Raw genomic sequence first — 144,179 nt, 5'->3', positions numbered from 1 at the left:
GATTTGAATCTTTTTTTCTAATTTTATACTAGTGTTAAGAATTATATTTGAATATTGTTTTCGAACACATTTTCGACTTATTTCCATCATGAAGAACATTTTCATAATATTTGTTGTATCCCTTGTTTTTAAACATAAAAAATAATCTTTAAATTTTTATAATCAAAACGGTGAATTTTTGCTTTACTAATCCATTGCATATTGCACTGTTATTGGAAAAATACAGGTTGTTTTTGGTAGAGTAATTAGAATAATATTTTAAAAAAAATTGAGTTGGGTTATTATTACAAGAATAAGAATTGAATTTAAAAATGTGTTTGGTAAATTTTTAGAAATCATTTTTTGAAAATATTTAGATTACTTTTTAATCCCCAACATTTGTTAATTTAGCTAAACACCCCATACAATAAAACATTAAAAATTAACTAAAATACCCCCACCCATCCATTAAATGCTGGCAGCCAGCTACAATCGCTGGAGGATGGCCGGAAGTCTCTAGAATGGCGTATGACCAACTGGATTTTCAACCAGATGACACACGACCACCACATCCAGCTGGTTGTGCGTCATTCTGATAGATTTTGGCTACCTTTCGACGGTGGTGGTTGGTTGTCGAGAATATGTGGGTGGGTGGGTGGGAGTGTTTTTGTCAAGTTATATACTTTTATTGTTGGGGGTGTTTAATTAAATTAACAAACATAAGAAATTAAAAAAATATAAATATTTTGAATTAAATAGAACATGATTAAATTTTGAGAATATTAAAACAAATATGTATTTTGGATAGGTTTGGGAAAAATGAAACAAACACACCACAATTATCCGACGTATTGAATGTAACCGTCTAATAAACTTATTTATTGACTAAAAGAGTTTTTTTTTTTTTTTTAATTTTAAATATGTTGTTTAATTACAATTTAAGAAAATATTATGAATAATTAAATAAACTAATTTACCTTTATTTAATACAATAAAATATCATATCAGAAAAGCATCCTTTTCCGACAAAAGAATCTGTACATGAAAGATCTGCCAGAGGGATTGAACTGATTTTGCTCCAACTTCCCGAAGACTCACTCCATAAAGAGATAATATTTTTTATTATTTTTATAATTATAATTAATAATTCATAAACTCATTATTGTAACTTGTAAGCTGAAATAACTAAATGCCTTTTTTTGTGGGTACCCAAATATAGTTAAAGATAATAATAAATAATTCCAAAATTTTGTTGCATTGTTTATAATGGACATTATGATTAGACCCATGTGTAAAAAGATTAAATTGAAGAAAATAATATCAATAATTACCAATATTAATTATTTATATATTTCAAATTACAATAACACAGGCAAAAAGTCGGTTTATGCATAGCTTGTTTTTGTTGGGTTCTACCAATAAATCTTACCAGAAATTCGTTTGAAAAAAAAAAAATATATATTTATTCTTTTTTTATTTACTCTATTAACTTTTTAAATGATGATTTTATGTAAACATATATTCTTATATGTTTAGTAAATTAAATAATATTTTATATATAAACTCGCATGTTTTAAGATGATTAGATAATTTTAAATTAAAAATAAATCAATAATTAAAAAAGATTACATGTCCAGTTCGATGAAACATATTTGACATTGTAGTCAAATTTCTCTAATAATTAATCAAGAAGAATTTCTGAATCATTTTTCTCAAATCTGGAATGAAGATCTTTCTAGCCACATTTTCTTTTCGACCGCATCCGTCATTACTGATTTCTCCTGGGAAAATAATTTTCATCGGGTTCTCGATAGGATCATCGAGTCATCCATGCAGAATAACCACGATCATAATTTGGACGTTTATATTAAAACGAGTCTGGTTTCCTGTGTACTGATATGGATGACGTTATCGCAAAAACGATCAAAGAGTCTGAAAAGTTTTTAAAACCATGTTGCACAAGACTCCGAGAAAATTTTGTCATTATGTCTCCAGAATTTTCACAAAATCCAATTTCAATTCCTCAGTCCACAGTTTCAGTCACTGAAAGCCAAAAGAAATGCATCAGCTTTAGCTTATTCTCGTGAATGCATCATGAACGAACTTTGCAATGCGTTGGATTTTGAATCCTGATAATTTAATATCGATACAATTTATGTAATGTAATAAAATACGACAAGAGAGACGACGGTTTGTTTGAAATTGTGTTAATCTATAATATTGACTTTATATAGATGATTAATTCATTTTTAAGGGTACAAAGATTAATTAATTAATTTGTTATGACTGAAAAGTTAAGGCTGACGTGGAATCCTATCAGTAAGGGCCAATCAGGGTTTAAGAATGTTTTGTTCCATCCAAGTGCAGTCATGTCACGCAATGACGTAAGTGGTGTGGTTCCTGTCAGTGCAGTAGGTGAGTATCAGGCTTGCAAGTGGTTAGAGATCATCCACCTGTTTAAACCCTATGTAAGTTGAGGATATCTCTTGTGCAGATAACCAATAGGACGCAAAGATGGATTTGTACAACATCTACCCACTTGCAGACTTATAATCATTACTTTCAACTCTCCTACTATAAATAGAGGACTCCTCTCTCGTCTACATCATTGACTAATCTTTTTCTAAAATAACTTACTCTCTCTCTCTCTCTCTCTCTCTCTCTCTCTCTTTGTATTCTCTCTAGATTATAACTCAGTTCGTTGCATGCGACCTGATTTTACCCATCTATTAATACAATAGCAGTGGACGTAAGATTCGCTTTTGAGCATCCGAACCATTTTAAATATCGCTTCTCATTCAGTATTTCATTTCATATTCTCATATCACGTGTGATTTCTAAATCCGCTTAGCACTTTACACGTGCGAGTAGTTGGTGTCAAAATCAAGCACCAACATAATTAATTAATCATCCTAAGCACCAGGTGATGAGTTCCTAATTAGCTTTTGCTTCTTGGTTAATTAATAACATTTTTGAGGGTCCAAAACGTGATTTCAATCCCAAAGGGTGGACCAAAAAACATAATTAGATTTATACTTTTAGTGCAACTCACACAGCAATATATATATATATATAATATTTCTTTAGTCTTCAATGTAAATAAAAACAAGAGATATAAATACATTTGGTAGAATTGAGTCAAAATGTTTTCGAAAATAGTTTTCAGGTATAATCTAAAAAACTAGTGTAAAAACATAAAATAATTTAAAAGTTGTTTTCAAATATTAAAATTTAGTAAGACACAATTTAAAATTTTGAATCGTAATTTAATTTTTAAAAATTATTTTTAAATCACAAATTAAATAGACTCTCAACCTAAGTTAATTCATGCATATATGAAATAACTTCTGTTAACCAAAGTTTTAGCATCATGTACAATTTGATATCGTATTACCATGTATATTTATACTTCTTTGTACAATGTTATATAAATAAGTATACCTCGTACAGAAATATGTAATGAAATATACTAGAATATATCCGGATACATTATACATAAATATATAATTAAATATAATTAGACTTGAAGGTATAATACATTCACGACTTTCATTATAACACTGTCTGTCACTCTCTCACTCTTTATTTTATGAATGCGAATGATCATGAATTCATTATAATTTATTACTTGAAAATAACTAGTCATAGGTATTCAGATAAATGGACCAACGTTGTTATATTTATTCCAATCAATCTGAAGAAAAATACATCTAAAATTTTGTTGAATGTTGGAGAACCACAAGAACCTATTATTGAAAATTGTGGTCAAGTTTGGTTTCTCAATTAAAGTGATAGTTGCTTTGTCAATAACAATAAGTCAAACCAACCATACTGGATTTAATTTATCAATATTAAAAATTTTATATAAACAAAACAATTATTTATGAAGAAATTAAATGTTTGAATATTACTATTTATATGGAATTCTATCCAAAATTAAATTAAATTGGAAAATGAGAAATTCTCTCATATGAAGATGAAGATGAGAGCAAAACATACAGGCAATAAATAAAAGAAATTAATTGTATGTAAATAGATCGGAAAAGAATCAATAGAATAAGAAAGAATTGATCGATATATTTCTCGAAACAAACGAAAGGGAAACTAACGAACGAAGAGTTCAAAACAAGGTTCGAAAAAAGAAATGGAAAAACAGAACCAAATAAGTTAATACCTCTTGATTTTGACAAATTGTACTAAATTAATTTACATCGTATGGTTACAAATTAATTTACTATTTTCTTAGATATTTTTGCTATAAAATTATTAAAATCTCTGTTTATTCATTATTTATGGTTGTGCTTTGATATTTTGACAAGGAAATTAATAAATAAAGAAGTAGAAAGCAACAAAATTAGGTATAAAAATAATGAATCAAGAATTGAAATATTGGAATAGTTCTTTTAAGCAAATATTTTACATTGAGGAGGTCCAGGAGGGTAAGTTGAAAAGAACTAGAGATAATTAGAGCCTCACATTGGTGATAACGAGTCCTTGAAACAAATATAATAAACCAAAGGCAGATCTCAATTAACATCAGCCTTTTATTTTTTCATTTTTTGAAAACTCATTGACTTGGTTGAGGTTTTATTAAAGAAGAGAGTTGTTTTTGTTAATTAGTTTCAAAATTTCCAATATAGCGGTGAGACGCGTAGAGATCGAAAAGACACCAACGGCGAAAGCAGTCTACTGAACCGACACTAACACTGAAAGAAGAAAGCTAGGGGAAAATAATTGCTTTCAAATTTATCGTTTTCTAGTCACTTTTAATTGAAAACAATAGTAAAGTTCATTCAAATGATCTCATACTACAACCCAGTAGTTAAAATTGTGTTGCGTTAACACTAAAAAGAATTTTTTTTTTTTTTAATAACTGAGGTGTTAAAACAAGCTTACGTGCACTTTAATTAATTCTCAGAATAAACTATCCCACAATAATCCATCACCATAACCCTCCAGGTAAATTATGGGCAAATATATTACCCTTATGTTCAATGGGAGAACAACCCTTAATGGGAGAACAAACTTAAGACTGTAAGTTGAATCATTTGCTGTTTCATTGGTTCGCCCTTACCGTTAGACTACCTATGGGTGAGTCATTTTCAAAATATTCGATATGTCGTGTCGAGATAATTGATTAGTACTTTTTCAAATTTTGGTCCACCAACATCAACTCAAAACAAATTAACCGTGATTAATGATACTATTACATGATATTTAAATTGATGAAAAAAAGTAATAGTCTTTGCTACTACATTATTATTAGGTGACGTCGATCGTGAGATGAAATATAATTTGATAACATAAGAAATTATTATTACTTATGTATTTTGGTACCTTTTGTCGGTAATTTTCGTATATGTTTCCCAAAATTTAATTATGTATAAAAGTTTAAACCTTTTTTTTTTTCCTTTGAATAATATTGTATATTTCGCATTTATATCTTAATTTTTACATCTCAAAACTCGAGCAATATGATTATATGATTTAATTCTGTATAAAAGTTCATACATTTTTTTATTTGAATAATCTTGTATATTTCGCGTTTATATCCTGATTTTTATATATCAAGAATCAAGCCATATGATTATCTAGATTTATGAACACAAAACTTGACATATAACCTCAGTTTTTTTTTTCTTAATTAGAACTTACAAATATAAATCAAACCCTCTAAAACCCTGTCTCTGATTACTCATATTTGATAATCAATACTACACAACATAAAAGGAATATAAAACCATGAGTGTTATATTTAGGGTTAGCCTATATTAATTAAAATTCTTATTTGTTTTTTTTTCAACCATTTATCTATTACAATTTAATGGCTTTAAGAGTTGAAATCTATTATATAAATGAAAATTACTCACTTCAATTCTATTATTTGATAAATTATAGTATTACATACTGTTATGCCTAAAAAAGTAGGGCTGACGCAGAGCCCTGTCAGCGTAAGTGGTTAGAGCTTAGGTAAGTCCAGTAGCTGTTCAGATGTAGTCACGTCGCACGCTGACGTAAGAGGCGTGCTCCTGCCAGTACAGTAGGTGTGTGTCAGGCTGGTAAAAGGCTGGAGGTGATCCACGTGTCCAATTCTTGCAAGAATCGAGCAAATCACTCAAGCAGGTGAATAATAGGGCGTAAGGAAGGATTTGGACGGCAATCTGACCCACTCCCTGATTTAGTAATCATTACCTCAATTCATACCACTATAAATAGAGGGCTTTTCTCCCATTTGTGGGATTAGCTAAATTCTCTCTAGAATAACATACTTATTTTCTCTTTGTAATCACTTGTAGATCAACTCGCTGAACGCGACCTGACCTCAGTACATTAATACAATATCAGTGGACGTAGGAGTCGCTTGTTTAAGCATCCGAACCACTTTAAACATCGTTCTCATCTCTTATCTATTCGCGTGTGTTTTTTGAGTCAGTTCAGCATTTCACATGTGCGTTTAGTTGGTTTCAAACTCTAGCATCAATACATGCGATCCAACTTTCAATAATATTATACTATATATTCATCAATCAATATAAATTGCAACCAAATTCAACATTAATCAATACAAAATCCAATAATCCCAATACTCAATAATTGATCTTAAACCATTTGTGTCATCATGAACACTTGTATCGCTTGCATGGTTTGTTCATAGTTTAATATTTGAAATTGGATCATATTCTTTCAATATTAAATAATTTTTCGGGGCTAAAATTAAAGGAAATTTATTCAAGCAAGTCATCACAAGTTGGTTGATAAAAAATGTGGTGGTCCAAATTGAGAGAGTAGATTAAATATATATAAAAATATATAGGTTGATTATGAGGTGACAAATTTGAAAGCTCCTTGTGAAGCAAAATTATTTGTATGTGTGGCATACAAGAATTGGCTCTTCATAAATCATGGTTGAGTAATATTATATTAAAAAAAGAAATCTCAATTTTCAATCGGAACCAAAATGGTTGCCAAAGAAAAAATTATAAAAAACAATCTCACGATTTTTTTCTTTAATTATCAGGGGTGTTCGAGTTAGCTTGTGTGTTGCTCAAATAATCCTTCAGTGCCTTGGAACTACTCACCGGGTAAGAGCTCTACTGACTATCCCTATTAATGCTTAAAGGGACTCGAACTCAAGAGCATATAAAACCTCATTTTGCTCTTTTATCATCAGGTGATCCAATAGTGGTTGATAATCTCATTATCTCGTTGTGTTAAACGTTTGTCAACCGTCTAAAAGACTTGTCCTTTCTTTTAAGCTTAAGACTCAACTCGTGTCTATGTGATATAGGATTGTAACACTATGGTAGGTTATTCCAAAAACTAACAACACATGCCATTCTTAGATTAGATATTCTGATAGCATTAACAAAGTAAGGTAGTAAAACTGTATCCATAAATATTTATGTGGACTATTTCAACAAGACAATACTATAGAATATATTTAAAGAATTTTGGAATTTATAAACGTAACATTAGTGATAATAACAGTCACTCTACAGTCTATACCTTATCTTCTTTTCCAATAAGCTATCAATCAATTGACTACCACTCAATCAATCTCCACACAAACAGTGCTCAATCATGCATGTTTGTTTGCAAATTCCCATACGACAAAATTAATTAAAAAAAGGAAAAAAAAGTGCTTCTGAAAAATCTACTGTTCATCTTAATCACGATCAGGAGAATTATTGATTCTAAATACTGATTAGGGATTGATAATGATCTCCAGAAAGTCTCTAAATTAACATCATTATCATCTCTTACTTTGTGCCACGTTCAAATTCCATTTTATATAATTCAGAAGATTAAAAAGGTTGTTGAAAATATCATGGATGTTAGAACTGATTCGAGCACTTGTCTTGAATTGAATTTGAGATTGAAATTAATTAATATATTGCATTAAAGATGTCTCATGATTAAGCTCAGTAATCACTTTCGGAAAGAGAAATGCTTAATCATTGTGATTCACCAAAAGTGGAAGTGAAAGTAACTTTGGAAAGGATTACAGTAAAAGAAGAGATTTTACATTTTAAATTGAGTATATAGATTTTTTTGACGAGAAGGGTTAACATCGAGAGTCTTCATTAGAATTGGTAACTATTTCTACATATTAAAGATTAATCAAGTTAGGTTAAATTTCTCTGATAAACACGTTAATGTATATAGCATTGGGAGAGATGTTTTATTCCGAATGAAAATGTTGATGTTGGAAAAAGGCTTGTGGAAAAGCCGGTTTCCTTGTAATGTAGTAAATACAAGAACCCTTTCTATTCAAGAGAATTCAACTTTGGTGGTATGGAAGCACTTGGGAATTAGCCAGAGACTTCTGAAATTACCAAGTAATTAATCAATCAAGAAAGATATCATTAGTTAGTATTGATTGGAGTTGACAATTCTATTGAAACACAGCCAAAACTTAGAAAGAATTGCTGTCCAACAAAACTACAAAAGCAAAAGCCCTTTTAAGTTTGTTTGAAGAAAATTGAATTGGTCTTAAGTCTCAACTACCAGCCTTGCTTGTTCATATAATTGTACCATGTAAACCCTACATGTTTGTTCTCAATCAATTTCTAGTTTCTGTGTCTTCCATTATTAACATTTACCTCTACACATGTAGGATGATGAAGCTTTATTTTCGTCGGTTTTATAAAATATAAATATCAAAACCGACCATTTGATTTACAGTTTAGATAAATACAGTCATCAACATTTGAATATATATAGTCGATAACAGAAATTAGATATATATCCACATCTAAATATAGTCGATGATGGATTTTTACGTGTGAGACGTAACAAAATTAAACACATCAAAATACGCTTATGTTTTGATACTATATAAAGTCATTGATTGATCCGAAAGTAAGATGAATAATTAGTGATACAAACAATAATGTTGATGTTCTAACTAGAACATGTGTCCCTCTGTGACTCACCATCAAGATTAGGCTTCTCACTTAGCCATTAGGAACTACCAGTCTGAGCTCCGGGACTGCTTGGACTGCTGGTTGAACTATAATGAAGCCAAACCAAGACTCGTGTTGTCAAATCCTGAACCAAACTTTGTGGCAAAAATTGATTGAAATACTAGAATTAATTGCAACCATCGAGCACGAGGCCGCCAACGCAACATTTTACAAGTCTCAATCTTATGAATCATCATATTCTTATCCATTAAGGAATGAATTCCCTGTTTTTGAATTGGCATTTTGATTTGTATTCCCAAACTTGAGTTTTCCGCAATTAAAATTTGGTCAGAAAAATTGAGCAGTATTATGAGAGTTATTGCTTCCTTATCCAAACGTGTCTTTCATTTTCTTTCGGTCTTTTACCACGCTTCGTGGAAACGGTTCTCTGCACATACAACTAATCAATCATATCTTTCGGTCTTTTACCACGCTTCGTGAAAACGGTTCTCTGCACATACAACTAATCAATCATGAGACACTACGTTGACCAATGTGATATGAACAAATTTGAGAGTTCTCTTATTCAAAACAAATTCAATTAAGTAAAAAATTTTGTAACAAAAAAGTTGCTTGATGATTTAAAAGTACATGAAAATTTAGGGAAAAAAAAAAAATCTACATTTCTCGGTGTCAGTAATTAGCTATGAACAACAGAAAACCCACTAAAAATTATAAATAAACTGCAAAAAAGACATCTTGCGGTAAACTTGGAAGATGTAAAATTGTAAATTTTTACTCTAATCTTCAGTAATTCATCAACTGTACAAACGATTTGTCTTGTCACCTGAGTTTAACCAACCAAAGTTTCAACTGATCTGCCAATTTTGAATCTTTGATTTTCGGCGTATTTGATGTATCAAAGGCTAATGAATTGGTGAGGCTGGGAAGGAACATTGTGAAATAACCAACTGCTCAATCTTTTGGTGGTTTAACAGGCAAGCTCTCTTTGGGTTGTTTTGGCTTCTCTTCGGGTTGTTTTGGCGGTTCAACAGGGAAGTTCTCTTCAGGTTGTTTTGGCTTCTCTTCGGGTTTATTTGGCAGTTTAACAGGGAAGCTCTCTTCGGGTTGTTTTTGCCACAAAAAGTTGGCGGCCTCTATCCACCGTGGATGGACTAAAAACTTGTTCTCCTTCAGAGCCCAACGAGACTTTTCGGTTCCAGCATCTGTTGAGACCACATGTGTCACTGATGAATCATGTTCTGTCAAGCATGTAGCTCCTAATTGTTCTGCCATTTTCCAAAGATGGTGATTTTCGGCTGGGAATTTGGTGGGGAAAACACGACTGAACACAATTTTACAATCCTTCAATACTTGCTTTCTGACCGTTTTCAAAACCTGCAAGGATGATAAATGTCAAAGGTCTTCATGAATGTAAAGATATTCATATTGGGATTAGCATAGCAAACAGTAATCACTGTGATTGAAAAAATCAACATACATCAACGGAACCAATGTGCACAATAATAAGAGCATATAAATTAGAATCAAATGGAGTACTGAGACCGAATGTTATAAATCACATTCGGAAATGTAAGAACCATCTTACCTGTCTCACATCTTTGCCAGTGACATCACCCCTGAGTTCCTACAAAAAGTTTTCGATCAATAAAGTCAAGCACACAAAGCAGAAGATATTCATTTAATCAATAAAATCTGAGGATAATAGACATACATCAAAGAACATGTTGTGGACTCTCTTGAGAACTTTGAGAACAGATGCAAGTGCCCCATCAGGGTCACTCTCATCACTCTTCAATTCAGAAAGAGATTTGCAGTTGTAGCCGAATTGGTGACAACTTGAAGCAAAGAAATGATATCTTTCCATCAGTATCAAATTGTCCTTATGCTTCGCCCACGCCTAAAATAATGGTTCCAACACAAAAAGAAATTTAAATGTTAAATAAATTACTTAAAAAAAAATTGCATTTTCCAGGACGGAAAGGAAATCAAATATCCTTCAACATATGTGTTCATTTTTCATATTTACATTGAATGAGGAGTAGTAGCTCTTAATTATCCCCATGAAACCCATAAAAGACGAAAAGCAGGATTCTATTTTTGTGAGGAAATAAAAACTAAAATGTAGTGCTGGTAAATCCCCCATAAAAATTGTTTTGTCAGCTGCTTGCTCCAAGCAGCTATGGGGAAGGAAAGGGGTTCCCAATCAGGTTTCTGCCAATTATTATATCTGAAGACTGATTTGCACATAATACAATTCCAAGCGTGTTATTATGATGATTATCACTGATGGAAGAAAACTGGTTGAAAATGCACTTACATTTTCTGTGTCATCAAGGATCAGTACAGCACTCTCTTGCCCTAGAACCACATCAAGACCCTTTTGATGTCTTTGAGTGCCATCATCTCGAGAAATCACCCTAGCACTGAAGTACTCCCTGGTAGGATCAAGTAGCTTAGCCATTTCTAATGCATATGGCCTGTCACCCATTGTGTATATATACATCTCAAACATTTGACTTGCTTCTTTCAAAAATGTGCGAACAAAGGGCCTCAATTTGGTCATCATATGCATAAAGGTTAACATGAAGAGGCTGCCTTTTGAAACATCTACGCATTTCATAAAATTTAAAAACCAAGGAACAAGTGAGAAAAGTCACCAAACTCCAACATTTGGAAGAAGATAGTAAAGAAGATTAAAATTTTTTAAAAATAATGAGATGACCAAGCAAATTACAGATAAATCCATAGCAAACAACAGACCAAGTGAAGTGAAAAAGCAAATTTAATAGATAAAAATTTCAATGAGAGCCTCTGTTATGGATTCTGCTAACATAGAGAGTGATGACAGAGTCTATTACTCTTACTATTGCTAGTGGAATAAAGTTCCACTCAAACTCTTCAAATCATCAAGAGTTTAACACAAAATGCCATAATCTTCATTTAGTCCACTCTTCCAAGCAACTAAAACCAGTCCTAGATTTCCGTCCCGCAGATTTTTCCAAGCAATAATCGCGCTAGTCATCTAAACTAGGAACAACAGTAATGTATCAATCTAAAATTCAAGGTCTAAACAAGTTTTCATCAAATTGCAACATTACCCACCTAATGATTATCCATAATTGATAATTAATATTATTATACTACTGTTCCGATTTCATTAAGTTTCTTTTGTTGCTGAATCATGAGTAATTTGATTATTTTCCAAAATTGTTGCACACAGACTACAATCGTGGCCAATAAGTTTTATTCTTTCAGGAAATAAGCTTTATTTTCTTATTACATACTTGTGGCCTTTAAAATTTTTTCTCCGGTACAAAATTTAAAGGTTTTAGTTTTTATGTCAAAACATGAAAGTAAAAATAAAAAAAAGCAATATTAGACCAGCATAATTAAAAAATCTAGAACCGTCAGACTTCAAATAGAAAAACCAAATACCACCAAAGCCGAATCACATCAAGAGGATACTAGCACCCACCTTGCAGAGAGTCAGCTTGACTTTTTAAATAATCCTCCTCTGGGGTCAAGTGTGCAAGAAGTGTTGAATTAAGTAGTGTGTGATCAAGATCAAGAACTAAGTAAAGCTTTCTATGACGTAACAAATACTTCATGTCTGTGTTGCGCAGACGAACAATCTCATCATTTCCTAGCCTTAGACCCTGCAAGGACAGTTGTTCCCCACACCTTATCAATCCACTCAAAAGCAATACAGAACATGTTACATAACTAGCAAAATCATGTTCTTATGTCTGGATGAAAGCCCTTAAATTTAAATAAGAATCTTTCATATAATACGAGATACATTTTGTTGATAGAAAATTAGTTTTAAACTTTGGTCTTACTGCAGGCACATAAAGCATAAAATTGAAAATACAAACCCCAACCAGAATTTAGAATTCCAAAACTTGTTAATTGTTTCAAAAAATATAACCTTATGTATGTACCCAAATGTTACACCAGATTCCTCATCCAACCTTTGCCCACAAAGGATACACATTTCTCCAAAGGATCCTGGATGTGTACATATGTCCACGTTTGCAGTTGCTTCTGCACATCATAACGTTGTTCAAAGAAATTGAAGCCAGCCAAATTAGTGTAAGTCTAAATGAAAGTAAACCTCAAACGAAAGAGAAATACAATTTATGCCTGAAATAAGCACAAGCTAGGTCTCCCTTTTTCCAAATAAAAGTCTCCAGTAGTTCATCAAGTGGGAGTAGTGGAGTGTTAGGTCCAATAAAACTGAAAGACATACCAAATTCTATTAGAAAACTATACCTGTTTGCTGTTCTAGAGTTGCATAAGAAGTTGACCCCTGTTCGTGTATGCTTTCCAACACTTCCACCTTGCACCTTTTTATCCTGCAATTAATCATAAAATGAATTTATAAGAGAAGAATATTTATTAAAAAAAATGCATGTATTTTGACCACTGAAGCTTATAGACTTAAAGACCTAGAGTATAGGTATCTACATAAAGTCAATCAAAGGCAGCATCATCACATGCTGAGATGACTTGACACCAAATACATCCTCACTTCCTTCAATAACATTCCCAGCAACTAGATACTTCAGCCATTAAAATAATCTCTCAATTCTACAAGTCAATCTCCAAATCTCCCCCAATGCCAAATGAATCAAGCACGTGATATAAACTAAACCACAAGTGGACAACATAAAAAAGATAAAAATTTGGACAGACACATCACACGTCACAAAAATTAGGACAACTTGTCATGAAACAAAGAATATACTAGGTGAAAACAAATCTCTACTTTCTCAGTGAATCAAACCATTGATGTTCAATGAAGATAATACGACACAATAAAATAAACCACCAAAATTCTTCCATGGAAATTGAAAGAGTACTTCTGTCACAAGAATTGCACAGTAATTTCTGTGCACACAGATAATAATATAAAACTCTACCCACAAGTATATCATCTTAAATAATATACGTAAACAGCTCTCATACCAGACCTATATCATGTTAAAATACCTTCAAACAACCCAACAATTTCATCAATATGAAGACCAAAGAAGACACCATTACTAGTAAATTAAAATCTAAATGTTGAGTGGACCTACTAAAAGCATGAAAAGTTTGACTCAAGAAGAGCAGGTTAAATGATACAAACACCTAAATCTTGTTATATCTAAATTTCAAAAGAGTGAACTTCCAAAAGATCACAACATTTCCAAACATGCCTCGTTCACAGCCCTAAAAGAATTAAAAAAAAAACATTACAAATACCTCTTGTTGTTGAGGTCATTATCATCCCCGGCCTCCTCATCCTCAGCTTCTTCATCCCTGGCTTCCTCATCCTCAGCTTCTTCATCCCCTGCTTCCTCATCTTTAAAGAAATCAACTTCAGCTTCTTCATCTGGTGATGACTCGGCTGACTTACCTCCCAGCTCTGCATCAAGAAATGCAGCAAAGTCGTCGCTGCTGGATGAATTTAGAGGAGAATCAGCCACAAGACTCATCTGATAATCATTGAAATGAAACACCTTCAATTTAAATGTCCAGATATAAGTTGAAGATGAATTGAAGTAAGAAGTACAAAATATGAAAGAGCAGCCTGATTGACCACAAAAAAAATTAAAAAAAGAGATCTAGATCAAATTACATTCAAAAAATAAAACAAATGATAAGTACTACGGTTGACATCAAGGAAACTTGTGAGAGAAAACTTTATCAATCAAACCAAATTCAAAACTCAATACTGCCAATAATAGTCTGATGCTATATTCTACATTTCCTCACATGTTTCCTTTATACATTTCCTTATCTTTAAACTGCCAATAATAGTCTGATGCTAAATTCTACATTTCCTTATCTTTATACTCATCTATTTCAGCATCCTTATTTCATCTAAACTCACATGGTTATTCTTCTAGATATTATAGGATTCTGTATGTTACTGTCTCTTTCATTTTTATCATCCATCATAATTCATTCATTCATTCAAATAATACCCTCTACCCAGAATTAGGATTACCACCCAAGTCTGACACTCACTTTTATTTAATGCCCTTGTACCTAACTTAACCCATTTCATAAATCCTCTTTAATTTCATTGTCATCTTCATTTCTTCATCCCAACTAAATTCAATATATATACAACTAACTATGTTATTGGCTTTGTTGTATGCTGACCATCAAACAATGCCCCTGGATTTGATCCATTACTCATTAATTTATATAATATCTATATACTTTGATAGCAATGTTCACTATAATTAAATTATTAAATAAAGTTTTAGACAAGGACCAACATATTCCCTGAATGCAGTCTTATACGCATATTATACAATTAGTTCATTACAGAATTCTAAATTTGAAACATGGCTCCAATTTTATAGCATATGCATAACACATTTATATACTTTCTCACTGAATAATAAGTGGAACGCATATTGACTTACAGTAATATCATTATTCTCCTTTTAATTCAGGTTTACAGATTGTTTAGTTGAATAGAATATAGAAATGAAATCGAGATTAGCATCTTGTTTGTAGATATAGGTTTAAGTCTACTACTTGTGAAAACAGCTTCATTTCAAAACCATATTTACAGGGACAGCTATTACTCTACAAACAGTGCCTGCAATTCACTAAGCACAATCCTCAACATTTACTGCTCAAGTGCTCATACAGACAGACAATATCAATACATGCAGTTACTTTTCAACCATTCTATTCAAATACCCACCAATTACAAAGCTCTGAGTCTGAGTTTTTAATATATTCTTACTTTGCGGGTTTTTCTTTTGGCTGATTAAAGTTCGTGACAGAGATTTCACACCCTAAATATACAAATCTTGTGAAACATATTCTACCCAACAACAGTACACCATGATCACAGAGGTCAATTAAGCATCAAACAAGCTGCAGCTTTTCTGGAACAAAGATGGATATAATAAAAAAAAATCTTGAAACCCAACTCACCGATCTGCGACTGCAATGGTGGGGAGGAGAGCCGCGAGTCTTGCGACGGAGAGAGAGAGGAGATGACGAGCCGACGCCCGACGACGTGAGAAAGAGGAGATGACGAGGATGAGTGAGGGCGACGGTGGGACTGGGAATGGGATGACGGGTGAGAGATTGAGAGTTGAGAGAATGAATGATTATGATGATTGATGATTGATGAGAGCAGAGAGCAGAGAGATTGAGAGTAGAGAATTGTCAATTTGTTTTAGAATTAGGGTTAGGGATTTGCAAAAAAGGGTACCCGCGGGTTTACCCATATAACCCGTTAATGATAGTGGTAGGTCCGGGTTAAAAACGGGTCTAATACCCTAATATTTTTATCCGGGTACGGGTCGACCCCGTGGGTCTAAACCGTTTTGCCAGGTTTAGAATTGGGTACGTTGCGTGAAAGTGATGAGCTTTGATGGACGTACGAGATTAAATCTGACAGATTCATTGGGACGGTTAACTTGATTCTGATTTCAATTATTTTATTCTTGTAGACCCAATTGTTTTGATAGCCAACAAAGTCACCCCTATAGCCGATTGATGGTGCTGGAAATGCAAGAATGCCATCAATATCATTATTGTAAAATTAAATGAACTTTTTTTTGAATCATTCACTGCAATGATTCTTTGATCAAAGAAGAGGAGTTGAACACTTGAAGTTGGTCGTAAAATTCAATATATTAGTCATTGAACTTTATACACATATGAGTGTGTTCATTTGTTCATTAGTCCGAGCAAATATAAATGTATATATATGATATAACATAAATAAACATGTATATAAGTAATAAATTATGTTTTTCTAATCTAAGATTTTTTTTTATGTATATCATGTAATGAGCGTGGATATTAATTTAATAACATCAAAGATATTTCAAATTCTGATGAACTTTCTGTTAATTATTGAAGTCATGTAGAAATTGTTTAAAGTTAAATATATATTATTATTATTTTTTCTTTACTAACCCATTGATTCCATTTTTATCTTTTTAAGTTAACAACTACATTTAACTAAAATAATTAAACAGGGATATAAGTACGACATTAATCTATTCCAAAGTAAAATAACTCATATAAATATGAATATTTATTGGTGATGTTGCTCTATTGGGCTTGTTAGTAAGAGAACGTAATGTCTCCAAACAAAGTATATTTACAACAAGAAAATAAATCTATATATATGTAAAAAAACAAAAAAAATAAAAATTATAACTTGCATATCATACTTGACCACATGAAAACTAAGGGCTTGAATTGATATTTTCTCTACGATGCTTTCTTCGCTTTATTTGCTTGCCCTGATGTGGGCCTACGCCATTCTCTAAGGGGCCGATTCCCTTCATTATTGTGCTTATACCTTTCATTAATGGGCTTAAACCCTTCATTATTGGGCTTTTGGCCTTCTTTATTGGGCCTATGCACTTCTTTTTGTCGTCCAATTTGAGGCCCATTACATGTTTCCTCTTCTACTTTTGTTTCATCCTCAACCCAATCATCTCTCACCATCGACTGTTGATAATATCGGAAAGCCACAAATAGCACGAACACTGCATGATCGATGCATATTAGTGTATAATAGACAATAGAGAAATTTCCCAAATGTAACACTACTTTATTGACTTGTGGTATGATTGATGTGATATTCTAGTTTTTTCTTTTCGATAATGTTAATTATCGAAGAAGGCTAAAGTTTCCTCACCTGCCCAAATGCGAGCAACAATTGAAGATAGGTTCCATACAAGGGTAAAAACGGCACCGGCAACTGCCTTTTTGTGAGAACATGAATCCCATGCATCACGAAAGCGTCGAATCCAAAACTTGCCTTCATGTAGAGTTTACTTTAACATTAGCACAAAATGGAACTTTACACATCCTCAAAGAGTTCAAAAGGAGGTTTAAAATGCCCCCATTAGTAATTTTATCGATATATTTTTTTATTACAATTTTACCTTTATTTTAATTATTGATGGTGACTAATTAGCACTAGCCCATTATCATGATTTAGAAAAACTAATCATACCTAATCAACCCAAATCAAATGGTCAAATCATAATCATGTTGGAATTGTGGGCCCTAAACAATGTTGAGTGGGCCAACATGATGCATGTGACTTCTATATTATGCACATTATGCTTGTTTAAAAGTGTATTTAAAAAATGATAAAAACATTTTCAATCAAAGAAATGTTTATAAGTTTCTTAAGAACATTTTCCTAGAAGATGCTTTATTAAAAAAAATATTATTATTATTATTATTAAAGAAGGTTTTGATGAAAATATTACTGTTTTACCGAAAGGAGCACACCAAATGACGTGATGTAATCCTGATCGTCAATTAATTATAAATTAATATTAATCAACGGTTAGGATTACTTCGATGTACTCTTTCGGTAACTGTAACATTACTCGTTTTTTTAAGAGAAAATTCACGTTTCAGAATCCAATGATAAAATAATGTCATCTTATTTTTTAATAATTTTTTATGATTTTAAAATAAAAAAAGGACATAAGTCCCACCAATGATGGTAAAGAAAGAATAAAGGTTGGTGACCAAATAAGAAGAATCCTATTTAAGTGATAATCATGAAATAATTAATTGGGCCCATAAAATCAGAGAGCCGTTAGTAGATCAAATGAGTCAGACATGTGGCACGTGGAGGCGGACAATATGGATGGTGGTGATTGGTACTGCCTTTAGTAATAAGACAAGAAATTAGGTACTGTAAGGTTGAAGAAATTGCACTTACCGTATGCAGTTAACTGTGTGGAGTAAGAAGAGCAAACTTTAGGAATAATGAAAACTCCAAAAAAGCCTGTCACATTTAGCACAACGAAGCAGTCAGAAGCCAAATCATAAGGTAAAAATTCACTTTCAGAGAAGCACTTTCAGAGAATTTAACAGTGCCCTTCTGTCAACTCTGATTTTTTTGCTTCTGGCTAGATTCGGAAAATTGGGCGTAAATTGTAAAATTATGAAATTATGTAGAGTAAACGAAAATTCTGACTCAGAATCAAAATTTTCTTTTGAACGGTTTTAGAAAACGTTGTCAAGACCCTTAAAGTATGAGAAATCACGTAATTGCTCTCAGGATTGATCAAAAAGCATCATTTACCTCCTAAATTTGAGGGAGGTAACAATGATTTCTATTACCTTTTAAGGTTTTGCTGATTTCCTTAAACCCAGGAGAGATAAAGACAATGGACGGACGAGAAACCTCAACTAAATAGTAAAGCTATAAGATTTCATGCCCGAGAATTTTCAACGAGAGTTTTCGGTGATTAAAAGACACTTTAAAAAAGGTTAAGTTATCGAGGGTAACGTTACTCGTGACCTTTGACTCTTCGTCCGAGTTTTTTGTATGTGTTTATAAACACGCCGTTAAAACACACGTTAAAAAAAAAAAAAAAAAAAACTCACCCAATTTGGCCGTTTTCCAGATGGTAATGGAATTGCCACACCTGGCCAAAACAAAGAGAAGCACTGCCAACTGCCATTCATTCTCTCACAATATAAGCATCAACTTTTGGTGGTAGCTTCTTCAACCCAAAAATAAAAATAAAAATAAAAAATAAAATAAAGAAAGGGGTAAATTGCGTATACCTTCATTGTAGTAGAAGGATCACCAGAAAAAAGTGCTTTTAGCTTCAGAAGAAACTCATTTAAATAAGGAAGGAACAGCTTTAATAACCAAATTGCTTCTTGTTCTCCAAGCACATAACTTGAATCATCTTCTATATTTATATAACCTCTAAAAAAAATAAACGAAAAATATTTAAAAAAAAAAGATCAATTAATTAATTTTTTTTTTTTTAATTTTGTAAAAAATATTTACCTGCAAAGAATGGATCTGTAGAGGAATATTACAGCAAGATAAACCAAACCCAGATAGGAAACCACAGAAATAAAGCTGAAAAAATAATAAAAAATAGATTTTAATTATAGAGTTCTGTTTGGAAACAGAGGAAAGTGAATCCCAGATTAAATAAAATAAATAAATAAATAATTTACCTGATATTGAGATCAGTAGTGTAGGAAGATGAGATTATTATAAACGTGCCAATCCCAAAGATAAATGCTGATTTTGATACATCTCTCCACATTACTAAATCCACTGAAAAATAAAAATAAAATTAAAAATGAATAAATAAAATATTAAAAAATTAAATTAAATATATGTATATATATACAGTGAAAAATCTCACCTAAATTCTGCAGTTTGTTGTGAGTTTGTGGGAAGCTATGGTACTCTTCTGCAACTGAACCTGAAGTAAAAACATACCCAGATGAATAAAAATAAGACTAAATTATGCAAAAATGAGTTGAATTATTGAGAAAATGTTGCAGAAATTTACTTTTACTTGGACTTGGCTTTGTGAAATTTGTGTAAACTGGGAATGGAGTTGATTGGTTGTTGAATTGATTGAACACAACAACTCTTGGAGGCTTCAATTCTTCCACATTAATCTCTTTAATGTCAACACTCTTCTTCTCAATCTCAATCTCATCACCCTCAATCACTTCTTCAAATTCTTCTTCATCAATCTGTTCTTCTTCTTCTTCGTCTTCTTCAACACATTCTTCCATTTCAACATCTGGGAAATTTTGAGGGGGAGATTTTGTGACAGTCACATTCTTTACCTCACCTGAAATGGCCTTATCTTCACACACTTCCACAACTTCAACTTCTTGTTCTTCTTCAGATCTCTCAACTGGGAATTTCTCATTTTTGTTTTTGTCTTCTTCTTCATCAGAATTTTTGTTTGGCTCAGGCTCAGGCTAAGGTTAAGGTTGAGGCTGAGGCTGAGGCTGAGACTTGACCTTCCTCAACTGAAGCGGTGATGGTGGAGAACTCTTTTCAACTCCGTTGAGGGGTTCAGATTTTGATTTAACAAGCTCAGATCTTGTCTTTTTAGTCTGAATTGGGCTGCTTTTCTTGACCGGAACAGGGCTTTTACATTCTTGAAGATCAGCACTTTTCCCTTTGGCAATCTGAATTGGACCCTCAATGCTTTCAGATTTCCATGTCTTTCTCTTCGTTTGCCCTTTCTTCAAGACGACTTTTTTATTATCAACACCATTGTGATTATCATCAAGATTGTTATTGTTGTTGCTGGTTTCTTCTCCATTGAAGACTTTGATTCCTCCTTTAACTTCATCGCTCTTCATTCTGGATTCCCAAACAGACCCTGCTACAACAACTCCTCCTCCTCCTCCTCTTCCACCACTCTTTGTTGCTGCTCTACTTCTGGTGACATCCATTGATGTTTCTTTATATAAAAAATCTTGGGTTGGCTTGGATTACAATTCTCTCTGTTCACTTTGTGGCTTTAGATAGTGAAAGAATAATAATGAGTACTAATGGGACATGGATGATGATAATTGGATAAGAGGCTTTATGTTGAAGAAATGGAAGTTGGTGAGATGGTGGAGGACATCGGGATCTCTTTCTCTATGCAAAGAGATTGAGAGAAGGGAGAAAGGGAAAATAGAGAGAGAAGATTGTATTGTAAGGGAATTGTCTTATTGTTGTGTTCTAGAGTATTTTATACCATAGAAATACTATGTCAACAGTATAACAAATGAATAGATATACGGTTTTGGTATATTATAATTACCATATCAGTTGTATGACTGTATCACAAGTAAATAATATCTTATTAGGGGTGTTCGGACTAGTATCACAAATGTGATCGATGACTCTAAGGTGGTTCAATTCCAGAAAATCAATAAAAAGAGTAAATCTTCTTGATCACCGGCCAACCCTTAAAATTAAATTAATAAATATTTATATATATGACACTGATACGATGATTTATAATAGATGTGATATCTCTGTTTTTTTTTTTCTTCTTAATCAGGAGTTGGATTTACTTTGATGGGAAAAGTGTAAAAGTAAAAGAGATGCAGGTGGTGGGGTTAAATGATTAGTGTAGGTTAAGAATGAATGAATAATCTCTTTTTCTCGTTTTTACTTTGTATTAATTTATTCTTTCTTTTGGGTATTTATTTTATTCCACTTTCTCAGCTTCTTTTATCAGTAAATAAAAAAGAAAGAAAAATCCTGAAACTGAGAGTGAGATTGGCACTGTTCCCAAGGCACCTCCCAAAGTGATTACTCTCACATGATGCAGCTGGAGAGACACACTGCCTCTGCCTCTCACTCTTTTCTTTTGTTATATAAGATTAGACAGAGAGACACGTTTTGTTTTGTGTTTTTTTTTTTGTGTGTTTTTGGCCAATTTGTCAGAAATCTGCATTAAAAAATTAAGTCTTCTTGATGAATTGGTTCATGCATTGTTTTGGAAACAAAGTTCTAATATCTATTTAAACTAATGGTTTCCCTATATATATATTAATCATGCTTGTTAGATTACGTATCGCATATCAAAAACCTAATTTTTTAAATCGTGTATTATATCATAGGATATGTTTTTTTCAAAAAATAATAATAATACAATAAAAAATTTTTAAAAATTAATATAATCTTCAAGATTAATTAACAAATTTTGTGATATTATTAGTTTTAAATTATGATATTACATAATCAAAATTAATTACAAAATTAAAAATTTATGTCATTTCATTTTAACCATTTCTATCATTTTTAAGATCAATGTCAATATCTATATCTTTACTTGTGTTATTATTATTATACAAAATGGGTAACATATCTTCCTCTTCACTTTCTCCATAAAAAATGAGTAAATTTGAACGGGTTTTAGTGAACCGGGTTGGGTGACCTAGATCCATCCTGAACATTTTTTTGGGCCTTCAGCCCTAATTAATAAAGTCGTATCAATATTTTTAAGGATACAAACCAATACGTATTTTATCGTAGGATACATATCAACACATCGAAAAGTTTAGGATATATTTTCGGATGCGTATTGTTGGCGACTCGTATCGAATCGTATCATAAGATACGTATCGCATATTGTAGGATACTAGTAACCATGATATTAATAATCAAGAAGCCTTCTAAATTGTTTTACAAATCTGAGTTCAAAATTAAAATCTTATTAGACAAACAAATCATATACTTTAAAGAGTGTAAACTACAAATCTGACTATTTGGCTACGAGAATTTTTATACTAATCTATTATTAGGAGAGATTTTAGTTTATTGCAATAATTTTTTGTATTCGTTCTATCAACTACTAATATAACAGTATAAAATTTATTATAAAATGGTAAAATTACTTATTTTATTATCGTATAATTCATTTAAATATTGTACATCATTGACCAGGATAGTTAAATTTTAAAGTGGGATATCAACTTTATAATAAATGTCATATTTTCTTAATGTATAACTTATGTTAGAAGTTGAATTTGTCCCACATTGCTAATTGAGTAAACTGATATGGTGTATATATGTGGTTGAATTCCCTCCTCCCTTGAGTTAGGTTTTGAAAGTGAATTCTATAGAAATCTCTTTATCATAGTGATAGAATTTGAGATGGGCATAACTCCTCACTCGATAAGACCTTGTTGAATGAGAAGATTATCCCATTTTATAAACCAGTATGATTGAGCGTGTCTAATCGATGTGGGACTCCAACACTCCCCTCACGGTCAAGCTCATATGTTCGGTCATGCCTGTTATTGAAGGTAGTTGTCGGCTCTAACTCCTCACCCGTTGGTCAAGCACTCAGCTCAATTGAACCTGGGCTCTGATACTATAATAGAATTTGAGGTGGGCTTAACTCCTCATCCAATAAGACCTTGTTGAATTAGAGATTTACCCCGTCTTATAAACCAGTAGGCTTGAGTGTGCATAGCCGGTGTGAGACTCTAACACTCTCCCTCACGGTCAAGCCCATATGTTGGGTCATGCCTGTTATTAGAGATAGTTATCGGCTCTAACTCCTTACCCGTTGGTCAAGCACTCAACTCAACTGAACTTGGATTCTGATACCATGTTAGAATTTGAGGTAGGTCTGACTCCTCACCCAATAAAGTTTTGTTGAATGAAAGAATTATCCCGTCTTATAAATCAATTGATTTGAGCATGCCTAATCGGTATGAGACACCAATATAGTATCAGAGTTTATGATAAAACTGCATGAGTGAGGGTGTTAAAAGAAGACGCTCGCTTTATGCAACTACTTAATTACATTTTTTTTGGGCGGTATTTTATGATAAAACTAATACTTTGGCGAAGAGGTTGTAAATTATTCGGTGAGATAAGAGGATGTAGCTAATTTGTCCGAATCCATAAAGTCAAATGGGTGTAATTAAAAAATAGAAATATGTCAGACAGATGTTGCTCATCCTCCATAAATTTAGCCCAAGGCTCCTCCAAAAGATACCTATGCCCCTTAAAGTTTTAATAAAGCAGATTAGATTTAGTGTTAAAGTTAATCATGTGATTAGCTTTATTGGTTTGTTATCATATGCAACACAACTCTAATCTTCAATCGACTTGAATTAAAAATTTAACCCACATTTTTAATTAGCCGAATTATTATGTTACAGGAACTTAAGACAGTATATATATCCACACTATCGTCAACTCCCCTTAACCAGCTATGTTACACACAGATGAATAGAAATAACGTTAATATTGCTTTTGTAATTTCTTTATAAATAAGCATAAATAGGTTTTTCTACCGTTTAACTTGAATTACATGTCAATATCATCGAAAAATTCTTTGTCTAGAATGATTAAAGTCTTTCATTGTTGAAAACATGAAACAAGAACGTGGTTGAATGTAACATTTTAACTAATTCTTTTCAATATGGGAGTATGAAAGAGATGAAATATAGAATTAATTAATGCTATACTATTTTTTAATAAAATGAAATATGAAAGTTGTATATTGATTTTATTTTTGGTAGAATATATTTTTGTCTTTTAACTTGGAAGCCACGAAGAGAAGGAGAAGAGAAGCAAACAAATTAAGGGAATGGCGCGGTCGGTGAACATTGTCTTTGTTAGGCTTTGCCAACGTGGGTATCATACATTTCGCTTACATAATAATCTGAGATAGACGTATTATATCATTTATATATATGTGAATACGTCTTGAGAAAACATATTATAAATTTCTAAACTTTATTTTTCATCGATAACCATAATTATGACATGTTGAAAGAATAACATCATCAATCTATGATAGATGATTTCCAGAACTAACACATCCTGGATAATATGTGAATCGTAATACAACCTAACAAGATAATCTCAGCATGTCAATAAAATTTAAAAAATTTCACGTAATTATTCCTAAAAAAAGAATAGATATGAATTTTTTTTTTTTGTGACGGAAGTGTCAGAATCAATTTGTGCGTATCTTGACTAATTCTCTAGTGAAAAAAATTTAATCCACTAATAACTAATATTAGCAATGAGATTAAGACAAGTTTTAAGAATATAAAGAGGCCTGTCAAGGAGTTCAATTATTAAAGGCACATTACATTCATTATTGTCAATTATTTTACCAATATCATTAATTAATCCACCCCACTTTTGTTATCTATTAATTATTGAAGAGAGAGAGGCCCCTATACCCTTTTTTTTATCTCAATTGTCACTCTAAGACTTAACTTCTTCATAGAAACTCTTAACAAAATCAATTTCTATAAGTTATACTTAGAATAAACTGAATCAAACCTACTCTTGATAGAAAAAAAATCATCTCATATAATATCTTTTTACGAGAATAAGAAAGGTTTTCCTATACTCTCCAATATATATATTTTTTTGTTGATCAAAGGTGTTTGAGCAAGTTCGAACACACTTCAACTAATCTCTAGAGGTTCTGAAATTAACGACCAGATAAATCTGCAGTAGCTCACTCCTATTAAGTATCGAGGTGAATTAAACTCAAACACATCTACATTTACTACAACACGATGTACAAAAATATTTCTTCCGAAATGCATGTATGAGTTGAAAATTTGGCAATAGAAGAATCCAAATATAGTACTATTTTTTTTTGAGGGGGCAAATGACCCTACCACTTACTTTCTCACTTTCTTTATTGCCTTTTGAACATGTGAGTGGAGACCGAATCACATGCTGAGCTGCCCTCCCTCGCTTGTTGACAGCTTTTGAGTTGATTTCTACATTTTACTGTCACCGACACTAATTTCTTACAACTTCTCTAATTATTTCTCACTCATTTTTATTTATATTTACTTATTATTCCACACACACAAAAAAAAAAAAAAAAATATTAACCTTATTTCATAATCAATACGGGGTTATTAAAGACAATTTCTAAATGGTACTTATAAGAAGTTAATTTCTAGTGAAAAGATTTCATATTCTGACTTTAACTATTCTATTTACTAGATGGAATTAGACAAAAGTGAATCCAGAAATTTCTGTTAGGGTGAACCAAAATAAAAACTAATTACATATTAATATTTTCGTTATGATGGACTAAAATTCAGAAATTATATATATTAATATTTTAAAAAAAAATTGAGGGTGAGCCATGTATTGTGTCTGCCTCTGGAATTAGATTTGTTTGTTTTTCATTTGCAATCTTAAAATGTATATAGAAAATAACATAAGAAAAATTTGGATAAATAAGATTTATGATCTATTTCTTACTATTAATTATCATCAATTTGAAACATACAATAGACATATATTTAGTGATAATAGAATACGAGCGAGAGAAAATTGGCTCAAAATAACACGATTCTAGCGATCAAACAATTAAAAACAAATCTATTGAAATAAAAGAAATTAGTAAGAGGGTTATCTCACTATTTGAATGTCATTGTGAATTATAATACAAAAATTGGGATACAAAGTTGGATTATATAAGAATATATATATATATTCTCTAATACGAACGTCCTGAAATTTTTTATGTACGGATGAAAAAGGTAAGTGTTTAAACTCTCACTTCACAAACCTTATAGTGTGCACTGGATGTTTAGGCACTTATCCTTAGTCTGTTGGTAAAAAATTTCAAAACGCTCGTGCTGAAAATTTTTCATATAATATTATATGAAATTTACTGAGGTGTATATATATATATATATATGAATTTTATAAAATCTATTTAGATTGAATATCACTGAAATCAATGTAGAAATTGAAAGAGAAAAAAGAATAAAAAACACAGAAATCAAAACCCAAAAATGGGGTATTTTTTGGGATTTGCATAGAGAGTTGGGATTGTAAAAGAGGATCATAAAACCAGCGGTGTAAAATACGAGAATAATGTTGAAATTAGACTAAATCTTTTGTTCCGTCTAAGGCACGTGACTTGCACAATACTCCATACATTATGGTACATACCAAATCCCACATTCCAAAAAGGAAGTTGACGATGGAAATTTTTTGTAGCATCCAAAATATTCGATGAAAATTTATAGTGTAAAACCAAGATTTATTATTATTATTATTATTATTTATAACTTGAGTATTTGAGTTAGCTTACGTACACATCAACTAATTCTATATTTTAATCGTCCATTTTTTCTTCTACAAGAAATTTATCAATAAGAAAATTAATAATATAACAATAAAAATTAGGGTTTTAAACTCTCTAAAGCACGCTCACCAGAAAGCACAAAATATATGTTAATTAAGAGAAGTTTTTGGTACTTTTGTAAAGTAAAAACAGTAATTTCAAGGGTAAATGATAATTTTAGGGCATATAATATTTTCTAATAATCATGAATATATTTCAAAGTTATCTATCAGAGAAAGACTTTATCTACCCTAGAGTTATGATTTAGGTCTTTGTATATAAAATACTAAGATTTACCTTCCTTGAATTTCACAAATGTCTACATAAAAAATATAGAAAATTGCTATCGTTTCTCATATTCAAAAGGGGTACTTTCCAATATTAAATAGTAGGTAGGATTTGTACATCCTTGGTCTCTTGTGAGCCATTGTTGCTAGCTTTCCTCTATCATCCTTACGATGGCTTAGTTCCCGGGTTTCTCGGCCTTAGTTTGTAATTCTTTATTCTTTTATAATACTGAAAATATTAAACAGTAGGACTTAGAATAGTGGACCAAAACCCAAAGAGATAGATACAATTAACTCGATACTCCTTATATAAACTCTATCATGATTTAATCATATTAGTTAATGATTCAGATGACAACGTTAACTCCTATTTATTTGGTAGCGTAATATAATTGTCAAATTGGAATACTAAACACCATAGGTCAATGTTGAATGTAAACACAAACAAGTGGTTAGGTACTTAGGTTGAGATTAATATATACAAAAGAGAATCAATCAAGCTCAACCCACATTGACATTTTGTGCAATAATTTTTCAAAGGAAAATATTTAATTATTCATCAAACTTTATATTATCATCTTCTTCTTCACTTACTCCGAGACTGGTAAAGAACTAGTAGCCTAGACACATCAGTGCTACTAACTAACCCTTTTTTTACTTCTTGGTTTGATGGAAATTGATAACCAACTCATAAAAAATTAGTCCACTTTTAAGGAACAACTTTTAAACCCCCAAAGCTTACTCAAAACTTGAAAAGACCCGTTAGATACTAGTAATGACACAAAACCCCTTACCGTCTGTCAGTAAAACGGTCATAACTCATAACACATTGAAGGGGTTTTTCAAGTTTTAAGAAAACCTCGATTTATTTGTTATATATAGATATTTAAAGTCAAGGGCAAATATGATATTTGACCTTTGCATTTATGTGAATTGTCAACTCGATTAACATTTGTCCGGCGACAAGAGCTTTTCCATCATTATTAGTACTTGAGGGGGGTTTCTACATTTTAAAAAACCTTAGGGGGTTTAAAGTAGTTATCCTTACTTTTAATATTAATCAACATTAATTTTGTTAGGCCTCTTTGATAACCCAAAGCCAATTAGGTCAAAAAAGCATCAATAGATAAGGGGTATTTTAGACTTTTACAAACATGCTTTGAACAACTGTTTCTGATAAGAGACCTAAATGTTACTTTAAGATTCTAATGGACCTTATTATTTAAGCTAAACCTTCGGGACCAAAATGTATTTAACTCGAATCCATGACTATATCTAGTATTATAACGTGTAACAATGTTTTAAATATGCTCCTCACCTAAGAGAATTAAATCTAATGAAGTGAAACAAATAATTATTAGTAATAGCACAATTAAGATGAAAATGAAGGAAGATATGCATAGTGAGGAAAAGTAATTAGAGGTAAAAAGAGATCAAATTTTCAATTAAATAAAGAATGGTGTGGAAATCAATTCAAAGTGAAAGCCAAAACTTGAAGGGGAAAAAGATTAACTATCTGCCAAAATCTTTCTTCGAAATTACTTACAGCTGTTGCCTACCGAAGAACAAGATTCTGCTGACTCCATCTCTGCCCCGATAAGAAAGAAAAGGATAGCGTTATTGAGGAATCATGTATTTAATCAAAGAAGAAGACATGGTTGACGGAATGGAAAGGGCAACGGGATAAAGAAACTCACCTTGCAGAAAAACACAGCTCAACCTAAATGTCTGCACCAAATTTCTGACATTTTGTATTTACATTTCAAATCTAATCTATGACTGGCTGAATATACATTTTTCTCCAACATCAATGAGATGATTCCAGTGCTTACACTGTACGTCTCTGCGTGCTGGAGCATCTGTTATTTTCTTTCTTGAGAAGGATTGTTTACAATGATGAGAAAATCTGTTGAGATTCGTGTTCTAGGTTGGGGTATGTAACATGCGTTCAGACTCCTTATGCGCAACATTCATCTTTGACTTCGGACTTTCTGCCGCCAATTTCTTCATTTCGAGCTCATGTTGCTTGCAGTTTTCCTGATGGGCTTTGCTAAACATTTTCACAAAGTTGTGCAGAGTTGAAATCACTGCAGCAATGTTTGAAAAGAGTGTTATAAAGTTGGATATTTTTAACTTCCGACAGAAAATTACACGTGTCATTTCCAGAAGTTAAGCTTTTCAAGTTATTGTGACTCCAAAATAAAAAATATCCATAAATTCAAAGTTAAACTCATTCATAAACGAGTACTGTGTGCTACTATCTATATTCTATGCAAGAAAATGAAGTCATCAAACAAACTCACTGAGTTTCAACTTGGTTCGTTGCATCAAATTATAATTTGTAATATGCAAACACGTACACACAATAAGGTTGATTTTTGCATAGAAAGAACAAAAATTATCAACGGAATGATAAATAGGTCATAATCAGCATACCTTGCTCAAAGGGACAGCGAGATGGATCTTCTCCAAAGTAAAGAATCAACGCATCCACATTTCTACCCTGTAAAACATTGAGCACGAGGTAAAGAAATGGCTCATGCAGAAAACAGTATAAAAAACGAACGCTTTTCTTCACAATAAAAGTTTGCAGTCTACCACTCCAGAATATAGAGAAGCCAAAGTCCTTATTTCAGCCTCAGCAAACCGGAGGAACTCTTTTAAATTCTGAACAACAAAAATGAGCTATAAGTTTTATGAAAATTATAACCAAGAAAAGAAAAAAGGCATGAAAACTGATTATTCACATGAAAGCATTTCAATATTGTCAGATTGCTATCAGCACAAACTTCATAAAGTTACCTTCCTTGACATAGACTGCCAAGGCACGATCTAATTGACTTGAAATTTGAAAATACTATTTTCAGAAGATATTAGCACAGACACTGCGCATATGGCTAAGAACTAATTTATCATAGCTCAAACAATTCACAATCTGGTGCACCAGCTTTTAGATTTTGACAAAGTTAATGAGTATTTATGAAATTTATACTCTTTCCACCTGCGGTAGCATGTCAGTGAGTTTAACACAAACACAGGAGCCTTAACTGCTGCTTATAATATTCAATTCTAATAAATTATTCCAATAATGTGAAAAACATAAATCTTAAGCAAGAGCAGTTATTCCCAGACAAACTAATCAACCGTTGTCTACAATGAAAAAAAAAAAAAAACAATGATGTCGATTAACATTCTTACATTACCTTATGAAAATTTACTGACATAGGGCCATCATTTTCAGATAAGGTTAGTTCCTGAACCACTTTCTCCAATCCTTTGCTTAAGGCTTGCATTTCCTCGGCCAAAAATTTTAATTGTATCTAGATGGAAATCACACATCAGTTAGAAATGAAAGCTTTTATCAATTTGATTCCACTAAGAAAATATGATTTCAGTTGTTTCCTATTAAAAACAAACAATACAAAATTAAAAAGGATTTACCCTTGCTGCTGGCTCCAAACTGGTAAGGTCTCCTGAAAAGTCTAGAAGTTCTGGTAATCTATCAGCAAGCACCTACAAGTTATAAACCAGAATTAAGCATGAAAACACTAGTAATTTTGTATTAAAGTCTCTGGAGAGGAGCATCCAGAAAATTGTTGCAGTGATGACCAAATGCTACACAATATGTTCATTCCTAACAAATAAAGAGTATTTCAGAGATTAATACTAGGGTTTGGCTACTGACATTTTAAGCTTTTGATCAAGTGGTTTGTTAACATGATATCTATAGGAACTGCAAACCTTATGATAATGTTCACAAGGATCAGTTGCTTTAGTACCTTACAAAGATAATGCATGAGAGTCATCTTGCTGTTCCGTGCCCGTGTATCAGTGAGTTTGAGAAGGCTATCCAACCGAAATCCAATTGCAGAGCCTGAAGCCAAAAAGATAAACAAGTGGTTACAAAAATATGCATACAGTTCATATTTTAGCATAAAGAAAAAAATGCAGATATTGAAATGATAAAAAATAAAAGTACGAATGTTGATAACATGCTCAACAGTTATAGCCATAGTGAATTTCATTCCAAGAGAACAGCAATCAAAAGTTCTAACTCACCCCTAGCAGTTCCCTGGTTTAAAGCATTTCCTAATGAAAGAATTGTCTGCATGATTCTTCTCAGTTTGGCAGAGTTCCTGATCTGATAGAAACATCAGTATTGAAATTAATGATATGTCAATCCTAAATATTTTTTTTGGGTAATTGGTAATTTTATAAAGAATAAAAGAATTACAGCCTAAACAGGACGACCCCGGGACAGCATTAGGATATGTCAATCCTAAATATTTTGACCAGTTCCACAAATAAGAACCAGAGTAAAATAATATATCTTACCTCTTCTGATGCAGAGTTCACGACATTCAGGCTACTTCGAAGGTCAGAAACCTAAATAGTAAATTAAAAAAAAAAAAAAAACCTATATTAGTAACTAGCTCAAAACCAGGATATCTAGCAAGTAGTAGATAAACACTTTTATTTAACCTGGGAACGAAATTGTATCTTGAATGAGAAAACTCTGAGCTTGGATTCTACTCGTGGAACTTGCATCAACTCTAAGAAGAACTGTCATTAAGAATCAGAAAGCATATTAAGTTGACCAAGCATGTTTCAAATAGTTTTCAGAGAACAGTAGAGCACAGCAGCTGATGATTTTGTACTTGCCAAAAATCAGAAACCAAATCTTCTTGCCGTGTATACAGCAGATAACACTAAGTGAAACCACAGGAGATGACATGAATCAGCCAAATTATTCACAAGTTTCTCCAAGGGTATGAATTGATTAGGAGGCTATAAATTCAAACAATATCAGAGGGTAATCGTGCCAGTTAAGCTGATGAAAATGTTTTAAAGGGCATGGTATGACCAAGAATCATGTTAACAACATAGAAAAACACATCTACTAAAAGAACACCAAAAAGGAAATTTTTTTTAGAAAATAACATACATGAAAAAGTGCAAAATTATGTGATATAGTAACTAACTTTCTTGCTTCTATCAGGGCTTCCATGTCTAAGGTTCCACGATTGCTCTTTCTTCTCATTCATCTTAAGTAGGAAAGGGTTGTGAAGGTGCAAGTGTTTAACTTGAGTTGTGGTTGTACAAAGAAAGGGGCTTTGTGCTTGTAAGCGGGCTGTTATATAGCTTTTACTGGCCTTTACTTTTTGCAGTGTTCTGAAACCCAAACCGGACCAGCCGGTCTGACAGGGAACCGGCAGCCTCTCCAGTCCGGTTCAGGTTCCAGGGGCTTTTCTGCTAGATTTCAAACATGCAGGGACCAATTATATTTTTGAGGCCTTTTTACAATATCTTAAAATTTTAGGAACTTGTAATTTTTAGGGGTATTTTGTAATATATTAAATTTTCAAGGACTAATTTGCGATTTTTAAAAAATATTTTTGTTTCTGACATCACAAGTCCAATTGACCGGTCAGACTGGTCAACCCGAAAACCGGGCCCTTGACTGGGTCAAGGCCCAGTCCGATTTTTAGAACCTTGCTTTTTTGCAGTCTTTATGAACATTTGGTCCACTCTACATATGTATTAACAACAACTAATTATTTGAAAATTGTGTCTCATATTCTAGGATAGTTGAGAACTTTTTCCTTATATATTGGCTTTCTTCAAAACTTCAAACCGAAGATTAGTTACTAGTTCTAGTTTGATACAAGTTTATATCCTTTTGGGTATTGATTAGGATGTATTCTGTTGGGATCCCACATTGAAAGGGAAAAGGGTGGGCATGTGGGTTATAAAGGCTTTGGCACCCTCCCTTGGCAAGCCGGTTTTCCAAGGAGAGTTCTACCCAAGCTCATGAAAGACCCATGGCCTAGCCCAAATTGTTGAGTTATTGGAGTGGGTTCCTATCATATTCTTATCTACTAATAACGTTTTGGTTCACCTGACCTATTGCAGTGAATACTTATTGTAAAGATATAGTATCTTTGACTCTCTTTGAGATCTGATGCAAAACCACCACTCAATACCTAAGGGGATCAACATTATTACATAAGTTGATAACTAATTCTTGAACAAATCCAAATAATAAGAATTTAAATTTAAACTAAATGTAGAATTTAATATACGAATAGTTTTGTGTCAGCGTCCAACAAAAATATTTGTATGCATAAAAAAACCCAGGTTGGGCAGGGTAAATGCATTAAGTTCCAATTTAAATCCCTATCTAACATAGCTCTAATCAAGTGCACACAAATAAGGAGCATTTGAGGAAAAAATTAAGGAAAATGGATATGCATGTTGTAGTTAAATATCAATCAAATACTAGATTGCCATTTTGACAAAAGAATAAGACAACAAATAACAAAGTAAAGATAAATTGACAGACCTGCTCACATCTTCCCAACTTTTCCTTTTCTCCAGTGTAGCCCTAAACAAATTATAAAAGCCATTGTAAGTCAAAACTGAAAGAAGACAAACAACAATATTACTATAATATCTTGAGGTACCTGGTTTTAGGCAATAAGATTACTAGAAGAAATATAAAAAATCAACAAGTATTTAATATAACAATAACCTGATTATGATTCATTCTACCTTAAGTCGGTCCATCTCCTCCTTCGTTGGACAAAACTTAATAAGGTTTTCAACCTGGTCAACATCTAACGCTGATTCTTCTAGATCAAGAACCGAACTCTGTCATTGTTCCAGAAGGTCACATAAAATAACAGATGAGAAAATATTTTCTATTATATCATGTCTCTAAATGAGGACATTCACGAGAATAAATTGAAAAGTAATATGCACTGAGATTTATGTGTTGTATTGAGAAGATTACATGCTAGAATTAATTTATTTTTCCTTTCCCCTGCCTTTTGTGGGTCAAGGATGACGAGCAGGGATATGTGGTTGAGATTATAACCACCAGACAACAATAGTGACAAGACCTGGGTTTCCAGTTTTTCTACACCAAAGCAATTTGGTTTGCAGGGAACATAATTTTAAATGTCCAATCCAACTGGATCTAGTACACCCCTAAGTAAAACAACTCTGTCTGAAAGAGCTGAAAAGGAAAGGGTGAAAAACATGTTTTTACTAGTATGATATGAAGAAATAGATATTTCATAATTAGATTAAGAAAACATTTACCTAAAATGCTTAAGTTGATAGGTAAAGGGTCTAACAAATGTATGTAAACTTTAACATTCCCCTTCATGTGTGCTACACTTGGTTAACTTGGCTCTAATACCATGCAAATAACAACTTGACTTAAGAGGTCAAACTTATACATAAAGACCCAATTATAGTGTTTAAGCTCGCGCTAACAAGATATTCATTCACAAGCATAGCCTATTGAAGACATGGCTGTTGGTAGTTCAGCGTCATGGTCTGGAATAAGGCCTTGTTAAGTTGGGTTATGAATTTATTAAATGTAGTGGAACTTTATAATACTATTTTCAGTGAACCACATGGTCAAGGTGATAAGCACTATGATTCATCTTACCATCAACTCACGCAATGGCACTTTGACCTTTGAGAGCATGATTTCACAATTATATGCTCGCCGATGGTCAATCTGCAAGAAATGACAACATTATACAAGAAGAAGAAAATTAACCACAAATACAGGTTCACTCAGAATAAATTTTTCATAAAACAAGATATAAAAGAGAAGCCAATAACATAGTAATTTATGTCCTAGGATCTAAGAGATGAATTGCTTTCCTTGATCACTACATGACCACTCAAATAATGAAACCTATAATATTATAATTTTTTTTTTTTTAAATAATTGGAACATTTAGGCCATCAGAATTTCTGAAAAATCATTATTATTGGGTTGAAACCTCCTAACAAGACGTATAAAAGAGAATTCATAAACTAAGACGCCTTGAACATTATGTTCAAAAAAGTTTGTTTTAGAGGATCTCCAAGAAAATATTTTGACAGCAAATAGTTCAAGGCAAAAGCTGAATATAAAAGCGGACAACTTAAAAAAAAAGGAACAAACTCAATTATGCACTATATTAGCTGAGGGTTAAAAATAATAATACCAGTTGCACTTTATCTGATTTAGGACCCTGTGCACTACGGCGACTTGATTTTCCACCATCTGAATTTGCAACTGCAGCTGAAAAAAGACTCTCAAGTTCTGACATGTCAATCTCTGGAGCCCTACATCAAGAGGTAAGCAAAAAAAAAATCATAAGATTTTAGGTACAATGAAAACTTAGTTCATTGAATAACAAAAATTTTCTTCAGCAAATAGAACACACTTGGAAGTGTCACCAGATTTCATTGCTTCAGCCCATAAACTTCCAGAAACAGCTCTTGTTAACTTCAACCAATGCAAAGGCTTCAATTTCTTGGTTTGCTGACTCCTTGAACTGATAGTACGTGACAATCGACCCTTTGAACTAGAGGGAGAAATTAGTGGTGGTGGAGGAACTGGAGAACCACTAGAGGGGGAAGCAGCACGAGTCTTTGATGCCCCTTTACCAAAAGGAACAGGTGGAGGGGGAGCAGAGGGGACTGAAGGGGAATTTGAGGACAAAGGGGGAGTAGGTGGGGGTAGTGGAGGAACTGAAGATGAAACTGTGGAATTAGCAGGCTGTCCAGAGCAGATTGGAGGGGGTGGGGGTGGGGGTGGAGGAGGTCCAGCTCCAATAGCTGATTTGTCCTTCAAAGGTGGCACAGGAGGAGTGGGTGGGGGTGGAGGAGTTCCAGCTCCAATGGCTGATTTGTCCTTCAAAGGCGGCACGGGAGGAGGGGGTGGAGGAGTTCCAGCTCCAATGTCTGATTTCTCCTTCAAAGGTGGCATGGGAGGAGGCGGTGCAGGTGGTGGAGGTCCAGCTCCAATGTCTGATTTCTCCTTCAAAGGTGGCATGGGAGGAGGGGGTGGGGGTGGAGGAGGTCCAGCTCCAATGTCTGATTTCTCCTTCAAAGATGGTGATGGAAGAGGTGAAGGTGAGGTAGTCACTGATGAAGCAACTGAAGAGGCTAAAGGGGAAGGTGTAGAGAAAAAAAATTTCGGAGTTTCACCAGAGTCTGGAGTTTTCAGAGGTGGTGTTGGAGGAGGTGGAGGAGGAGGTTTGGGAAGAGTTGATGAAGCACTTGCAGGAGCTGGAGGGGAAGTAGTAGTAGACAATGAAGCATCAGAAGTTGTGACTAAGATGGAAGTCTTGAGAGCAGGTAGGGGGCTGTCCGCTGACTGCTTATCTCCTAAACAGAATTCACTCTCTTTCAAAAGGGACGAATGTGCCGAATTTGAATCTGAAAGACAATGAGAGGGTAGCTCAGAAGGTGGAGGTGGAGGTGGAGGTGGAGGTGGAGGAGGAGGAGGAGGAGTTTTCAAGGCACTAGAAGTTAAAGAAGGCCGAGGTGGGATAGGGGGTGGAGGAGTTGGTGGTGAAAATGAAACACTGTCAACATCTACAGATTGAGGTCTAAATGGGACAGCTGGATCTCGAGCTGGAGTGGTATTTGGGACAGTAACAGATGTTATCATCTCATGAGTGACCTCTGCTTTTACAAATGATTCATCATCATGCGTCAAAGGTTTGCCGTCAGAAGCTTGGGATCCATCATGATGTCCTGGCACCAATAGAGGTGAATCTTGTAAACAAGATTCAGGTGTCTGTTGGGACATGACATCAGATTGACTAGGTAGTTGAAGGGCATTCCCAGAATCTTGCGGTTTTTCCTCCTTCCTCTTATTGGTATCTGGAGATACTAGTGGTGAGGGCACGGAATAAGACTTTGGATCCAAGGACACTGAGCTCTCAGTGCTATCCTCCACAATTGTAAGCTTCTTTTTATCTTGAAGATCTGTAGAGCTTGTTTCCTTAAGTACAGGGCTATCTCCCAAACTTGGGCTTGAATCAGTGTCTGACTTCTCTTGGATAATATTTGATGCTCTTAACTGCTGGAGCACATTAAATGCAAAATCTGTCTTGTGATCTAACCAATCCACATGGTTAAAGATTTCATGAACTTTGGCAAATGCCTCAACTGGAAGGCCCTCCTTCTCCTCAAAGCAAGAAACATCAAGATCGACAATTGAAGCAGCAGCATCCATGTCTGAGAAAAGAATCTTCATCCAAAAAGTACACTTACATTAGAACAAAAGCACCAGCCAATAGCTACAGCAAACAAATGTGGCCAAGACATGTACCTCTGCTCTGAATCCCTTAGGGAATAATTCTTTAGCATCCCAAAATATGTCAACTTCATCAAGGTTCAGCATCAATATATTTGATCTGATAAAGGCTGTGTTAAAGACAACCCGGAACATCATTTCTTCTCGTTCCATGTCATCGTTCAAGTTGATACACTCGAGCACAACATCACCTTGTATATGGCAATTGATGTCAATTTTAACTAGTTCACATTCTCCCTGCAGCAATATTAAGGGGTTCCCACCAATCATTTATTTCAGTTTTGGATCAAACAGTAGGTGCAATTTAAGACAAATAAATAATAATAATAATGAAAATATAAAGAAGAGAGAAAAAGAAGAAAAAATTCCCCAAAACAATAAAATATATTACTGCACAAAATCATATAAGTAAAACCCGCTAACCTTGTGCACAACTGAACCTCATAAACCTACCAACAACATCTTAGGTCACCAACCATAAATAAAAACCAGGCTCAGGTAAACCATCAACGTGAAAATCAAGACCAAAAGAAAAAAGATTTCTAAAACTAAACTAACCCATATGATAATCCTATTTCACAGTTGAATGGAAAAGGTCAGGTTGAATCCTTTCAGTAGCCCTTTTAGAAGAATAGTTCCATCAATATAGCTGTAGAGACATTTGCTTGCCAGTAGACAGTTTTGACTTCAACGAATAAATGGGCAATATCAAGTACATATACCTTCTCCTATGTCAATCTTAACAACTTGCATTAAATTTAAAACAAATCTAAAGGCTTATTTTTCGGAGAAAATGCAAACAAAGACAAGAATAAAACGTTGAAAGAATAATAAACGAATAGAATTATGGATTCTTGTAAAGGCAGGTCTGTATGATTTATGAGATTTATAGCATGCATAAAAGATGCACCCAACAATAAAAAGCAAATATGGTACATGTTCCTATCCAAAGATGAAAGTCTCTCCATCGGTATGAAGCCTTGAAACTCCACCTCTTTTATTCTAGTAATGCATACAGATCAAACTTTAAAGAACAATCATGATATGCAATCCTACAATTTGTCCATCAGAAGTCCAATCTGAATAAGAATAACTACAAATGACTACAAATTTAAACCCCTAAGAGACATCCTACAACCGGCTCAATGTCTTATATCTTTAGATTCTCTAGAATCCTCACATTTTAAACTCACCTCCCTGAGGCAGTTTAAAGGTTTTGGTGCTTTAAAGGTAATGTAATGCCTGGCTTCTAATTATTCGTCTATATCTTTTCCTATTTATGTGTGTTTATAATGCTCTTTACACATACCACCTTAAACTAAGAATGAGTTGCATGGATGAAGAAAAAATCTTCCTCACAGTCTAATGAGATGAGAACTGTTCAAATAAAACAAAACTCGAGTAAATAAAAAGAAGGGCGTATCCTGCTACCTGCTTATAAGCCCGGACAGTTTTACTTCCTTTCATTGTTGCATATAATACTTTGGTACTTCGATCATTAACAAGAAAAGGATCCTGTCCATAAATTCGAAATATTGGACGGCAACCACCCTCTCCATCAAAGTTAGGAATAAATCGGAGGATGACACAATCCAAGGTGAGAGCTCTATCCAAAGGAGGCCATTCTGAGACTACATTCCTCCTTGAGATGTACTGCAGATACCTCAGTTGAGAAGGAATTGGATTCAGCGCTGAGAGCAACTGCAAAAGTTCATGAGGAGCCTGCTTATAAATCATGTCCAAAGTCTTCTGTTCTCCACTGTACTGCTTCCTGTAAATCAGGAGTGCAGCCAGCATGAAAGCCAAAACTGGCCAACCACCCCATTCACAATGCATCATCAGCACATTTTGCTGCCCAAGTGAGAGCCAACTTTCGGTAGATCTCAGAAAATGGTGGATGACCTCCATTGTGAGCAATGGGCAACCCTCATATTGCCGAGGGTAGTCCATTATGGTTATGTCATACTCAGCCAAGACATCGGCTATAAGACTTTTGGTCTTTTCTTCACGAAAATTGAACACCAAGAACTGGGCATCTGGAAAGTGTTCTCGTAGTTGATCAACTATTCCTCCTACATACCCTTTATAATTCTTTTCTTCCCAAGCATCAGTAGTAAAGCAGCAGTTGAAAACTAAATATGCACAAAATGATAACTCATTAGCCACCAATGTAAGTTTAATTTTCAAGTTTCAAATGAAAGAAATCATGCTGGCAATTATGTCTAAATTAATTTATTCTTTTTCCAAATAAGCATAGAGGTTATTGTTATTCTTCTCTTTATAAGAGACTATCATAAAATATTAAAGAAAAATAATTAGTGGGCTACAGAAGTAGACTAAAACATTCACAAAGGAATAAAAATTATAAGAAAAAAGGGATAGCAAAGCTGTACAGGACAATGACAAATGGTATAAATGATAATCTTCCCTTCCTTGAACCAATGGAAACAAATTATAAAAAATTAGCCCAGACCTACTTCGTAAATAAGATGTATAAAATAGAAAGAAATTAATAGAATGAATAATTTTACAGCAGTTCCCGGAAATAAAACATGAGAGTGAAAGATGTAAGCCTTTAAGCCTGCCAAAACAAACTAGGCCAGGTAAAATTGAACTCTCACACAAATCATCAAGAGGCTATTTTGATCACCTCCAAAAAAAATCACAACTTCCTCGCAAGACTGGAAGTTCATAAACTTTGCCTTTATTTTGCATGAACAAGCAACACAACATTTCAATCACCCATGTCATGTCTTTTAACAATCACCAATTGATATTGACTATTATGTCCCAATAAAGTTCTGCAAGTCTCATGCTCAGCGCATCAGTATGGCAGCAACACATGGTGAAATTCAACAAAGTTAAATTTCCACGCATTCACTAACTTTGGTCACTTTAAGTATCTGATAGTATAATCAGAAAATGGTTCACCGCACCAACCACATTCTACACACATTTTTGGTTTTACGATTCAAAAATCTATTTCTTTAGATAATCCCAAAAGAACTTTTTTTTTCTTAAATTAAAAAGAATTCACCAATCTAACCACTTCAAGTAGACTAAACTAATTGGACTTCCATACTCTCCAATCTCCACCGATTTTTATAACCAATATTTGACTACATTCACATAATTCCAAATAAAAACAGAGAAACTTTACATCATCAACTTCAAATCACCACTAACTCTTCATTTTCCAGGACAAAATACACAATATCCAATTCAACAACTCTAACATCAAATTATATATAATTTTAAACAAAAAGCGGATTCAAGTAAGACATAATGCGATAAAATCAACACTGAATGATATGCAAATGAAAACAGAACACTTTTTCGTTAATTTCACAAAGTCAATAAAGCCGCATTTGGCGGCAAAGAATTCAGCCAAATTTTTTTTTTTTCAAAAAATAAAAACCAAAATCTAATATCTTCAACTCAGCTCAGTTTCAATAAGATAGACAAACAATCACAAATTCACCAAACACAGCACAAATAATCAAATATGATAAAAAAAAAATAATAATTAAAAAATCATATAAAAATAGAACCGAAGAAAGAACAAACCGTAAATTCGTTCGGAGATCTCGAGCAGTCCATCAGGAGGCTTCCGATAGAACAGTCTTCGAAGCAACGCCATTTCGAGGCTGGTAACCTCTCAGAGCTACATAAAATTTTGAAATAAGGACGTGTTTGGCACCTGAAGAGGAAGCGCTCTTAGTTTCGAGATTTTTAAACAAGAGTTGAGCTTGACTTATTGTAAAAGAAAAGGAAAACGGAGAAGCTGAAGCAGAAGCAAAATTAGAAAAAGAACAGAAGATTTGGTTTGTTAGTTAAATAAGGACGTGTTTGTTTGGTGAGAAGAAACTGATTGTTTTCCTTCAAAGTGATTAATCAGAGACTCATTATTGTGTTTGTTTGTTAAGTTCGGCGAGAGCAGCTGAGACAAATTATTAGCTACCGACTTAGTGGCGTCGTTGCTGACATGGATAATTTAGTGGATGACACGTAATCTTGATAGAGGTTAGTTAAAGGATTGAGTTGAATTTTCGAAATTAATTTAATTTTTTTTGGAAAAAGAAAATTAATTAAATAATTTAGAAAGAAAATAACCTCACAGAAAGAAAATTACATATACTCTTGTAGATCCTATCGGAAGACCAAATACCCTTGTCGGTCTCGCGATATCCCTTATAAGTCACCAGTAGTGTTCTTCCACCAATATCATCGATAACCGTCAATAAGCAATCTTAGGTTTCGTTAACTGTTTCAAAATCTTTTGATTTTTAGTGAAGAGTATTTTCGTCTTTCAAAATTAAGAAAATCGAGTTAGGCTATTTTGTAAGATATTTTCTACTTTAGGGTTAAGATTTTATTTTACACACTAAAATAGGGTTAAATAATATATAGTTGGTTTTTACTTGGTGTCTTTGGTAATTTTATGTCTATTATCTTGAATCATTTAAACCGAACCAAGCTTGTATTGAGTTTACATACACTATTATAAAGAAAACAAAAACAGAACATCGTACAAGCTTGTTTCTACCTTGATCCCATGACGACAAACTATAATTTTTTTTTACAATAAAATTTGAGTTTGGTCTTTCATTTTCTTTAGGGTTTGTACAGAGAAGAGCTATTGAAAATATATTCTTGAATTGATTTGAAACATATGCCCCATTTAATCTTGGATCTGCCATGGCACTTATGCTTCCTCCTTTCAATTTTGCATCTCTTGCCTATTACAAAATTTTGAGCACAAATTATATTAATTAAATTTCTCAATTTATTTTTTATTTTTTATTTTTAGATTTGTATTTAGATCCTCCTTCGGTTTAAATTTTGAACATTACTCTTTGTTTTTTGAAAACAGAAAAAACAAGTTTGGTTCAAAAATTAAAAAATATAATCCTAAAAGTGGGTATTATCACTTAGACGACAAAACGTTAAAAATAATAATAATAATGGTACAAGTTTCATTTGATCAATAATAAGAAGACAGTTAATTTCATATATATATATAATTATTTTCCAAGTCAAGACATCCTGATATTAATTTCATCAGAATCATTGAACTGATATGATATTTTACAACTCAAATCCAATAGTATATACGCATGGTTTTGACAAATTAATATCAAGACGTTCTGACTAAAGAATTATGCTATATATTTGGATCTTTAATAGTGTTAATTTAAAATATGAAAAATATATGGAAATAAATAAATGAAACTAACAAACCTCCTCAACAAGGGATTTTGAATTTCTTCCTGTTAAAATCTGAAGAAGCACAACACCAAATTGAAACACATCATTTTCTCTAGTTGTTGTTCTCAGGCTTCTTCCATCCTTGGCCTTGTAATTTGCTGTAATGAAATCTGAAATCTTGGCTTCTAATTTTTCATTCAGTAATATGTTGTTTAATTGAGCTATCATTCATTTATCGAACTATTAATATCTTCAAAAACACATTTAAGAAAATAAAAAATAAAAAAGAATGAACCGAAACACTTTTTACGACTACCCAAACAGTTTTAGGTAAAACAAATATAACACGTTATTTATTAATAACCGTGTTTATTAATTTTCTTATTTTTTATCCACTTAAGCGATCTGATTTGTGTGATATGTCTATCACACTTAAAATTCTCTAAAACCTGAATTAAAATTTTCTGAGAATATTTTAACTACTAATGAAGTAAACCAAATTGATGTTTTACCTTAATGTCTCCATGAACCATCTTCTCAATGGGATTGGTATGTAGAAAACATAAACCTCTAGCAATTCCAATTGATATTTGGATCCTTTGCTCCCATGATAAAATTGGTGTTCTTAGATCACCTGAAAAAATACACTATTTAAATGCTTACTAACAAGTATATAAAATGTGAATTTAAAGAGAGTTGAAAATAAAGCATATATATATAAAAAAATAGTAATAATAACTAAAAGAAAACCCAATGCTTTGCTCCTTGTTTAGAGTTCCTAACTTTTGTATTTTGGGAAAGTTTTCAGTGGGACAAAAATAAGACAAATATATATTTAGAGTGTCCATCCAATCAGTTGACATATTTAGTTCACATCGCAAGCTGGTGTCACTTACACACATTGAACGCATATATATTTCCATCTCATTTTTGTGTCTTGGGAAAGTTTTTACATATATGTGTTCATCCAATCACTTGAGTCCGTTTGTTTAATTATTTTTCTCTATCCTATTAATACTATTCTCAAAATACATGTTTGTTTTCTTATTCTGAAAATACTATTATATTTTATTCAACTTTTTAAACCCCTAAGTTTATTAATTTAACTCAACGCCCCCCAAAAAGTTTAGAAATTGACAAAAACACCCCACCTACCCACATTTATCGAATTCTGACCACCATCGTTGGAAGGTAGCCGGAATCTGGAATAATGGCCCATTACCGACTCGATTTGGCCGATAGTGCACCGATCTATCATTTACCAACCAGATCCATCGTGGATATGGCCGAAAAAGGCCAGATCTACGACCCGACCAGATCTTTGGCCATAGCTGGTCTTCAACTACGACCAAGACATGGCTGTTGTTGACCATCAACGATGGTCATATCCTTGGCCGTCGTTGACGACCAAACACAGCCAAATCTAGCTGTAGATCTAGCTGTAGATCTAGCATTTTTTGGCCAGATCCACAGTGGATCTGGCTGGAAAAGTCCATCTCGACGCACGACTAGCCAGATCCAGTCGATCATATGCTGTAATGTCGGATTCCGACAATGGTGGCCGGAATCTAGCAACTGTGTGTGGTGGGGGTGTTTTTGTCATTTTACAAAAATTTTATATATTGGGGTGTTAAGTTAAATTAGCAAACTAAGGGGCTTTTTTTTTGTTAATTTTTAAATTCTACCTCGGTAATAATCACCCAACTCTACATACTAATAATATTTCAAAAATACTACTCAAAATAATAAAACAAACACACCCCAGTGTATACAATGCAAGCTGACGTGTTTTGCATACATTGAGGACGTATATACGTCCATCCCATATTTTTTCTTAGGAAAGTTTTTAGTGGGACAAATATATATTCGTTCATCCAATCATTTGGTGTATGCATTGCACGCAAGCTGACGTGACTTGCACACGTTAAGGGCATGGGAAGAGGTCACAATTTCACAAACAATAAGGCATGGATTACAAATTTGCAATTTGCCCACAAGCACAAAATTTAGTTTACAAAAGAAAATAACTTACCAAAAAGCCAGCCTGATAAGTCATGGCCGAAGCAGAACTCCTAAACAAGACATACATATAAATCTCCTCTGTCACAATATCCCAAAGTGCTCACCAAATTTGGATGTCTCATTTTTGCTTTTCTATAAATTTCATCAGTCATATTTTGAAGCTTATACTTTTCTTCATTAAGTCTCTTGATTGCCAATCTCATTCCATTAGCCATAACCCCCATATAAACCTTGCCTACACAAATAATTTTGATACTAATTAGATAAAAAAACAAAAATAATCTAAAATTGTGTTTAAAAGTGTTTTCAACATCACGATTAGTTGATAGTAATAAACTCTATAAGAAATTTTTTTACAGTTTTTGGTGCACTAAGTTGTGTATGAGAATTTTGTCTTTCAATGTTAGATGACGATAATAAATGGTTTATTACAACTAATAAACAAGGTCTGCATTAAAAAAAAAAAAAAAATACGAACGTATGTAGAAATGACGGATTGTTCATATAATTTTATTTTCGTAAATCATGAAATAAGTACCATACCAATAGAAACCTCTCCAATCAAATTCTTATGATTAAAAAAATTGGTAGCCTTTTCCATTTCTTCTGGTGAGAAAATACAGAGATCAGAACAGATGAAGGGACTTCTTGATTCATCCTCTAATTTCTTTTTGAGAGCTGGAACTGCATCCACCATTGTCAACTACGATCAGTTTAATTGAAAGTTCTGATCAGAAGAGGATCTGAAAGCTTACCTGATAAATTGTCAATGTCTTCTTGACGAGAATTTCTTAGTTGTTTCCTTGTTAGCTTGTAAAGAATCGGAGCTACAAGGACCAAAGCAGCAGCCACAATTATTATAATAAGGAGCTTCTCGGAACCCAGAAGAAAACCGTCTGCAAATTTATTTATAGCCTGTGTAAGAGCCTACAATTAAGCTTCTTCAATCGGTAAACCTCGATAGAATGATGAAACTTTATTAGAAAACAGTAAAAAGACAACGGTTATTTACTTTTACCATAACTTTTTCCAGGATTTTGTAAACGCAATGGAGAACCTGAAACTCAAAAATAAAAACCTGAAAACTGTAAACAACTGAGAGAATTATTTCGGAGACAAAAATTGGAGGAAAATTGTTCTTACGAATTTCATTCCATAAACAGGAGAAAGTTCCAGGAACCCAATTGGGGGAGTTTACATCTGAGCTTACCAGGCTGAGAAGAAGAGCTTCTCCACACTCTTTTCGTTCAGAATTATCTCTAGTTTTTTCTTCCAGGATTTTCAGAGACTCTCTGAAGGACACCACGCAATTAAAACAAGCATCATCGCTGTAATTTTCCTCCGATAAACCCTGGCAATCCGATCGAAAAGAACTATATTTTTCTTTTCCGAGAACATTAATGACTGAATCAAGATTTTCCGAGCACAGATTTGGGGTTGAACATTAGAGATGATCCTGGAATTGGCAGCTGGAGAGGTTGGTCCTCTGGTGAAGTTTCTGAAATGTGATGATACAATCCTGAGCTTCGGATGGTTCCAGGAAGATTGAGTTGGATTGATTTGTTCTTATCGCCATTGCCCGGAAGATATATAGAAGAGCTGAGCCGCAACAGGATTGAGTTATTAGAGCTTTCGCCATGTCAAAACACTCACTGTGTGATTCATATGGGAATTGTGTGAAATTCAAAAAGCAAGTGCCTGGAAAAAAAAAATGAATGTATTGTTAAAAGTAAGAAAAAAGATTCAGAATATTGGTGTTTTTGTTAATGCTTACTTGAACTGATCTTGATTGAGTTGCATAAAAATATGATGAAGATTGAAGAGAAGAGATGGGGAGTAGCCATTGATGATTTTAGTTTGAAGCTTTCATTAATTTCTTCTTGGGGTAATTAAACTACTTAGCTCCAAGCATTAAGAAAGGTTTTATAGTTCACAGTTTATTTAATTAACTTTTTAATTTTTGAGAAGATGATGAGAGTGGAATGCTAGATGATTATTAGTGTTTGCCACTTAGGTTATAGACAAACTGTTAATGTTCTTTTTGGCTGACTAGGTCAACCACGGCAATCTTTTCAAATATCTAGAGCCATGTACTGTAGTTATAGGCTCGATCATGACAAAATCAATATGATAACTTCCTGGCTGGACAATTACTCTAGACTAATAAAGTCATAAAGTAGATTTAGATAGAACTCACGCTCAAAAGTTAGTTCAAAGGAAGAGGGAGTCCAATCACATATATATACCATAATAACCCATCAACAATGTGGGATAAATTCAACTTCTAAACACTCCAAAAGTGGCATATCAATCTTTTCAAATATCTAGAGCCATGTACTATAGTTATAGTCTCTATTCGCAAGCCTAATCATGACAAAATCAATATGATAACTTCTTGACTAGATAATTACTTTAGACTAATAAAGTCATAAAGTAGACTTAGATAGAATTCACGCTCAAAAGTTAACTCAAAGGAGAAGAGAGTCCAACCACATATATACACCATAATAACCCATCAACAATGTGGGATAAATTCAACTTCTAACACTCCAAAAGTGGCATACTAAGATATGGTGGGTTTGGGTAGAATTTATCTCAAAAGCTAGCTCAAGGGAAGAGAGAATCTAATCACATATATATATTATAATAGGCATTGCTTACCAACTTGGCGATATAGGACAAATTCAACTTGTGGTATTTACACCTAAAAATTGAATCTTATAAGATTATATAAAAGAGCTTTAATCTTTTATTAATGATGATTCATTTTTGAGTTTAGCTAATGAAATCTTCTGAAATTTATACTCTCCATAAGCAAATGTTCTTCCAATGAAGCTATTTGAAATTGAAATATCAAATCCCAATTTCCGGAGTTTTGAGCAGGCCGGCTGAATGGGGTTCAGCACTAATTATTAGTTAATTAATTAAGTTGATATTAATCTCGACAAATAGAATCTAGACCATCAAAGATTACTCAAAATCCTTATCAACGACTTGGATCAATCCTGAAGGACCTTCACTAATCCATAACTATAACCTTGTCCATGTGTTGATCTTTCTATTTAATTTCTGATCTGGTTTTGATTGTTTTGTTGACTTGTGTCAATTTAATTTTGTCTTATGTTGCCGACCCATATCAAAGTGCCGACAAGGAAGAGTGAAAATAATGCTGGCTGAAATATTTATTTATTTTAAATTGAATTTTTATATGGAAAATGCAACACCGTTCACAACTCTGACATAACAGTTCGTAGTTAGTCAACTCATAATAAGTCTCACCTAATAAATTACAACTTACCAATTACGAACTGTCACGTCAGGATTATGAAAAGAGGTTATAGAAGTAGCATTACTTTTTTTATATATAGATTTTAAAGTCTTTTAAGTTTATTTAAGATCTTTAAGAATAATATTATACTTACAAACTTTAAAAATAAACTTTCTTCCAATTATTTTTTATCATATCAGTTTATACGAGAAAATTTATAAATATATTATTACTTGATGCTTAATTATAAAAAAAAAAAAAAAAAAAATTATACTAATATCACAACAGTCAGTTACTTGGTTAAAACTTACGACGGTTTGATAAATAATATTAATAATTTAGTTAAAACTTACGACGGTTTGATAAATAATATTAATAATTTATTCAAAATATTTTGTTTTACCTTTTGAACCATTATATTTAACGTACAAAAATATCATTCGAGAGTGATAACGCTAATTTCTCAAAATAAAGGCAGGAAGAAATATTTTCGCCCCAAACCTCAAGGGTAGCACTATAATAAACCCATTTATTAATAAAATTTGGTAAAAAGTCAAAATATGTAGTTGGAAAGAAATTGGAGGCCAATTAAAAAGAGACAAAATATTATAAAAATAAAGCAAACATTTCTTGGCGTAGGGTTGAGGAGAGTTCAAATTTCTGACCTAGACCAACCGACCATGTAGATTTCTTATTTTGCATGCCATCTCTATTCTCTACCTCTTATGTTTAGTTATCTATTATTATAATTTGATCAGTTTTCATTCATTTTATAGAAAGTTTGGTAGAGACGTAAAACTCTATAGAAATGAAATATTTGTGACCATCAATTTAACAAAGTCTTACGAAAAATATGCTTATGTTTAAATTTGTTTCACATCGTTAATTTGATAAGTTGTTACAATGCATATATATGGTTGAGTTCTTCCCTCCATTAACCTGACTTTTGAGGTTAAGTTCTACCAAACCCACTTTATCATGGTATCAGAGCCACGTTTGTTTACAGTGATGATGAGTTTGGACCCTGACCCTCACGCCGTGTTAGAAGTTGAATTTATCTCACATCGTTAAGCTGGTAGACTATTATACTGTATATATGTGGTTGGACTCTCTCTTTCTTTGAGCTAGCTTTTGGGCTTAAGTTCTATCAAAACTCACATTATTAGTTTGATTGGTATAATTTATTTATCTAGAATTTATTAGATTAAATCTTATGAGCATCAAGTTTAAAATAAATAAATAAGAACAATCAAGTTAAATTTCTAAAACAGAATAAGAATATGTTTTAATTTAAGACTTTAAATAAACTTAGAAGAGTTTTAGCGGAAACTCGAATCTTGGATCTTGTTGCTGTTTGATTTTTGACACTAACTATTCGCACATGTAAAGTGCTAAACTGACTTAAAAATTACAAATGAATGAGAAATGAAGTAAATAAATGGGAGATGATTTTTAAAGTGGTTAGGATGGTCAAAGCAAATCCTACATCTACTACCTTTTTATCAATAAGAGATTACAATCAGGTCGCATATTGCTATCAGAGAGTAGAAATACAGAGAGGGAGAGTGAGTGTTTATGTTATCAGGATCTAAAAAATGAGAGAAGAGCCATTTATTTATAGTAAGATATTTCTGGGCAATGATTACAAATCTGTAAACAGGCAGGTGTCGTACAATTCATACCCTACTTCCCATTGGTTGATTGTACATGAGATATCCTTAAATCGCGCAGGGCTTGGGTAGGTGGACGACTCTCAGTCACTCACAAATCAAATCTTTACCTGCCAAGTTGATAACAACCTTACTCTTTCCGTCCTTGGACGATGTGGCAGCTCTTGGGCGGCACAAAACCTTCATAAACTCTTATTGGTCCTTGTTGACGTTAACTTGCGTCAGTCCTGATTTTTTAGGCATAACAGATTTTTTTTAAGTATTACGTAATAACCAATTTTTTTTTTTTTCTTTAAATAGAGATTATGAATTAATGACATTAACAGAATTTTTTTCTTGCTCCGAACAATCGCCATCTTCTCTACCTACTTTTCAACAATCAAATTCGTATTGGTGTGAAACTTTAACGAAAAAGTTAAATGGTCTCACCACTAAGTTGAAATTAAAATTTTATCATATGATTCATAATATGAATGAATGCTTCTCACATGTCTAATTAATTTGTAAAATTCAATGAATTTTTTGGTCATGACATGTGATGCATACCTTTTTAATTCTTGAACACCGACCTAAAGAAAAAGCATGACACATAATTGTTCATTTTTAACTCAATAGAATGGTCTATTAATTGTTGATTTTAGGAACATTATCAAAAAATTTATTTTTTATATTTATTTTACATTTTACTTCGTTATAATTCCTAAATAAACTATTAATCTTACAAAATTTTTTAAATTTTATACATACAAACTAAAAGTATATAGAATTAATAGATGAATACGGATAAAAAAAAAAAGAACTCATTAGATGATTAGTGAATAAAGAAAAAATAATAAGATAATAATAAAAATATATAATTTTAATTTTAATTTGTATATATAATATTATTCTTTATCAACACAAAGTAGTTACCATGAATTTTGTACAGTCAATTACTCAATTAGTGGCGGAGCAAGAATTTTTGTTAAGGAGGAAACAATATTAAATTGTAGAAATTTCAAAAAATTAATTATTTCTAATTTAGTATAAACAAATAAAATCAAACATAATTGAAAAAAAAAAAAAAACAAAAAAAAAAAAAACAAATGGTTGCAATTGCCCGAGAAAATCTATCCACAAAGGATTAAAAGATTACAACTAGTTGCAGTATAGACATCAAACAACTGAAACACTGTAAGAGGGAGGGGGCCTATAAAGCCACGAGTATTGGCTTCTGCTCTGACCCTCTTGGTTGCTCTGTCCAAATACACAGAGCACAAGCCTATCTCTTCGGCCCTCTTCCTCTCCTTTCACTCATTCGAACTCCAAGTGGGGGTCTTGTGAATTGGAATTTCTGCATTTCTGGTTAACCATGGCTTGCAGACTTGCAGATTCTATGTTCCTTTTCATGGTGAGTGAGTGAAAAACTCTCGGCTTTGTTGTTTTTGATGGTTTTTCTCAACTGGGTTTGTTTGCTTTTTGGATTTTTCTTGTAAAGTTCGTAGCTTTATTTTGTTTGTTGTGGTTTTTTAATTGCTATTTAGGCCCCACATCAAAGGCCTGTTGGGAGTCAGAAACTTGCTTGCCTTCATTCTCCAGGTATGTGAAATCTTGTTTCTGTTTTCTTTTCTTTGTTATTTTCTTCAAAGTTGGCTCTTTTTAGGAGTAATTGTTTTGCTTTGTAAAATTTTGAGTTCTTCTTAGCTGTATTTAGATATCAGCTGCGTCATTCATTTAGCATAATGACTGCAAGTATTTAGCTTTAGAAGTTTTAGTGAATTGAGGGATATAGGAAATTTTATGGTGAAGTTGATATCTGATTTAACTTTTCCTTCGTAAATTGTAAATAAAAAGCATTTAGCTAAATTTTTCTTTCTTGAAATTATACTTCTAAGTAGATATGAATGGGCAGAAATAACATGGTTACAAAGACACTTGGCGGAAAATGTATGCCTTTATATGAAAATTATTTGCTGCTGTTAACTATCACTTCATACACTTAAGTTAGCTACCAAAAATGTGTCTTTGAGGTATACTTTTTGTTAGCTGCAATTTCTTTACGAATGTACCTTACATTCTTCTGCACTTTTAGTCATTGTCTATTATCATTCACTATAATGGGCACCGTGTAATGCCTTTTTTTTTGGGATAGACAGGCATTTCTCAGCTGAAGTTGGAGAACATTGTCAAAAAGGGAATTCAACATAAAAAATGTTCTATTCCCATAAGAAGGGGTAAATTTATACAGGCTGTGGCCATTCCAGTTGCACCATCTTCAGCAGATAGTGATAGTGCTGAGTATAGAAAACAGTTAGCGGAAAGCTATGGCTTCAAGCAAATTGGAGAACCGATTCCTGATAATGTTACATTAAGGGATGTCATTGATACTCTCCCAAAAAAGGTTTTTTATTTTTATTTTTTTTTATTTTTTTAATAACTGCATCTAGCACCCTCATTATTTAACCTTGGTTTCCCTGAATCTAGTTAGTTCTCTTGAGTAACATTCGGAATTTTGCACCTGTCATTGAGGGAATTTCGGGCAAAACTTGTGTTTATTCCACTAGGGAAGATTGTCTTATTGTTTCTTATTCCAGTATTGGAGATGTATACATGGTGATAAAATATCAAGTATGAGAAGATGTTTTGCAATATTTAAGGAAAAGGTTGCTGGGTGTTAATTATGCTTCACTGTTTCATACCTTAGTTTTCTGGACAAAGAAGTAACTTCTAAGGAAACTTTCTTTTGGTTGCTGTAAAGGTTTTAAATTGAATATTGATGCTATTAGGTTTCTTTTCTGAACTTGTGTTATAAGGTCTTTGAGATTGATGATGTGAAAGCCTGGAAGTCAGTTTTAATATCTGCCACTTCCTATGCATTGGGGCTCTTCCTGATCTCAAAGGCCCCATGGTATTTACTTCCTTTGGCTTGGGCATGGACAGGGACTGCAGTCACAGGGGTTAGTTTTATATACATCTTCTATTTTATTTTGTTTTATTTTCACTTGTTATACTATGCTAGCTTCCATTTTATTTTGTTTTATTTTCACTTGTTATACTATGCTAGCTTCCATTTTATTATTTACATCTTTGCCAACTTCTTTTATTTTGTTTTTGTCTTCCCATTTTTTAGTTCTTTGTTATAGGCCATGATTGTGCTCACAAATCATTTTCAAAGAGCAAGTTGGTGGAAGACATTGTTGGAACTCTGGCCTTTCTGCCATTGATATACCCATATGAGCCGTGGCGGTTTAAGCATGACAGGCATCATGCAAAAACAAACATGTCTGTGTGGATTCCTTTTATATAATACTTCTTCTTTACAATCATTTTATCTTTAATTGGCTAATAGTTGTTGCATGCCAGTGTATCAATCCAGCTCCCTGCTTTTTTTTTTCATCTCTTGCCTCCCAAGCATCCACCACCTTGCTATAATAGTTAGTTGAATAAAATAAATGGAGGAAATGTGCATGATTAACTGATTTAAAATTTTCATATATGACAATATGTTGTCAAATACAAGCATATTCAGTATAAAAAACTTGCGCTTAAAAACTCATTATATTACATATTTATAGACTATTTTTGCTGTATGCACACTATTTGACTATGGTAGAAAGAAATTCGACTTTGTTATGCAGAATACTGTCATTTTTCGTATAGATTTGTGTTATATGCATGTGTGTATGTGTGTACATCTACATTGAAAGATTTTACTGTTATTTGCTTGGTGGTTAGGCTTGCTTTATACTTTCCTAAATTATTCTGATTCCTTTCTTCATCCCAACTCATTAATTTTTATTTCCTTCTGTTCATCTTATATATATAGGCTGGCTGAAGATACAGCTTGGCATCCTGTTTGGAAAGAGGAGTTTGATTCATCTCCTCTTTTGCGTAAGGCAATAATATATGGATATGGTCCATTCCGGCCTTGGATGTCCATAGCACACTGGTATGTAACTGATGGCTGCGGGGTTATATAACTTGAACTCACCATATTTAATTTCACTAATTGGTGTTTCAGCGAGCCTATGGTTTCTAGTGGACATATGTCTCAACGTTTGTAAGCTTTATTGTAGGTTGATGTGGCACTTCGATGTGAAGAAGTTCAGACCGAATGAGGTTAAAAGGGTGAAGATCAGTTTGGCCTGTGTTTTTGCATTTATGGCAATTGGATGGCCGCTGATTATATTTAAGACGGGGATCATGGGATGGATAAAGTACTGGTTGATGCCATGGTTGGGCTATCACTTCTGGGTAATGCTACTTCCTTGTATCTTATGGTTGTATTTTGATGCGTGATCAGAAAAGTTGCATCGGTCATTATCTGTTAAAGGTTTCAATATCCAGGAAACAATTAGTTTGCATATGGTGAATCTTAAATCATTTTTCTGTGATTATATTGATCAGACTTTCTTCTCTAATTACTGAGTTCAAGTTTAAATGACAACTAAATAATTCCACCTTTCTCTGGAAGTTCTTGCTTAATGTGTAACTCATTTAGTTTTCTGCTATGATAGTTGTTTATGTTAGGCCTAAACATTTTATAAATAACTTGGATCAGATGTTCTATTGTGAGCTAATCAGTGCATTTACTTTGTGATGTTTTCTCTAGATTTATCACTTATCTGTATTTCTATCTGAAAGTTGGTTTTGTTTTGAACTTTATAGATGAGTACTTTCACAATGGTGCATCATACGGCTCCCCACATACCTTTCAAATCTTCTAATGAGTGGAATGCAGCTCAAGCCCAACTTAATGGAACAGTTCATTGTGATTACCCTAGTTGGTAATAATTATTTCTTCTTAAAAAACCCTTCTGTTCTGTTGTTTCTTACCTTTTGATTTGATATGAGTGGAAAAATACTCTAGAAGTCAACAAAAGTAGATAATAAAATTAGCTTTGTTGGACAGCCTTAAGTTGCAAATGTTTTATTATTGTCCCCACATGGTTACCTTCAAACCTATTTTATATTGCGATAGATCAACTGCAGCTTTATGAGCCATTTTCATAGATTATATGGTCTTTGAACTTTACTACAAGGACTATTGCAAAGGATTTTAATGGAGCCTAACATCTGAAGTTTTATTTATCTATATTTGCTAGAATGTTAACTGATGCTTACTATACAAGAAAATGAATGTAAGTTTGTAATTTTATGTTTAACAGGATTGAGATACTCTGCCACGATATCAATGTCCACATACCACACCATATTTCTTCAAGGATACCAAGCTACAATTTAAGAGCAGCTCATAAGTCTATCCAAGAGAATTGGGGAAAGGTAGGATTCGCTGTCATTTATTATGTGTTCAATAAATATATGCTTTTTCTCTCTACTATCGTTTTTAATGCAATTTCAATAAAGTGCTTTGTGAAAATATGAAATGATATATGTTTAGTTTCAAACTTTCAAACAAGTTGCTGACAACTCAATATTGTTATTTTTATGCTGTTAAACAGTATTTGAATGAGGCCTCGTGGAACTGGCGCCTAATGAAGACGATAATGACAGTATGCCATGTCTATGATAAGGAGCAAAACTATGTTGCTTTTGATCAACTTGCTCCTGAAGATTCTCGACCGATTAAATTCCTTAAAAGTACAATGCCCGATTATGCTTAAATTTTTGCCCCTCCTACCATCTATTGCCTTTTGGTTCATTCTTATCTCTTAGCATTCACTTTTTGGGTCAAGTTAGGTATTCTTTTCCCATGCCTTACATGCTTTTATTCATCTTAGAATAAGTCTTTTCTATCAATTCACATTGAATAGTAGAAAGTAATTGAAATGAAGCTTCCTGGAAACTCTCTATTGCTCATGATTGATTCTCTTTCAATTTTCAAATCCTCCATGATACTATTCCTCAATTACTTTATACATGTTGCATTGTGATCAGATCTCAGTTCATGAATTTTAATATAATATCATGTTTAGGGACCACTGCAGCTAAACAAGTAACATAATGAATAAATAATCCAGGATTAGAGTAAAAATTAGTTGGTGAAACGGACTTTTACACCGATTGGCCATGATTTTCCTTCACTGAATATCTCCTCTTATAAATTAATATGTTGCTGACATTTCTGTTCTTTTTCAATTCTTGGAACAAATGTGGCTCTGACAGTACAACGTTAACAAGTAGTAATTTAAAGTTAATCTAAGTTCTTGAACTAGTTTTCTTTGCTTACAACTCTTAAAATGTGTGCTGGAGAGTGAAACTGGGACTACTTCCTGGGGATGGCTGCATTGAATCTTGTTGAAATAGTATTAATATATTGAATAAATTGTGATGAGATTAGGGTTTAGATTGAGGGTTACGAAGAATGCCAAAGATTTTAAAAGAATGATGATAAGATTTGGTGATGTGGGTATAACCCTTTTCCAGATTTGCTGCCAAAAAAGGCTCAACTGAAACTAAAGGAAGACGCTGAACAACTTTCTTTATGCAAAGTAGAAGACAAACATAAACCTGTCAGCTCAGTGGCAGTTGCAACTGGTCACATGTTGCCATGCCAAGAGCATCTCAGAAACACACAGGGAATCCAGAATCTTTACCAAGACCATTGAGATCATCAAAATCACCACAAGGTCAAAAAGAAGAAAAGTGAAAAGAGTCTGCCAAAAAAGGAAGAAACTAAAGAAACTATCTGATAGTTGGAAAATTGGTTTCACTAGTTTTTGGTATGGTAAATGGTAGCTCAGCAATCAATTTCATTTCTTTGTAACAAAAAGCATACTCTATACAAAGCATAAGCATCTCTAAACTATAGCTCTATGTTTCTGCTAACCTATACTATGTTCAACAGCAACTTTATCTGCTACAATGAAAAGCATCTATCAAACTGTAAGAAACAAAACTGTAAGAGCAAGCAAACCATAACAATCTGAATCATATAATTGGAGAAGGAGGACATTCCCATACATCAAACACATTCTCTTCACTGTGGAGAGCGAAGAGTCGATCACCACCGATCGAGAAATCGCAAATGGAACCTCCATAACTTCGTCGAAGCCTGGATGTTAACACCCAATCCGGACCACAAAACACAGAAATTGAATCGTTCATCGATGAAAACAACTGCCCCTCATGCAACGCCAGTTTCGGGTAACAAGGTTCATCAGGCATGTTGCCTTTCATTAACCGGCTTCTGGAGCTCCACCTTACACTTCCTCCACTAATCCTCAAGTCAATGAACCCCAAATCCTCATACTCATTCACCACACAAATGGAGTTACTCTCCTCCATTGCAATGGCATCCCTAACCCTCTTCTCATCCACGGTTAAAGGAGCGCCAATATCAGACCAAGACCACACCATGTTCTTGTCTCTAAAATCCAACAAACTAATGTAACAGTTATCCTTTCTGGGAAACAAAGTTGCAACCAACAAACAGTTGCTCCCACTTAACCATTGTAACTTATCAGCATCACCAAGAGACCAACCTGGACTCTCGTAAAAGAAATCTATCTGCTTTCCTGTCACCTGGTCCCAAACTCCAACCCCATACTCATTACTCCTCCCTTTGCAACTTGAAAATATCTTATAATCACTACTAAAACTCAATGCCCCAGCTGTGTAACTCTTCACTTGATTGTCATGGCTGACCTGAAATTTGTACCTTAACTCTCCACTTGAGGCACTAAACAATCCCATCCCTCCATCTTTGCTACCTAATCTTTCACAAACACTTATCACAATATTCTCAGAATCGACCCACCCAATATCATTAACTCTTTGATAATCAAGATTGATTGGTGGATGTTCTTCCAACATCCAATCATAAACATGAACCATGCTTCCATGAGCCACACAGCAGCCTCCATCCGGGCCTGCCCGGATGGCGGTGCCATCGCCGGGAGCCTGACCAGTTACAGACCGGGATAGCCTCAACCTGTTGCCATCAAACGGACCCCATTTGGCTGTGCGGATATGGTCTAGAAGACCATAAAATGAGGCCTCTCTAAAGAGGAGTCTTTCATTGATATTTGGGGGAATGTTGAGATCACCTGTACGGAGAAGATCGAGAAGAATTGAAAAACACTCGGGGTTTCGATCAATGAAGAGAGCTTCATTAGAATTGTTGTTGATTTGTGAGTTCAAGTCCCAGTTTTCATCAAATAATGCACCAAAAAATGAGTTTCGCCCTGCATTTGCAAGAGTTGTAGCTGTTGTTTCAAATATTCTACCGCCTACATTGAACTTGACTCGATCTTTCTGAATTCCCATATTGGATTATTGGCCTTTTCAGCCAAATTTGATAAACTTCCACAAACAACAAACCAAACGACTTGATTTTGATACAAATTTGACAGATTGTCAAACCAAAAACAGAGAAAGCAGAGGATTTTTTTTTTAAACTTCCAGGAAAGTTGGAGAAAATTCTACGTATTAATAAAAGGATTAAAACAGAGATTTCAAAAAAAAATAATAATAATAATATGAAGAATACTACAAGAACATGAACAGAACCTGAACTTGAAATACAGGGAAAACAGAGGGAATGGAATGAATCAAAAAGACGCAAAATTTGATGAAATTATAAGAAAACAAGATCTGGGTATTGGAGAGAGAAGGATTTTAGAGGTGGGTTTGAGATTTTTTTTCTTTTTTGGATTGGAGAAATTTGGAATGGTTTGATTTCAAACAAATTGGCTCAATTCTTCTTCTCTCTTTTTACTTTGCTTTCTCCTTGTTTTTCTCTTTCTTGTCTTTGGCCTTCTTTGGTCTTCTTTTAGACAAACATAGTCTGAGGAGAAACTTTATACATAGCAAGGCCTCATTGGTGGGCTCCATCTCAATTTTGTTTCCACATTGTGATTGATCAAACGGTGGAGATTTCATCATTTGGTGATATCAAATTTCAAATTTAGCCCCTCTTGACTTGGCCTTCTCATTGAAAATTCACATTTAAGTCACATCTTTGGTTGGCACCAAGTTGACTTAATACCCACTAATGGAGTCTTCCACCCTTTGATTGTTGTACAATTTGAAGTCAGAATGGATCCAACGTTGGAGATTTGATGGTGAAGGTACTCTCGAGATGGGTTTAAGAAGTGTCCTATAATAAATTTGTTTTAGGGTATAGTTAAGGCCCTGAAGAGGTTGTCCATGACTAATTATAAGAAGTAGTCAAGCTTTTGGCCTAAAGAGAGAGCGTGTCTTATGGGTTGCCTCCATGTTGGAATTTGCTTTAAAAAAAATGGGATTCAATCCACCCCCCAAAGTTTAATTGAATAACAAAATTTTCTTGAGGTTTCAGAAATAACACTAATCTCCTTACTATTAGTGAGTTGTTAGAGTTTACTTTATGAGTTGAGATCTTTCAACTTAAACTGGAGCACAAATTCGTGGCTATTAATTTATTGTAATCTGATAAATATGAAATGGAAGTTGGAAGCAGTTATTTTATTTGCCGTCTCATCAACTCTTAAACCATTGGATTGTAATGAATCAACCGTTGAAAATTTAAATAAAAAGTTTATGTTAGAAATTTAAGTTAAAAGAATTCATCCCTTACTTTATTATGAGTTAATAGAAAATATCTTATTGTCCTTCTGTCGTTTAGTTTAACACCTGAAACTTAATAGTTGGGGATTTTTGTTATTATTGTAACTTCATGGGGTTTTTGGTCAAACCCTAAAAAATGACACATAATTTGAGATATTGTGACAATTGGCTAAGTATGTTAGGTCTTCAAGTAATGTATAATTAATGGGCTTTTGTCTTTTAGCATTCTATTATTAATGCATTAATTGAATTTTCTTTGCTTTAATTAAGTATTGGAGATATTATTTAGAGGGAAAAAAGAAAAACAAATGTATGAATAATGAAAGATTGAAATATTTGTCAAGTATTGTTGGCACTTCAAATCATGCTTTTAATTAGGGCATTAATTGGTTTTGATAAATATAACATTTTATATTTGTTTTCATAAAAAAAATTGAAAGTTGTTTCTAATTTTATTAAATAAATAATTAAAATTATTTTTTATCTACATCAAAATATTATGAATAACATGTATAGAGAATCAATGAATTAAACCCTTAATCTTAATTAAAAAATAATAATGAAGTGGATTACATAATATAATAATTATAAAACATTTGAAAGTAGAATCTTACATGAAACAACAAAATTTTATTCTCTAAATCTAAAACTCTCCAAATTAATCTAATAAAAATATAAAATTAGCAACCAAATCCCAATCTCAAGTAATGACAAGCACCCCACCTCTCTCCTATCTCAAAACAACCAACAATCTATATTTATTAAATTTATTTATAATATGATTAAAAAAGAAACAAAAAAACTTATATAAAAGTAGAAAATAAATAAATAAATAAATAAAAAACCTTTGATAAAAATACTTAATATTAACCACCACCAGGTGGCTTGATGGTTAAATAGCAAAAGAGGATCTAACATGGTCTTCCAAATTCGAATACCCTTAATGGTATGAGGAGGATCTAACATAGTCTTTCGAGTTCGAGTTCTCACGGCCTTTAATAGGGATGACCATTGAAACTCTTACTCGACCGACAGTTTCAAGGTCTCAGAGATTAGTTGAGATGCCCATAAATTGACCCAGACACCCTCGATCATTAAAAAAAAAAATACTTAATACTAATTTTCTGATCATAGTGGGTGCATATTACATTAATAAAGTATATAAAACATAATTCTTAGAATTTGACGTATACCCTACAAAACATATGTCAATTAACCCATGAAGGATTAATTGAATGATCGAGTTTGTGATGTACTTTTGTAAGATCTATTATTACAGAATTTTATAGGTACTCTAATTTTGAATTTGGGTGAGTAAAGCGTAGAATTTTTATACTTTTATTATCTTTCTGTTTTTTTTTCTTAAAGATTATAGAGTTTGACAAGAGTAAAGGGTTTTTATACATTATACGTATTTCAAATTATTGTCTTCATTTTTAAGAACCGCACAAAGTGATTGCGGGCTGTGGACGGCAAATAATGAGAGGAGAGGTTGCTTTGTGAAGTAATAAATTGTAAGTAACATTAACATGTGGGTTTCATAATTTTACTACTGCTTTATCGATGCTTTTAAGCTACTCCCTCCTTCTTGGTCTCTTCAATTTGTGGCTATCTTTCTCTTTTGTTATTAACACTTCTGATTTTTAGTTCTTTTTGCAATTATATTCAGCCACCTTGAACTTGATTAATTCATGTTGATAATTGGACCAACAAGTATAACTCTGTTCGTTCTTTGGAAAAATTAAAGTTCCTTCTGATTAATTAACTGAGTTCATCGGACTAGTTTACATGTATCTTAATTAACATTTAAGACGAGTGATTTTGTAATAATCCACCATAGCGACACCCCGGATAAATCATAAGTAAAAGTACTATTTTTCTGTCCAATTATCTTCTTATTTTTTTGAATAAATGAAAGTAAGAGTTGGTGGAGTACAAACCTTAATATTCTAATATTATTACTTTAGCTTCTTGATAACGTAACTAGAACTTATCTTAAAATTGAAGTCATTGTTTTAATTTGTCTTGCGGTGATCAAGTTTAGTTAGTCAACCATCTTTTCATCTTTTTAATAGTTGCTTTAATTTGTTTGAATCTTTTTGTATTATTGTTAGTTGGGTTTGAGTTAGAACCCATCATTTTGCTTTTGAGGAATTTGATAATTAATTAGTACTAACTACTTGTTAATTAATTAAGTGCCATTGTCCCATCATTTTTTTTTTTTTTTTTTTAAATGTTACATTTGTCTTAGAGTGATAAGTAAATTGAATAATATATGAGATATTTTGAAAGATTGTATAGAATAAAGAATATTTGTTATTGCTAGTATTTTACTCTTTGGTTGTCTTCTTTAATTTACTAAAAAAAAATTAATTGATTCAATGAATCGTGTTAAAGATTTTAATCATGTTTAACTTATTGTTTACATAACAAAGTGTGTATAATTTGAGTAAAATTATTCTACACGTTAATATTATCCGTCTTGGCTTCGGAGAATTATACTAATCGAATAAGGTTCATAATTCATATTACTTATAAAAGATCCAAATTATTGATTGTGTAAAAATATATACAAACACTGTTGGTTAAATTGGTCAGCATCATACCATGGCGGAGGCTAAGGAGATTGAGTCACCTTCAAGGTTGATGGTTTAAGACAATAAATTCATCCTTTTATTGATAGCTATAACTTTTGATTTTATGATAAACGATTGACTTAACAAAAATATTATTTAGTTCAAACATATAATATAAAAGTTAACTATTTTTAATGAGAATTTAACTTTGAATTTTAATTTTATGAAAATTAAAACGTTTGTGGGAGATATTAACCATATAATAGACTTCATAAAACATGATTATAGTGAGTGCTAGCAGGTAGAGACTTAGTAATTTAATTAGCTGGCCTTAGGGATATGATGTCAATATTTTACCCATATTTTTTGTTAACTCGCTAAATTAGATGGTAGCTTCAATAAACAATTTCAATTATTGGGATGCTTTTACCAATGGATTAGCAAGAGAATGACAAAGCCGATTACCAAATACATACATAATTAATTAACTTAATCAAATGTCGAATCAACATTGAGTGAGAATTACAGAAACCAAAGAAAGAACAACATTATAAGATGATTACAAGGTTAGTTGCAACTTACAAAATTTAGATAATTAAGTATGCAAAGACCCTACATGAAGGAAAAAGTTTACTCTTTCTTTTTCTTTTATTTCTAAAAGCAAATAAATGATTAAAAAAGAGTTTATTGTTTAAATAATTAATAAATAATTATATTGCTTTAGGTGAAGATGTACGAATGGATTTTGATAATAGATATAGTTAGCATTTTTTTTCTTTTTTTAATAACTGAGCTGTATGAGTCAGTTTGTGTATATTTTAACTAATTTTGAAATCTATTAAATATCGTATATGTCCAATGGGTCAGATAAGTTATAATTATAGTAGATAACTATTTTGTGGGGTTTGAACACAAGACCTCTGAATAACCCACATAGTCACCCAAATGATTAAAGTCTTGGCATTAGACTACGAGACTAGTGGTTTGCATTTTTGTTTTTTTTTTAAATAGGAATCATCAAGGGCGGATCCAAAGTGTATTAAGGGTGGGCCACTCTCAATTTTTTAAAAACAAAAATTAAATACATTATTCTATTTAGTTTGACTCCTACCCATAATTTTTATTGTCAAATATTAAAAAATTGTGATCCACTCTCAATTTTAGAACTAAAAATTTTTATTTGGCCTACCCTAATAGAAATTTTTGGATCCATCCCTAAAAATCATAGTATATTATCAACAATTAATGTTAAGGGACAAAATTTTGTAGCCTTCCTTATGAGAAAATTCTTCTACAATTTTGTCACACAGCATTAACCATCAATAATAAACAATGATTCACATTTTTAGACAATGTCAGACCCCATAATCAAACAAAAAAAATATTCAATGATTCATAAAATTATAATGCAAGTGGGTTGGTTTGACAATTACTCCATTGGTGTTTTCTGTGGAAGTTGTCAAATGGGCCCATCTTGGACAGGGAATAGCAGCCATTCACATGGAAAAACCAGTGCCCCATTCACTGGTTCTCATGTCTCAAGATGGGTCAACTGGGCATAATTAAAAAATTGAAAACAATTTAAAAATTAAAAATTAGGTCATCTCAGCTTTGTATCAATTGATTTTGGTGTCGAAAGCTGAGTGGTCTATTGATCACCCACCAACATTCTTCCAAACTCACAAGTCAAAGTCATTGATTATATTTTTTCAAGAAAATTATTGTTGAGAAGATAATGAGTTTTATTGTTCAAATGTTATCGTAAAAATATTCTGTTAATGGATATGATACAGTAAGATAGATTACAAAAATGTTTTTCGGATAAAATTTGGATGACAAAGACATATATTGACGAAGGAACATATCAACAATATCAAAAAGAATTCTTATGCAATTAAAGCAAACATTATGAAGACGTTAGAACGTGCGAATGACTCATATTTTTCAGTCAAATAATGTCTAACACATATTTAATGTTTTTTATTTTTATTTTAATGACTGTGAGTGTTTGGATCAATTTACATGCACCTCGACGATACCCTCAAGACCTTGAAACTACCGTTCAGGTACGAGCTCTAGTGAACATTTCTATTAACAGTCGTGGACACTTGAACTTGAGAGACCATGTAAACTTAGATCATTTTTTACTCTTTTATCATCATGTCACCTAGTTCGGTCTAACTAATTTCTTACACATAATTAATGTTGGTACCTTCACTTGAGGAGTATTAAAATTAAAATTATAAATTATTCATAAAATTGTAAAACATAGATATAGGGTAAGAAATTAGTTAGACCAACTGAGAGGAAGTGGGGATTGTTGATACTAATTTCAAGGAAATTGTTGGGTGGGTGATTCAATCAAAGTGTAATATTAAATGTGTGGAGAATGTAGAATAATGTTTTGTATATAAAATATAATTTGGAGAGTATCCAACAAATAGAAAAGGTTTGATTTGCCGATGACTGAGTCTTACAACAGTTTGACTCCAAGAAAATTAGATATATTTAATTAATCATAAACCATTTATTGTTATTGACTCTTTAGGAAATTGTTATTTCGCCACTAAAGTTTATAAATTAATTAATCTTCATGTTCTCCACAAAAACTACTACATATTCACCTTTAAAAACTGTTTGAATATTAAACTTTATTTGGTTCAAGACTATTTGGGTTTATCACTTACATCTAAGAGCCAGTGATGTGTGTTGGAAAACTTGTAATTTTCTTAATTTATTGTGAAAAATTCTCATGTGCCCTTTCCATGAGAGGTTTGGCGAATGGTCAGATCTGTCGTTTGTTGGACTCCAGCTTCGAACTTGAACTTCATAAGCAAGTGAAACTGAACAATTCTCAAGTGCGTGGTCTGGTAACTACACTATGCTATGCAGATTAACCAATTCAGGCTGTGACAAATAGCTTGGGTTGGATCCATCATCCATGTTACTGATTTGTGTTCATCTAGTCAGCTGAATAAACTGATTCTCTTCAGCAATTTCCTTTTTGGGTCAATTCCTGAAGGCCTGGGAACATGTTATAGCTTCACCAGTGTGAGGTTGGGGCATAATTTACTTGAATGGAAGCATTCCAAATAGCTTCATTTATTTGCCGGAGTTGAATTTAGTTGAGTTGCAAAAAAAATGACCTGTCAGGATCATTGCCTGAAAATGGTAATGCTTCCTCTTCACAGCCTGTTAAATTAGGCCAACTCAATTTGTCGAACAATCTTTTATCAGGGCCTTTGCCATTGTCACTTTCAAACTTCTCTTCCCTACAGGTTCTTCTTCTCAGTGGAAACAATTTCTCAGGTCCAATCCCTCCTTTTATAGGTGACCTTGGGCAAGTCTTAAAGCTTGATCTTAGTCTAAATTCGCTTTCCGGTCCAATTCCTCCAGAAATCGAAAACTGTTACCTTCTTACTTACCTTGACATGTGCCAAAACAACCTCTTTGGCTCAATTCCTCCGGAAATTGGAAACCGTTATTATCTTAATTACCTTAACATGTGCTAGAACAACCTCCCTGGCTCAATTCCTCCGGAAATCGAAAACTGTTACTATCTTAATTACCTTAATTACATAAAGAATAAAGGTAAGTTAACAAACACTTTTTTGTAACTTTCTTTTACAAATGTTGACGTGATAGTTTGTAATTGGTCAGTTCGTATTTGATCAGACAAGACTTGTTGTTGGACAGGCAGAATCCATTCCGAGTTGACCAATTACGAGTTGATACGTTACGTTTGTAAGAGAAAGTTAGTAAAAATGATTTATGAGTACAGTTTTACTAATTACATAAATGATAATTACACTAACTCCTCGCATCTTCAATACACAGTCTCTTTCAACCTTGGAAGATCCAAACTTTGGAAGAGGTAACGAAGCAATCCGAATCTACGAAAACCAATATCATACTAATTAAAAGTTGGGAGTCATTTTATTTTTTTCTTGATATATATCGATATTGGGGTTTATTTGATTTAATTAACACTAAATATACAAGATACTACCATTTATTTTTAACTTATACGGTAAATACTGAGATATGTTATTAAATTTTACTTTATCATTTTTTGAAAAATACAATTTATAGTTGAAATCAAGAAGCCGAATCACAAACCATGCACTTTGCAAGGGACTGTTAGTTAAGTAAGCCATCATCGTATTGTGGCATAGGTAAAGAGGTGGAGTCAACTCAATTTTTTTTTTTTTTTTTGGGATAAATCCGGAAATTTAATAAAAGAAAGTTTCGAAGAAACAACCGGGGAGAAAAGAAACCCCACAAACTAAGCGAGCAACTTGGACAGCCCCAAGAGCTCAACAAAAAAACCCAGCAACGCCAGGCTAGAAACCTATACAGCCCAGGCCTAGAACAAAAAGCAAGGTGGAGATTTCATCATTTGGTGATATCAATTTCAAATTTGGCTCTCTTGACTTGGCCTTCTCATTGAATTCACATTTAAGTCACATCTTTGGTTGGCACCAAGTTGACTTAATACCCATCTAATGGAGTCTTCCACCCTTTGATTGTTGTACAATTTGAAGTCAGAATGGATCCAACGTTGGAGATTTGATGGTAAGGTACTCTCGAGATGGGTTAAGAAGTGTCCTATAATAATTTGTTTTAGGGTATAGTTAAGGCCCTGAAGAGGTTGTCCATGACTATTATAAAGTAGTCAAGTTTTTGGCCTAAAGAGAGAGCGTGTCTTATGGGTTGCCTCCATGTTGGATTGCTTTAAAAAAATGGATTCAATCCACCCCCAAAGTTTAATTGATAACAAAATTTTCTTGAGTTTTCAGAAATAACACTATCTCCTTACTATTATTGAGTTGTTAGAGTTTACTTTATGATTGAGATCTTTCAACTTAAACTGGAGCACAATTCGTGCTATTAATTTATTGTAATCTGATAAATATGAAATGGAAGTTGGAAGCAGTTATTTTATTTGCCGTCTCATCAACTCTTAAACCATTGGATGTAAGATCACCGTTGAAATTTAATAAAATTTATGTTAGAAATTTAAGTTAAAGAATTCATCCCTTACTTTATTATGATTTAATAGAAATCTTATTGCCTTCTGTCGTTTAGTTTAACACCTGAAACTTAATAGTTGGGATTTTTGTTATTATGTAACTTCATGGGGTTTTTGGTCAAACCCTAAAAAATGACACATAATTTGAGATATTGTGACAATTGGCTAAGTATGTTAGGTCTTCAAGTAATGTAATTAATGGGCTTTTGTCTTTTAGCATTCTATTATAATGCATTAATTGAATTTTTTGCTTTAATTAAGTATTGGAGATATTATTTAGAGGGAAAAAGAAAACAAATGTATGAATAATGAAAATTGAAATATTGTCAAGTATGTTGGCACTTCAAATCATGCTTTTAATTAGGGCATATTGGTTTTGATAAATATAACATTTTATATTTGTTTTCATAAAAAAAAATTGAAAGTTGTTTCTAATTTTATTAATAATAATTAAAATATTTTTTATCTACACTCAAATATTTGAATACATGTATAGAGAATCAATGAATTAAACCCTTAATCTTAATTAAAAAAAATAATGAGTGGATTACATAATATAATAATTATAAAACATTTGAAAGTAGAATCTTACATGAAACAACAAAATTTTATTCTCTAATCAAAACTCTCCAAATTAATCTAATAAAAATATAAATTAGCAACCAAATCCCAATCTCAGTAATGACAAGCACCCCACCTCTCTCCTATCTCAAAACAACCAACAATCTATATTTATTAAATTTTATTTAAATGATTAAAAAAGAAACAAAAAACTTATATAAAAGTAGAAAAATAAATAAATAAATAAAAAAACCTTTGATAAAAATACTTAATATTAACCACCACCAGGTGGCTTGATGGTTAAATAGCAAAAGAGGATCTAACATGGTCTTCCAAATTCAATACCCTTAATGGTATGAGGAGATCTAACATTTTCGAGTTCGAGTTCTCACGGCCTTTAATAGGGATGACCATTGAACTCTTACTCGACCGACAGTTTCAAGGTCTCAGAGATTAGTTGAGATGCCATAAATTGACCCAGACACCCTCGATCATTAAAAAAAAAATACTTAATACTATTTTCTGATCATAGTGGGTGCATATTACATTAATAAAGTATATAAAACATAATTCTTAGAATTTGACGTATACCCTACAAAACATATTCAATAACCCATGAAGGATTAATTGAATGATCGGTTTGTGATGTACTTTTTGTAAGATCTATTATTACAGAATTTTATAGGTACCTAATTTTGAATTTGGGTGAGTAAAGCGTAAATTTTATACTTTTATTATCTTTTTTTTTCTTAAAGATTATAGAGTTTGACAAGAGTAAAGGGTTTTATACATTATACGTATTAAATTATTGTCTTCATTTTTAAGAACCGCACAAAGTGATTGCGGGCTGTGGACGGCAAATAATGAGAGAGAGGTTGCTTTGTGAAGTAATAAATTGTAAGTAACATTACAATGTGGGTTTCATAATTTTACTACTGCTTTATCGATGCTTTTAAGCTACTCTCTCCTTCTTCATCTCTTCAATTTTTCTCTCTTTTGTTATTACACTTTTGATTTTAATTCTTTTTGCAATTATATCCAGCCACGTTGAACTTGATTAATTAACTCTCTTCGTTCTTTGGAAAAATTAAAGTCCCTTTGATTAATTAACTGAGCTCTTTGGACAATTTTACATGTATCTTAATTAATCTTTAAGAAGAGTTATTTTGTAACAATCTATCATACGACATCCTGAATAAATTATAAGTAAAATTACTATTTTTCTGTCTAACGTATCTTCTTATTTTTTTAATTAAATGAAAGTAAGAGTTGGTGGAGTACAAACCTTAATATTTAATATTATTACTTTAGCTTCTTGATAACTAACTAGAACTTATCTTAAAATTGAAGTCATTGTTTTAATTTGTCTTGTGGTTATCAAGTTTAGTTAGTCAACCACTTTTTCTTCTTTTATATAGTTGCTTTAATTTGTTTGAATCTTTTTGTATTATTGTTAGTTGGGTTTGAGTTAGACCCATCATTTTGCTTTTGAGGAATTTGATAATTAATTAGTACTAACTACTTGTTTAATTAAGTGCCATTGTCCCATCATTTTTTTTTTTTTTTTTTTAAATGTTACATTTGTCTTAGAGTGATAAGTAAATTGAATAATATATGAGATATTTTGAAAGATTGTATAGAATAAAGAATATTTGTTATTGCTAGTATTTAACTCTTTGGTTGTCTTCTTTAATTTACTAAAAAATTAATTGATTCAATGAATCGTGTTAAAGATTTTAATCTGTTTTAACTTATTGTTTACATAACAAAGTGTGTATAATTTGAGTAAAATTATTCTACACGTTATATTATCCGTCTTGGCTTCGGAGAATTATACTAATCGATATAGTTCATAATTCATATTACTTATAAAATCCAAATTATTGATTGTGTAAAAATATATACAAACACTGTTGGTTAAATTGGTCAGCATCATACCATGGCGGAGGCTAGGAGATTGAGTCACCTTCAAGGTTGATGGTTTAAGACAAATTCATCCTTTTATTGTAGCTATAACTTTTGATTTTATGATAAACGATTGACTTAACAAAAATATTTTAGTTCAAACATATAATATAAAAGTTAACTATTTTTAATGAGAATTAACTTTGAATTTTAATTTTATGAAAATTAAAACGTTTGTGGGAGATATTAACCATATAATAGACTTCATAAACATGATTATAGTGAGTGCTAGCAGGTAGAGAGTTAGTAATTTACCATATTTTTTGTTAAGTAGCTAAATTAGATGGTAGCTTCAATAACAATTTCAATATTGTGCTTTTTACCAATGGATTAGCAAGAGAAGACAATGCCGATTACCAAATACATACATCATTAATTGACCTAATCAATTGTCGAATCAACGTTGAGTGAGAATTACAGAAAACAAAGAAAGAACAGCACATTAAGATTGATAAGGTTAGTTGCAGCTTACAAAATTTAATAATTAAGTATGCAAAGACCCTACATGAAGGAAAAAGTTTACTCTTCTTTTTCTTTTATTTCTAAAAGCAATAAATGATAAAAAAGAGTTTATTGTTTAAATAATTAATAAATATTTATATTGCTTTAGGTGAGATGAACAATGGTTTTGATAATAGATATAGTAGCATTTTTTTTCTTTTTTTAATAACTGAGCTGTATGAGTCAGTTTGTGTATATTTAACTAATTTTGAAATCTATTAAATATCGTATATGTCCAATGGGTCAGATAAGTTATAATTATAGTAAATAACTATTTTGTGGGTTTTGAACACAAGACCTCTGAATAACCCACATAGTCACCCAAATGATAAAGTCTTGGCATTAGACTACGAGACTAGTGGTTTGCATTTTTGTTTTTTTTTAAATAGAGATCATCAAGGCGGATCCAAAGTGTATTAAGGGTGGGCCACTCTCAATTTTTTAAAAACAAAATTAAATACATTTTCTATTTAGTTTGACTCCTACCCATAATTTTTATTGTCAAATATAAAAATTGTGATCCACTCTCAATTTTAGAACTAAAAATTTTTATTTGGCCTACCCTAATAGATTTTTTGGATCCACCCTAAAATCATAGTATATAATCAACAATTAATGTTAAGGACAAATTTTGTAGCCTTCCTTATGAGAAAATCTTCTACATTTTGTCACCACAGCATTAACCATCAATAATAACTTGATTCACATTTTTAGACAATGTCAGACCCTAATCAAACAAAAAATATTCAATGATTCATAAAATTATAATGCAAGTGGGTTGGTTTGACAATTACTCCATGGTGTTTTCTGTGGAAGTTGTCAAATGGCCCATCTTGGACAGGGAATAGCAGCCATTCACATGGAAAAACCAGTGCCCCATTCACTGGTTCTCATGTCTCAAGATGGGTCAACTGGGCATAATTAAAAAATTGAAAACAATTTAAAAATTAAAAATTAGGTCATCTCAGCTTTGTATCAATTGATTTTGGTGTCGAAAGCTGAGTGGTCTATTGATCACCCACCACATTCTTCCAAACTCACAAGTCAAAGTCTTGATTATTTTTTCAAGAAAATTATTGTTAGAAGATAATGAGTTTTATTGTTCAAATTTTATCGTAAAAATATTCTGTTAATGGATATGATACAGTAAGATAGATTACAAAAATGTTTTTCGGATAAAATTTGGATGACAAAGACATATATTGACGAAGGAACATAACAACTATCAAAAAGAATTCTGAGCTTTTAAAAGAATGATGATAAGATTTGGTGATGTGGGTATAACCCTTTTCCAGATTTGCTGCCAAAAAAGGCTCAACTGAAACTAAAGGAAGACGCTGAACAACTTTCTTTATGCAAAGTAGAAGACAAACATAAACCTGTCAGCTCAGTGGCAGTTGCAACTGGTCACATGTTGCCATGCCAAGAGCATCTCAGAAACACACAGGGAATCCAGAATCTTTACCAAGACCATTGAGATCATCAAAATCACCACAAGGTCAAAAAGAAGAAAAGTGAAAAGAGTCTGCCAAAAAAGGAAGAAACTAAAGAAACTATCTGATAGTTGGAAAATTGGTTTCACTAGTTTTTGGTATGGTAAATGGTAGCTCAGCAATCAATTTCATTTCTTTGTAACAAAAAGCATACTCTATACAAAGCATAAGCATCTCTAAACTATAGCTCTATGTTTCTGCTAACCTATACTATGTTCAACAGCAACTTTATCTGCTACAATGAAAAGCATCTATCAAACTGTAAGAAACAAAACTGTAAGAGCAAGCAAACCATAACAATCTGAATCATATAATTGGAGAAGGAGGACATTCCCATACATCAAACACATTCTCTTCACTGTGGAGAGCGAAGAGTCGATCACCACCGATCGAGAAATCGCAAATGGAACCTCCATAACTTCGTCGAAGCCTGGATGTTAACACCCAATCCGGACCACAAAACACAGAAATTGAATCGTTCATCGATGAAAACAACTGCCCCTCATGCAACGCCAGTTTCGGGTAACAAGGTTCATCAGGCATGTTGCCTTTCATTAACCGGCTTCTGGAGCTCCACCTTACACTTCCTCCACTAATCCTCAAGTCAATGAACCCCAAATCCTCATACTCATTCACCACACAAATGGAGTTACTCTCCTCCATTGCAATGGCATCCCTAACCCTCTTCTCATCCACGGTTAAAGGAGCGCCAATATCAGACCAAGACCACACCATGTTCTTGTCTCTAAAATCCAACAAACTAATGTAACAGTTATCCTTTCTGGGAAACAAAGTTGCAACCAACAAACAGTTGCTCCCACTTAACCATTGTAACTTATCAGCATCACCAAGAGACCAACCTGGACTCTCGTAAAAGAAATCTATCTGCTTTCCTGTCACCTGGTCCCAAACTCCAACCCCATACTCATTACTCCTCCCTTTGCAACTTGAAAATATCTTATAATCACTACTAAAACTCAATGCCCCAGCTGTGTAACTCTTCACTTGATTGTCATGGCTGACCTGAAATTTGTACCTTAACTCTCCACTTGAGGCACTAAACAATCCCATCCCTCCATCTTTGCTACCTAATCTTTCACAAACACTTATCACAATATTCTCAGAATCGACCCACCCAATATCATTAACTCTTTGATAATCAAGATTGATTGGTGGATGTTCTTCCAACATCCAATCATAAACATGAACCATGCTTCCATGAGCCACACAGCAGCCTCCATCCGGGCCTGCCCGGATGGCGGTGCCATCGCCGGGAGCCTGACCAGTTACAGACCGGGATAGCCTCAACCTGTTGCCATCAAACGGACCCCATTTGGCTGTGCGGATATGGTCTAGAAGACCATAAAATGAGGCCTCTCTAAAGAGGAGTCTTTCATTGATATTTGGGGGAATGTTGAGATCACCTGTACGGAGAAGATCGAGAAGAATTGAAAAACACTCGGGGTTTCGATCAATGAAGAGAGCTTCATTAGAATTGTTGTTGATTTGTGAGTTCAAGTCCCAGTTTTCATCAAATAATGCACCAAAAAATGAGTTTCGCCCTGCATTTGCAAGAGTTGTAGCTGTTGTTTCAAATATTCTACCGCCTACATTGAACTTGACTCGATCTTTCTGAATTCCCATATTGGATTATTGGCCTTTTCAGCCAAATTTGATAAACTTCCACAAACAACAAACCAAACGACTTGATTTTGATACAAATTTGACAGATTGTCAAACCAAAAACAGAGAAAGCAGAGGATTTTTTTTTTAAACTTCCAGGAAAGTTGGAGAAAATTCTACGTATTAATAAAAGGATTAAAACAGAGATTTCAAAAAAAAATAATAATAATAATATGAAGAATACTACAAGAACATGAACAGAACCTGAACTTGAAATACAGGGAAAACAGAGGGAATGGAATGAATCAAAAAGACGCAAAATTTGATGAAATTATAAGAAAACAAGATCTGGGTATTGGAGAGAGAAGGATTTTAGAGGTGGGTTTGAGATTTTTTTTCTTTTTTGGATTGGAGAAATTTGGAATGGTTTGATTTCAAACAAATTGGCTCAATTCTTCTTCTCTCTTTTTACTTTGCTTTCTCCTTGTTTTTCTCTTTCTTGTCTTTGGCCTTCTTTGGTCTTCTTTTAGACAAACATAGTCTGAGGAGAAACTTTATACATAGCAAGGCCTCATTGGTGGGCTCCATCTCAATTTTGTTTCCACATTGTGATTGATCAAACGGTGGAGATTTCATCATTTGGTGATATCAAATTTCAAATTTAGCCCCTCTTGACTTGGCCTTCTCATTGAAAATTCACATTTAAGTCACATCTTTGGTTGGCACCAAGTTGACTTAATACCCACTAATGGAGTTTTCCACCCTTTGATGGTTGTACAATTTGAAGTCAGAATAGATCCAACGTTGGAGATTTGATGGTGGAGGTACTCTTGAGATGGGTTTAAGAAGTGTCCTATAATAAATTTGTTTTAGGGTATAGTTAAGGCCCTGAAGAGGTTGTCCATGACCAATTATAAGAAGAAGTCAAGCTTTTGGCCTAAAGAGAGAGCGTGTCTTATGGGTTGTCTTCATGTTTCTTTATTTGTTTATTTATTTCATGTTGGGATTTGCTTTTAAAAAGTGGGGTCCAATCCACACCCCAAAGTTTAATTGAATTAAAAGTTTTATTCAGGTTTCAAAAATAACACTAATCTCCTTACTATTAGTGAGTTGTTAGAGTTTACTTTATGAAATGAGATCTTTCAACTTAAACTGGAGCACAAATTCATGGCTATGAATTTATTGTAATCTAACAAATATGAAATGGAAATTGGAAGCAGTTATTTTCTTTGCCGTCTCATCAACTCTTAAACCATTGGACTGTAATGAATCAACGGTTGAAAATTTAAATAAAAAGTTTATGCTAGAAATTTAAGTTCATTTCATCCCTTACTTTATTATGAGTTAAGTTTAACACCTGAAACTCAATAGTTGGGGATTTTTGTTATTATTATAACTTTATGGGGTTTTTGGTTAAACCCTAAGAAATGACACATAATTTGAGATATTGTGACAATTGGCTAAGTATTGTTAGGTCTTCAAGTAATGTATAATTAATGGGCTTTTGTCTTTTAGCATTCTATTATTAAAGCATTAATTGAATTTTCTTTGCTTTAATTAAGTATTGAAGATACTATTTAGAGGGAAAAAAGAAAAACAAGTGTATGAATAATGAAAGATTGAAATATTTGTCAAGTATTGTTGGCACTTCAAATCATGCTTTTAATTAGGGCATTAATTGGTTTTGATAAATATAACATTTTATATTTGTTTTCATAAAAAAAAAAAAAATTTGAAAGTTGTTTCTAAGTTTATTAAATAAATAATTAAAATTTAAAATTATTTTTTATCTACATCAAAATATTCTCAAGAACATATATAGAGAATCAATGAATTAAACCCTTAATCTTAATTAAAAAATAATAATGAAGTGGATTACATAATATAATAATTATAAAACATTTGAAAATAGAATCTTACATGAAACAACAAAATTTTATTCTCTAAATCTAAAACACTCCAAATTAATCTAATAAAAATATAAAATTAGCAACCAAATCCCAATCTCAAGTAATAACAAGCACCCCACCTCTCTCCTGTCTCAAAACAACCAACAATCTCTATTTATTAAATTTATTTATTATACAAAAGCTAAATCTATTTATAATATGATTAAAAAACAAACAGAAAAACTTCTACAAAAGTAGGAAAAAAAAAAAAAAAAACCTTTGATAAAAATACTTAATATTAACCACCACCAGGTGGCTTGATGGTAAAATAGCAAAGACGGATATAACATAGTCTTCCAAATTTGAGTATCTTTAATGGTAAAAGGAGGATCTAACATAATATTTCGAGTTTGAGTCCTCACAACCCTTAATAGGGGTGGTCATTGAAACTCTTATGCGACTAGTAGTTTTAAGGTCTCAGAGATTAGTTGAGATGTGCGTAAATTAGCCCGAACATCCCCGATTATTAAAAAAATAATATTTAATACTAATTTTCTGATAATAGTGGGTGCATATTATATTAATAAAGTATATAAAACATAATTCTTAGAATTTGACGTATACCCTACAAAACACATGCTAATTAACCCATGAAGGATTAATTGAACGATCGAGTTTGTGGTGTACTTCTGTAAGATCTATTATTACAGTGTTTTATAGGTACTCTAATTTTGAATTTGGGTGAGTAAAGCATAAAATTTTTATACATTTATTATCTTTCTGTTTTTTTTTCTTAAAGATTATAGAGTTTGACATGAGTAAAGGGTTTTTATACATTATAGGTATTTCAAATTATGGTCTTCATTTTTTAGAACCGCACAAAGTGATTGCGGGCTGTGGACGGCAAATAATGAGAGGAGAGGTTGCTTTGTGAAGTAATAAATTGTAAGTAACATTAACATGTGGGTTTCATAATTTTACTACTGCTTTATCGATGCTTTTAAGCTACTCCCTCCTTCTTGGTCTCTTCAATTTGTGGCTATCTTTCTCTTTTGTTATTAACACTTCTGATTTTTAGTTCTTTTTGCAATTATATTCAGCCACCTTGAACTTGATTAATTCATGTTGATAATTGGACCAACAAGTATAACTCTGTTCGTTCTTTGGAAAAATTAAAGTTCCTTCTGATTAATTAACTGAGTTCATCGGACTAGTTTACATGTATCTTAATTAACATTTAAGACGAGTGATTTTGTAATAATCCACCATAGCGACACCCCGGATAAATCATAAGTAAAAGTACTATTTTTCTGTCCAATTATCTTCTTATTTTTTTGAATAAATGAAAGTAAGAGTTGGTGGAGTACAAACCTTAATATTATAATATTATTACTTTAGCTTCTTGATAACGTAACTAGAACTTATCTTAAAATTGAAGTCATTGTTTTAATTTGTCTTGCGGTGATCAAGTTTAGTTAGTCAACCATCTTTTCATCTTTTTAATAGTTGCTTTAATTTGTTTGAATCTTTTTGTATTATTGTTAGTTGGGTTTGAGTTAGAACCCATCATTTTGCTTTTGAGGAATTAGATAATTAATTAGTACTAACTACTTGTTAATTAATTAAGTGCCATTGTCCCATCATTTTTTTTTTTTTTTAAATGTTACATTTGTCTTAGAGTGACAAGTAAATTGAATAATATATGTTGATGCGTGATTTTGACACCAACGAAATACACGTGTGAAATGTTTGGTTGGCCCCCAAAAGACACACGTGAATGGTTTAGAAAGATGAAAGTAAATGCAGTGAGAAAAGAGTTTTAAAGTGGTTCGGATGCTAAGGAAGCAAATCCTACGTCCACTGATGTTTTTATTAATGATAAGGGTCAGATCGCTTTAGATGACTGACTTTACGTTGATAGTACAAGGTATTGAAGGCTGTTTTTTCTAGAGAGAGAGAAAGAGCTTTTTCTTTTCGTAAGATTAAAATGGGCGAATCCCTTTAATGAGAGAGGAGCTCCCATTTTATAGTAGGATGTCTTGAGGTAATCATCATTGAATCTGCAAGTTGGTGGGATGATCCGTGTAAATCCTTCGTTTAGAGTAATTCACGTGATTTGCTGCAGGGGTTGGACACGCGGGATCATCACAACTCCTCACTGGCCTGACGTGCACCCATTACTCTGATGGAAGTAAGCTGTGGGTGCCACCATGATCACACGAAGCAGCTGCGTCAGTAAGCTCTTCCCGAGGCTTGACCTTGCGCACTTAATTGGATGCCACATCAGCCCTAAGTTCTCAATCATAACAATATATGAGATATTTTGAAAGATTGTATAGAATAAAGAATATTTGTTATTGCTAGTATTTTACTCTTTGGTTATCTTCTTTAATTTACTAAAACAAAATTAATTGATTCAATGAATCGTGTTACAGATTTTAATCATGTTTAACTTATTGTTTACATAACAAAGAGTGTGTGATTTGAGTAAGCTTATCCTACACATTAATATTATCCGTCTTGAATTTGGAGAATTATACTAATCGAATAAGGTTCATAATTCATATTACTTATAAAAGATCCAAATTATTGATTGTGTAAAAATATATACAAACACTGTTGGTTAAATTGGTCAGCATCATACCATGGCGGAGAAGGTTGATGGTTTAAGACAATAAATTCATCCTTTTATTGATAGCTATAACTTTTGATTTTATGATAAACGATTGACTTAACAAAAATATTATTTAGTTCAAACATATAATATAAAAGTTAACTATTTTTAATGAGAATTTAACTTTGAATTTTAATTTTACGAAAATTAAAACGTTTGTGGGAGATATTAACCATATAATAGACTTCATAAAACATGATTATAGTAAGTGCTAGCAGGTAGAGACTTAGTAATTTAATTAGCTGGCCTTAGGGATATGATGTCAATATTTTACCCATATTTTTTGTTAACTCGCTAAATTAGATGGTAGCTTCAATAAACAATTTCAATTATTGGGATGCTTTTACCAATGGATTAGCAAGAGAATGACAAAGCCGATTACCAAATACATACATAATTAATTAACTTAATCAAATGTCGAATCAACATTGAGTGAGAATTACAGAAACCAAAGAAAGAACAACATTATAAGATGATTACAAGGTTAGTTGCAACTTACAAAATTTAGATAATTAAGTATGCAAAGACCCTACATGAAGGAAAAAGTTTACTCTTTCTTTTTCTTTTATTTCTAAAAGCAAATAGATGATTGAAAAAAGAGTTTATTATTTAAATAATTAATAAATAATTATATTGCTTTAGGTGAAGATGTATGAATGGTTTTTGATAAGAGTAATGCTACAGCCACCGACGCTAGTGCACCGAATTTATGCACCGAATGACGTGACAAAATCATGACAACGGTTTTTGATAAGAGTAATGCTACAGCCACCGACGGTAGTGCACCGAATTTATGCACCGAATGACATTTTGTCACGCCATTCGGTGCACTATCATCGGTGGTTGTATTATTTCCCTTTTGATAATAGATATAGTAAGCATTTTTTTTTTGTTTTTTATAACCGAGGTACCTGAGTCAGTTTGCGCATATTTTAACTAATCCCGGAGTCTATTAAATGTCGTATAAGAGTATCTCCAATGATGCTCTTTATTTTGAAGAGTATTTTTCACATAAATAAATAGAATCTTCATTGATTTTTAAATGTAAAGAATAAATTTTTTATTCAAATCCAATACTCTTTAAATTTTAGGAGAGAGAATATGTTTTTTCAAGAAAGAAACTTAATATATCATAAATAAAATGCATAGAAACTTGTAATTTATTATTTAAAATTAAGATAGAGAGTGAAATTTGACTCTCTAAATGTGGAGAGTCAAACTCACTCTTTAATTTATATTTAAAGAATAAAAAGTCTGTTGGACTCTTGTTTCTATGAATAAACTCTTTATAATAAAGAGTTTGGATTATATAAAGAGTCATTTGGAGATGCTCTAAACTCAATGAGTTGAGTAAGTTACAAATATAGTAGATGACTATTTTGTGGGGCTCGAACACAAGACCTCTGAGTAATTAATCCAATGACCTAAATAACTAAAGTCTTGGCATCATAGTATCATACTACAAGGCTAGTGGTTTGCATTTTTTTTTTTTTTTTTTTAAATAGGAATCATAGTATATTATCAACAATTAATGTTAAAAGACAAAATTTTGTAGTCTTCCTTATGAGAAAATTCTTCTACAATTTTGTCATACAGCAGTAACCATCAATAATAAACAATGATTCAGATTTTTAGACAACGTCAAACCCCATAATCAAACAAAAAAAATATTCAATGATTCATAAAATTATAATGCAAGTGGGCTGGTTTGACAATTACTCCATTGGTGTTTTCTGTGGAAGTTGTCAAATGGGCCCAACTTGGACAGGGAATAGCAGCTATTCACATGGAAAAACCAGTGGCCCATTCACTGGTTCTCATGTCTGAAGATGGGTCAACTGGGCATAATTAAAAAATTGAAAACAATTTAAAAATTAAAAATTAGGTCATCTCAGCTTTGTATCAATTGATTTTGGTGTCGAAAGCTGAGTGGTCTATTGATCACCCACCAACATTCTTCCAAACTCACAAGTCAAAGTCATTGGTTGTTGGTAGATTATATTTTTTCAAGAAAATTATCGTTGAGAAGATAATGAGTTTTATTGTTCAAATGTTATCGTAAAAATATTCTATTAATGGATATGATACAGTAAGATAGATTACAAAAATGTTTTTCGGATAAAATTTGGATGACAAAGACATATATTGACGAAGCAACATATCAACAATATCAAAAAGAATTCTTATGCAATTAAAGCAAACATTAGGAAGACGTTAGAATGTGCGAACGACTCATATTTTTCAGTCGAATAATGTCTAACACATATTTAATGTTTTTTTTTATTATGACTAGGAGTGTTTGAGTTAACTTACATACACCTCAATAATTCCCTCGAAACCTTGAAACTACCGTTCAGGTACAAGCTCTAGTGACCATCCTTATTAATTGTCATCGAGAATCAAACTTGAGAAACCATATAAACTTAGATAATTTTTTACTCTTTTATCATCAGGCCACCTAGTTCGGTCTGACTAATTTCTTACACATAATTAATGTTGGTACCTTCACTGGAAGAGTATTATAATTATAATTATAAATTATTCATAAAATTGTAAAACATATATACAGTGTAAGAAATTAGTTAGACCAACCGAGAGGAAGTGGGGATTGTTGATACTAATTTCAAGGAAATTGTTGGGTGGGTGATTCAATCAGAGTGTAATATTATATATATGTGTGGAGAATGTAGAATAATGTTTTGTATATAAAATATAATTTGGAGGGTATCCAACAAATAGAAAAGGTTTGATTTGCCGATGACTGAGTCTTGCAACAGTTTGACTCCAAGAAAATTAGATATATTTAATTAATCATAAACCATTTATTGTTATTGACTCTTTAGGAAATTGTTATTTCGCCACTAAAGTTTCTAAATAAATTAATCTTCGTGTTCTCCCACAAAAACTACTGCATATTCACCTTTAAAAACTGTTTGAATATTAAACTTGATTTGGTTCAAGACTATTTGGGTTTATCACTTACATCTAAGAGCCAGTGATGTGTGTTGGAAAACTTGTAATTTTCTTAATTTATTGTGAAAAATTCTCATGTGCCCTTTCCATGAGAGGTTTGGCGAATGGTCAGATCTGTCGTTTGTTGGACTCCAGCTTCGAACTTGAACTTCATAAGCAAGTGAAACTGAACAATTCTCAAGTGCGTGGTCTGGTAACTACACTATGGTATGCAGATTAACCAATTCAGGCTATGACAAATAGCTTGGGTTGGATCCATCATCCATGTTGCTGATTTGTGTTCATCTAATCAGCTGAATAAACTGATTCTCTTCAGCAATTTCCTTTTTGGGCCAATTCCTAAAGGCCTCGGAACATATTATAGCTTCACCAGTGTGAGGTTGGGGCATAATTACTTGAATGGAAGCATTCCAAATAGCTTCATTTATTTGCCGGAGTTGAATTTAGTTGAGTTGCAGAAAAATGACCTGTCAGGGTCATTGCCTGAAAATGGTAATGCCTCTTCACAGCCTGTTAAATTAGGCCAACTCAATTTGTCAAACAATCTTTTATCAGGGCCTTTGCCATTGTCACTTTCAAATTTCTCTTCCCTGCAGGTTCTTCTTCTCAGTGGAAACAATTTCTCAGGTCCAATCCCTCCTTCTATAGGTGACCTCAGGCAAGTTTTAAAGCTTGGTCTTAGTCTAAATTCGCTTTCCGGTCCAATTCCTCCAGAAATCGAAAACTGTTACAAATCGGAAACTTTTATTACCTTAATTACATAAAGAATAAAGATAAGTTAACAAACACTTCTTACAACTTTATCTCACAAATGCTGATGTGATAGTTCGTAATTGGTCAGCTCACATTTGATCAGACAGGACCCGTTGTTGGACAAGCAAGATCCATTTCAAATTGACCAATTACGAGCTGATACGTTGCATTTGTAAGAGAAAGTTAATAAAAAGGGTTTATGAGTATAATATTACTAATTACATAAATGATAATTACTCTTAACTTCCATATTCCTCCATCAATTAGTATTCAATAGTGATTATAGTTATAATAATTATTGGTGATGGTGATGACGATGTCTATGATTCATAGAATAAACATAATTAATTAATTACATAATGAATAATCATAGAATAAACATAATTAATTAATTACATAATGAATCAAACGCGAAATTATTTACATAAATGATAATTACACTAACCCCTCTCATCTTCGATACACAATCTCTTTCAACTTTGGAAGATGTAACGAAGCAATCCGAATCTACAAAAACCAATATCATATTGATTAAAAGTTGTGAGTTATTTTATTTTTTTCTTGATATATATCGATATTGGGGTTTATTTGATTTAATTAACACTAAATATACAAGATACTACCATTTGTTTTTAACTTATACGGTAAATACTGAGATATGTTATTAAATTTTACTTATAATTTTTTGAAAAATACAATTTATAGTTGAAATCAAGAAGCCGAATCACAAACCATGCACTTTGCAAGGGACTGTTAGTTAAGTAAGCCATCATCCTATTGTGGCATAGGTAAAGAGGTGGAGTCAACTCAATTTTTTTTTTTTTTTGGGGATAAATCCGGAAATTTAATAAAAGAAAGATTCAAAGAAACAACCGGAGATAAAAGAAACCCCACAAACTAAGCGAGCAACTTGGAAAGCCCCAAGAGCTCAACAAGAAAACCCAGCAACGCCAGGCTAGAAACCTATACAGCCCAGGCCTGGAACAAAAAACAAAAAGGCCCTTGCCCTTGGACAGACCCCCGAGAGACCTGCACAAATAATAGAAAAAATAAATGTGTTTCCTGGCTGTACAAAAAAATAGTACAGCAACACCAGAGGATCATCTTACAACCAACAAAGGAATGCCCAGGACAATCTAAGACGAAGCACAACATCCAGCCATTCAAAATGGGAAGGGAGGTGCAGTCTGGAGTACACTGAACCCAAAGAAACCATCGCCAAACCTTCTTGAGATTGGGAGGATAACTCAAATTGTGATTATATTAATTGAAATGTAAAGCGGAGAGCAATTCCTCCCCTCAAAAAATATTTTAAAATTCTCTTTTTCTAAGTAATATATTGGCTTCGTTTGGTTCACAATTGGGTGTTTTGAGAAAAGTTTTTTGAAAAAAGTTGAATTGGACAGGTATTACGATGTAGGATTTATAAGTTAATAAAATACTCTCTCTGTTTATTTATTTACAAAACACCCCCTATAATAAAACATTAAAAGTTAACAAAAACACCCCTAACCCACCTTCAAATACGGACAGTCGGCCACCACTACAGGAGGGTGGCCGGATTCGTCGTATCGACGCATGACGGGCTGGATCTTGCCGTATTTGCTCGTCAATGACAGCCAACAAACGGTCGTCGTTGATGGTCAACAACGACCGTTTGTTGGTCGTCGTTACTGACTGTTACGGGCAAAGATCTGGCCATCAACGGCCAGATCTTTGGCCTTAGATTTGACCTTTTTCGGCTAGATCCACTGTGGATCTGATTGGAAAAGGCTAGATCGGTATACTACCGGCCAGATTTAGTCGGTAGTGCGTCATCCTAACAGATTTATACCATTTTCCGACAGTGGTGGCTGGATTCTGGTAAATGTGGATTATTGGGGTGTTTTTGTAGTTTTTAAAAAAAATTTAGGGGTATTTAATTAAATTATCAACTTTAAGGGGTCTAAAAAAAGTTGAATAATATTGAGAGTAGTATTCCCAAAACAATAATACTAACCTCACTAACCCCTCTCACCAACTCCTCTCACTAATCCTATGTGGGAGTTTGTAATTGACTTGATTAGGTGGGATCTATCATTGGACAGATAGGATCCATGTGAATTGATGAATTGTAAACTGACATGTGGCGTTAGTAAGGGAAAGTTAGTGAGTATAGTGTTACTCTTCCCAAAAACTAGAGTTTTTAGGTATTTTACTGTTTAACTTTTTTGGGAATACTAAAAGTAGTAGCTCCGTTTGGTTCACAATTTTGTGTTTTTGGGAAAAGTTTTTTGAAAAAAGTTAAAAAAAAGTTGAATTGGGCGGGTATTACGATGTAGGATTTACAAATTCATAAAATACCCCCTATGTTTATTTTTTTACAAAACACCCCTTATAATAAAATATTGAAAATTAACAAAAACACCCCAATCCACCCTCAAATACGGACAGCCGGCCACCACCGCCGGAGGGTGGCCGGAGTCACCGTAACAAAAACATTAAAAATATTTAGGGGTATTTAATTGAATTAACAAATTTAGGGGGTTTAAAAAATGTTGAATAAAGTTGAATAATATTGTGAGTTTTTGGGTATTTTACTGTTTTACTTTTTTGGGAATACTAAAAGTAGTATTCCCAAAATCCAACCAAACGAAGCCAGTATTCCCAATTGGCAACTAAACGAAGCCATTATGTTATGTGATATATCTTACTTGAGAAAGATAATTGTTATTTAGTAAAACTTGAGAGAGAAATTAAACTCTATTGTAGTAAAAGGAAACGAGTAATATTATATTTATAACCCAATCTCACAAACTTTCTTCACAATCTTGACGTGACAGTTTGTAATTAGTCAACTTACAAATGTATCTTACAATCTTGACGTAATAATTCCTAATTGGTAACTTGCAAATTGATCCGGGTGTAATTCGGATCCATATGAGTCCAAAAACAAACGGCCCAACCCAATTGGACCTTGTTAAGTATTAGCCGAAAATAGCAAAACCCTAGTGTGAAGATCCGACGGTTCATGTAAATCCACAGAATCAATTATAGCCGTCAAATCTCTACCAAAAACACTATAAAGTCCACTCTATACCTAGGCTACAGCTTCCATTTCAAAGCCACTGCTGCTCTCATTTTCTACCGTTTTTCTCGTTATTGGCAAGAGGTATTATCGTTCAGTCTACGTGCTCTGCACGAATCCACTCCGTATATTCATTTCGTTTACAAGTTTACGCTTTGTTTTATTTAATAAATCCCAATTTTCATTTTTGGTTTCAGTTCACTGAGCTTTTGCTTTATAGTGCTCTGTTTGTGTCGAATGATTTGTAAGGGCTTGTCTAGTATTGTTTACGATTTGTAAGGGCTTGTCTAGTATTGTTTACGATTTGTAAGGGCTTGTCTAGTATTGTTTACGATTTTTTTTTTATTAACCACAATTAATTAGATAATTGTTATATTTAGAATATTTTTTTGATGAATAAGAAAGGTTTTTTTATTTAAATATACTAGTAAATCCACATATATGAGATGTTTATAGTTTTCTACATTGTAAAATTTCAAATATTTATAAGTGAAACAATTTGTTTAATTATCAATTATAACAGCAGGGTAAGCATTTTTAATGTTTTTTTTTTTTTGGAAGCTAATGCTTCAATTCATGTTTGTGTTTTTGTTTGTTTGAAAAAAAGTAGATGAGCTATGTTGTGGATTTAAAATTTGTTTGATCTTCAACATTTGTCTTTTTTTTCCTATTGTCAAAGCTCTGTTGGTTTTGATGGTTTTTTTTCTACTGTAATTTGAAACCCTTGTGTCTGGATACATGTTGGTGTCAAGCATGTCTTGCTGGATGATTGAATTGTATCCCCAGAAGAAATGGGTGACTGATAATCAAGGCTGGAGTCTCGAAAAAGGGTCTTCACCAAAAACCCGAATATGGGTATTGGAAAGAATACTAATGAGCTTGAGAATTGGCATACTTTTAATTGCCATAGGCCTTGGTTGGGGACCATCTCCATCATCTGCTAAAAATTGCTTGTGACATCCATTGTTATCCACTGTAAGGGCCAACTTAAATTATGTGTCATGATAGTCAAAAGTTTTTTGATTAATATCAATTTTTTTATTCGAGAATTTTTAAAAAAGTTTTGTGAAGTTATAGATTTGGCAATTATCCATTTAATTTTATTTTGATGTTTTTTAACGAGTTTTTTATTTTACAGTTTTCTTGCCTTTTGACGAAAAAAACCTATTTTTTAGTTTTAGTTTTAAATTTTGAATTATTTTAGAAATGTTGTTAAGTTTATAAGTTTTTATTCAGTTTTTTGTGTATAGTTTGCTTTTCTTCTGCAGCACCTTGGTTATTTTGTGTTCGATAGTCATTTGGAATGGTTACATGTTTTTTACTTACCTCCTCTGCTGTGTAAGACAGAATGGTAAAAATAAATTTATTGTTTATTGATGCTTTTATTTTGGGCTGTACCTTTTTACTCATTAATTAAAGAGAGTCTTTTAGATTAGACGAGCGGAGTCTACAAATTTGTATTTGTGGCTGTAGTTTATGTTCATTTCAACATGTTTAATTTTTTTTATTATGATAGATATGGTTTTTGTGAATTTGAGGTTCTTATTAGTGTATATTGTAGTTCAAGTTATTATTATGTATTGAATATATTCTATCAAGTAACAAATTATATGCAGTTAACTTTATCAGGAGTATGTCTCATCGTAAGTTGAACACTCTCGAACCCTAGGTTCTTTGGGGTTTTCTCCAAAAAGAGAGCTGCCCGACACAGAGGAAAAGGTTTCCAATCTTACTAGTCTTTTTCTGCAGAAGTTTCAAATTGTTTGCTTGACTCTTTGCCAAATAAAATTGTGACGTTGTAGTTGAGAAAATTTTTTTGTTTGCCAGCTGATTGTGTTATAGAAATTCATTATGATGTATATTTATGCATGATGTTTTGATTATTTCCAAACTCTTATTAAAACAGCTGTGATTTGTTTTTTTTTTTTTTTTTTTCTAAAATAAAATTTTATTAAGATCAGCCGGCTATTGTACTTTGGTGTTATATAATTATTGTAACCATTTTTGCTGATGCTATTTTCTCTTCAATACAAATTTATGGCAAGAAAAATGTATTGATATCTAGTATAATCATTTTTCCCTTGATTTTGACGTTAGTTGGCTGTATTGTTTTTCTGCTGTCATCATGATTCGTCGTAATGTAATTTTACGGCAAGTGCCTTGTAATTCAAGGAACAAAAACTCTTTTTGTTTGTAATATGTCAGGTCTGTGGATGGTTGCTATCTAATGTTCATTTTCGAATATTGTTATTAGTTTCTGATTCTTGATTCTCTGTTGTGTTGCTCCAGTGAAGCTTTCCCCAAAGATGATCCTACCAACCATGCAGATTGACTGCATTCTTGGTTACAAGCTGGGACCCACATTGTCAAGATGTGGAGAAACCGGGATCAAGTGAGTTTCATTCTGCTTAATATGCTTTATTGATGGTTTAGTGTATCAATTTATCTTTCTTCACAACAAGTAACATGCTGTTGTTCATAATGAGTACACAGAGATATAATTCTTATTTTGGGCTTGTATCAACTAGGATGATTATTTACCGACAGATGCGAAAGAGTTATAAGTTTTTGTTATATATCTTTTTAAACTAGTTGTGAAATAAAATCAGAAAGTTCAAAACTAGTATACTGGAAAAGAGTCACTGCATCATGTAAGTTTAGCTGATTTTTTAAACCCTCTAAACCTTTCCTTACAGAGCTCCACAAGAGAGAAGCATGCGAAGTAGTAACTATTATAGAAACACCACCCATGGTGGTTGTTGGGGTTGTTGGTTATGTCAAGACACCTCGTGGCTTCGCTCTCTTAGCACTGTCTGGGCCCAGCATCTCAGTGAAGAGATTAAGAGGGTTCTACAAGAACTGGTGCAAATCTAAGAAGAAGGCCTTCACCAAGTATTCAAAGAAGTTTGAAAGTGAAGGAAGTGGGAAAAGATATTGAGGCTCAGTTGGAAAATGAAGAAGTACTGTACTGTATTCGTGTTTTGGCCCACACCCCAGTAATTTCTTCCTCCGCCAAAACTGTAATAACACCATTTCTAGTTATGCTGCATATTGTGCGCAGCTTTTGTTTTCTTGCAATTTTTTCATTCTGTAGATAAGAAAAATAAGGGTCTGAAGCAGAAGAAAGCCCATCTGATGAGATCCAGGTCAATGGTGGAACCATTGCCCAAGGTTGATTTTGCATATGGTTTCTTGAGAAGCTGATTCCTGTTGATGCTGGTGTTCAGAAAGATGGATGATTGACATCATCGGTGTGACTAAAGTAGGTTATGAGGGTGGGTGACTCGTTGGTGTATCTCGTTGGCTGCCGTCCAAGACTCACCGTGGTCTTCGCAAGGTTGCTTGTATTGGTGCCTGGCATCCGGCTGGGTCTCCTCACACGTTGCAAGGGCTGGACAAATGGTTACCACCACCGCACAAGATGAACAAGAAAATCTACAGACTTGGAAAATCGCGCGAGGTCTCACTCTGCCAGATCCGAAATGACAGTCAAATTACTGTTACCTGCTCTTACACTAAAACTTGATGTTCAATTTTAAGTCTCACTTATCGGCTTTTCCATTATCAGACTGAGAAGGATATTACACCGATGGGAGGATTCCCCCATTATGGTATCGTGAAGAAATTTCCTGCTGATCAAGGGCTGCGTTGGACCAAGCGTTGTGGTGACGTTGAGGCACTCATTCTGAAGCATCATCGAGACTTGCAATGGAGGACATTAAGCTCAAGTTCATTGATACATCCTCCAAGTTCGGCCTGGTCGGTTCCAGACTACACAAGAGAAGGCTAAGTTCTATGAAGACTCAAGTTTTGATCAGCTCAAACATTTTTTTTTTTGAATATTTGGTTCATTAAATTAAACTTCATGTATTAGTAGGTTAAACTTTGAGTTACGTTTTAGTCTTCTAATGACTGGAATCTTGTTTGAAGTGTTAATCCTTTTCGAATGTGAAATACATTTTGTTTTTGTTTTTATGGTCGAACTAATTATGGGTGGGTGGTTTCGGGTACTCATCTTTTTTGGGAGATCAGAACTGAAATCGTATAGTATAGGTTCCCAGAAAAAGGAATTGGAATCGCACAGTATAGGTTTCTTCAATTCAAGGAACATAAATCTAAAATGCAGTTTTGGTTCCTTCTGGGTGCCTTGTAAAATCATTACCCCTTTATTAGTTTAAAAATGATAAAAATATTTTAAAATTTACAATACACCCCTAACAAAATTACTTTTTGGTTTAGGGTTTATCTAATTAATTAAATTGTTATCATTAATAAGGATTATAATATGTTAATAATAGAATCTATAATTAATTAACTAATCATATCATAAATTTATATGTATGTATAGGGTGCGTTGTTTATTATTTTGGGTAGGATTTTGGGATAGTATTAATAGTTGAATAGAAGAGTATTACGAGATAAAATTTAAAAATTATGAAAAAGCCCCAAGGTTTGCTAATTTATAAATACCCAATATATTAATATTGTAAAGACAGAAACACCCTTAACACCCAAAGTGCCAGATTCCGCCACCATGCCAGAATCTAGACGGAAAATGGATAACCACAAAATCGGTCGGATTGGCGGGCATTCGATCGATATGGCCTTTTTTGGTCATATCACCACGGATCTGGTCGGAAAACGCCAGATCTAAGGTTGGATGTGGCATTCGACAGCCAAAAAAGGCCAACTTTGGCCGTCACGGCCAAAGCTATGGCCGTCGTTGTCTGTTAACGATGGCCAAGATTTGGCCGCGTTGACCATTTCTGGCCATTACCGCCTTATCGGTGCTCATGTGACTGTTGTGACAAATTTCGGCTACCACCGGCAGTGATTGCTGGAATTTGGCAAGTATTGTGAATGGGGTGTTTCTGTTAGTTTTTAAACTTTTTTTCTAGAGTTATGAAATTAATAAACTTATGGGGTCTAGGAGTAATTAAAAAAATAGACTAATATTTTGAGAATAACGTGCCAACAACATTTGAAGAATAGATTGAAATATGAATAAAAACAATAAGCCAAACGCACCCATAATTAATTAAATTCTAATTATTTAATTAAGTATTGTGTAATTAATTACTAATGTTTATAATAAATCTCATAATCAATTAAGTATCATTAATTATATAATATTATTTAATTATATGATTAATTATAATAGTATAGTAATGTTATAATGAATTAAGTAATCATACTATAATTTATAATTAATATTATTATTAATTATTTCAAATCATTTAATTTAACTAATGTTATATGAATATTTATTGATTAGTAACCATGTTATAATTATGAGGAATATTATAATTAATTAAATTTAATCGTTTAATTAAATAATGTAATATATGTAATTACTAATGTTTTATAAATAATGTTATAAATTCAACTATTATGTAATGCTATAATTAAGTAAATGATCATAATTATGTAATATAATATGTTATAATTAAATTGAGTAATTATTTAATTATAATGTAATGCTTATTAATGTTTTAATGAAATGTTTAAAAGTAATATTATAATTAATTATATTTCTAATCATTTAATTAAATATTGTCTAATGTTTATAAGTAAATTAGTAATTAATGTTTAAAACTAAATATAACTCATATCAATTAAGTAATCATTTATTATGTATGTTACAATTAATTATGTGTCATACTATAATGTAATGTTATAGTGATTAAGTAATAGAGAATAGATCTTTAAGTATTTATAATTAATTAAAATTTAATCATTTAATTATAATGTAATAAAATAATTTAGTAAATTACTAATGTTTAAATGTGATGTTATATTTTATAACTATTAATAATCATTTAACTATGATGCTATAATTTTAGTATCATAATATAATGTAATGTAATAATGTTATAATTTAATTAAGTAATTATTTAACTATAATGTAATATTAATTAATTAAATTTCTCATTTGTTTATAATGTAATGTTATAAAAGTTTATATAAATATCATAATCAATTATAATCATCTAATTATGTAATATTATAATTAATATGTAATCAACTAATCAAGTTCATACTATATGAAATAGTGAAATGTTACAATAATTAAGTAATCATACTATAGTCTTTAATATAATATTAAATAATTTATTTATAATATAATATTATAATTAATAAGTAATCATTATTAATAATATAATGTACAATTAATTACATACATCGTTTAAATTTATAATGTAATATTGTAATTAATTAAATTTCCTAATCATTTAATTAAGTATTATGCTAATGTTTATGTAGTAAATTAGTAATTACTAATATTTATAATATAATGTCATAATCAATTAAGTAATCATTTAATTATGTAATGTTATAATTAATTATATAATCATACTATAATGTAATGTTATAGTGAATTAACTATTAAATAATCATACAATAAATTTTTAATGTAATATTATAATTAATTAAATTTTTAATCATTTAATTAAGTTTGTATTAATGTTTATAATAAAATGCTATAATTCACTAAGTAATTATACTATAAATCTATAATGTAATGCTGTAATTAATTAAAATTTTAATTATTTAATTAAGTAATAAACTAAATGTTATAACTTATAAGTCAATTAATTAAGTAGTAATCAATTAATGTAATGCTATAATTAATTATACAATAAATCAATTAAGTAATGTTATAAAATTATAATTAATTAAGTAATCGTTTAACTATAATGTAATGTTATAATTAATTAAGTATGATATTTAACTAGTAATTAAATTTATTAATGTTTATCAATTTATCATATATAATTAATTAATTACTAATTTATTTTAGATATACTTAGAACTTGATAATTGAAGTAAATAACTAAATATATTATTATTCAATCAAATATACTATTTTATTCAAAAATAATTCTTTTACTAATATTAAAAATGTAAAACACTTTTAATTGGATCATAATTCTAATTATTCACTTAATTTATCAAAACTTTAATATTAATATATTATAATATATTAAAGCTTTTAATATGGTGTAATTTATATGTAATAAGTATAATTATATTCATATATTTATTTAATTAGGTTATTTTAAAAATTTAACTTTTTCTATTTAATTTTTTTTTATAAAACAATAGAAACCCTTCATTATTCACATTTTACAAATATTTCATTGTAGTCCAGGTTCCAAAACAGGTTCCAAACAGATTTCAAAATAGGTTTCAAACAGATTCCAAAAAAGTTCCAAAACAGGTTCTAAAAATCGGTTCCAAACTGGGTACCCCCTATAGGTTCCAAATAGGGTACCTTTTTTACATATTCTGGTTCCGGTTCCTGTTCCTCCACACACAAGAATCAAAACCGGAACCGCACAGTATCGATTTCAAAAAATTGGAACTGGAATCTACCAGCACAGTACCGGTTCCTAGCAGGTTCCGGTTCCGGTTCCAGTTCTACCCGCTACTCGTGCTCACCCCTAGAAGTAATTAAACACTGTTTTTGTTTTGCTTTATTTGTTAGTTTAATATATATACATGTAGTAAGACATACGCAATTAGGAAACCCAAAATACCCAGAAATAAATGATCCGAAACCAAAAGCAAACAATCACAAAATTCTAGTGTTAATGCTAGTAAGTGCTACGTCTTGTATATATATTTAATACAATCAACTTCTCCTAAATTACTTTCTTGATTCTCGAAAGACTCCATGCAGATGCAGGTTTAATGCTTTGTTTTAAAAACCAGACCAGACTGGTTGGACCAGGACCCAGTAGCTTCTTTGGTCCGATTTAGGTTTTAGGGGTTTTTTGCAATATTTCAAAATTATGAGGATTAATTGTAATTTTATAAGGGTGTTTTGGAGATATATCAAAAGTTTAGGGATTAATTGGTAATTTTTTGGGGTATTTTTAGAATAAATAAAAATTTTAGGGACTAATTTGAGCGTTTTTAGGAGAATTTTTGTAATATATTGAAATTTAGGGGGTTAATATGTAAGTTTTTAAAAATAAAATTATCGCTGACATCATCGGTCCAACCAGCCGGTCACAGCAAAACAGGTTGCCCTCCGGTTCGGGTTTTAAAACAATGGTTTAATATGGATATCTTTTAGCTCGAATTATATTTCAGCCCTAGTCTCGGAAACACATAACATCACCCTATTTTTCTATAGCAAAATGTTACACTCACAATCTCTTTTTATAAATGTTCTTTTACAATTTTGACGTGATAATTCATAATTGGTCAGATATAATTTATTAAGTGGGACTCAGGTGAGACTCATTACGAACTGATCAATTGCGAGCTTATAACTGATATTTAATTTCTTTGGATCCATTGCGATTTTTTCTAATAGAACTTATGAAAAAAGAGTTTATTATCGTAGAGTTTATAAAAGTGTAGTTTTGTGAAAATTTTGTTAGTTGTTTGATTAGATAAATATAAAATAGCTTTCTAGTATTAATTTACCAAAAGAAGTCTTAATATACAATAATATATAAAGTCAAATTTACAAAATAGAATTGAGATATTTTTAAAATTTCAACAATTTATTGTTAAAAAAGAGTTTCTCCCATAAATTGTAAAATAATACTAATCCTCTTTTCTAAAACACTTCTCTTCTCCATTCCTCCTAATTAGCCTTGAGCTAAACTATTCCAATGCATCTAAAAATCAACATCAGATAAATCCATACCTCATAATAATTTATCTATCGTTAAGATGTTTTGGTTGGTAACTTGAAGAAAACGCTGGAAGATTGTCATGAACTCTTGGCTGCTGGTGAGATAGAATTGGCTGAGCGTGAAGCAAAACACCAAGCAAATGATTACAAGATCACGTATAAATAATACTATAATAGAACACTGAATCAACAAATTTAGGGTTTTAGGAATACTTGTCTGAGCCATGATGTGTGCAAGGTTTGTTGAATCCCTAACTGGTCTTCCTCTTTTGCTCTCAATCATGACTTTCAAATAGGTAAAGTGTACATTAATCTTTTTTGGAGAGGGGAATTAACCAATATATAATGTTTGATTGGTGCCTCCCATTACGGGCCCAATAAACCCAAAAGTCTACATTTTTACCGTCAAATCAGATTATTCAATAATGAAGTGTATTGAATTATAATCTATAATCATATTAATCCAAGTAAAATTATCTTACTGGACTATGCATTTACTCGGTTTTATTAAATCAAAAATATAATTAATATAGTTAGCCCATAAATAGGAAACTTTGCAACACCGTTTCCATGAGAAGTTTGCCGAGCGGTTAGATCTGTGGTTTGTTGGACATTGGACTCCAGCTTTGAACTCGAACTTTAGAAGCAAGTGAAACTGAAAAATTCTCACGTGCATGGTCCGGTAACTACCTACGGTACCAATTCAGGCTATGGCAAAGAGCGTAGATTGGATCCATCATCCATCTTATGGCTTATGATTTTATGGCCTTAGTTGGTAAAATATAATAGGGCCTCCCGCAGCATATTTTACAATCCTGGAATTTTTCTGATAAAATGTCTACTATCCTAAATGGAAATAAGTTTGAAGGAAGCGAGTAAATTACCAGTAGGTAATTCAAGGATGAAACATAATAATCTTATAAATTTAACTTAAACTCATCAGATTTGTTTTCTTATTTGCTGTCCAGTAGTGTAAAATGTTATAGAGAAATAAAATTTCAATTAGAACTTAAGGCTAGCTTTTGAAAGAGATAAGAAACAGAAAGTCTAATGTGAAAGCGCACCGTTTTGGATTATATAAGGTCCAAAAACTTTGATAATTTACACTTTGATCCCTGCACAAATCTAGAAACTAGAAACTCGAAATTGGAAATTGCCTCTGCTGCATTCTACTCAACACTCTCTCAAAATATATGGTAGGGCAAGTGCCTGCTGATAAACTACTGAGTGTTGAATGATGGACGAATATATAACTAGCTGGTTGTGATTGTGACTATATTTTATGAAAGCCTTCTTGTTGTTGAGGTAGTGTTAGGGTCAAAAATCGTCCTCGGCCCAAATAGGAAAGCAGGACCATTTGTGAAGAGAAGACCAGGCCTAAATCCCAAAAAGGCCGAAGCCATTTTAATCCCATTTGATACGAGATACAGCCTGCCCAAACCATCTAGGCACGGGCCTCCCAGTTCTAGTTCACTTCCTTGGCCTATAGGCGAGTTCCGAGCCCACGGCCCACTGATCATATTCCTGTTCCTGATCAATCTCCTACTCGAAGTCCTTCTCCTGTTCTGAACACTTTCCTACTCGAAGTTACTTTCCTGATCAGAATCACTTTCCTATCCGGACATTGGTAAGACAGCTTACCACGTCCCTAATTCTTCTAGGGTTTCCATCAGAGTCATATTAGGACTCCTACTCCCACCAGGATTGAGAGAACAGACAGTCACTATATAAACAGAGGCCAGCCCTCTCACAAAGGACACAGGACATTACACCTTCACACCCAAAGCTCCTACTCGAGAGCTTTACATCACTGCCATAGTCATAGTCTCCGACTAGACTTCCGATAACCTCTTTATTCCCTAGCCCTCACTATACTAGCCTCTTTCAACCTTGCTGACTTGAGCGTCGGAGTGCCTACGGCAAACACCACCCCGGTATTTCTCGTTCGCTTCACGCTTTTGTTTTTCTACGTGTGCAGGTGCATCGGAGCGTTAGTGGCCTCAACCTCATGGGATCAGACCCTCCTTCCGTACAGGTAGATTTTTATGTCTACAGTTTGGCGCCCACTGTGGGGTCTCTAGCAATCATTCGGCTTGACGAACCCTGCTGCGTAGAGAAACTTTCCATGGCTGGCAACTCCGATAACGCTAATCCCGGCCTTGAGGCCAAACTGGAAGCTCTAACTGCTCTCATGCAACAGAACTTGGACAAGGTGGCTACATTGGAAGTTGAGAACAATGCGATCTGGATGAAAAATGCGTCCATCAGGTCAGAAAACCAATCCCTCAAGGAAACGGTGAGTCAATTCTACGACCTAGAGTTCCTGCCTAGCCAAGCACCCCTCAATCAATTCCGCACCCCTGTTCCGTCCATGCAACCTCTCCTTACGCTGGAGCCCTGACCCTCGGCCTCTGGCAAAAGGCCTCGTCCCTTAAACCCGTCTGCGGTCGACAATTCTGTCCTAATTCATGGAGATAAAGATATGCATATAGAACATCAATTAGCCGATTCATCCCAGCATCAAGATCAAGACGATCCGGTGGCAGAAAGCCCTTATCTACAAGACCAGCTCAATTTAACCATCCCAACACATACTCCACTTGGCTCGGCTCGGCTCGGCTCATCCTCGCGGGATGAACGGCCAAACTAAACCAACAGCACCCGAGCCCATCCATCCTGACCAACCGAATGACTATCAGAGGACTCCCCTGACCATCCATATAGGGCGAAACACTAAAACAGTTACTATGGGAGTCATCCAACCAGAAGGAATGACCAAAGATCTATGCTATCAGGGAACGCACGAAGGGACAAGTCAGACTACCCCAAGAGGGGTAACCCAACAGAATGTACCAAAGTTAAATGCAAAGGCCGACCCGGTCATGCGGGATGACCTAGTGGCGTCCCCTTCTCCTATGGAACAGGTACTAGCCAAGAGATTGGCCGATATGGAAGCAGTGATGCGACGCATTCTAGGAATGCTGGTCCCAACCAAGAAGAGCAGGACCCATTGTTACGTGGATTCACCCTTCGTGGACGAGATCGCCCTAGTCGACTTGCCTTAGAAGTTCACCATCCCTAATATGAAAATGTACGATGGCACAACCAATCCGGATGATCACATAGCCTCGTACAAGCAGCGGATGTTCACCGTCTCAATACCTTGACCGCTTAGGGAAGCCTACATGTGCAAAAGTTTCGGTTCAAGCTTATCCGGCCTAGCACTACAGTGGTACATGAACCTCCCGAACGGATCTATTGATTCGTTCGCTCAACTCACCGACACGTTTATGGAATAGTTTGCCAGCAGCAAGAAACTCGAGAAGCTGTTAGCCGACTTGTACAGAGTATACTAGAGAAGAGACAAGCCATTGAAAGAGTATGTCGACAGGTTTAACAAAGAGAAGATTTCCATCCCTACATGCAACCTTGAGACAGCCGTAGATGCCTTCAGAAAGGGTCTTCTCCCGGACGGAGAGCTATACAAAGAACTTACAAAGCTGGGATGCACAACAATGGAATACGCCCTAGCCCGGGCAGTGATCCAAATAAGATGGGAGGAGGATGAGATAAACCAGACGATTCACTCCAGATACGATTCAAGGCGGAATGATAGGAAACCAGAGCACAGGCCAGCAGAGCACCGCTACCAACCCCTAACACGTAATTCGAGCAAAGTCAGGAAACCGTACGATCGTCAACCAACAAGAACCGAGAGCAGATAGTTTGGATCGAACCGATACAAAATACCGGAGTACAGCCTCAATGTCGAGCCAACCTAGGTGGTCGCGATTATGAAAGGAATGGGATCCATCGTTAAGTGGCTAGGAAAGCTCAATCCCAAGGCAAGGAGAGACAATACCAAATGGTGTGAGTTCCATGGCGATCACGGGCACAACACCGCAGACTGCATCGCTTTACGACTAGAGGTCGCTGCACTTCTAAAGAGGGGACACCTCCGGGATCTGCTAACTGATAAGGAGAAGAACACCATCAGCCATAAGAGTTCAAAAGAACCATCACCACCTCTGCGAGAACCTATACCAAAAGGTTTCTGTTCTCTCATCTCCAGAGGATCAGAGATCAGTGGGGTAAGTTACTCATCAGCCAAGCGATATGCCAGAACCAACCACCAGCATGAAGTCCAGTCCATCCATCCGACCTCACGATCACACACTCATCAGGTAATTCAATTTGAAGATGACGAGCCGATCGCCCTGGCCGCTCCTCATCATGATGCCCTAGTCATCTCCCTGCAGGTCACCAACATCCTAGTGAAAAGAGTATTCGTAGATGGAGGCTCCTCAACGAACATCTTATTCCTCAAAACAGTGAAGGCTATGGGACTAGAAGAGGCAAACATCAATAGGTGACCGACGCTGCTAGTTGGTTTTAGCTTTGAGCAGAAGTACAATATCGAGGAGATCATCCTCCCTATCTACGCTGGAGGAGTGAACAAACATACCATCTTTCTGGTAATCGACTGCCGCTCGCCATAAAACATCATCTTGGGCCGACCTTGGATCTACAACATACGGGCAGTCCCATCTTACCTTTCACCAGACGATCAGATTTCCAACCAAATGGGATTTCCAACCAAATGGGGGGTACGAGAGATCAAGGGTGACCCCAAAACTTCCAGGGATTGTTACAAGAATGCCTTCAAAGGCAAGGGTAATTCTTCGTAGCAATTACAGATTCATCCAACCCTATCGACCGAGCCAGATCAACCATCTATAGAAGAGTTGGATGAAGTACAGATACATCCAGATGATCCCAACAGAAAGACACATATAGGGTCTCGCCTTAAGCCCGAGACCAAAGAAAAGCTGATAGAGTTCCTCAAATAGAACCAAGATTGTTTCGCCTGGTCGCACGCCGACATGACCGGAATCAGACCGAAATCAGTCCGAAAGCAATGGTCCACCAGCTCAAGGTAGACCCAGATCACCCACTAGTGAAACAGAAGAGAAGGAAATTCACACCAGAGCATAACCAAATTGTCAACGAAGAAGTCGAGAAGCTCCTGAGCAATGGTATGATCAAAGAAGTCCACTACCCTGAATGGCTAGCAAATGCCGTGTTGTAAAGAAAAAGAATGGGAAATGGAGAGTGTGCATCAACTTTATGGACTTGAACAAAGTCTGTCCCAAAGATTCCTTCTTGCTCCTTCATATCGATATGATGGTCGATGCAACGGCAGGTCACGAGCTCTTTAGTTTCATGGACACTTTCTTAGGGTACAACCAGATCTTGATACACCCAGACGACCAAGAGAAGATAGCCTTCATCACGGAGAGGGGAACCTATTGCTATAAGGTGATGCCATTCGGCCTGAAGAGCATTGGAGCCACCTACCAGCAGCTAGTCAACAAAATATTCGTCGAATACCTACGGGACACCATGGAGGTATACATTGACGACATGCTCGTCAAGTCACTGATAGCCGAACAGTACCTCAACCACCTCAGCCAGACATTTGCCATCCTCAGGAAGTACAACATGAAGCTAAATCCAGTCAAGTACTCATTCGGGGTCTCGTTAAGAAAGTTCTTGGGCTACATTGTGACTCAGAGAGGGATGGAAATATACTGTCTCCAACTTGTGTGAAAGACATCCAGCGCCTCATAGGACGCGTGGTCGCCTTGAACCGCTTCATCTCCAGGTTGGCAGACAAGTGCCATCTATTCTTCCATGCCCTCAAGAAGTCCAAGAAGTTCGAGTGGACCGCCCCTGACGAAGAAGCCTTGCAACAACTGAAAAGGTACCTTACCTCCCCTCCGCTCTTATCCAAACCTGTGGACGGGGAGAAGCTCTACTCTTACCAAGTGGTCTCAGTGACAGCTATCTCAGCAGTACTAGTTCGAGAAGAAGAAATGAAGCAGTTGCCGGTTTACTATGTGAGTAAGTCGCTCCTTGATGCGAAAACGCGATACAGTCAGCTGGAAAAATTAGCCCTCGCCCTCGTCCATGCATCCAGGAAGCTCAGGCCGTACTTTCAAAGCCACTCAATAGTTGTACTCACCTCCTTCCCACTCAAGAAGATACAGCATAAACCAGAACTATCAGGCTGACTCCTGCAGTGGACAGTAGAGCTTAGTGAGTTTGACATATCATACCAGTCTCGCATTGCCATCAAATCCCAGGCATTGGCCGATTTCATTGCTGACTTCACCCCGAATACCACCACCCAAGCAGAAAGTGAGTTATTGTGCATGAACGGCAGGTCACCTCTAAGTGGACCCTCTTAGTGGACGGCTCGAGTAACGTAAATGAAAGCAGACTTGGAGTAGTACTGATTACACCCGAGGGAGACATCATCCAACAAGCAATACGGTGTGGGTTCAAGTGCACAAACAACGAAGCCGAATATGAGGCCCTCATAGCTGGACTTTCCTTAGCCAAAAAAATTGGAGCAAAGAAACTAGAGGTAAAGTCTGATTCCTAGCTCGTGGTCAATCAACTGCAAGGCACGTATCAAGCACGCAACTCGAAGATGACATCCTACTTGAGCATGGTCAAGGAGATGCAGGCCCAATTTGATGAGTTCTCTATCGTCCAAATCCCTAGAACGGAGAACTCCCACGCTGATGCTCTCGCCAATCTCGGTTCAGCCCTCAAATGCTCTTCCCAGTCGTCCATCCTTCTATTACTCATGCAGTGGCCTGCCAACTGGGAGGGACAACAACCAAACAAGCCGCCCGAGGAAGCTATGGGAGTTGAACTAGTTGACTGTTGGATGACTCCAATAGTGAGATACTTGGAGCACTACAAACTCCCAGCTGACAAGAATGAGGCACGACGACTAAAAACAAGAGCCGCTAGATTCACCATACATCAGGGCCAACTCCTTAGAAAATCATTCTCGAGCCCCTACCTCAAGTGCACAAGCCCAGAGGAGGCCTATCGTGTCCTTGCCGAGTTACATGAAGGCGAATGTGGAAACTATGCTGGGGGACGCAGCCTTGCACATCGAGTAATCACTGCTGGATATTACTGGCCGACCATGCGCGCTGATTTAGTCGCCTATGTGAAGAAGTGTGACAGTTGTCAGAGGTTTGCTCATGTCTCACACCTCCCACCAGAGTGACTCCATTCCATCCTCACCCCTGGCCCTTTATGAAGTGGAGAATGGACATCGTGAGAAAACTACCGACCGCACTCGGACAGCGAGTCTTCATGTTAGCAGTGATAGACTACTTTACCAAATGGATTGAAGCCGAAGCCTTCGCACAAGTCAGAGACTGAGAGGTAAAAGCCTTCATCTGGAAGAATGTCATATGCAGGTTTGGCATACCAAAGGAAATCGTCACCGACAATAGATCCTAGTTCATTAGTTTGGGCTTTAGGGATTTCTGTGACATGTGGGGAATAAAATTGAGCTTCTCGAGCCCCCACAACCCCCAGTCTAACGACCAGGTCGAGTCATCAAACAAGACCATCATTCAGACACTAAAGAAGTGATTACAGAAAGCCAAGGGTGCATAGGCAGATAAGCTATCTGGAGTCCTCTGGTCATACCGAACAACAGCTTGCACATCAACGGGTGAGACGCCCTTCTCCCTTACATACAGTTCTGAAGCAGTCATCCCAGCCGAAGTATCAGTCCCGTCCACTAGGCTCCAATGGGCAGACGAGGAATCAAATGACCAGAACCTTTGCCAAAACCTAGACACCATCGACGAGCTACGCGAATGGGTGAGCATCCGTAACGCAATCTATTAGCAACAGGCCGCCCGACATTACAACCGCAACGTGAGGATTTGGACTTTCAAGATAGGCGACTGGGTCCTCCGCAAGGTCTTCCAAAACACCAAGGAGATCAACTTTGGTAAACTCGGCCCCACCTGGGAAGGCCCCTACAAGATAACCAGAGAAGTAGGGAAGGGTGCTTACAAACTCCAGACCCTCGAGGGCAAAGACATCAGTAACAGTTGGAATGCCGTTCACCTCAAACACTACTATTTCTAGGTGAACTTATATTTTTTCTATTTTTCTTTTTTATTTTAAAAGGGATGAGTGGGCCTATCCACCTCCTCTTGGGCAGTCGGCCTCATGGCCAAATATTAATGAAGTATTATTCAGAAATCTTTCATCTCCAAGTTGACTACGGTCGATCAATTATTGTTAAACACCATCAGATCGGCCATGCCCAACCCACAAAAATGCACCTTCGAATCGACTGAAGTCGATCAATTATTTTTAACACCCTTAGATCGGCCATGCCCAGTCCACGAAATTGCATCTCCAAATCTACTCCCGTCGATCGATTATTGTTTACACCTTTAAATCGGTCCTGTCCGATCCACAATTTCACACCTTCGAACCAACCAAGCTCGGGTCATGAAAACACCTTCGAATCGACCCCATTCGGTTCACGAATGCACCATCGAATGACCCTACTTGATCCATGGAATCGCACCTTCGGATCGACCCTGCTTGATCCACGGAATTACACCTTCGAATTCACCCTGCTCAATCCACTGAGTCACCTCCTCGGATCGACCCTGCTCGATCCACGTTATCACACCATCGGATCGGCCCTGCCCGATCCACAAAGAGACACCATCGAATCAGCTCAGCTCGACCTACAACTTGCACCTTCGCGTCGGACCCTACCGACCCAAGAACTCGCACCTCTGGGTTGACTTCACCCAATCCAAGAGACTTCGTACTCGGTCGGCCAGACTGAATGAACGGTTCTTACACCAGCAATATGCAAAGAACCAAACTAGCCCAACATAAGGCTCACATGCCTTAGCCGCTGGTTTACACTGAAGTAACAAACACAACCTGGTGTATCTACAAGAAAAGAAATAATGAACTCATTCATCCATAAAGGAAACATCAGAAGTTAGAATAACCAAGTACAATAACATATGGCCTCAAAGGGCTCAGTTCAAAATACAAATGAACGGCATACGCCAAGAAAAAGGGCATCGCAGGCCCCAAAATACAGGAAAATACTAAGCTAACTATCCCCAGCACGAGCCGCCTCCTTCATCTCTGACTCAGTCACAATGTCTGCACCACTAGCACCCATCCTAGTAGCTTGGTCGCTCGCATCCCCAACATCTGACGGCCCCAGCTGACTAGCAAGGTCAGGCATCTGCTCATCGTCCTGCATACCCGGATGACTGGCTCCCTCTTCTAGTAACTCCCGCATGAGCTGGATGTCTTCGTCCGAATCCCAGTGAGAAGTCTTCCCTTCCTTGAACTCAGCATGAGTTCACCGCAGGCCTTGATGATAACGTCATTAGCAATAGAAATACACTGCTCCCTCAGAGACTCAACCTCTGTGGTCTTCTCGGCTAACTCACGCCTCAACTGCTCCTACTCACGCTCGCTATCCCGCAAACGCTACTAAAACTCTTGCTTGGCCTTCCGAGCTGCCGCTTCCTTTTGACGCAGACTGATGTTAGCCTTGGATACATCTTGTATTCGTTTCTCCTGCGCCACGACAGACTTCCTCAGATGAAGACTGCTAGTGAGTACCTGCACAACAAAACATTGCCATCAGAACGAGATTCAGAAACAAAATCATCAAATACAACTGTCATACCTTAACGGCGTAGGCTATCCCCCCATCAGCCGCAGCAACTGCACCCATCTGGTTAAGACGTGCCTCATCTACTGGGAGTAAAAATGAGTCGGCTAGCTTACTCATGGTAGTTGTATTAGAGTAAGTCGACCTGTGACTCCCAGTCGACCCGTTCGTACGATCGCGGCACCCGGATATCAACCAAACTAGGGATGTGATACAAGGTCCGGATACGCCACACGTCACTATCCTTCAGCGCGGGCGGGTAATCTCTGGTCAATATCCCATTGCCCTGTTGGCTCGGCTCTTCCTCAGAGCTACTACCGAACGAAGATGGACTACCGGCCCTTCTAGAGTCTTCTCCACTTCTCCCATGCCTACTCGAGCCACTCGGCCCATCCTCACTCCCCCCTAGAGCGGCTACACTGACCCCAGTCGGTACGCCCATCGGAATGCCCCCCTCAGGCATCATCACCCTCTCGATCTGAATGACTGACCATCTCTTCAGTCCGCTCTATGCGGCCCCTCTCCACCCGATCGGATGGACCGGACGACCTAACTCCCCTACGACTGCCAAGAAAACTCTTTGTTCGGTCAAGAAGACCGACCGAACGAACCCACACTTAACCCGACTTTGCCTTCACGAATCCCTTCCAAAACAGTCGAAGACCACCCGAAAATGGACCAATCCACTAGAAACCCACCGAAAAATCCCAAATACACACATATTTTTGAAAAAAACGCGACCTAAACACCTCAAATCCCCCTCAAAGTTCCCGGAAACTTCAAAAAAAATTTCCAATCTCTCTTCTAAAAACTTAAAAATATCCCAGCCTCTCCCAAAACCTTGGCAAGAACAAATGAACGAACAGAACAGATGAAAGGGAACAGTACTTACCGTAAAGCCGTCCCGAAAACTATAGAAGGAAACCACCGCTGCTCAGGAAAACTGGAACGAAAATGAAAAGAGGAAAAGAAAAAGAAAGAACAAGTTGCAGAAAAAACGCGAATGGAATACGAACGGTCCATTCATCAATTTTTATAAAAGAAACCTGACAGAAACGGACACGTGGCGGCTTGCTACTGCACAATGGTCAGGACGCCTCTTCGTTTTTCCCCCTCGAAAATAAGGAGTTGATCCCTATCGAACACGTGGCAAACATCCGTGGCACCTAGGAGATCGCGATGCTGTACGAGAGCCGTGCTCACTCACTCTGTCCTCCCGACCGAGCCATCACATAACTCCCGCCTGATCGACCAGCTTGGAATGACTCGACCCAAACTCCATATATTGAAAAGGCAGGAGGCCTCACCCTTCCATCCCTCCGTAGCGGGCGAATGAAAAGCTAAAGGTCGAGGCTCGCATATCCTTTCCACTCGATCGCCCGCTCCTCTTGATCGACTTAGCCCTTGACTCCTGGAGGCACTCATTATGTCCCATGCTTTTCCAGCCCAGAAGGTTCGGTCGACCGATTGATGAGCTTGGAACGGCTCATTCCGAGCCCTCTTCAGAACAAGGAGGCCTCGCCCGTTCATCCTTCCGTGGCAGACCAATTAATCACCTTTAGTCAAGGTCCGTGTATATCACCCACTCGATCGTCCACGCATACCGACCAAGTGAATGTTTTTATATAAATAAACTCCTTACCTCACTCAACACGGCATGCCGAGCGAGCATCCAGGTTATAGAATGATCTTCTCTCCAATCGGTCGGATGTATCGAACGATCCCGTAAGCTCCAAAACTTTCTTCTCTTACCCTTCGGCCCCTCACACCAATCTGGCACACCACCTTGCAATGATGGCCTATTCCTGATCATGTACGGATATCGAACGAAACCCGACCAAGAGTCTACCTGTAATAATTAGTTTATCCACACCGACAATCGTTCGTCCACGAAGAAAGACCGAGCTCTCCTCGATCGCTACCTACTTTCTGACTTAAGAAGTTCTTAACTCAAAGAGTGGGGGACAAACTGTTAGGGCCAAAAATCGTCCTCGGCCCAAATAGGAAAGCAGGATCATTTGTGAAGAGAAGACCAGGCCTAAATCCCAAAAAGGCCCAAGCCATTTTAATCCCATTCGATACGAGATACGGCCTGCCCAAACCATCTGGGCACAAGCCTCCCAGTTCTAGTTCACTTCCTAGGCCTATAGGCGAGTTCCGAGCCCACGACCCACTGATCATATTCCTGAAAGAATCAGCATGCATGAACAGTGGTGGAGATGGAGAATGAAAGCATGGATTCTAANTTTTTGTTTTATCTTTATTTTATTTTGAAGTTTTATTTTTCTCATTGGGAATTTGTTTTGCTAATAATGAGAAATTTTTCTACGCGATGTATGATCATACAACCAATTAACAAAGATGTGTCACATGTGTATAATATACATGTGTCTTTATAAATAAATTGTATGTCGATATGTTACATTTAAGATTTTTTTTAATGTTTTAATTTTTTTTTCTTTTTCTAACTCGTATTTTTCATTGCGTGGCAGCTTCGGATACATGGGGAGCTTGAATACTCATTGCTAGTTGAGTGCTGATATGGAGGAATCAAACCAGATTTATGGATATGAATGAATAATGAATAATGTTTTATTAATAATGTATGTTGATTTTAATAGGGAAAATAATTGAAATACTCATAATTTATAATAGAATATTAATAAAACATTTGAAATACCTATGACGTAAACGTCCTGAAATTTGTATTAATGTGAAAATCATTCTCATAATGACTTGAAATTTAATTCTCTCCAATATTTACTTATAAATATTGTGAAAATCAATTGGGAGATGCAGAGAGCATAAGGGTGACGAGTATGTAATGGTTCATATGAAGCATACCACAACCATAATATTATGGAGGCATGGAAGAAAGAAGTTTAAATGAATATTGATATTTAGTTCCTCAATGGAATTATCATTGTATTTGCTTTGATCGTATATTTCCCTAAACAATGGATTATAATTGATACAGTTGCACTAGTTGATCAAACTAGGGTGTTGATATAATATGATGGTCAAGTGATTTTGACGGAATGTTTGGTTCTTGGATTTGTTGTAGAAGGTAGTAAATTTAAAACTAGACTATTAGACAGAAAAGTGTATTGATTTGTATAGAACATATGGTCAATTTAGAATCAAAAGTCTCGAAAAGATATATTAATTTGGGATTAATGTTGGTCATTAAAGTCCTCATGGTTTGAACATATCTCAATATTTTCGATAATGGGTTGCATTTCTTAAAATCTTGAATCAATAATAGCGTACACTAGATATGATCCTCGACTTATATGAACTACAATACCTAGAGTCAACCTACTCCAAGAAATTGTTGTCACACCGACCTGTCTTCTTTCCTTCTCCTCCACTGCCAATCAATTGCACAAAGAGTGAATAAAAGTGAAATATAGATTATCGTGTTGATATTTTTTTCAAATTTATATTATGGTGACACATTTTGTCATGTGACATTTTTTCTTTATTGTCTTATCCATCAAGTTTATTTTGATTCATGATATTTTTGTGAGAGCTAACTTTACATATGTCACAATTTCCTTGTGATTCTAAAAGGTTGTAAGACTTTGTCCGTGATCATGTAAGAAAGAGAAAAAATATGTTTGTGGTCCAACAAAAAGTTGGAATTATTTTTGTCCTCCACATGTTTAGCTATGTCAAACTTATACCTTTTGCATTTTCATTTCATGTATGTTCACAGTGGATGTGTGCTTGCACACTTATGTCAGACATATACATGTTGCATTTCATTTCGCATTTTACTTCGTGTGTGTGCACACCTTTTTGTTGTGTTAACATCGCATGTTTGACTTATTTTTCATAAGTTGAGTTTTTATCCTTAACAGCTAAGATATTTTATTTGCATTTTTTGTGTTGTCATTTGCACCACTTACAAGTGTTCTAATATCCTTTAGTGGTCTAAGGAAAATCAACATTTTCTCCTTTTAGTTGTGGTCCCACAAGATAGATGAAATCTTTTCTATTTTTGGACTAACATATGTCAGCCCTTGTTTGTTGACTTGGCAAGAATTAGGAAGCATGAAATTGGTCTATATCTTCTTCATTCTTGCTCATTTGTGGACTAACCTTTATGTTTGTTTTTGCCTTGTGCTCTTAAACTTTCAGAGAGTTATTTCCGTAAAGGTTCCCCATATGTTTTTGTGCTAAACGCTTATCGTCCTTCATCTTTGTTGAGCTAAAAGGAAGTTCATCTTCTTTCTTGTTTGTTTTTCTTTTTGAACCTGAATATCTATTTCGTTGGTGCTCTGAACTTTTCAGAGAGTTGTTCTTGGTTAGATTCTTTTATATGGGTTTGCGCTAGAAACTTTCTTGTTTATCTTCATTGTTGAATGGCGGCTGGAACATGGTTCTTTTGCTGATGTTGGAGCGTGTCTTCAGCGATTGAAGCTTGGGTGGAGCTCAAACGTTTTCCAGGAGTGAAGCTGGTGTGAAGAGATCCATGGTGCAATAAGACATTAAAGATTCAGAGTGTGGTGCTAAGTGTAAAGTTGAAGAGGGAGTTCTTTTTACTGTATCTTAGATCAACTTTAAACTATATCTTGTAATGTTTGTTGATTAGTGGTTTTGCTTCGATCTGGACGAGGTCCCATAGATGTAGGCTAAAAGTGGATTTAGCCGAACCATGTATATGACTGTGTTCTTTACTTTTTTTGCTTGTGTTTGATGTGGTTAAAAACTGAGAATATCTTAATCTATTTGGTAAATATTTTGCTGCACTTCAAAATGAGTAATCCAAAACCAAAGTGGTTTAACCGAATTCCCAACATACCGCATACACTGCGACAAAGTTGGACAAGAACCAAGTAACAAATGCATCTAACATCTACACTAAAGGTGGAGATTGCACTAGAATCACCCTCTTGGAGCCCACATCTGGCGCTTGATACCGTAGCGATGTTATACTTGCCACCATTGACATCGTTAGCAGATCTGAGATGTAAAACTTGCTACATAGTTTTATAACGTGCTGTTACTATTTTCGCCAGAAAGTATTAAAAAATATTGCTTTTTCGACAACAAAACCATTAAATGTCTAAATAAAAAATCTTATTACAAGTGTTTCAACACAGAGTTAGGCTGAAAAAAAAAAAACTATGTCATCATCATAGTAATGAATATAATTTCCTCCAATACTTTATTTTTTTTTTGAAGAATAAATTTATTTTAGGCAAAGGAAAGAATTAATATACATAGTTCAGAATTTTAAATCCATCTAGCAGATATTGGCAGTCATGATGATGAACAAAGATTATTTCTGTTATGCCTAAAAATATAAGGGCTGACGTCAGGTCCATTCAGCCCACAAAGGTCAGAGCATTGGAACAACCACCGCCTGCTTCCGTCAGGATAGTGGGTGCCCGTCAGGCCAGTCAGGAGCTGTGGTGCTCCCACGTGTCCAATCCTTGCTCTAAATTACGCAAATCACTCTGGAAGGTGGACAATGTGACATAAAGAAGGATTTGCATGGATAATCCCACCAACTTTCAGATTTAGTGATCATTGCCTCAATGTATTCCACTATAAATTGGGAGCTCCTCTCTCATTAAAGGGGATTGACACAGTTTACGCTTGATTAATTATTCTCTCTTTCCCTAGAATTCTTAGCACTTGATACCTTGTAATATTATTGTAAAGTCAGTCAGCTAAAAGCGACCTGACCCTTATCATCAATACAAGCATCAGTGGACGTAGGATTTGCTATCTTAGTATCCGAACCACTTTAAAAACTGTCCCCATTGCATTTACTATCTCATTATCCATCACATTCACGTGTGTCTTCTGGGTCAGCTTAGCATTTTACACGTGCATTTCATTGGTGTAAAAATCACGCATCAACAATTTCAATCTCGAGGATCATTTACATGTAATAATGGAAATAAAGAACTGAATTATTTTGGTAAATTAAAGCAAATACATCACGTAAAATTTACTACAATGAGATTACAATGAGGTAATTATATCATTATATTTGTTTTTAGCATATGAAAAAAATGATAATATTTAAAGGAAGTAACTAATGATAATAATCATATAAATGATTTCAATCAACAGATAAGGATGAAGATTTTTTTATTAATTATTTTGCGGTTGAGCTTGAAACATTAAGGAGTTATATAAATTATTAAGAAAGAAATTTATTGGAGCCTTACTACAATAATGTTAATTAATACTATTCATTTGCAAGCTATACTCACTTTAAAAATAAAAAACTGGCTGTTTGACTATGTCAAAATTGTTAGTGTTAATGTTAATGTTAATTACAACAATGTCTATGTCAATGACGTTAATTAGTACTACAATAATGTTAATGTTAATTACAAGTTCCTTTTTTATATGCTTTTTAATCAAGGCCTGCAGGCCAATATTGTCTTATTTCTCTCATTATAATTTTTTTTTTTTTTTTTTTGAGTGAAGCTCTAGATAAATGAATAAAAACCAGAAAATAAAAAGAAAAAAACCGCTCCAATAAGTAAGAGAGGTCGAGCACTCATTATCCTAGAACAATAACACTAGGGACACCGAATTCTTTACACCGAATTCTTGTACCGGCCGATTATTCTTATTTAATGCATGAAGGTTTATCTAGTTTATGTGGTCCAATTTGTGTAGGGGAGGACAGGAAATTTATGTTGGGGGTCAAGTGTAATATTTAACAAATTAAAGGTGTTAGAGAAGAATGCATTTAGAAAGTTATATTACTATTACTGTTAGGGCGCTAAGGTTAGTTTAACTAATAAGGGGTCTAAAGAAAAATCGAATACTTAGGATAGAAATTATTTCTATACAAATTAAGCTTTTCGTGGGCTTGGATGACCATGGGCATCCTGGGCCTACACAAAGCTTGGCCTTCTTGTCATATCAGGTTGTAGTAATATTATGAAAATGATTTTTTATTTATTAAAAAAATTATAGAAATCATAAATATATTTTAGAAAAATTAGGTAACAATATATTGCTAAATAGTATACAATTGGTTCATGTTTTGTTTTATCTTTATTTTATTTTGAAGTTTTATTTTTCTCATTGGAATTTGTTTGCTAATAATGAAAATTTTTCTACGCGATGTATGATCATACACCAATTAACAAAGATGTGTCACTGTGTATAATATACATGTGTCTTTATAAATAATTGTATGTCGATATGTTACATTTAAGATTTTTTTTAATGTTTTAATTTTTTTTTCTTTTCTAACTCTTATTTTTCATTGCGTGGCAGCTTCGGATACATGGGGAGCTTGAATACTCATTGCTAGTGAGTGCTGATATGGAGGAATCAAACCAGATTTTGGATATGAAATGAAATTAATGAAATAAGTTTTATTAATAATTTAGTTGATTTATAGAAAATATTGAAATCTCAAATTTATAATAAATTTAATAAACATTGAATACCTATGACGTAAACGTCCTGAAATTTGTATTAATGTGAAAATCATTCTCATAATGACTTGAAATTTAATTCTCTCCAATATTACTTATAATATTGTGAAAATCAATTGGGAGATGCAGAGACATAAGGTGACGAGTATGTATGGTTCTATGAAGCATACCACAACCATAATATTATGGAGGCATGGAGAAAGAGTTAAATGAATATTGATATTTAGTTCCTCAATGGAATTATCATTGTATTTGCTTTGATCGTATATTTCCCAACAATGGATATAATTGATACAGTTGCACTAGTTACAACTAGGGTGTTGATATAATATGATGGTCAAGTGATTTTGACGGAATGTTTGGTTCTTGGATTTGTTTAGAAGGTAGTAAATTTAAAACTAGACTATTAGACAGAAAGTGTATTGATTTGTATAGAACATATGGTCAATTTAGAATCAAAAGTCTCGAAAAGATATATTAATTTGGGATTAATGTTGGTCATTAAAGTCCTCATGGTTTGAACATATCTCAATATTTTCGATAATGGGTTGCATTTCTTAAAATCTTGAATCATAATAGCGTACACTAGATATGATCCTCGACTTATATGACTACAATACCTAGAGTCAACCTACTCCAAGAAATTGTGTCACACCGACCTGTCTTCTTTCCTTCTCCTCCACTGCCAATCAATTGCACAAAGAGTGAATAAAAGTGAAATTAGATTATTCGTGTTGATATTTTTTCAAATTTATATTATGGTGACACATTTTGTCATGTGACATTTTTCTTTATTGTCTATCCATCAAGTTTATTTTGATTCATGATATTTTTGTGAAAGTAACTTTACATATGTCCAATTTCCTTGTGATTCTAAAAGGTTGTAAGACTTTGTCCGTGATCATGTAAGAAAGAGAAAAAATATGTTTGTGGTCCAACAAAAAGTTGGAATTTTTTGTCCTCCACTGTTTAGCTATGTCAAACTTATACCTTTTGCATTTTCATTTCATGTATGTTCACAGTGGATGTGTGCTTGCACACTTATGTCAGCATATCATGTTGCATTTCATTTGCATTTTACTTCGTGTGTGTGCCACACCTTTTTGTTGTGTTAACATCGCATGTTTGACTTATTTTTCATAATTGAGTTTTTATCCTTAACAGCTAAGATATTTTTTGCATTTTTGTGTGTTCATTTGCACCACTTACAGTGTCTAATATCCTTTAGTGGTCTAAAAAAATCAACATTTCTCCTTTTAGTTGTGGTCCCACAGATAGATGAAATCTTTCTATTTTTGGACTAACATATGTCAGCCCTTGTTTGTGACTTGGCAAGAATTAGGAAGCATGAAATTGGTCTATATCTTCTTCATTCTTGCTCCGTTGTATTGCAAACATTATATCATAGAGTGTTTGACATTTAATTCACTCCAATATCTCAACTTGACATACTTTTTTGTTGAAAATTTGTTTAGATGGACGTCTTTGACAATCTAAATGAAGATTATAAGGGGTTAGTTTGTGCAATGGTTAGGATTTTCAGTAACGCTATTAAAAACAAGAATTAAAAATCGAATTGGTCACCATCTCTTAAAATTAATGGATTCCATGATGAAAATTAAGGAAATTGAAAGAGCTCAACATTTTTTATTCCTCAAATGAAATTTATCATTATATTTGCCTTGAGCATATGACAAAAATGAGTTCTACACATCCTCTTTTTGTTTCTACATGCCATGGTTATGGTATAATAGATATCTCGAGTAATTCATGATTCATCATACGATTATTATTACTTATTAGCTTTCTAGAATGATCTTAAGTCAATTCAATTATTGGTTTTATTTCTTATGAGCTTTCTAGAACTATAAGATATACAATAAATACATAATAATAACATATAGATAAATGATAAATCATGTCTCTTATCAACATACGGATATATAATTAATTAATTATATGAAGACCTACAGTAGGGGAAAAAAAAAACAATGAAATATTAAATCTTCATTTCCTCCATGTACAACGAACACGTCTCTTATGTAATTAATTACTTATCCATGAATATACGAATTAATTGTTAGTTAAATAAATGATTGCGTGAATTCAGTTTCTAAGACTCAAGACTTTTCAATGAATTTGAGAGACAGTTACCGAAAAATATATGATTAATTTGTATAGGATAAAGAGAATACCCTTCATCGCTATCCTTAATAAACAAAGTTTACTCGATTTCTTGATCAAGAAACATGTTAATGTTCACACATAGGCTATGACTAAACTTATTAAACTCATCTTTCTTGAAGTGGAATCAGCTAATTAATTAATTAATTTCATCTCTATCTTTAGTTTTAAATTCAATTTATATGGGCGGTACGTAGAGTTTGCCAAATCCAATTTCACAGCCAGAGTCACCATGATAAACGGGTTTGAATATAACAATCTTAAACATCATGTAATATGAAAAAGGTGTCACAAGAAAAATATCCTCTGATATTAAAATTTACATATTTATATGTTCATCTTGAGTTTGAAAGAAACACACGCAAATAATCTTTGAAAAGTCCTATGGAATATAGCATACGTCTTCTTGTAATTCAAAGTCTAAATCTATCTTAGAAGAGCACTCAAGAAACCGCCTAGATTTGAAGTTGACAAATAAATATATTAAATTATAAAGCATACTTATATAAATTGTTGAAGCTCCAAAGCAATTTGTCCATACAAACAAAACCAATAAAATTTTCCTGAATCTGAGTATGGATCCCAAAACTTTTCCATTGTTCATTTTCACGCTCATTTCGCTTCTTCAACTGCACTTATTAGCCGGACAAGATGCTGTTAGAGCTGGCTACTGGTTTCCAGGGAGTGAATTTCCAGTTTCTGATATAGATTCCACTCTCTTCACTCACCTTTTCTGTGCTTTCGCTGATCTCGATGCCGAAACCAACCAAGTTGTCGCTGCATCATCAAACCAGGCTCAGTTCTCCACCTTCACCCAAACTGTCCAGCAAAAGAACCCTTCTGTCAAAACACTTTTGTCGATTGGAGGAGGCAGTGCAAACGAGGCAGACTTCGCTTCAATGGCAAGCGAATCCACCTCCCGAAAATCATTCATCGATTCTTCAATAAATCTCGCCAGGCAATACAATTTTCATGGCCTAGACCTCGATTGGGAGTACCCCTCCTCGGCTACTGAAATGACCAACTTAGGATTACTCCTCAACGAATGGAGAGCAGCCATTGACAACGAATCCACAAGCACAGGCAACTCATCCTTGCTCTTAGCCGCCGCAGTTTTTCGCTCATCGGATTATTACACCATTGATTACCCAATTCAAGCTATAGCAAACAGCTTGGATTGGATCAATGTGATGGCGTATGACTTTTACGGTCCCCTTTGGTCAAATCTAACAGGGCCTCCTGCAGCTTTATACAATCCTGGAAACGATCAAATTAGTGGAAGTTATGGAGTCTCAACCTGGATTCAAGCTGGAGTGACTGCTAATAAAATTGTGCTAGGCCTTCCCTTTTATGGCTACGCCTGGCAGCTTGCTGATGCTAATAACCATGGATTTTTTGCCCCGTCAGTTGGGGCAGCTTTATCCTCTGATGGGTCAGCTGGTTACGGCCAGATTGAGGATTTTATATCCGAGAACAATGCCACGACTGTGTATAATTCAACTGTTGTTTCGAACTATTGTTATTCTGGAACAACTTGGATCGGTTTCGATGATACGCAGAGTATTTCTGCTAAGGTTTCGTATGCTAAAGAGAATGGACTTCTTGGTTACTTTGCCTGGCATGTTGCTGCTGACGACGATTGGGTTCTTTCTCAGACAGGTCTGTTGTATTTATTTTCCTCAAATTTAATTCTTATTTAATGCATGAAGGTTTATCTAGTTTAGTTGGGTCCAATTTGTGTAGGGGAGGAGCCAGGAAATTTATGTTGGGGGTCAAAGTGTAATATTTAACAAATTAAAGGTGTCAGAGAAGAATGCATTTAGAAAGTTATATTAACTATTTACTGTTTAGGGCGCTAAGGTTAAGTTTAACTAATAAGGGGGTCTAAAAAAAATCTGAATAATTAGGGATAGGAAAGTATTTCTAACAAATTAAGACTTTTCGTGGGCTTGGGTTGACCATTGGCATCCTGGGCCTACAGAAAGCTTGGCTTTGTTGTCATATCAGGTTGTAGTAATATTATGAAAATGATTTTTTATTTATTAAAAAAAATATCGAAATCATAAATATATTTTAGAGAAATTATGTAACAATATATTTGTTAAAATAGTATTATCAACTGGTTCATGTTTTTTGTTTTATCTTTATTTTATTTTGAAATTTTGTTTTCCTCATTGGAAATTTGTTTTGCTAATAATAAGAAATTTTTCTACGTGACGTATGATCATACAACGAATTAACAAAGATGTGTCACATGTGTATAATATACACGTGTCTTCATTAATGAATTGTATGTAGATATGTTACATTTAAGATTTTTTTTAATGTTTTAATTTTTTTTTTCTAACTCGTATTTTTCATTTTGTGGCAGCTTCGGATACATGGGGAGCTTGAATACTCATTGCCAGTTGAGTGCTGATATGGAGGAATCAAACCAGATTTATGGATATGAATGAATAATGAATAATGTATGTTAATTTTAATAAGGAAAATAATTGAAATGCTCATAATTTATAATAGAATATTAATAAAACATTTGAAACGCCTATGACATAAACGTCCTGAAATTTGTATTAATGTGAAAATCATTCTCATAATGACTTGAAATTTAATTCTCTTCAATATTTCAGCTTGGCAAAAGTTTTACTTATAAATATTGTGAAAATCAATTGGGAGATGCAGAGAAGATAAGGGTGACGAGTATGTAATGGTTCATGTGAAGCATACCACAACCATAATATCATGGAGGCATGGAAGAAAGAAGTTTAAATGAATATTGATATTTAGTTCCTCGATGGAATTATCATTGTATTTGCTTTGATCATATGAATTGAATGAGTTCAGAGAAAATGATTTTTGTTGAGAGCTATCAAATACATTAAAAGCAAATACTGATAATTAGAGAGTTGTGTTGTGTCCCAACAACCCTGGTTTTGTTCAACGTGCCTAGATCGAAATAGCTTGAGATCTCTAGTGATTCATATTTCACATGTATTATAATTACTAGAAAATGTTAGAACTCATAAAATTTGGAAGTAGAAGTAAAGACTGGCTTTTAGATATCTTTCCCAATTTATTTTTAACCACATGTACATACTAATTTATTTATAAAAGTTAAATTAACAATGGGTTATAATTGATACAGTTGTACTAGTTGATCAAACTAGGGCGTTGATATAATATGATGGTCAAGTGATTTTGATGGAATGTTTGGTTCTTGGATTTGTTGTAGAAGGTAGTAAATTTAAAACTTGACTATTAGACAGAGAAGTGTATTGATTTGTATAGAACATATGGTCAATTTAGAATCAAAAGTCTCAAAAAGATATATTAATTTGGGATTAATGTTGGTCATTACAGTCCTCATGGTTTGAACATATCTCAATATTTTCGATAATGGGTTGCATTTCTTAAGATCTTGAATCAATAATATCGTACATTAGATATGATCCTCGACTTATATGAACTACAATACCTAGAGTCAACCTACTCCAAGAAATTATTGTCACACCGACCTGTCTTCTTTCCTTCTCCTCCACTGCCAATCAATTGCACAAAGAGTGAATAAAAGTGAAATATAGATTATCTTGTTGATATTTTTGTCAAACTTATGTTATAGTGACACATTTTGCCATGTGACATTTTCTCTTTGTTGTCTTGCCCATCAAGTTTATTTTGATTCATGATATTTTTGTGAAAGTTAAGTTTACATGTATCACAATGTGGTCCTAAAAGGTTGTAAGACTTTGTCTGTGGTCCTGCAAAAAAGAGAAAAGATATGTTTGTGGTCCAACAAAAAGTTAGAATTGTTTTTGTCCCTCATGTGTTCAGCTATGTCAGACTTATGCCTTTTGCATTTTCATTTCATGCGTGTTCACAATGGATGTGTGCTTGCACACTTATGTCAGACATATGCATGTTACATTTTATTTTGCATTTTACTTCGTATGTGTGCACACCTTTTTGCTGTGATAACATCGCATGTTTAACTCATTTTTCATAAATTGCGTTTTAATCCTTAACAACTAAGATATTTTCTTTGCATATTTTGTGCTGTCATTTGGACCACTTACAAGTGTCCCAATATCCTTTAGTGGTCTAAGGAAAATCAACATATTCCCCTTTTGTTGTGGTCCCAAAAGATAGATGAAATCTTATCTATTTTTGGACTAACATATGTCAGCCCTTGTTTGCTGACTTGGCAAGAATTGGAGAGCACAAAATTGGTCTATATCTTCTTCATTCTTGCTCATTTGTGAACTAACATTTATATTTGTTTTTGCCTTGTGCTTTGAAACTTTCAGAGAGTTTTTTCCTTAAAGGTTCTCCATATGTTTTTATGCTAAACGCTTAACATCCTTCATCTTTGTTGAGCTAAAAGGAAGTTCATCTTCTTCCTTGTTTGTTTTTCTTTTTGAACCTGAATATCTATTTCGTTAGTGCTCTGAACTTTTCAGAGAGTTGTTCTTGGTTAGGTTCTTTTATATGGGTTTGTGCTAGAAATTTTCTTGTTTATCTTCATTGTTGAATGGCGGCTGGAACATGATTCCTTTGCTGATGTTGGAGCGTGTCTTCAGCGATTGAAGTTTGGGTGGAGCTCAAGCGTTTTCCAGGAGTGATTTAAAACCAAAGTGGTTTAACCGAATTCCCAACATATTGCATATACTGCGACAAAGTTGGACGAGAACCAAGTAACAAATGCATCTAACATCTACACTAAAGGTGGAGATTGCACTAGAATCACCCTCTTGGAGCCCACATCTGGCGCTTGATACCGTAGCGATGTTATACTTGCCACCATTGACATCGTCAGCAGATCTGAGATGTAAAACTTGCTACATAGTTTTATAACGTGCTGTTACTATTTTCGCCAGAAAGTATAAAAAAATATTGCTTTTTTGACAGCAAAACCATTAAATGTCTAAATAAAAAATCTTATTACAAGTGTTTCAACACAGAGTTAGGCTGAATAAAAAACTATGTCATCATAATAGTAATGAATATAATTTCCTCCAATACTTTATTTTTTTTGAAGAATAAATTTATTTTAGGCAAAGGAAAGAATTAATATAGATAGTTCAGAATTTTAAATCCATCTAGCAGATATTGGCAGTCATGATGATGAACAAAGATTATTTCAATCTCGAGGATCGTTTACATGTAATAATGGAATTGAAGTACTGAATTATTTTGGTAAATTAAAGCAAATACATCACGTAAAATTTACTACAATGAGGTAATTATATTTGTTTTTATCATATGAAAAAAATGATAATATTTGAAGGAAGTAACTAATGATAATAATCATATAAATGATTTCAATCACCAGATAAGGATGAAGATTTATTTATTAATTATTTTGCGGTTGAGCTTTAAACATTAAGGAGTTATATAAATTATACTCCATTCTCCAATTTTTAAGATTAAGAAAGAAATTTATTGGAGCTTTACCACAATAATGTTAATTAATACTATTCATTTGCAAGCTATACTCACTTTAAAAAGGGAGAACAACGTTTTCCCACCCAAGGTTTGGTGAAACGACACTTTCCAACGTTTCAAGTTTCAAAATGACACTTTCTCACCCTTCGTTGGGTTCTGTTACGTTTTTCATTAATATTTTACTAAAAAGACGAAAATATCCATAAATATTTGACTTTATAAAATTTTTATTATTTTTAATTAACCAAAAAGTCAACTATTAAAAAGTAAAAAAAAAAAAAAATTAACCCCACTTAAAAAGTTAGGAGTAATGCTATAGAATTGTTTAAAATTAAATGACCTTAATATTTATTTATTTATTTATAATGTCATCAATATCCCATTACTATTATTCAATAATCTACTAAATTTATAATGTTTTTCATAATATAATAATTTTAATTTTTACTAATTAATATAGAAAATCAATATTCCTAATTAATTAAATAAACAATAGAAAAAATATATCTTTATATTTGAACTAATAAATAATCGAGTAAAGATTTTAACTTAACTAAATTTTAATTTATAATAAACTAATTAAGAAATAAACTGTTTAAGGTTATTCTCGTCATTTTAGTCAAATATTAATAGAAAACATTAACAGAACTTGATGAAAGGTAGGAAAGTGTCATTTTGAAACTTGACAGGTGGAAAAGTGTCGTCTCGCCAAAGCTTGCGTGGGAAAATGTCGTTCTCCCCTTTACAAATAAAAAAAACTGGCTGTTTGTCTATGTCAATATTGTTAATGTTAATGTTAATTACAATAATGTCTATGTCAATAATGTTAATCAACACTACAATAATGTTAATGTTAATTACAAGTTGTTTTTTTATATGCTTTTTAATCAAGGCCTGCAGGCCAATATTGTTTTATTTCCTCTCATTATACATTTTTGTTTTTTTGAGTGATGCTCTAGATAAATGTTTCTTAGAGAAAAAAATTATTCCATCATATCTAAAATAAAAGAAAAAAACCGCTCCAATAACTAAGAGAGGTCGAGCACTCATTATCCTTTAGAATTGAAAGTTACTTGTTTGCTATTTTTTTGGCATTATTACCATTGTTGAATGTAAAAAGGATTAAACATTTGTCCAAAACCGCTAACTGTTTATTAAAATGTCTTCTCTACTTCTTACACCGTTACATTAACTAACATACTATCTATTGGGGATGTCAGTGTTAATTTCCTAAATTAGAGGGGAAAAACTTTTTCCTAAATCTCGGGCTGGCATTGTATGAACTCTTGTCCCAATATATCAGCTGAAAGATTAAAAGCTGGACCAGCTAGCAAAATAAATAATCTGAATCTTTGGTTTTTATTTTCTTGACTTCTATATTGTGTAGTATTCTAAATGACAAAGTTCAGAAATCTTTAGTGCTATTTCTGGATAAATTTCAACTCATATTCAATGGTTTTGCTTCAAAAGACCGCCGACTATTATTTAATCTTCAATAATTAGATTCAAAACCAAAAGGGTCAATTCATCCCTTTAAATCAAACATCTAAACAATGACATTTTCGGAAAATTTATGCGTTTAGATTAGAGCTTTACCGTTTGATTCGTCCACAAAGTCAACACATCGAACTCATAACTACATTCTACTGCTTTGACTACACTTGCTCAGGCATATTCGCATAAATATATATATTTTCTCCTCAATGAATCACCCAAAATATGCTACTAAGTTCATCAATGGCACCCAAAATCATCCTTGCAGCGTTCTTTGTCATCTTCTCTTTAAAATTCTACCCAGCAAAATCAGAAACTTGGGTTCAAGGTGGTTACTGGTTATCAGGCAGCCGGTTCCCGAGTTCGGATATAAATTCTGCGCTGTTTACTCACCTTTTTTGTGCTTTTGCTGATGTTAATTCCACCTCCTATGAGCTCCTTTTATCAGCTTCTGATGAGAAAGATTTTTCTAACTTCACGGATACTGTGAAACAGAAGAATCCATCAGTTTCTACACTTCTATCCATTGGGGGTGCAAATGCAAACTACTTAACTTTTTCTACAATGGTGAGTAATTCATCTTTCAGGAAATCCTTCATTAATTCTTCCATAAAAACAGCCAGGGTTTATGGCTTCCAGGGTCTGGATCTCTGTTGGGTTTCCGCAAACTCAAGCTCTGATATGTATAACATGGGAGTTCTCTTCGAAGAGTGGCGAGCAACTATCGAACTAGAGGCGGGAAACTCTAGCCAGGCAAAGCTTATATTGACTTCAGCTGTTCAATTTCAGCCAGATTTACGTTCAGGAAGCTTCCCGGTAAAACAAATGGAACAGTACTTGGATTGGGCTAATGTTATGGCTTATAACTTCTACTCCCCTCAGTGGTATAAATTTACTGCGGCGCATGCTGCTTTGTATGATCCGACTAGTACGGTTAACACGGATTCTGGGATAAGGGCTTGGATCAGCAGAGGATTATCTTCGAATAAGGTGGTTTTGAGTTTGCCTTTTTACGGATACGCATGGACGCTTGCGAACGCTCAGTACAATGGTATTGGTGCACCGGCAACAGGGCCAGCCAGCCCAGACGGTGGAGTCATGAGCTATAAGAAAATCAGGGATTATGTTCTGAGAAATGGGGCTAATGTTATGTACAACGCAGCTTATGTGGTGAATTACTGCACCGTCGGGTCAACTTGGATTGGTTTTGATGATGTTGACGTTGTAAGAATCAAGGTTGCTTATGCCAAGGAGAAGAAGCTACTTGGTTACATTGCGTGGGAGGTCTCCAACGATGATAACTGGATGCTTTATCAAGCTGCAGGTAAGTGATCAGAACTTAATTCACCAAGAAATCTGTTTGATTAATGATTATTTCTATCTATAGTGTAATTACAACCAAATCAACAATTATTAAGTGGCTTCCCCAATTTTTTATGTTATCAATTGTTCCATAGCCGGCACATAAGGCAAAACTATGACATTATTTATTCATCAGATGACTAGATTTTTTGATCAAGTGAAGATATAAGTATAAGATATGAATTAATTATCATTTATCAACAGACAATGACAGAGTAGTTAGACCAGTTGCATTGACATATGACCATTTATAAAAATAACAGAACACCAAGTTTTACACACATTGAAAAATTGATTGACAATGAGTTGAATGAAGATTTTTTATGGGAACTCTAGTAACATAAAAGAAAATATTTTTTCAGCTCAAGAGGGTAATAACGATGGAAGAAATAAGCGGCGGTTATTAGCAATTGTGTTGTCTTCAACTGCAGCTGCTATTCTTCTTCTGGGCTGCTTTTTGATATATTACTTCTGGATAAGAAAGCTCAAATCAAAAGGTGACTTGTCCAGCCATAATGCTTCTTGTGATAATGTGATGAATGATCATCTGATTTTTACTGCCATGTTTATTTGGTCTCAGCTAATGAAGGATCAAAGACGAGAATAAATGACCCATCTGCAGCTGGGGATTTTAACAGCAATGCTCCTAATCTGATAACTTATAATTTTCATGACATTGAAGTGGTTACAGACATATTCTGTTTTGAAAATAAGCTTGGGGAAGGAGGATATGGTCCTATTTACAAGGTACATTCTATTAGGCCATTTATTCTATTGCAATTTGGTCTTTCTAGCTGATTGTGGGACATAAATTTTATTTGTTTGTCAGGCTTTGCTACCCAATGGACAGGAAGTAGCAATGAAGAAACTTTCAAAAACATCCACACAAGGATATGAGGAGTTCAGGAATGAGGTTATGCTTACAGCAAAACTCCAACATGTAAATCTTATTCGACTTTTGGGATTTTGTACTGATAGAGAAGAGCAAATGTTGATCTACGAGTACATGCCAAACAAAAGCTTGGACTACTACCTCTTTGGTATTGTGAATTCTTTGGTGTAATTTTTTACATTGATCATTTGCATTTTTTGCCTTGATTGTTGACAATATAATTTGATGTAGATCCTATTAGACGATATACTTTGGATTGGAGAAAACGTGTACATATCATTGAAGGGATTACTCAAGGACTTTTATATCTGCAAGAATACTCAAGACTGACTATCATTCACCGAGACTTGAAAGCTAGTAATATTTTATTAGATGAAGAAATGAAGCCTAAAATATCAGATTTTGGTATGGCTAGAATTTTTGCAAAAGATGATCTTGAAGCAAACACAGGACGAGTTGTTGGAACATAGTAAGTATATATATCTCCTCCTAATAGTCTATATATAGTATCTCATATACTCAAACTTGATTGTCCATTGTAGTGGGTACGTTCCTCCTGAATATGTTAAAAGAGGCATATACTCTACCAAATCCGATGTGTACAGTTTCGGGGTTCTACTTCTACAAATCATAAGTGGAAACAAGGTTTCTTTTTTCTATGGTCCTGAAGAAAACTTAAGCTTGCTAGATTATGTAAGTTTCTTCGACGGTTGTTTGTTTAAAATTTGGTATTTGAATTGAACAATAATTGGTATTTATCATTGCAGGCATATGTCCTCTGGAAAGATGGCAAAGGCATGGAGTTTATGGATCCATCACTAGATGATACGAATTCCTCCTGTAAATTAATAAAGTGCTTGCAAATAGCTTTGCTATGTGTCCAGGAAAACCCACATGATAGACCATCCATGTTGGAAGTTTCTTCTATGCTTAAAAATGACACCTTCGAGATAGTGAGCCCAAAGAAGCCGGCTTTCTCGAAACAAGCTGATGAAGATAAAGAAACTATATTAACATTCAATGATACAACTATTTCAGAAGTTGTAGGTAGATGATTGCAGCAATTGTGATGACCAATGTGTGACATATCCTTAGACAGTAGCAGTAGAAGTGCAGCAAGACGCTCCAATTGCAGTTGCAGATTCCAGGAACTCTGTCAGGCTAGACTCGTTACCGCAAGCTGAAGCTCTTTTCTACTCCCTGATTTAATTACCCTGTTGAGGCTTTAACCAACATCTGTGAGGACATGTAATTTGGTAAAATCTCAGATTAGTTAAAAACTCTGGTCCGTTCTGCTATGAGAGCCAGGATTCAAGCTGGTATACTTCTTCAACAAAAAGTTGAAATGATTAGTTTGGCCTCGGTATCTTGTTTTAAACACGGCCTAATTGAATCAAATAACAGTGTAGATGCAGAAGGGCAGTTAGAAAATAGTAAAATGGAAAGCATTCAACTCTTTCTACAATGGTGGGTAGTTCATCTTTCATTAATTCTTTAATAAGAACTGCCAGGCTCTACGGCTTCCAGGGTGATCTCTGTTGGGTTTCCGCAAACTCAAGCTCTGATATGTATCTTAAAATTACAAGCACTTTTAAAGAAGTTTTAGGTTCTTTTAAAGAACCAAACAAGGGATTGGGAGTGAGATTCCTGTTCCCTTGTCCATTCACCTCAAGCTCTGATTTAATGTTAAAGGTTACACAGTTAGTTATGTAATGGTAGGTATTGTAGGATTTGTAAATTGAAAGAAAACGAGAAACAAATTTGATTTCAATTACTATATTCAATTGAGTAAATGAATCAATGAAAATACAATGAGGGTTTCGCAGCTACTTAAGTAAAGATAGTAGCTGAAATGAAGTAATGAGAAAGGGAAAGTGAACTTAGAGAAGAAAGTTCGTTCAACTTTAAGAGAGACACAAAACGACTGTGTTTTGTTGTTACTTAGCTAAATATCGACTAAGTCCTTATCTTCTGAATTATGACACTTTAATCCACATGCTCACTCAAATTGAACTCCCTAGTCCAGATTTTTGAATTCTGACACTTTAATCCACCTGCCTACTCAAACATGAATCTCCTTCCATCATGTCTTCATAAACTTCAGCAGGTCATGCCTTTATCAGATTACATTCACTATTTCCATTCTTCATATAATTCAGTCATAAGCCACAAAACTACAAACTAAAAAAATGTCACCAGATTACATTCACCAGCATTCTACTGTTAATTCAGTCCACAAAACTGCAAGCTGTAAAACTGCAAACAACAGTTTTCACCATATTACTCCACTGTTAATTCAGTCCACAAAACTGCAAATTATAAAACTGCAAACAGCACTCTTCACCAGTTTACATTCACCAGCACTCCACTGTTAATTTAGTCCACAAAACTGCAAGCTGTAAAACTACAAATAGTAGTTTTCATCAGATTACTCCACTGTTAATTCAGTCCACAAAACCTGTAAATTATAAAACTGCAAACAGCAGTCTTCACCAGATTACATTCACCAGCACTCCACTGTTAATTCAGTCCACAATGCTACAAACTGTAAGACTGCAAACACCATTCCACTACAAAGCTGCAGAAGACAGCATTTCACCAGAAATCATAAAACTGCTAATTCACCATATGAAAAAAAATCACCAATTCACTATACAAATTCACCCTTTCACAAATGAATCATCCCACAACAACCTTCAGCACACACAACAACCTTCAGCTCACACAACAACCTCCAGTATTAATCATCAGCATTGTTGCACACACAACAACTTCCAGCATTGGCATATAAAGTTCAGCACACAGAAAAAAAACCTTTCACCATCAATATCTTTCACCATCAGTATTTCCACACACACAATCCATAAGCAATAAAACTACATGGCAGTCACCACTGAAGCAGAACACTTCTAATCATAAGAACAACAGATTATCAATCAACCAGTAAGCACCATATTAGAGCACTGCAGATTGCCATCAAACTGAAGCAGAAAAGAACATAACTTTTTCCATTGCAGATACCACCACATCTGAACACTTTAGAAAGCCTTTTAATTGGAATAGTGAAAATCAACAACATTAAGTTTAGCCTTTAACTCAAGAAACTGAGCAATGGAGAGAGCTTTTGTTAAGACATCTGCAATTTGCAGCTTAGTAGGTACATATTGAACAAGAAGCTACTTGGCTAAAACTTGATCTCTTATGTAATGGGCATTTATTTCAATGTGTTTAGTCCTGGCATGAAATACATGATTAAATGCTAGGGCTCCTGCACTAAGATTGTGACACCATATGACATGGGACTGTGGAAAACTTAAGCCTAATTTTGAGAAAAGACTCTTTAACAAGGAAACTTCAGTTGCTGTATTGGCTAGAGCTCTATATTCAGCTTCGGTTGATGACAAAGCAACAACCCTTTGCTTTCTAGAACTCCATTGAATCAGATTTGGACCCAAAAAAATACAGAATCCACTAGTTGACCTCCTATCATCAATGTTATTTCACCAATCTGCATCAGCATAGCATTCAACACTCATTGATGCTGCTGGTTTAAATTGAATACCATGATTTGAAGTGTCTTTGAGATATCTAAGGACTCTTTTACAAGTTTGCCATTGAATTTCTGTGGGAGCTTGCAAATATTGACTAAGTTTGTTAACAACAAAGCTTATATCAGGTCTAGTGAGTGTAAGATATTGTAAAGCACCAACTGTGCTCCTATACAAAGTAGGATCTTGAAAGCATGCATTGTCTCCAGAAAACAGTTTGGTACCAACAGCAAGAGGTGTTGGACAAGGGTGTGCATCAGCCATTCTTGTTTTAGCAAGTAAGTCAAGAATATATTTGGTTTGTTTGAGATGCAAACCTTGATCAGTTCGAGTGGCCTCTATTCCAAGAAAGTAGTAGACCGATCCTAAAACTTTTAAAGAGAATTGATCATCAAGATCTCTAACCAAATTATGAATAAACTCCTTGTTACCTCTAGTAATTAGAATATCATCTACATAGATGAGAAGATAAGTCATTTGGCTTTCTTCTTGAAAAATAAATAGGCTGGGGTCTTCCATTGAGTTTCTAAATCCTTTATCAACCAAAGCAGCCTTTAATTTGTCAAACCATGCCCTAGGAGCTTGTTTGAGCCCATACAAAGCCTTTTCCAATTTACAAACATGTCCAGGAAATTCAGAATGCTCAAAACCCTCTGGTTGTTTCATAAACACCGTCTCATTCAGAGTACCATTCAGAAAAGCATTGTTTATGTCAATTTGCGAAATATCCCACCCATTAGTGATAGCTAAAGTAATAATTATGCGAATGGTGGGTGGCTTAACTACCGGGTTGAAGGTCTCGAAGTAGTCAAGACTTGGAGTTTGCTGAAAACCCTTTGCCACCAGCCTGGCTTTGTACTTTTGGAGGGAGCCATCTGGGTTATATTTAACCCTAAAAACCCATTTATTTCCTACTATGTTCATATTATCAGTAGAAGGTACAAGAGACCAGGTTTTATTCTTGAGCAGGGCAGTAAATTCACTCTCCATTGTAGCCTGCCATTCAGCAGTACTTAATGCTTCTTTAACAGACCTTGGTTCAACAACAACTAAAGAGATGGATGGGTTGACAAGTGAGCTGGAGGTAAGAATGGTTTTAGGCTGAGGAAGACAGTTAGACTTGGTTCTAGTCACCATTGGATGAGTGTTTTGAGTGATTTTTGGAATATTAAGTGCAGTAGACTACTGTGATGGATCAAGAACAAGTTTAGGAATACAGTTGTTTGCAGATTGAGAAGACAACATTGGGTAAGAGGTAAAATCTATAACTAAGGGACAAGATGATGCTGATTTATGTAATGTGGTTGATGAATCAGTGTGTTGAGGTGGAATTTTGGTTTCTGAGGATGCAGAATGTGAGGTCAAATGATTTTGACCAGTTGTTGAGCATGGATTGTTATGACCACAGGAAACTGCAGCAAGTACACTTCCATCAGCAGGATTTGTATCAGAAGACCTTGATGATTTGACAGACACAAAGGGAAAACTCCTAATGAGGTTGGTAGATGTATAAGAGTCTGAATTTGTTTGAGTAGGGCTAGAGACACTAAAATGATGAGCAAAAGCGAATTCTAACTCATTGAATTTGACATTAGGAGTTATGTAAACTTTACCTGTTGAACTTAAACATTTAAACCCTTTGTGTACTAAACTATAGCCTATGAAAACACATTTTTCAAAATGAAAACTATAATCTCTTAGATATGGATAACAGGTGCATCCAAACACTTTCAAAGTTGAATAGAGAGGAAGACTATGAAACAGAATTTGATAGGGTGAAATGAAATTAAGAACAGAAGAAGGCATCCTGTTAATCAAGAACATTGATGTATCAAAAGCATTCCATTGTAAAGGCATAGAGGCATGTGCAAGTAAGGTCAAACCAGTTTCAACTACATGTCTATGTTTTCTCTCACTCCTACCATTTTGTTGGTGAACATAAGCACAAGAGTGCCTAAACTGAATTCTAGCATTGGTGAGGTAAGAAATTAGACCCTTATATTCACCCCCTTGATCTGATTGTAAACACTTAAGCTTTAAACTGAATTGCCTTTCAACTAAGTGATGAAACCTAATGAAAACGAACCTAACTTCACTCTTGGTTCTTAGAGGAAAGAGCCAAGTGAATCTACTATAGTCATCAATAAATTGGACATGTGTCTATACCCCACTACAAAATGGGATGGTAGAAAGGAAACATAGGTATATCCTAGAAATTGCTAGAGCATTCGAATTTCAGTCTCACATTTTAAATTATTTTTGGGGTTATTGTGTTGAGGTTGCTGTCTATATTATAAATAGGTTACCTATCAAAGTTTTATGGTAAAAAACCTAAAATTGTTCATTAAAGGGTGCTTGGTTCCCTGGCATATGCTACTACTTTGACACCTAATTAAAGACAAGCTATCTCCAAGATCCATTCCTTGTGTCTTCATAGGTTATTCCTCCACACAGAAAGGTTATATCTTGTATGATTTACATTCTAAAACTATTCATGTCACTGAAGATGTAATTTTCTATGAGTAGAGGTGGAAAAGCAACCGGCCCGGCCCGACCCGACACGGCCCGCGACGTGTTGCTGTTAACCGACCCGCCCGGTGACATTGGTCGGCCGGGTTAGGCCCGCCAATATTAAGGAATTGGCTGGCCCAACCCGGACCGCCAACCCTAACCCGCCGGGTTAGGCGCGGGTTGGGTCGGGTTAACCCGCTTTTTGAATTTTTTTTTTTGAATTTTGTTTTGTTTTATTTTGTTTAAGTTTAAATGTTTAATTAACTTTTCAAATGAATAATTAACAATTTATAAATGTAATTGTTTTTAGTTAATTGTTAATTTCTTTTCAAATATCAATAATTAAATTAAATTAATTAATTTTTTGTTAACATTCCAAATATTAATTCAATTTTAATACATTAAAATTGTAATATAAGAATAATTAAATTTATTCATTTATTAAAAAATAAAATAAGAAATTACAATAATTATTGCCTCGTTAAAAACCTCACCAAGAAAAACCCAATAGGACAAAAACTTGGTAAGGAAAAAAGAGTGCAATAATTGACAATTAATTTACAAGTTACAATTTACAAAACAACTAATTTTGGGGTTCACTAGGACCTCCCTCATCCGTATCATCTATATTACAAAATTGAAATGATTCTATTAAAGTATCGTCGACAACCTTGTATTGACCTTGATAGCGCGACCGTTCCCAATCTCGAAGACATGTGAGGACTTCAATCATTTGTGGTGAAAGTTTAGTCCTCCTTTCATTTAAAATTCTTCCACTTGCACTAAATGTTTGTTCGGATGAGACGGTTGAGATAGGAACAGCGAAAACATCCAAGGCAAGTCTTGATAATACCAGAAAAATACATTTTCTGGCTCTCCAATAGTTTAAGAGATCAATGTTGGCTCTCTGTTGTGGATCTACTGGTAACATTTCAGGGGTTGCCAAATATTGTTGAAGCTCATTACTCTGCGACTGCATGGAAGACAGTACATTAGTTGTTGTTGTTGGTGGAGCTTCTGAAGAGGAGGTTGTGCTTCGGATTCGGGTCCTCTTCGGCCTATTCAGTGCACCCCAAGAGTAGAAGTCTTCATTTGTTTCTTCTAATGCAGCTTCCCTGGATGTTTCGCCTCTTTGCGGGTTCCCATACCTGTTTTCATACTGGAAATATACTTCGAAAAGTGTATTTTTTACCTCTCCTATTTGATTGGCATATACTTCGGTTTGTAAATTTTCACATAAATTGTCAAAACCATTTTCTAAACCTGCTAATTTAATTCTAGGATCAAATATAGCACCTAAACAATAAAGAAAAGGAATGGGTTTCCAATATTTTAAAAAAAAAAATTTCATTGCCTTTATTGGTGCATTTAAAATTACATTGTCTTTGTTTTTTATAAATAACTCGGAAATTTTTATAATTGTATGTATTACCAATGGACTAGTAGGATAATACACACCAGAAAGTTGTAAAGTGGATTGGTAAAAAGTTTTAAGAAAAGAATGAAATACTTTAGCTATTTGCCAATCATTTTCTACCAAATAATGAGGACCTCTATTATTTGCTACAAAATAACTAATTATATTAGCATAAGGTAAACATGAATCAAGCATTAAATAAGTACTATTCCATCTAACAGGCATGTCTAATGCAAAAGTTCTAGGAGACATATTTGATTTTATACAAGCTTCTTGAAATTTAGCATTTCTTTTATTACTACTAGTAATCCAAGCTAAAGATTCCCTAATTCTATCAATATTTTTTTTAATTGTTTTCATACCACTTTTCACAATTAAATTAATAACATGACATGCACAACGTTGGTGAAAAAACTTCAAATTATTATATAAAAGATAATTATTTTGAAAAAATTCTATAGCTTTACTATTAGAACTTGCATTATCTAAAGTTAAACTTATCACTTTACTAACAACGTCGTAATCTTCTAAAACTTCAACAATTTTGTTATAAATTTGTTCACCACTCTGGTCAACATCCATTAATCTAAATCCTAATAAAGATTTATTTAATTTACATTCATTATCAAAATAATGACTAGTCACACAAATATAATCTTGTTTAACTCTACCACTCCAAATATCGGCAGTTAGAGCCACACTAACATGACAAGTATGTATTTTATTTTTTAATTCTAATTTCATTTTTTTTAAACAATTTTATTAAATCATTTCTAGTTGCAGTTTTAGAATAACTTTTAAATCCTTGAAAAAATGAATTTTGAACAAATCTTTCAAAATATTTATCTTCAGCCATATTAATAGGTTAATCAGTTGCAGCAATATATAAAGTTAACCGTTCTCTATATACATTAGAATTATAACGCCAATTAGTACCCATATTAGTTATTTGAGTTTGATTGCTTTCTCTATTTTCATGTTGATTAATATGTTTATTAGCATGCCTTTTTAAAGTACTAGTACCATTACCTGAATAAGCTTTATAAAAATTTACACAGTATTTGCATCTCGCTTTCTTGACTTAAACGCCATTTTCTATCTCGTAAAACTTGTCGAAATGCACCCAAACGTCTGATGTGTGTTTGTCTTTGCTTTCGACGGCAATTGATGATCCCACCTCAGCTTGAGATGAAGTTGGACGAGCACAACGATTACGAGGACGACTTCTAGAACCATCGGGAGCTGTTGGAATCGGGGGCATATTTTGAGGTGTATCGGATTCTGAGAATGGGAAAGCGGGACTATTTGAATCTCCTCCTGCATTTATGTTAGTAAAATCAGCGGGACTAGGACTAGGATAGTAGTTTCCGTCATCATTGTAATTGATGGGAGAGAAATATCTATCCATTGTAGTTGAAAAAAAAAATTGATGTTGAAGAAATAAAAATTAAAGAAAGAGAATTGGAATATGGAAATTGGAATTTGGAAAATTGGAAATATGAATTAAAAATTGTAAAAACTAATAAAAATTAAAATACGAGCAAATTGATAACAAAGAGATTAAGGGAATAGATGAATAATTGATAGATTAGAGATTAGAGAATATGAGAGAATTTGAGTTGTGAGAAAAATGTGAGAGTTTAGAGCCAATTTATAGGAAAAAATGGGAAAGAAAAATGATGAAAAAGACCCCTCCAACGGTTATATTTCAAGGGTAAATGGGTAATTTGAAAAATAAAATAAAACTTTTTATTTTTTATTTTTATTTTTTTCGACCAACTCGCCGGGTTGGCTGTTGCAACCCGGCGGGTTGGCGGGTCTCTTGCAAAAGAGACAAAACAGCAACCCGCCGGGTTGCGGGTTGCCATTGTGCAACCCGGCCCGCCCGGGGGTTGCTGCCGGGTTTAACCCGCATTTTTACGGGTTGGGTTAGGGTTGACCCGCCTAACCCGGCCCAAATGTTCCACCTTTATCTATGAGACTATCTTTCCTTTTACATGGAAACAGTCTAGTAAACAACCTTTTTTATTAGAAACCTTCATGGAGGAAGACTTTTCTAATTCATCTTCTTCTTATTTTATTACTTGTCTTAAAGATACATGCATTTACCAATATCAGAACCAACTTCCTCTTTGTCTCTTTCTGATTCCTCACCTCTTCAATCCTCACAGCCACCTAGAAATCATTATTCACCTTAAAAATCCAATAGAACGTCAAAACCACTAATATGGACCATTGATTTTATTTGTCCACCTTACCTAAATCCAATCTTACTTCTGTGACTCAATATCCAATTTAGAATTACATCTCCTATGCTCACCTTTCCTCATCATATCAAAGTTGTTTGTCTAAAATTTCTACCCTTATTGAAACTAGTAATTTTAACCAAGCATGTAAAGATCCTAATTGGGTGGCTACTATGCAACAAGAGATTCAAACTTTAGAAAGAAATGACACTTGGTCTTTAGTTCCTTTGCCGCCTGGTAAGAGTCCAATCAATTGTAAGTGGATTTATAAGCTTAAATATAAGGTAGATTCTTTGGAAAGGTACAATGCAAGATTAGTTGTCAAAGGGTATACTCAATAAGCTGGAATCGACGATGAAGAGACTTTCTCTCCTGTGGTAAAAATGGTAACAGTTATGCTTGTTCTAACTTTGGCTTTTATGAAAGATTGGCCTCTTTACCACATGGATGTGGACAATGCTTTTTTGTAAGATGATATTCAAGAAGACATTTATATGACTCTTCCTCAAGGATTTTCTAAACAAGATGATAAGTCATTAGTGTGGAAACTATATAAATCACTATGTGGCTTAAAACAAGCTTCAAGGGCTTGGAATTCCAAGCTTACTATTCCCTGGCTATCTAGTGGATTCCAACAATCTTCCTTAGATCATGCTTTCTTTTTCAAGAAAGTTCATTCCCACATTGTTATTTTACATGTGGATGATTTAGTCATTATAGGAAGTGATTTTTCTTTGATACAGAATACTAAAGATCTGTTGCATTCTCATTTTAAGCTCAAAGACTTGGGTTCATTGTGTTATTTTTTGGGTTTTGGGGTTGCTCGATCTTATAAGGGTACTGGTTTATGCTAAAGAAAATATGCCTTGGAGTTAATTGCAGCCTCAGGATTGCCTGTTGCTAAGCTTGCTGTTATTCCTTTGGATCAACATTCGAAATTAACTTCTATAGAGTATGACAAGATGTTTCATGGTAATAAAGATCTTGCCTTTTCTGATCCTTTTGTGTTTCAAAGGCTTATTGGCAAGTTGCTATATTTGTGTTTATCTAGGTCTGATTTGAGTTACTCTGTCAACCTTTTGAGTCAGTTTATGCAACATCCAAAACAATCTCATCTCACTGTTGCTCTAAATATTGTTAGATACATTAAAACTTCTCTTGGTATGGGTTTATTTTTTCCAGCTCATGGTTTTATGCAGCTACAGGGTTTTTGTGATTCGGATTGGGCATCATGCCTTAGAACCCGCAAGTCAGTTACAGGTCATTGTATTTTTCTAGGTAATTCACTTATTTCATAGAAATCTAAGAGGCAAGCCACTATGCCTAAGTCCTCCTCTGAAGTTGAGTATAGAGCAATGGCTTCTACAATTCGTGACGTTGTCTGGCTCACACAACTTTTGACAGATCTTGGCTTTCCATTGTTGCTTTCTATTCCTCTCTTTTGTGGCAATCATTCTGCCCTTCATATTGCTTCAAATCCTATGTTTCATGAGCATACGAAGCATATTGATATTGATTGTCACATTGTTCGTACTAAACTCATGGAAGGATTGATCAATACTACTCATATCTCTACACATGAGCAGCCTACCGATTCAATTATTGAAGTGGTTATAGTTTGGTACTTTAGCAGTTAAGGTTGTTAAGATTGGTTGAGTTAGTTTGTTGATTTACATCTATATAACTATGGTAAAAGAATAAACCATAGATATCATGTATAAAACATAGAATGTTTTTCATATGCACTCAATAATATAATACAATGATAATTGTTCTTCTAGAATTCTTTCTTCAATATTCCAAAATCTAATAACGCTTTTACCCAAAAATGGTGAATTCCTCATACCTCTTATGGAACGCCCTTTCTTCCTTCAAGGCACCCCATTCCAAGGATGAACAATTTCGTTTCATTGGTTATTCATGCTTATGTCCAAAATGGCATATTTCTAGACATGTTGTTTTATTCGAAATGCTCGTTCCCTATGCCTGTTCCACTTCGTGAATTCCCAGACACCATTTGGAACACCCGTTCTACAACACCTCACAGGATCCCCCAGTGCATCAGCATACATCGATACTCCGTTCCCTACTCCAAATCCTCATTATACAAACACACAACATACCAGGTTCCCTTCTCATACCAATTCAACCACAACCATGACATAACTCATCATCAAACATTTCCAACCCATGTTTTACTCTTCAAGGGGTGTACTCCCCACCAAACAACATTCACAAAATAAAGTCTCAATTCATCCAAAACATAACACTATACCAAACAACGAGCAATACACAATTATACATATAACACATCCAAAATGTTTTCTCTATCCCAAGCAATTCATATCAATTTACAATACAATACACCCTCATATCATTGTATGGCAACAAACAACCAAAACATTATCCAATAGGATGCGGGGGTTACAAATGGGATTTACCAATGATGAATTTGTGAAGCCTTGCACTCCAAATACTTCATTATCATATAAGTTGCAAGTGATACTTTGTTCCTTGGGCAAGTTTGACATCTAAGCCTCTAATATTATTCTTTAACTAACATTTTGTCTTTATACCTTAAAAAATTTTAGATTCTTATCATGATCTTCATATCTTTATTTATCCATCAAAGAATGATACTTTACTTAAGATTGTGATGTTTTGATCCATCTTTTGCTTTTCATAAACATATGCAACATGTTTTGGGGAAACATCACTTAGAAATATTTATTTATTTTTAAAAGAAAAATATGCAAGAATTTGATTACAATTTTCCTATAGGAAGTTAATTTCTGGACACAATCCTCAAAGATAGTTGAACTATGAAAACAAAAAACAAAGGAAATATTTTAAATTTTCAGTTGATTTGCTTTAAATAAAAATTAGAAATTATATTAATATTAAGAAACATGCTATACTTCTATATATAATTTATCACATCCATCATATGTTGTGTAAAATATGCCACATTACTAAGAAGATCACTTCTTGGGATAATCATACATTTGGAATAAAAGTTAAGAAAATTTAACATAATTAGGATACTATATCATCATGCTTTTTAAATTCAAAATTAAATAAAGTTACATTACTTCTTAAAACATATAATAAATATACAAGTAATATTGTCTTTGAACCATCCAAGGTGTCTAGATATGATGACTCAAAATTTCGACATAAATTGTATAAAAGAAGTGGGGCTCGTAATGTAAAAATGATAAAAACTCTGCCAAGTTAGAATAAAAAAGTATATATTGTTGGAGTTGTTGACTACTTCAGCATTAATGGGTAACGGAGACGCAGGCGGGGGTCGCAGGGGCAGCGCCCCCGAGCCTGTAGGCGGTTTTAGTCTTTTCCATGTATAACCGCTGTAGGATTTCTTTTAAGTTACTAATTCCTTTTTGGGTTGGGCTTAGAAATAGGAGTCCTTATAAAACTAGGTTTAATCTCTTAAACCTAGTATATAAACATATTTTTCTCTTGTTATGTGTGTGAGAGCAATTCATTTATTGTAAACGAGAGAGGTGAGACATATTGCAATAATATTGACTCAGCTGGACGTAGCCTACATTGGGTGAACCAGGGTAAATCGCGCGTATTATTTTCTTTGTTTACTGTTTGATTTGTTTTACTATTATATTTTGTTCTTGTTGTTGTCTCTATTTCGTTCATATATAACAAGTAGCAAGTAACTGTAAAGATGATAAATACAAATATAAATTGGCCGACCTACATTTTGGGCCAAATTTATTGATTTATCCATTTCTTTTTGGCATTGATTTGTTCGAATTAAATTGTACTAGAATATGGTAAATTTTGGATGCTGAATTTTTTGTTCGGTTGTAGAGAAAGTTGATCAGATTTTTTTGGGGGTAAAAATTTGATGAAGTGGGTGGATGAAGTTTGTTGGATGTAACAATAATTGAATACAGTTTTGTCTGTTGGTTAAGAAAATGAATAATGGTAAAAAAAGGGGTGTTGGAAGTTTTGTTTGTTGAGTAAGAAAATGAATGAAATTGATTTAGGCTAAATTTCGATGTAATGAAAATTTTCTTGTAAAATTCAAAATTTTGATCAACATTTTGCTAAGGTGGATAAGAAAAGTTTAGAAAATTTGTTGGGAAAATATGAAAACTTATAAATTTTTGTTTGATGAGTGTGAAATTATGACTCTGGGTGACTATGAGATTTTGATTTAAGGGTAAAAATATCATTTCAATATTTAATGATTTTTTTTAATATATTTCAACAAGCGTAATATTAAACGTATAAAGAAATTTACAAAGATTTCTTATACAAAATATGTAATCGGAGATGAACGAAAAAATGAATATAAAAAGTCAACAAAATGGGGACTAGTATGGATTTTCGATACTAACAGGTGCTAAGTGATGCGATATAGATACGGTGTTTGATACACCAAACAATAAAAACCTTTATATATATATATAAAACATGAAATCCTATGATATTTATAATTTCTTTTTGCTAAATTTAATTTCCAAAACTAAAATTTTATTAACTTGATGCATGTTCATTTGTGTATATAAATTAGTATCTTACCCCTTCATCTCTCTTGCTCACTCTCACAACATAACATCACTGAGATTTTGTTTAAGATATATAGCAAGGACTGCAATATCTCCGATGATACTCACTGGTGCATCTTAATTTAACCAATCTTCTTCTTTTCTTTTTTTATTTAGTTATAATATAATCAGTTGTAATTTATATATCTCATTGAACGCATTAATTTAATTAATTAATTTCTTTGCACATACATTTTTCAGTTGTAAGCAACGCAATCTTGATGAAGAAGAGGATGATGATGGAGGTGTTTCCTCCAGAAATAAGAAACTATGGAAGGAAGGGGAGTTGAGGTCGTTGGTTTTCCTCAGCCTCACTGCACAAATACTTCTAATCGTTCTGGGCAACCGCAGGAAGTATATTCACGGAAAGTGGATCAATGCAATTGTCTGGTCAGCCTACTTACTGGCAGATGCTGTGGCAACTATGGGGCTTGGCTTAATCTTAAATGAGATAGGAGATATCTACGGGAATGGTGGTTTTACTGATGCCAAAAGTGAACTTACTGCATTTTGGGCACCATTTTTCCTGTTGCATCTGGGAGGTCCTGATACCATTACAGCTTACTCGTTAGAAGATAATGAGTTGTACCTGCGGCACGTGTTTCAATTATTTGTCCAAACTCTGGTAACAATTGTTATCTTTCTAACAGCATTCAATGGATTGGAGCTTTCAATTCTTGCAATCCCATTGATAATTGTGGGGTTTATCAAGTATGGAGAAAAGACATGGAATCTTTGGTCAGTAAGCAGTAATCAACTTAGAGAATCAGTGCTCTCTTCTACTACTGCTGCTGATTCAAATTACTCCAAATCTTTCGATGAGTACCGGGTCTATCTTGCGGAGGGCTACAAAGTGGAAAGAGACTTCATAATTGATGATCATATTAGAATAGATGTGCCTCAATCTGGAGAAAACGTCACTTCAGTTCAAAAAATCATATTAGCCCATGTCTTATTTCATAAATTAAAGTGTCTCTTCGCAGATCTGAGCACCAGCGACGTCGACCGCCAAATTGTTGAGGCTTTATTAAAGCGGATGAGTCATCAAGGAGATGTTTTCGATACGATTGCAATCGAACTAGGATTCATTTATGATCTGCTCTACACCAAGGCATTTGTAATCCATACTCGCTGGGGTCTTATTCGCCGGGTAATCACTACTTCTCTCACCACTCTTGTGTTGGTTGTTTTCTGTTTTGTTAACAAGAAGAAATATATCAAGTTGGATGTTTACATAACCTTCTTGTTGCTGGGTGTAGCTATTGTTCTAGAATTATCTGCTGCTGTTTTTCTACTTTTCTCCGACCAGTCTAGAAATTGGTTCATTGGGCCTAAGAAAATGAATGCCATCTTAAAATTCATCAACACTTTGGAAGAAAAAGTTACACAACAACGGTGGTCGAAATCCATGGGACAATGCAGTATTACAAGCCTTTGCATCAAAGAAAAATCTGGCAGAAAAATCCCGGGGCTCAATGTGGTTAAACGTCTACTGAAAAAGCTTAGGTATTTGGATAAACTACTGAAAAAGCACCGGTATATAACGTCCTTTACACGAGTGACCGATGAATTGCAAGGGCTCATCTTCAAACATGTCAGCTTGGAACACGATCAATTTAAGGAGAATATATTAGTAAGCGAGAAGAAACTTAAAGAATTGGAAGAGCGGATGTTCAACGATGTCAAGAAGGAACATGAGTACCTGTTCAATGGAATTGACGGAAGCGAGGCGAATCTCAAAGAGTTTTTCGAGCTGACACTGAACCATGTCAAGAAGAATGTTGATCAATTTAAAGAGGACAGAGGTAAACACTACACAAAGACAAGGGGGAGCCGTGCTCTTGAAAAGCATAATTTGCTTAAATTGAGTGCTGAGGTTGAGTTTGACGAAAGCATACTTATTTGGCACATTGCAACAGAACTTTGCTATTATCAAGATAAACATTCACGTATGTTGACGGATGATTCTAAAATGAGCATGGTCATGTCAAAATATTTGATGTATCTTCTAGTTAAGTCTCCATTCCTATTGTCAATATCAGTAGGCGGTGTTGTCAGATGTCGCGATACTCTTTCCAAACTTGAGAAATGTGTCAAACAACCGAGTAGTAGTACTGGAAATCGTGGCGACCACAACGAAAATGACATCAGCAATCCCGCTTGGAAATATATACGTGAACTTAGCACGCAAGAGAAAGAAGGCAAAGGTAAATCTGTTTTCTATTATGCAGACAAGCTAGCGTCAGAATTAAAAGAAATTGAAGATAAAAAATGGGAAATCGTTAGAGATGTTTGGGTGGAAATGTTAACTTATGCTGCAAGTCAAGGTGGACAGTAGCGGATCTAGGAATTTCTTTTAGGGTGAGCCAAAATAAAAATTTATTATACATTACTATTTTTGTCCATTAATATTTTTTTTAGGGTGGACCAAAATATATAAATTTACATATTAATATTAAAAACAAAAATTTTGAGGAAAAAATGGCTGGATCCGCCACTGAAGGTGGAGGAAGGGAACATGGCCGTCAGTTGAGACAAGGGGGAGAGTTCCTTACTCATGTATGGCTTCTTATGGCTCATTTTGGGATAACCAAGCAGTTTCAGACATCGGAACAGTTTCAAAGATCGGAACACCAAAAGAGACCTTATCTCGTTGTGACTTAATTAATACTTGTAGTTTTAATTAATTTTTTTGATATTTTTATTTTAATTCTTTTTCTTCACTTGGTTTCATATATTTGTAATTTGGTGTGTGTCTAAAATCATAACTAATAAACCACTTGGTTTCATGTATGGTCACCAAAGATATTGTGTTGGAGTCCCACCAAATGGCCACTTACTTCAAGCACTTCAAAAATAATAATAATAATAATAATAATAATAATAATAATAATGCATATAGTTGTTCAATGGACCCATGGGGGGATTAGAGTAACAAGTTTGGGATTTACTATTACCAACCAGGGATAAAACCAGCATTTCTTTTAAATTGAGTTAATTATTTTATTTATTTGAGCGAACCTTAACAGTATGGGAAATTTTCATTAATATATATATAAAAAAAAGGTTATATATACCCAATAGAAGGGGGATATAATAAACCTTACCCCACAAATTAAATATTCTTATACAAAAAAAAAAAAAAAAAAAAAAAAAAAAAAAAAATCTTAGAGTTTGGTTGATTATTTGGCGTAAACTACAATTGTAAAATATAAGAATCTAATATTTTTATTAAAAACATATAATTTTCCTTCAACAAGTTAATTTCCTACTATCAATAAATTATCATAAGGAAAATTTTTGTAATTTCTTGTCAGAAATTCGGTGAATTTTTTTCCTTATATATATTCTGATAGCATACTAAAGTCATCAATATTTCTATAGTTTTGATAAGTAAGAGCATAGCTATGACAGGTATTGTTAAAAGATTTATCTTATTCAAAGAATAATACTTTGCTAGTAATTAATAAGCTTTATATATAAATTAAGGAAGGATACTTTATTTAAGAATCGTAGCATTCTAGAAAGCAAATTATTGCTACTTTGATTCATCTTTTGCTTTCAAAGGCAGATTCACTCATAATGTTTTGGGGAAATAAACAGTGCTCAACATATTTTCCTTATTTTTTTTTTCTTTAAGTTGCGTAGACAAGACAAAGTACTCAATGCGACTCTTGGTATCTAATTTTATTATTATTTTTCTTTAAAAATGAAAAAGAAAAAGAAGAAGATGTCGATCCTTAGAATTCCAAAAGGGTAGTCGATTAGTGTTATTATATAATAATAATAATTATTATTTTAATCTAATTTTTTTTTCAGTTATAAATATTCTTAAAATTATAAATAATTCTTAAATATTAAAATTTTGTTAATTATATTTTTACCCTTACTAAATGTTAAAATTAAGCGTCTAATTATTTTTTTAGGTTTTTTTCTATGTATTTTCAAATTTACACTTAGAATTCTTATACTTTCTTTATTTGATCTTTATCCTTTGTCAATTCAACAATTCCTTGTAAATAGATTAAGGACCTCAACTTCCTTTATAAGTCTAGAAAAAATCTCCTTTTATGGGTTTAGGAAGTGAGTTTTGACACTTACATGAGAACTCTCTCTCTCTCTCTCTCTCTCTCTCTCTCTCTCTCTCTCTCTTTTTTCCTAATTAAGAGGCAAATTTATATTATGCATTGATCTTGTATCGCTTAAAATTGAAGACAAATCAATATTCAAGAAGACATTTGGTATCCTTGATCACCATATATATTCTTTTCTTGAGGTATGAAAAAGAAAAAGAAAAAGAAAAAGATGTACTAAGAGATTCCAAACAAAGACAGGGTATTTTATTAGAGTTTTTGTTTATTATTATTAAAAAAATAAAGTATAAAAAATCAGAAGTGACTTGCAATAATGCATGAATGAGTTTTAGCTGAGAGTAATTTGACTAGTACTTGGTAAGTAATTAATTTGATTCAATTACTTACATCCAAATCCAATTTTTTCAATCTCTTTCTTATAACAAAAAAGCCAGAAAGGAGAGAAGGAGGTGGAGAATCCATGGCTACTGGAACAACCATTTTGCTTGTGATAAATAAGCTAAAAGATCAGCTTCCTCATTTACAAATTGCAGATCAGACACAAGTCACACAGTCCATCGAGAAGCTAAAAGAGTCTAAGAAAATCTTGGAAGATTCAAAGGATGACCAAACAAGTCCTCTCACAATTTATGACTGGGAGATCAAGGTTCAGCAAGCAATTTATCTGACAGAAGACGCCGTAGACAAATTTCTCCTAAGTCCAAAATTGCAGAAACAGAATGTTTTCAATAAGCCTTTTTCGCGTTGCATCGACTTGAGGTCATACGATATCAAATTTCGTTTCAGCAATGAGATGAAAAAATGTATGGATCATCTAACCGACTTGTTGCCTATCGAGCGGCACACGGCAACTTTTGATGTTGATTTAAAGGATAAAATAACATATGAACTGGAAAAACCTTTACATATGGTTATCGTGACTTACCCACCGCTCTAAGGTCATGTCTCCTTAATTTATGTGTTTTCCCTAGATCGTCTGAGATCCCCATTAGAAGGTTGCTTCTACACTGGGTTGCCGAGGGACTGATGAAACCACTGGTGGGAGATGGAAATAAGCGTCCTGAAGATGACATGACCCGCCTCGACCCTCCTTACCCCATAAGCTCCGGGCGCACCTATGAGACTCGGGCAACCGAGACGTGCCATGTGGGAATCTAAAAACCTGTATTCTAAATACGTTTTTCATAAAAACATTCGCTTGGATTCGTTTTGAAAGCATAAACACATAAGATATATATATGTATACATTTGAAAATCTGAAAGCTAACTTGTACGTTCATAAAATCCAAAAACGGATGGTATCAGATATTCATATCTTTTATAATCAACACAGGAGATAAACATAAGGATAAAACATAATTCGGTAGCGATAACAAGCATGATATTTTTACACACATGATGAGTCGATGACGTAAGGGCCCAACCTCTAGAGGAATCACTCCTCAGCACGACTCTTCCTGTGAACCTGGGGAAAAGGGTCTAAAAAGGGGTGAGCTGAAAATACTCAGTGAGTGGGGGATTGGGGAGAGTTTGCAAAACATTCTTCAACAATAGTCATGGCATGCATAGTTCTTATGAAATCCAGAAAACAACAGATTCTATGAAGTGTTATGGAAGTAACTACAATCATGTATGCATGTATAACTCGTTTTCTAAAATTGTTCTAAGTACTGTAATCTCATATTCAAGCTGAAAACAATTCTGAATTATAGCTCATCATTGAATGCTTAAAAATCTTTTTCTAGAACTTAAAACATAACTATAAGTGCTTATGCTCTGGGAACAATATTTCCTGCAAGGCATGCTGCAACCATCTATGTCATCCCTCAAGAATGCATGATCATGAAAATAATAACTCTACTAGTCATGCTACAAACATCCAAACCATCATTCATGAAACATCATGGTTCACAAAACAAAATCTGGTAAATAAATTTATAACTGCGTGTGATGATAAAATTGAAAACTGATTTTTCTGAAACTAGCACTGAAACTGATTTGGAATACTGTAAACTTTATGCTGATAACTGAACTTTAAATTGGATACTGTAGCTTTTACTGATACTGAAAAATATAAGTTGATACTTATTTCGAAACTGTGGCTAATACTCAAAGCTCTCTAATAAATATTCTGAAAACCCATATTGAGACTATCACTCATAGCTGATACTAAAAATTTAATGTGATTTTGAACATTCTAAAACTGATTATGATGTTAATAACAGAAAAACTCTCACCGCAACTAGTACCCTCGGGAAATCTGTCTTACCTGGTGGGCTTCTCGCACGCAAGCAAAGCAAGGGATGTAACCTGTCATACCCGGCAAGATCTATCATCGCGCGGGCGGAGCTACTGAAATGTCATACGGCGGACCACTCAACGCCCAGACAGAGCCAATAAAATCTGTCATACCTGGCGGACCACTCAACGCCAGGCAGAGCCAATAAAATCGTCATACCTGGCGGACCACTCAACGCCCAGGCAGAGCCAATAAAATCTGTCATACCTGGCGGACCACTCAACGCCCAGGCAGAGCCAATAAAATCTGTCATACCGGCGGACCACTCAACGCCCAGGCAGAGCCATAAATCTGTCATACGCATGCGCAGAGCCAAAATCTGAAACTGTCATACCCGGCGGGATCCTGCATCGCTCGGACAGAGCCAAAAATCTGTATCTCTGGGGGATGGGTACTTTGTAGGGTGGTTTTAGCACCATAACAATCTCATGCATAATCTCAAGTAACATGTAAGTCAAGAGCATATTTCAACAACTTCATGCAAATCTCAAGTAACATATAAAGTCAAGAAACATACCACATATGTGCTTATAAATCATGCATATAGACATAATATTCAAAATCACATCAGGGTGAAACTGAAAATTTCCAAACATGTTTTAAAACTGACAGTTAACCCAGATTAAAAATTACTTTAACATCACATTTCCATAGCATATGTCCATCACTACATAAGATATATACCACATTTCATATAAAAGTAAATCATGCCAAATCGTAGAAATTCCATGCAAATGGGGGTAGAATGCAAGTTTTAAAACATACTTTCAAAACTGACAGAATGCACCCCTTCTCTTTTTCTTTACAAGAAACCATCTACCAAGTCACGAACCTCAACCCGTATACAATTCAACCATTCTTATTCTCAAAATTTTATCATATAGCGTGAATACATATAAATTCTATATACCAAACTTCATCAAAACATTTAAAATAAAATCATAAGTTAACAGCAAACATGGATTTAAGCTTTTGAGAGATTCGGTTTAATCCACTCACCAAATCAAGCATAATTTCAATGGGCATTCAAGACAATATATGTTGATCCAGCAATATTTTCAAGTCACTTCAGAATCAATAACTATTTAAAACACAATTTTCTTTCAAACTCATTAAATCTGCCAACTGTTTCCAGAATTGAGGTTACTGACTTGTAAATTCATAACAATTCAGCCCTTAATCTAAACCTCATGAAACTCTCCAGAATTAAACTAGACACATATAGGATTCACCAGAATTTAAAATCACTCAATTTGGATAAGTATGTACTTATTTCAGTTCTGAAAATGCATGTTCTACAGAAAACATGAAATTCCAGAATTTCATAGCGAATCAAAATTCATTAAAAAATCCATACTTCGAATTTTGGGGTGAAATCAATTTTCAACCAATCTCTAATAAGTCTAAAACAAAATAACTGAAATTTAGCTTCATTTACAAACCCGAAACATATATAAAATTTTCGGAGTTCGGACTGTCAGAATTTCACAGCATAACTTTTATAATAAAAAACATACTTTAATAACTCTTAGTTCTAGGATCAACAATATGCTGTATAAAACTATTGCATTAAATCTCCAATTTCAGTTAACCACAATAGTCAGCCACCCTATCAACATACAACTTCCCAATTTCTTTTCTATTCGCAAACATTATGTATATGCATAAAATGCACACAGCATGCCAAGTTCAGCATTTCTAATTCTGCCCATTTTATAACCTTTCTCCATCTACTCTTCAAATCAAAACAACACACAAATCATTCTATGGTAAACAATATTCCAATAATCAACATAACTTTTAAATGCGTGACACAATAAACATCAAGTACCATGCACTTGAAAAATGCAAACTTAGAAAAGGATTCAATGCATTTTCCACTCACAAAAATTTCCAGATTCATCAAGACATGGTGCTAGAATCGAAACGAAACTGGACATGCAGCACTTTAAAATCAGCTCAGCGCCACATGCAAGACAGATTTAACAAGATA

General features: G+C 33.9%; 12 protein-coding genes and 1 pseudogene across 16 annotated transcripts; 6 read left to right on the top strand and 7 right to left on the bottom strand.

Moving 5' to 3' along the window:
• Window positions 1-9,795: 9,795 nt before the first annotated feature.
• On the bottom strand, window positions 9,796-15,974 carry LOC116124740 (RNA polymerase II C-terminal domain phosphatase-like 4). Of its 3 annotated transcripts, none has more exons than XM_031410471.1 (9): window positions 15,855-15,974; window positions 14,157-14,389; window positions 13,182-13,264; window positions 12,838-12,953; window positions 12,385-12,565; window positions 11,227-11,516; window positions 10,621-10,806; window positions 10,495-10,533; window positions 9,796-10,283 (listed from the first exon to the last, which is right to left on the bottom strand). In XM_031410471.1, exons 2-9 carry the CDS (start codon window positions 14,387-14,389, stop codon window positions 9,861-9,863), a joined length of 1,551 nt encoding a protein of 516 aa, XP_031266331.1. In that variant the 5' UTR covers window positions 15,855-15,974; the 3' UTR covers window positions 9,796-9,860. The 3 variants fall into 3 exon arrangements, with proteins under 3 accessions (XP_031266331.1, XP_031266332.1, XP_031266333.1); XM_031410472.1 differs by having other exon boundaries at window positions 14,157-14,413; window positions 15,855-15,970; XM_031410473.1 differs by having other exon boundaries at window positions 14,157-14,351; window positions 15,855-15,967.
• Window positions 15,975-16,958: 984 nt separating this feature from the next.
• LOC116124764 (reticulon-like protein B21) lies at window positions 16,959-21,148 on the bottom strand. Of its 2 annotated transcripts, none has more exons than XM_031410503.1 (9): window positions 20,237-21,148; window positions 20,087-20,146; window positions 19,893-19,995; window positions 19,717-19,791; window positions 19,485-19,632; window positions 19,302-19,371; window positions 18,631-18,696; window positions 17,584-17,706; window positions 16,959-17,431 (listed from the first exon to the last, which is right to left on the bottom strand). In XM_031410503.1, exons 1-9 carry the CDS (start codon window positions 20,466-20,468, stop codon window positions 17,151-17,153), a joined length of 1,158 nt encoding a protein of 385 aa, XP_031266363.1. In that variant the 5' UTR covers window positions 20,469-21,148; the 3' UTR covers window positions 16,959-17,150. The 2 variants fall into 2 exon arrangements, with proteins under 2 accessions (XP_031266363.1, XP_031266364.1); XM_031410504.1 differs by having other exon boundaries at window positions 19,893-19,986; window positions 20,237-20,488.
• Window positions 20,653-21,182, bottom strand: LOC116124765. The gene has a single exon (XM_031410505.1). The coding sequence runs from the start codon at window positions 21,141-21,143 to the stop codon at window positions 20,667-20,669; it is 477 nt and encodes a 158-aa protein (XP_031266365.1). The 5' UTR covers window positions 21,144-21,182; the 3' UTR covers window positions 20,653-20,666.
• A 7,857-nt stretch (window positions 21,183-29,039) lies between these two features.
• Window positions 29,040-41,640, bottom strand: LOC116124679 (formin-like protein 13). Of its 2 annotated transcripts, XM_031410412.1 has the most exons (18): window positions 41,291-41,640; window positions 39,155-39,855; window positions 37,739-37,960; window positions 35,841-37,657; window positions 35,619-35,739; window positions 35,069-35,140; window positions 34,162-34,260; window positions 33,953-33,994; window positions 32,092-32,172; window positions 31,945-31,995; window positions 31,669-31,750; window positions 31,389-31,483; window positions 31,051-31,122; window positions 30,813-30,929; window positions 30,208-30,276; window positions 30,046-30,112; window positions 29,307-29,696; window positions 29,040-29,197 (listed from the first exon to the last, which is right to left on the bottom strand). In XM_031410412.1, the coding sequence occupies exons 1-17, from the start codon at window positions 41,361-41,363 to the stop codon at window positions 29,533-29,535; spliced, it is 3,945 nt and encodes a 1,314-aa protein (XP_031266272.1). In that variant the 5' UTR covers window positions 41,364-41,640; the 3' UTR covers window positions 29,040-29,197; window positions 29,307-29,532. The 2 variants fall into 2 exon arrangements, with proteins under 2 accessions (XP_031266272.1, XP_031266273.1); XM_031410413.1 differs by lacking the exons at window positions 29,040-29,197; window positions 29,307-29,696; window positions 30,046-30,112; window positions 30,208-30,276; window positions 30,813-30,929 and having other exon boundaries at window positions 31,077-31,122; window positions 31,669-31,745.
• Window positions 41,641-45,003: 3,363 nt separating this feature from the next.
• LOC116124724 (cysteine-rich receptor-like protein kinase 26) lies at window positions 45,004-46,529 on the bottom strand. The gene is made up of 6 exons (XM_031410460.1): window positions 46,469-46,529; window positions 46,097-46,357; window positions 45,966-46,010; window positions 45,709-45,849; window positions 45,497-45,637; window positions 45,004-45,188 (listed from the first exon to the last, which is right to left on the bottom strand). Exons 1-6 carry the CDS (start codon window positions 46,527-46,529, stop codon window positions 45,004-45,006), a joined length of 834 nt encoding a protein of 277 aa, XP_031266320.1.
• A 4,606-nt stretch (window positions 46,530-51,135) lies between these two features.
• LOC116124682 (omega-6 fatty acid desaturase, chloroplastic) lies at window positions 51,136-55,716 on the top strand. The gene is made up of 10 exons (XM_031410416.1): window positions 51,136-51,281; window positions 51,415-51,469; window positions 52,027-52,271; window positions 52,684-52,827; window positions 53,001-53,152; window positions 53,697-53,819; window positions 53,947-54,124; window positions 54,539-54,657; window positions 55,039-55,153; window positions 55,333-55,716. The coding sequence occupies exons 1-10, from the start codon at window positions 51,243-51,245 to the stop codon at window positions 55,492-55,494; spliced, it is 1,332 nt and encodes a 443-aa protein (XP_031266276.1). The 5' UTR covers window positions 51,136-51,242; the 3' UTR covers window positions 55,495-55,716.
• An 840-nt stretch (window positions 55,717-56,556) lies between these two features.
• Window positions 56,557-58,591, bottom strand: LOC116124681 (BTB/POZ domain-containing protein At2g24240). The gene has a single exon (XM_031410415.1). It carries the CDS (start codon window positions 58,097-58,099, stop codon window positions 56,762-56,764), a length of 1,338 nt encoding a protein of 445 aa, XP_031266275.1. The 5' UTR covers window positions 58,100-58,591; the 3' UTR covers window positions 56,557-56,761.
• Window positions 58,592-71,609: 13,018 nt separating this feature from the next.
• LOC116124759 (BTB/POZ domain-containing protein At2g24240) lies at window positions 71,610-73,644 on the bottom strand. Its single transcript, XM_031410497.1, has one exon. The coding sequence runs from the start codon at window positions 73,150-73,152 to the stop codon at window positions 71,815-71,817; it is 1,338 nt and encodes a 445-aa protein (XP_031266357.1). The 5' UTR covers window positions 73,153-73,644; the 3' UTR covers window positions 71,610-71,814.
• A 7,111-nt stretch (window positions 73,645-80,755) lies between these two features.
• On the top strand, window positions 80,756-88,326 carry LOC116124723 (annotated as a pseudogene).
• Window positions 88,327-96,934: 8,608 nt separating this feature from the next.
• LOC116124721 lies at window positions 96,935-97,513 on the top strand. Its single transcript, XM_031410459.1, has one exon. It carries the CDS (start codon window positions 96,935-96,937, stop codon window positions 97,511-97,513), a length of 579 nt encoding a protein of 192 aa, XP_031266319.1.
• A 15,328-nt stretch (window positions 97,514-112,841) lies between these two features.
• LOC116124694 (class V chitinase-like) lies at window positions 112,842-114,790 on the top strand. Its single transcript, XM_031410434.1, has 2 exons — window positions 112,842-113,951; window positions 114,664-114,790. The coding sequence occupies exons 1-2, from the start codon at window positions 112,868-112,870 to the stop codon at window positions 114,684-114,686; spliced, it is 1,107 nt and encodes a 368-aa protein (XP_031266294.1). The 5' UTR covers window positions 112,842-112,867; the 3' UTR covers window positions 114,687-114,790.
• Window positions 114,791-119,471: 4,681 nt separating this feature from the next.
• On the top strand, window positions 119,472-122,899 carry LOC116124720 (cysteine-rich receptor-like protein kinase 10). The gene is made up of 7 exons (XM_031410458.1): window positions 119,472-120,552; window positions 120,953-121,087; window positions 121,171-121,337; window positions 121,420-121,630; window positions 121,714-121,951; window positions 122,025-122,175; window positions 122,250-122,899. The coding sequence occupies exons 1-7, from the start codon at window positions 119,472-119,474 to the stop codon at window positions 122,535-122,537; spliced, it is 2,271 nt and encodes a 756-aa protein (XP_031266318.1). The 3' UTR covers window positions 122,538-122,899.
• A 9,624-nt stretch (window positions 122,900-132,523) lies between these two features.
• Window positions 132,524-138,131, top strand: LOC116124719. The gene is made up of 2 exons (XM_031410457.1): window positions 132,524-132,825; window positions 135,995-138,131. The coding sequence occupies exons 1-2, from the start codon at window positions 132,524-132,526 to the stop codon at window positions 138,129-138,131; spliced, it is 2,439 nt and encodes an 812-aa protein (XP_031266317.1).
• Window positions 138,132-144,179: the final 6,048 nt, after the last annotated feature.

This window comes from Pistacia vera, unplaced genomic scaffold (assembly GCF_008641045.1).
Source record: "Pistacia vera cultivar Batoury unplaced genomic scaffold, PisVer_v2 Contig155, whole genome shotgun sequence".
NCBI lineage: Eukaryota > Viridiplantae > Streptophyta > Magnoliopsida > Sapindales > Anacardiaceae > Pistacia > Pistacia vera.
The sequence above is the reverse complement of the archived record's forward strand: the minus strand, read 5'-3'. Positions and strand labels throughout refer to the sequence as shown.

Bases quoted from the DNA above. Each gene is read 5' to 3' on its own strand.
- LOC116124740 (XM_031410471.1), bottom strand. From the start codon at position 14,389: ATGAGTCTTGTGGCTGATTCTCCTCTAAATTCATCCAGCAGCGACGAC. The intron at 13,265-14,156 runs GTATTTGTAATG...GATTAATTGCAG, and splicing joins AATGACCTCAACAACAAGAG to GATAAAAAGGTGCAAGGTGG. The intron at 11,517-12,384 runs GTGGGTGCTAGT...TGAAATGCGTAG, and splicing joins TCAAGCTGACTCTCTGCAAG to ATGTTTCAAAAGGCAGCCTC.
- LOC116124681 (XM_031410415.1), bottom strand. From the start codon at position 58,099: ATGGGAATTCAGAAAGATCGAGTCAAGTTCAATGTAGGCGGTAGAATA.
- LOC116124764 (XM_031410503.1), bottom strand. From the start codon at position 20,468: ATGGAAGAATGTGTTGAAGAAGACGAAGAAGAAGAAGAACAGATTGAT. The intron at 18,697-19,301 runs GTGAGTTTTTTT...TAAATGTGACAG, and splicing joins CTGGAAAACGGCCAAATTGG to GCTTTTTTGGAGTTTTCATT. The intron at 17,432-17,583 runs GTGAGGAAACTT...TCGATCATGCAG, and splicing joins TGTTGCTCGCATTTGGGCAG to TGTTCGTGCTATTTGTGGCT.
- LOC116124719 (XM_031410457.1), top strand. From the start codon at position 132,524: ATGCCTAAGTCCTCCTCTGAAGTTGAGTATAGAGCAATGGCTTCTACA. The intron at 132,826-135,994 runs GTACTTTAGCAG...TACATTTTTCAG, and splicing joins ATTGAAGTGGTTATAGTTTG to TTGTAAGCAACGCAATCTTG.
- LOC116124682 (XM_031410416.1), top strand. From the start codon at position 51,243: ATGGCTTGCAGACTTGCAGATTCTATGTTCCTTTTCATG. The intron at 51,282-51,414 runs GTGAGTGAGTGA...ATTGCTATTTAG, and splicing joins ATTCTATGTTCCTTTTCATG to GCCCCACATCAAAGGCCTGT. The intron at 53,153-53,696 runs GTCTGTGTGGAT...TTATATATATAG, and splicing joins CATCATGCAAAAACAAACAT to GCTGGCTGAAGATACAGCTT.
- LOC116124759 (XM_031410497.1), bottom strand. From the start codon at position 73,152: ATGGGAATTCAGAAAGATCGAGTCAAGTTCAATGTAGGCGGTAGAATA.
- LOC116124765 (XM_031410505.1), bottom strand. From the start codon at position 21,143: ATGGATGTCACCAGAAGTAGAGCAGCAACAAAGAGTGGTGGAAGAGGA.
- LOC116124724 (XM_031410460.1), bottom strand. From the start codon at position 46,529: ATGGCGATAAGAACAAATCAATCCAACTCAATCTTCCTGGAACCATCC. The intron at 45,638-45,708 runs GTAAGCTTTCAG...TGGTGGATGCAG, and splicing joins AGACATTGACAATTTATCAG to TTCCAGCTCTCAAAAAGAAA. The intron at 45,189-45,496 runs GTATGGTACTTA...TTATTTGTGTAG, and splicing joins GATTGGAGAGGTTTCTATTG to GCAAGGTTTATATGGGGGTT.
- LOC116124720 (XM_031410458.1), top strand. From the start codon at position 119,472: ATGGCACCCAAAATCATCCTTGCAGCGTTCTTTGTCATCTTCTCTTTA. The intron at 121,088-121,170 runs GTGACTTGTCCA...ATTTGGTCTCAG, and splicing joins AAGAAAGCTCAAATCAAAAG to CTAATGAAGGATCAAAGACG. The intron at 121,952-122,024 runs GTAAGTATATAT...TGTCCATTGTAG, and splicing joins GGACGAGTTGTTGGAACATA to TGGGTACGTTCCTCCTGAAT.
- LOC116124721 (XM_031410459.1), top strand. From the start codon at position 96,935: ATGAAAGGAATGGGATCCATCGTTAAGTGGCTAGGAAAGCTCAATCCC.
- LOC116124694 (XM_031410434.1), top strand. From the start codon at position 112,868: ATGGATCCCAAAACTTTTCCATTGTTCATTTTCACGCTCATTTCGCTT. The intron at 113,952-114,663 runs GTCTGTTGTATT...ATTTTGTGGCAG, and splicing joins TTGGGTTCTTTCTCAGACAG to CTTCGGATACATGGGGAGCT.
- LOC116124679 (XM_031410412.1), bottom strand. From the start codon at position 41,363: ATGGCGTTGCTTCGAAGACTGTTCTATCGGAAGCCTCCTGATGGACTG. The intron at 32,173-33,952 runs GTCTGTCAATTT...TCTTAATGACAG, and splicing joins AGTTGGGAAGATGTGAGCAG to TTCTTCTTAGAGTTGATGCA. The intron at 30,277-30,812 runs GTAATGTAAGAA...TTTGTTGTTCAG, and splicing joins TGTCAGTAAATTTTCATAAG to AATTTAAAAGAGTTCCTCCG.